This window comes from Elephas maximus, chromosome 24 (assembly GCF_024166365.1).
Source record: "Elephas maximus indicus isolate mEleMax1 chromosome 24, mEleMax1 primary haplotype, whole genome shotgun sequence".
NCBI lineage: Eukaryota > Metazoa > Chordata > Mammalia > Proboscidea > Elephantidae > Elephas > Elephas maximus.
Genome location: NC_064842.1, coordinates 21,501,927 through 21,646,105, shown reverse-complemented (window position 1 = coordinate 21,646,105; position 144,179 = coordinate 21,501,927).

The following is a 144,179-nucleotide window of genomic DNA, read 5'->3' as shown; positions in this document are numbered from 1 at the left end:
TTGCCTGTCAGTTAGTTGTACTGTGGGGGCTTGCGTGTTGCTGTGATGCTGGAAGCTATGCCACTGGTGTTCAATACCAGCAAGGTCACCCATGGTGGACAGGTTTCAGCTGAGCTTCCAGACAAAGCAGACTAGGAAGAAGGATCCAGTAGTCTACTTCTGAAAAGAATTAGCCAGTGAAAACCTTATGAATAGCAGCAGAACGTTGTCTGATATAGTGCTGGAAGATGAACCCCTCAGGTTGGAAGGCACTCAAAAGATGACTGGGGAAGAGCTACCTCCTCAACGTAGAGTTGACCTTAATGATGTCGATGGGGTCAAGCTTTTCGGGACCTTCATTTGTTGAAGTGACATGACTCGAAGTGAGAAGAAACAGCTGCAAACATCCATCAATAATCAGAACCTAGAATGTATGAAGTATGAATCTAGGAAAATTGGAAATCATCAAAAATGAAATGGAATGCATAAGGTCGATATCCTAGGCATTAGTGAGCTGAAATGGACTGGTATTGGTCATTTTGAAATGGACGATCCTATGGTCTACAATGCCAGGAATGATAACTTGAAGAGGAAGAACGTTGCATTCCTCATCAAAAAGAACATTCCAAGATCCATCTTGAAGTATAACGCTGGCAGTGATAGGATAATATCCATACACCTACAGGGAAGACCAGTTAATACAATTGTTATTCAAATTTACACACCAACCACTAAGGCCAAAGGTGAAGAAATTGAAGATTTTTACTAACTTTTCCAGGCTGAAATTCATCGAATGTGCAATCAGGGTGCACTGATAATTCCTAGTGATAGGAATGTGAAAGCTGGAAACAAAGAAGAAGGATTGGTAGTTGGAAAATATGGCTTTGGTGATAGAAACAATACCGGAGATCTCGTGATAGAATTTTGCAAGACCAAAGACTTCTTCATTACAAATACCTTTTTTCACCAATATAAACGGCCACTATATATTTTTTTTATACACATGGACCTTGCCAGATGGAATACACAGGAATTCAATCGACTACATCTGTGGAAAGAGACCAAGGAAAAGCTCAATATCACAGTCAGAACAAGGCCAGAGGCCAACTGCACATCAGACCATCAATTACGCATACACAAATTCAAATTGAAACTGAAGAAAATTAGAACAAGTAGACAAGAACCAAAGTACGACTTTGCGCATATCAAACCTGAATTTAGAGCCCATCTCAGGGCCATCCAGAGTTCTTCCTCCCCATGGAGACTAGCAGCATTTGAAACAGTGGCTATCCTGTGAACCTATGTCCGAGCATGAGAAGATAGGGGCCAGAGACATGCAATGTGGTTATAAAACACTCTGATTTTGAGATAGTTTGTTACTGTAGCATAAATTAACTTATTCTGATTGACATTCAGCCAAAATAGCTGTAACTAATGAAGCCAGCTAACCTCTGAAATAAAGACATCAGTCTCAGATAATTTCCAGCCCTATTCGAAGGCATGAGGCTGATCCATGTGGTATCAGGATAAGATTCTGTGTCTACCTATAATTATAGGAAATATGTCTGCCTCAATTTTTAGCTCCATATTACATTAATAAGTCATGCTTTTAAAAAAAAGTGACTCTAAATGTAATTTAAAAAAAAAATTCAGTTTGGCTCCAGTTTGTCCTAAAGAAAGAGACAGGAAAGTCTGAAGGAATAGATCTAATTGAATAGCCTAGCCAGGAAGTCCCTGTGTCAGGGAAAGAAAACCTCTGGGTCTGATGTCCCCCAGCTGGCAGGCCTCACCAATTTCCATACATCCCACTTACAGGGCCCAAATTCCCAGGGTATATTGCGAGTGGAAATGCCTTCCTTGTTTATTAAAATAGAAGTTACCCACATGCCCAGTTATTTTTTGTAGCAAGTAATGGATCAAATCCTATTACTACGGATAAGGTAGCAACACGTTTGGAACCTCAGATGCACAATATCCATAGACTCATATAATGGAAGTGATCTCAGGAGTTATGCTTGGAAAAGAGAAAGCTCAGAGGTGGAAATGACATGTCTGGGTTCACACAGCTAATTCAATGACATAATCAGAAATAGAGGATAAGACCTATGTCTCCTGATTGCCAGGTTCATGATGTTGCTGTATCAGCCTGGAGAAAATAGAAAGGGAATTCATAGCAGTGTGTACTTATTGGAAACCCTGGTGGCATAGTGGTTAAGTGCTACGGCTGCTGACCAAAGGGTTGGCAGTTCGAATCTGCCAGGTGCTCCTTGGAAACTCTATGGGGCAGTTCTACTCTGTCCTATAGGGTTGCTATGAGTCGGAATCGACTCGACGGCCCTGGGTTTTGGGTGTATATATCAGGAATTTTTATTGTATGTATTTTCATGAGGTTTGCTATGCTTATTTATTTTTATTTTGATAGCATTTTGTAAAGGCACAGCTTTATTCTATTTTACTTTCTGTTACATGTCCCCAGTGAGATATGACACTCAGCTTCATTATTACAAGAGAACTTGCATAGATATCTGAATAGTTCGTGGCTGTTATTTGATAGATGATCTAACGTTTGCTGAGAAGGTTTATTGTGCTACTCCTAGGACCTCTGTGGCTTGAGACAGAGAAGTTGGGAATTGAAAGGTGCCAAGCAAGCAGAAGCTGAAATGCAAAAGTGTGTATTAGAAGGTCACCAAAGGCAGGGGCAAGAGGCAGAAGGGCATTCACAGCCAGGTGTGGTATAATTCACATCTCTTCCTGAGATTCTGATCAATAGATTCTAGAAAGGAAAATCAAGGAGGGAGATAGGGGAAATATTTCCCCCAAATGATGTCATTGCATCTCAAAGTTTTGTAGCACCTAGAGGGAAAAAAATGGGAGATGGAGACAAAGAATATAATAACAATAGGGAAAAGTATCCAAGCGATACTCCAACTCATCCATTTATCCAATAAATATTTATCCAGTGCCTACTATCTAGGAGATATGTATATGTACACATATATACATAAACAAAAAATAACTCTTATTGGTGGAATTCTATTATGGCCTCCCAAGGTTTTTGCCCCCCCCCCCCCGGGTGTATTCATCCTGTATAATGCCCTCCCTTTGAGTGTGGATGGGACTTATGAATACAGTGGATGTCATTCCTGTGATAAGGTTGTGATATTGGCAAAGGTGAAGAGATTTTGCAGAGGTAACTGTCCTACTGAAACACTAGGCTTACACTCTGGTAGAAATTAAAGAGTTTTATCGAAGGATAATTTTGCAAAACTGGGTGACACACAAGTATCCAAGTAGGGTAGTGCAGTGTTGTAAGCTGCAGGAAGAACAGTGAGGTCATCAGGCGGAGCAAAGACTTAGTGCTGGCAGGCACTGGGGTTCAGAAAGGAGGGGAAAAAAGTTACCCTAGTGGGTGGTGAAAGAGGATTAACTAAAAAAGTTACCTAAACAGGATTATTAAACTACAACCTTTCTTTGTATAAATCTCTAGCTTCTTGGAATATGTTTCACCAAGACATTCTTTTTAACATCAGTAAGTCTATTAGTTAACATCCTGGGGAACAAAAGACTCAGCTTTCTGCACATTTGCTTTTTCTGATCTTAAACAAACAAGCTATATTTCTACCTTAATCATAGATTTAGCAAAAAGTCAGTAGGAACAGGGCAAAGGTCTCAGTGAGTGACAATCTTAGTTATCTAGTGCTGCTATAATAGAAATACTATAAGTGGATGGCTTTAACAAAGAGAAATTTATTCTCTCACAGTCTAGTAGGCTACAAGTCCAAATTCAGGGCACCAGCTCCAGGGAAGGCTTTCTCTCTCTCTGTCGGCTCTGGAGGAAGGTCCTTGTCATCAATCTTCTCTTGTTCTGGGAGCATCTCAGCGCAGGAACCTCAGGTCCAAAAGACCAGCTCTGCTCCTGGTGCTGCTTTCTTGGTGGTATGAGGTCCCCCTGTCTCTCTCCTTGCTTCTCTCTTTTATATCTCAAAGAGATTGGTTTAAGACACTGTCTAATCTTGTGTAGCTCATCAATATAACTGCCTCTAATCCATCTCATTTCATGATAGTGATAGGATTTATAACACATAGGGAAATCACATAAAATGCTGGACAATCACATAATACTCGCCCAGCTGAGTTGACAGATATTTTGGGGGGGCACTATTCAATCCATGACAGTGACTAAAGTCTGGTTTGAGAGATAGATAGATTAAAGATTGAGACTTGGTTAACTGGTTTTTGCTTCATCTTGGTTACCAAGTTATGAGACAATTGCTGGGCTTCATCTTTACTTAACATTATCAGTTCTGTTTTCTAACCTCCTGTTGACCAAAGTGTTTTTCCCTAGGACAAGCTGCATAAACGTTCTTGACAAATATCTTTTAATAATCAATTCTTAGTAGAAGCTAAAAAACAAAAAGGAATCTGACCCTTACTTCTTATTTGTTATGAGCAATTAAACTTTACCAGAAGCTGAATTGCCTCTTCAGAACAGTAGAGGCAGAGCATTTGGTCAGGCTGCAGTTTAATTTAAAACAAAGATTAATTTAGGTCTGAAATTAGCAATTTTAGTTATGCCGAGCACTCCATATTTTGGAAGACCCTTACGCATCACTGAAGCCTCTAAATCAGCTGACTTTAATAAAAATGGAGTTTTCCCTGGGAGGTAAGTCTTTAAAAGATATTCAAAACAAGAGAGATCCTCTCTTACTGGCCTCAAAGAAACAAACAGTTTTGTTGTGAGGAGCCTAGAGAGAGGGGTGGTCTGTGGGAAGTGAGGGCCTCACTCCTGCAACCATGTTGTTGTTGTTAGGTGACGTTGAATTGGTTCCGACTCATAGCAACCCTAGAGGAGGGAGTAAAACTGCCTCATAGGGTTTCCAAGGAACGGCTGTGGATTTGAACTGCCGACGTTTTGGTTAGCAGCCAAGTTCTTAACCACTTTACCACCAGGGCTCTATACGGAACTGATCTGCCAACAGCATGAATGAGCTTGGAAGAGGACAGAGAGGTCTAGGTGAGCACTCTGCCTCTGCCATTACCCTGATTCCATCGTGACTGCATACTCTGAGCCGAGGACCTAGCTACACTGTGTCCAGACCCCTGACCCGCAAAAATCATGAGATAATAAAAGTATATTTTTTATTAGCCAATACATTTGTGGTGATTCGTTATGCAGTATGGGAAAGCTAACATATTTTATAATTCAGTAATAAGACATATTGGAGCCCTGGTGGCACAGTGGTTAAAAACTTGGCTGCTAATCAAAAGACGTGCAATTTGAATCCTCCAGCTGCTCCTTGGGAACTCTGTGGGGCAGTTCTACTCTGTCCCACAGGATCACCATGAGTCAGAATTAACTTGACGGGAATGGATTTAGTGTTTTGGTTTATAACTCAATTTTTTTAAGAATCAGAAAAATATTTAAACAGATACTTCACAAAAGAAGACATAAAGATGGCCAATAAACATATGAAAAGATATCAACATCATTAGGCATCAGGGAAATGCAGATTCAATCAATAATTAGATATCATTACACACCAACAAATTTTTATAAAGTGTAGATTAGCTGGGAATACAGGTTTTCTGGTGTGCATGAAATATGGCCAACCATTTTGGAAAATAACTTGGAAAGGTCTGATAAAGTTAAGCATATACCTATTCTATGATCTGTCAATTCCACTCCTAAGCATATTTTTCCAAAAGAAATAAAAATATGTCCACAAAAATATTTTTGCACAAATGTTTATAGCAGCTTTATTTGCAACAGGAAAAACTGAAAAGAAACCAAAATGTTCATCAATGAGAGAATGAGTTTAAAACACTATGGATAAAATAATGAATTACTCAAAAATAAAAGGGAGCATACTGCCGATACCTGTATCAATGTAGATGAATTTCAAAAATGCTGTGCAGAGTAAAGAAGTTAGACACAAAAAAGAGTTTATACTTTATGAATGTATATGAACTCATACATATGAAGTTCAAGGTGAGGTGGAACTAATCTACAGTGAAAGAACTCAGTTCAGTGGTTTCCCCCAGGGGAGAAGGGGCTAACTGAAAAGAAGCATAAAGTAATTTTGGGGGGTGACGAAAATATACTATATCTTGGTTGGCTTGTGGGATAGATAAGTAAATACAATTGGCAAAACATTTGTGATTATGTAAATTCTGCCTTAAATTTCTTTAAAAAATGTCTAAGAATTGAGAGCAGATAAAAAGAAATTGAAGTCAACCGATACTGACATTTGTTGTGAGGTTTTCTCAGAAAAGAGAGCAAGGAAGGGAGAAAGTAGCTGGAGCATGATGTGGGGTGTAGTGAGGAATTTTTAAAAGTTTATATACAGAGCAATGTATTTGTATGCTGATTGAAATGCTCCAGTACAGAGGAGAAAATCAATAATGTAGGAAAGAAAAGGAAGATTTGCTGGAATAATGGCCTTCAGTAGGTAAGAGAAAAGGAATCTACTGCCCAAATAGAAAGGTTGGCTTTGACAGAAAAACAATGCGTCCAAAATAACAGAAGAAAAGTCAGGGAATACAGTACAGAAACCAGCTCAATATGAGAGAGTCGTATAGGGCCCAGAATGTTGGTTTTGGAGTCAATAGTGAAGGTTCTCCGCAGCCAACACTTAATATATGGATGAGGTAATTTCTGCCCCGCTTTCTTCACGTGGTTGTGATGAGGACTAAGGAATGCTGTACTTATGAAGGAAGGAGCCTTGGTAGCACAATGGTTAAGTGTTTGGATGCTAATCAAAAGGTTGGCAGTTCAAACCTACCCACCCAGTGCTCTGCACTATAAGTTGGAATCTATTAGACAGCACACAACAACACAATGAGGCGCCTATGAAATAATAGAACATATAAAAATAATAAAGCTTGCTACAACTAGCGTTGTAACGTTAAATGGTATAATGTTCATAGAACACATGAATGAGAGTATGGCACATGTAGGCCTTTGCACAGTTCCTGGTAATGTGGGTTATGATGACAATTTAATTATCCTAAAAGGAGAAGGGAGGGAATATCTGAGGGAGGAGGAACTGATATTGAGGCAAAGGGAATATTTTTCTTAGATGCCATTGAGCTGATTCCAACTCATAGCGACCCTATGTACAACAGAATGAGACAGTGCCTGGTCCTGTGCCATCCTCACAATTGTTGCTATGTTTGAGACCATTGTTGCAGCCAGTGTCAATCCATCTCACTGAGGGTCTTTCTCTTTTTTGCTGACCCTCTAATTTACCGAACATGATGTCTGTCTTAGGCTGGGTTCTCTAGAGAAGTAAAGCCTGTAAAGCATATAACATATATATGCAATAGGTTGGGAGTTTATATATATGTGCACACACACACACATGCACATACCTGGAAATGGCTCACACCATTGTGGAGGCTGGCAAGTCCCAAGTTTGTGGGTCAAGCATCAGGCTGGGCTAGAGGCTTCTCCTCACTCATAAAGCCACAGCAGCTGATGAACACAAGATTGGCAGCAGGCTGCTGGGTCACGGGATGCAGAGGCAGACAAGTCCCAAGATCACCAGGCAATACAACAGGCTGCTAGGTCAAGTCCCAAGAACCAGAGGTCAGATGATGACCAGCTAGATGCAGTGTCCAGGGTGAGCAAAAGCCAGTGAGCATTGCCAGAACATCCATATATGTTAGATACTCTCAACAACTCGAGGAAACTCCACTTACAACTGATTGGTTGATCACATCATGGAAGTGATTTCATTACATCACAAAATGGAGGATAACTACATCATTACATATCTGTCAAACTACATCATTACTAACTGCCAAACCTTTGAGAATCATGGACCAGCAAAGTTGAAACACAATCTTAACCATCACAGTGCACCCTTTGTCAGCTTGGCACTTTTACATTCCTTAAACTATACACAATCTCTAAATAAAGACAATCACAAAATCGTACTTGTGAGTAACATGATACAATTAACATGTGTGCAAGTGAAAACACACTAGCCTTGTTTACATCTCATATTTTATAAGTGAAGAAAACAAAAATATTTGATGCACACATGTGCCACTGGGGTTTCCTGGATGTGGCTATGTTCCAATGAAACTTTATTACAAAAACAGACAGCAAGCTGCAATTTGCTGTCCCCTGGTCTACACCAAGGATAAAGATTGTTTTTGTGATGTGGAATATAGAATATAGATGAAGATGGGAAGGGAGATTAGTAGTTTTTAAGAGCCAATTATGTACCTAAACTTGCAGATCAATGATGTCCCCAAATAACACAACCATTATGAAAAGAGGGACCATGGTCCCGATTTTCACCCATGAGAAAACCAGTCAAACTACTTCTCCAAAGGTACCTGGATGCTGATGGCAGGGCTGAGTTTTTTTGTTTTTGTTTTTTTAAATAATTTTTATTGTGCTTTAAGTGAAAGTTTACAAATCAAGTCAGTCTCTCACACAAAAACCCATATACACCTTGCTATACGCTCCCAGTTACTCTCCCCCTAATAAGACAGCCAGCTCTCTCCCTCTGCTCTCTCTTTTCGTGTCCTTTTCGCCAGCTTCTAACCCCCTCCACCCTCTCATCTCCCCTCCAGGCAGGAGGTACCAACACAGTCTCAAGTTGTCCACCTGATCCAAGAAGCTCACTCCTCACCAGCATCGCTCTCCAACCCATAGTCCAGTCCAATCCATGTCTGAAGAGTTGGCTTCAGGAATGGTTCCTGCCCTGGGCCAATAGAAAGTCTGGGGGCCATGACCACCGGGGTCCTTCCAGTCTCAGTCAGACCATTAAGTCTGGTCTTTTTATGAGAATTCGGGGTCAGCATCCCACTGCTCTCCTGCTCCCTCAGGGGTTCTCTGTTGTGTTCCCTGTCAGGGCAGTCGTCGGTTGTAGCCAGGCACCATCTAGTTCTTCTGGTCTCAGGATGATGTAGTCTCTGGTTCACGTGGCCCGTTCTGTCTTTTGGGCTCATAATTGCCTTGTGTCCTTGGTGTTCTCCATTCTCCTTTGATCCAGGTGGGTTGAGACAAATTGATGCATCTTAGATGGCTGCTTGCTAGCGTTTAAGACCCCAGACGCCACTCTTCAAAGTGGGATGCAAAACTTTTTCTTAATAGATTTTATTATGCCAATTGACTTAGATGTCCCCGGAAACCATGGTCCCCAGACCCCTGCCCCTACTACGCTGGCCTTCGAAGCATTCAGTTTATTCAGGAATCTTCTTTGCTTTTGGTTTAGTCCAATTGTGCTGACCTCCCCTGTATTGTGTGCTGTATTTCCCTTCACCTAAAGTAGTTCTTATCTACTATCTAGTTAGTGAATACCCCTCTCCCACCCTCTCGTAACCACAAAAGAATGTTTTCTTCTCAGTTTAAACTATTTCTCAAGTTCTTATAATAGTGGTCTTATACAATATTTGTCCTTTGGCAGCTGACTAATTTCACTCAGCATAATGCCTTCCAGGTTCTCCATGTTATGAAATGTTTCACAGATTCCTCATTGTTCTTTATCCATGCGTAGTATTCCATTGTGTGAATATACCATAATTTATTTATCCATTCATCCGTCGATGGGCACCTTGGTTGCTTCCATCTTTTTGCTATTGTAAACAGTGCTGCAATAAACATGGGTGTGCATATATCTGTTCCTGTAAAGGCTCTTATTTCTCTGGGATATATTCCAAAGAGTGGGATTGCTGGATCGTATGGTAGTTCTATTTCTAGCTTTTTAAGGAAGTGCCAAATTGATTTCCAAAGTGGTTGTACCGTTTGACATTCCCACCAGCAGTGTAGAAGTGTTCCAATCTCCCCACAGCCTCTCCAACATTTATTATTTTGTGTTTTTTAGACTAATGCCAGCCTTGTTGGAGTGAGATGAAATCTCATTGTAGTTTTGATCCGCATTTCTCTAATGGCTAATGATAGTGAACATTTCCTCATATATCTGTTAGCTACCTGAATGTCTTCTTTAGTGAAATGTCTATTCATATCTTTTGCCCATTTTTTAATTGGGTTATTTGTCTTTGTGCAGTTGAGTTTTTGCAGTATCATATAGATTTTAGAGGTCAGGCGCTGATCAGAAATGTCATAGCTAAAAACCTTTTCCCAGTCTGTAGGTAGTCTTTTTACTCTTTTGGTGAAGTCTTTGGATGAGCGTAAGTGTTTGATTTTTAGGAGCTCCCAGTTATCTAGTTTTTCTTCTACGTTCTTTACAATGTTTTCTATACTGTTTATGCCATGTATTAGGTCTCCTAACGTTGTCCCTATTTTTTTTTCAATGATCTTTATCGTTTTATATTTAGGTCTTTGATTCATTTCGAGTTATTGTGCATGGAATGAGGTATGGGTCTTGTTTCATTTTTTTGTAGATGGATATCCAGTTGTGCCAGCACCATTTGTTAAAAAAGCTGTCTTTTCCCCATTTAACTGTTTTGGGGCCTTTGTCAAATATCAACTGCTCATATGTGGATGGATTTATGTCTGGATTCTCAATTCTGTTCCATTGGTCCATGTATCTCTTGTTGTACCAGTACCAGGCTCTTTTGACTACTGTGGCAGTATAATAGGTTCTAAAATCAGGTAAAGTAAGGCCTCCCACTTTGTTCTTCTTTTTCAGTAATGCCATATTTATCCGGGGCCTCTTTCCCTTCCATATGAAATTGGTGATTTGTTTCTCCATCTCATTAAAGAATGTCCTTAGGATTTGGATTGGAATTGCTTTAAATGTACAGATCGCTTTTGGTAGAATAGACATTTTTATAATGTTAAGTCTTCCTATCCATGAGCAAGGTATGTTCTTCCACTTATGTAACTATCTTTTGGTTTCTTGCAAAAGTGTACTGTAGTTTTCTTTGTATAAGTCTTTTACATGTCTGGTAAGATTTATTCGTAAGTATTTTATCTTCTTGGGGGCTACTGTAATTCGCATTGATTTGGTGATTTCCTCTTCGATGTCCTTTTTGTTGGTGTAGAGGAATCCAACTGAATTTTGTATGTTTATCTTGTATCCTGATACTCTGCTGAACTCTTCTATTAGTTTCAGTAGTTTTCTGGAGGTTTCCTGTGTATAAGATCATGTCATCTGCAAATAGAGATACTTTGACTTCTTCCTTGCCAGTCTGGATGCCCTTTATTTCTTTATCTAGCCTAATTGCTCTGGCTAGGGCTTCCAGCACAATGTTGAATAAGAGTGGTGATAAAGGGCATTCTTGTCTGGCTCCCGATCTCATTGGGAATGTTTTCAGGCTCTCTCCATTTAGGGTGATGTTAGCTGTTGGCTTTGTATAAATAGGGCTGAGTTTTAAACTCAGATCTGTTTTCATACTATAGGGTCACTATGAGTCAGAATTGACTCGAAGGCAACAGGTTTCTGGGAAGTGGGGAATCACCAAACACAAATTTTTCAAAAAGTAAGAATGGCTACAAAACAACACAAGAGCTAAAAAACAGGGATAACTCAATAACAAATGTGTTTTGTAATGAAGATGATTTTTAAACAAATTACCTGAAGCAGGTTACTTTGTTATCTGGGCAGTGTTTCCACTTCAGAGCACAGGATGAAAGTAGCTCCCAGCAGAGCTCCCAATGATTTGTGCCAATGGAACGTAAGGAGGGATACTCTGGGCAAAATCTATATGCCCAGGAAGGTGTGTAGTGTTTGTACCTCCCCTACAGACGCCTTTGCCAGTTCAGGAACATCTCCTTGGGTCAGGGCCCTGGTGCTTTCCTTCCCAATTTCCTTTTCAACTATGAAAGGAAGCCAATACTTGATATTGGCTCTTTTCCCTCATGTTTTCAGGGGCCACCAGCTCCCTTTCGTGCCATTGTCCTCTAAGAGCACTCCACAGACGTCAGGCTCTGCTCCCTAACTCACTGCCTCCAGCAGGACGACAGTGACCCATATCAGTCACGAGGTTCATTGACCGGCCAATTTAATATCCATGTAATAACCCCAATGGGCACCACATTTCAAGTTATATTTGTCAAATTGTAGGACTCAACAACAACCTAATAAATATCTGTTGCTCCTCTCCTAGACACCAGGTATCAGTGAGTGAGTAGGTTTCGAGGGGAATAGGCAGGTCCTTAAATTCACAACACCAACTTCTTTCAGACCTTTGGGGATAGAAGTGGGTGAGACAGGGCAGTATTGTGAAGCAAGAACAAAACAAACAAACAAAAAAACCAAACCCGTTGCCTTTGAGTCAATTCCGACTCACAGTGACTCTATAGGACACTGTAGTACTGCCCCACAGGATTTCCAAGGCTGTAACCTTTTTGAAAGCAGAGTGTCACATCTTTATCCCATGAACAGTTGGTGAGTCCCAACTGCCGACATTTGGATTAGCAGCTGAGCATGCTGGGAAACCAGGGCAAAATGCGAGAGGGCAGATTAAAAACAAATAGTCCTTGATTTCTGTTAGCCCAGTTTCTCTGGAGAAGCATGGGTTGGGGAATGGGACCTGAGCAGCCAGAGCTCTGGGAGCTGCAGATGTGGAGAAGACATGGCCAGCATTTTCCAAAGCCTGAAATCGGCCCCTGACTTAGCCCAGATCTAACCAAAGACCTTTTTCTTTAAGACTCCCACACAAACACAGGGTCTGGACTGACTCAATAGTCCTTTTCAGGTCTACCATTCTCCAGGCCTGCCTAAGGAGAGGGTGAGCCGCCGCCTTTGTGCTTCCTCCGCCCCAGGACTCCCGTTGGCATGCAGTATATTTTTCAGAGTGCAACGAGTGATATAGGGAAGACTGCAGTTCTCTTTACTGTCCGTCCCTTGTCATGTCACCACCCCTTGCTAAGGTGGTACCTGTTTGAGCTTTCCTGCAGGTTTGGAGTTCTCAGCTAGGAAATGCAGGTGGAACAGGGCAGGGGACAATTTAAGTTCCAGACATTGTACTTCTTGAAGTTCTATCAGACATCCGCTTCTCCTCTGAGGCTTTCTTTCAGACCAGCTTTTCTCCTCAGGTCTGGTTTGCTGCTGTGCTGCTGGCTTCTCTCTCCCTATACCCTCCTCTTATGCCATCTCTGAAAGTGCTACAAGATTTATCAGAATCATTCTTAGTGGTCCTAGGCCTCTATGTAAGAATTTAGAGGCAGGGATCCATAAACAAGCCCCTACCCAACTCCTGCCAACTGAGAAAATGCAGGAGGTTGAGTAAAATTATCAATCATATATGGTTCCACGGTCATATATCCCCCACGCAGTTGTTGTTCTTAGCTGCAGCTGAGTCGGCCCCTTACTCGTGGTTACTCATATATTACAGGGTGGAACTGCTCTGTAGGATTTTCTTGGCTATCATCTTTACGGAAGCAGATGGCCAGGCCTTACTTCCACAGTGCCACTGGATGGGTGTAAATTGCCAACTTTTCTGTTGGTAGCTGTCACGCATTGAATTGTGTCCCCCAAAAATATGTGTCGACTTGTTTAGGCCATGATTCAGAGTATTGTATGGTTGTCCTCCACTTTGTGATTGTAATTTTATGTTAAAGAGGGCTAGGGTGGGATTGAACACCACCCTTACCCAGGTCACATCCCTGATAGAATGTAAAGGGAGTTTCCCTGGGATGTGGCCTGCACCACCTTTTATCTCTCAAGAGATAAAAGGAAAGGGAAGTTAGCAGAGAGGTGGGACCTCATACCATCAAGAAAGCAGTGCTGGGAGCAGAGCTCTCCTTTGGACCTGAGGTCCCTGTGCAGAGAAGCTCCTAGTGAGGAGGAAGATTGATGAGAAGGCTGACAGAGAAAGAAAGCCTTCCCCTGGAGCTGACGCCCTGAGTTTGGACTTTTAGCCTAGTTTACAGTGAGGAAATAAATTTGTCTTTGTTAAAGCCATCCACTTGTGGTATTTCTGTTATAGCAGCACTAGTTGACTAAGACGGTAGCCTAGTGCAAATCATTTGTACTACCCAGGCACATTAGAGGGTATCACAAAGTATAATAATGGCTACGGAGGATTGTTTTGTTAGTTGCCGTGGAGTTGGCTCCAACTCATGGTGACCCACTGCACAACAGAACAAAACGCTGCCTGGTCCTGTGCCAGCCTCATGATTGCTGGCATGCTCGTGTCCATTGTCTTCTTCCAACCTAAGGGCTCATCCTCTAGCATTACATCAGACAATATTCTGTTGTGATCCACAGGGTTTTCCTCGGCTATTTTTTGGAAGTAGATCACCAAGTCTCTCTTCCTAGTGTGTCTTAGTCTGGAAGCTCTGCTGAAATCTGTCCATCATGGGTGACCCTGTTTGTATCTGAAATACTAGCTGCATAGCTTGCAGCATCATCATGACATGCAAGCCACCACAGTACAACAAACTGACAGGCGGCTGGTGGGATAGAGGATTAGCCTAACCTAAAGCCACTTGCTCCTTATGAAAATGGAAACCTGAAAAGTTCAGACTTTAATTTATGAACAAGGACTTTCACACATATTATAGATGGAATGTCAATCAAGCTAAAAGATGGATATTCTAGGCTAGGGCAGAGACATGTTGCTTAAAATAATTGGTTTGACCACACTATGGTTCCAACTAGATGTGAATAAAACCTGATGCCATTGAGTCGATTCCGACTGATAGTGACCCTATAGAACAGAGTAGAACTGCCCCCATAGAGTTTCCAAGGAGTTCCTTGTGGGTTTGAACTGCTGACCTTTTGGTTAGTAGCCGTGGAACTTAACCACTACGCCACCAGGATTTCCAGATGTGAATATACCCATAGAACTAACAGCAATAAGCAATTTGTCAAAGATTGAAGTTTACCGTTTAGAATGATGCGCTTGGAGGAAGAAAATCTTCCCCTGGTTCTTGATTTCATTTGTGTTTCTAATCAAATATCCATTGTGTGGGAGTATTGTCAGGATTTGTCCATAACGAGGTCTGAGGTCAATGATGTTCAGAGTTGGTGAACTTGGTTTCCAAGTCTAAGAAAAATAAGCTTCTTTTGGAATTCAATGGGATGTGGGTTTCCAGGACCTTGATTTCCAGATTCAAACAACAATTGTCTTAGGCTTGGTTCTCTAGAGAAGCGAAACCAGTAAAGTGTATCAATATATATAGAGAGAGATTTATATCAAGGAAATGGCTCACGTGGCAGTTGTAGAGGCTGGAACGTCTTAAGTTTGTGAGTCAGTCTTCTCCTGATGCACATAGCCAAGATCAGCAGGTCAGAGAGCAGGGCTGTTGTTCACAGGCTGTGAAGATGGGCAAATTCCAAAGAGTGGCAGGAAAGACAGCAGGTAAGCTGCTAGCTCAAGTCCCAAGAACCGGAGATCAGATGAATAGGCGCCAACTGCAGGATCCAGAATGAGCAAAAGCCCACAAGCCTTGCCAGAATATCCACTTATATTCATTCAATGCAGGGCACATGCCAAGGAATCTCCCTTTCAACTGATTGGCTACTCACAGCAGATCCCGTCATGGAGGTGATCACATAATATCAAATCTCATCATGGAAGTGATCACACCATCATATGACTATCAAATCACTGAGGATCATGGACCAGCCAAGCAGACACACAACCTTAACCATTACAACAGGTAACCACATCTTCTACTCTACCAGTATTATGGAGTCTGGAAGCACGTCGTTGTTGTTGTCAAGTGCCGTCGAGTTGGTTCCAACTCATAGCAACCCTATGTACGACAGAACAAAACACTGCCCAGTCCTGCGGCATCTTCACGATCATTGTTATGCTTGAGCCCACTGTTGCAGCCACTGTGTCAATTCATTTCTTTGAGGGTCTTCCTATTTTTTGCTGTCCCCCTACCTTACCAAGCATGATGTCCTTCTCCAGGGACTGGTCCTTCCTGATAATGTGTCCAAAGTATGTGAGATGAAGTCTTGCCACCCTTGTTTCTAAGGAGAATTCTGGCTGCACATCTGGAGGCATAGCTCGGATTTTTCCCAGCAGCAGTGATTGCTGTTAGTGAGCTAGAAGGTACAAAGATATTCAAGGCTCCAGGTTAGAGACTTATGTAAAGTTTTCCTGAGATTTATGGCACCCACTACATTCCCCACGACTAGGGATTGCCTGTATATAAATCTGGGGAAGAAATTCCATCTTTGTTGACAAATATGTCCCTGGAGGAACAGTCCACAGGAAAGCAATGCTCCACTCCTCAGTGACTCCAGGTAGCACCCATCAATTCTGCTGCCAGTCCTGGCATTTGGGGCCCCAGAAATAATTAATTCCACCTCGAGAGTACACAGCATAAATAAAGGCTAAAATTAATCAAAATGTGACCAGGGTTTCAATCAGGCAGCAAAGGACTTGGCAAGAGGGATGTAAATGTTATTGTAAGTCACATCAACCCTGTCAGCAAATTAAATCGGGATCCAGAGACACTGATTCCTGTCAGAGGAGACAGAAGCTTGGAGAGGGCCCCGAGGTTGACAAAGCTCAGAATGGTCAGTCTGCCCTCGCCTCTGCTAAAGCTTTTCAGTGAGGGGAAAAACCCAAATCTTTAAATGTGTGGGAATGATTATTTTTTGAACTCTTACAAAGACATAGTTTTAAAATCTTTCAAATTTAGCTTTAGAGGGATTTATCTTTGGGGCTCCAGTCAATCACACTCCAACAGAGAAATCAAACGTTATAAAAAGTACATAACAATACTCATTTTGAGGGCAGGGACTATGATGTCTTATTTGCTCTTGAATCTTTGGCACCCTGCACAATGCATTACACACAGGAAGTGCACAGTATATGATTGTGAAATCAATGAACTGGTTCAAGGACTTAATAACTCAGAGAGGAAGGCCCCTCAGGCATGGAATGATTTGTTAGGTTCTCTAGGGAAGCTGTCACCTCATTAGAATATCACACTACTCAAATGGATAACAAATATTAAGCTTCAGAGTTAAATCTCATAGTTAAAGTAAGAAAAGAGTTAACCAACTCAGACACAGAGACACAGCACAATCTTATCCACCAGAGTGTATCATTGCTCAACAAAGATAGGTTTTTTTGTTTGTTTTCCTACTTTTTTCTGATCTTTCCTCTGGTGCAGGTGCGATAGCCAGGAGAAAGCACCTCATAGATCTCCAACTAAAACCAATTGCCGTTGACTTGATTCTGACTCATGGCAACCCCATGTGTGTCAGAATAGAACTGTGCTCCATAGGGTTTTCAACGGCTAATTTTTCAGGAGTAGATTGCCTGGTCTTTCTTCCAAGGTGCTTCTTGGTGGACTCAAACCTCCAAACTTTTGGTTAGCAGCCAAATATGTTAACTCTTTGTACCACCTAGGGACTCTAGAGCTCCAAATTGTTGTTGTTAGTTGCAGTTGAGTCTACTCCAATTCATGGCAACCTTATATGTAGCAGAACAAAACATTGCTCAGTCCTGTACCATCTTCACTATCGTTGGTATGTTGTGGCTACTGCCTCAGTCTATCTAACTGAGGTTTTTCCTCATTTTCACTGACCCTCTTCTCTACCAAACATGATGTCCTGTTCTAGTGATTGGTCTTTTCTGATGTTGTGTAAAAAGTACTGGGTCGAAGTCTTGTCATCTTCATTTCTAAGGAGCATGCTGGTTTATTTCTTCTAACATTGATTTGTTCCTTCTTCTGGCAGTTCACGGTATATTCAATATTCTTCGCCAATACCACAATTCAAATGCATCAATTCTTCTGTCTTCCTTTTTCATTGTTCAGCTTTCACATACATCTAAACCCACTGCTGTTGGATCGATTCTGATTCATAGTAACCCTATAGAACAGGGTAGAACTGCGCCATAGCTTTTCCAAGGCTGTAAGTCTTTATTGAAGCAGACTGCCACATCTTTCTCCCTCTGAGTGCCAACTTTTTGGTTAGCAGCTGAGCAGCTAACTGTGCCACCAGGGCTCCTTTCATATACATATGAAGTGACTGAAAAGGCCAAGGCTTGAGTCAGGTGTGCCTTACTACAGAAGACCCAGCTATAGCTCCACTTTGAAATATTTCACCACGTATGTGCTAAGGCCACACCTCCCACTGGCTGCTCCTAGCCAATGACTGAGTGTGTCACCAACACCAGCTTAGAGGAAGAAACAGAGCAGACCTATTTCTGGAAGACAAGGGATTCTTTTGATGGATAACTTTGTCCTGATGACTTCCCTAAGGCTTTGTCGAAAGTTTCTTAGTCTGGACAGAAGCCTAGGACATGTTTATGCTGTCTTCTCTCCCTTTCTCCTTCATCTGGGGTCATATTCTCACCATGGTCTGACAACACCATGGCCTGACAACTCTCCCAGCCTCCTCCAGCTCCTTCCTTATTTCCCCTCCCAGAGGTATTTCTTCTAATAAAATCCTTGCACGTTTAATCCCATCTTGGCATCTGAGCTAACCCACCAGGATGAAGGCAAGACTTTTTTGAGTATTGCAGCAAACACAGCCTTTTCTATGGCTGAGATAAAATTAAGAAACCCAGGTACCCAACCTTCCACAGGCACTGTTGTCCTTATAACGAGGAATCAGTTGCTCTTAGGTAAAGAAGTCCCATGAGGCCCAAAAGCTTAACTGCTGGACTCAGAAGACAGGCCTGGTGATTTGCTTCCGAAAGGTCACAACCTTGAAAACTCTATGGAGCAGTTCTACTCTGCACACAGGGGGTCACCATGAGTCAGAAATGACTCAACTGGCAACTAGTATAACAAAGAAGATGCTGCTTTTTTTTGTTGCTTTTAGGTAAAGGCAATAATATTATAACATACATATAAGGCAGAAATTTATTATTATTATTATTAGGTGCAGTCGAATCAGTTCCACTCACAGTGACTCTTTGTACAACAGGGTAAAACAAAACCCAGTCTAGCGCCATCCTTACAATTGTTGCTATTTTGAGCCCATTGTTGCAACCACTGTGTCAATCCATTTTGATGAAGATCTTCCTCTTTTTCGCTGACCCTCTACTTTACCAAGCATGATGTCCTTCTCCAGGGACTTGTCACTCCTGATTACATGTCCAAAGTACGTGAGAAGAAGTCTCACTGTCCTTGCTTCTAAGCAGCATCCCGGTTGTACTTCTTCCAAGACAGATTTGTTCATTCTTCCGGCAGTCCATGGTATATTCAATATTCTTTGCTAACACCATAATTCAAAGGCATCAATTCTTCTTCAGTATTCCTTATTCATTGTCCAGCTTTCGCATGCATATGAGGCGATTGAAAATACTATTGGAAGCCCTGGTGGCGCAGTGGTTAAGCACTATGGCTGCTAACCAAAAGGCCAGCAGTTCAAATCCACCATCCACTCCTGGGAAGTCCTATGGGGCAGTTCTACTCTGTCCTATAGGGTTGCTATGAGTCGGAATTGACTCTATGGCAATGGGTTTGTTTCTTGGGGAGGGGGGTGCAGGTGTAACTTAGTTCTCAAAGTGACGTCTTTGCTTTTTAACACTTGAAAGAGGTCTTTTGCAGCAGATTTGCCCAATGTGTTGTCATTTGATTTCTTGACTGTTGCTTCTATGGGCGTTGATTGTTGATCCAAGTAAAATGAAATCCTTGACAACTTCAATATTTTCTCTGTTTGTCATGAGGTTGCTGATTGGTCCAGCAGTGAAGATTTTTGTTTTCTTTGTGTTGAGGTGCAGTCCATACTGAAGGCTGTAGTCCTTGATTTTCATCAGTAAGTGCTTCAAGTACTCTTCACTTTCAGCAAGCAGAAATTAATTAAATTTGCTTAAAGTATAAAGAAAAGCTAGGCAGCTAATCAAAAGGTCAACAGTTCGAATCTACCAGGCTGCTCCTTGGAAACACTATGGGGGAGTTTTACTCTGTCCTATAATTTTGGGTTATAGGGTTGCTATGAGTCAGAATCGACTCGATGGCAATGAGTTTGTTGGTTTAAAGTATAAAGACTGAGGGAAAACAAGAGCAAAAATTTTTGTATTTAAGAAGACAAAAAAGTAATTAGAAATTAACATTCATTGATTGCATTCTCCATGTGTCACTGCACTAAGTCCTGAAAGTACATAAAATCATCGCCCCCCATCCTCCCATCGTCTATGATTTACTATTATAATTATCCCAAGTTTACAGATGAAGAAACTGAAACATGGAGAGGTTAAGTAACTTGCCCATGCTCATTGCCAGCCAGTATTTGGTGGAATGGGGGTTTGGATTCAATAGCCTGACTCCAGGATTTCTGCCCTGAACTGCTCTACTGTTCAGCAAGCCTTCTGTTTTATAGCTCTCTGCACCAAGTCTGGCAAATGCATAACTGAATAGCTCTCTAATTCCAAATCTTGGCTTGCTTATCCAGTCCGAATCTCCTGATTGGCCCAATCCATTTTATGACTTAGATTCTGCCTGTCATGACTTATATAAATTGGTAAATTTGGAAAGAACAAATACTGCCAACTCTGAAGCAGCCTCTACACCCCACTACACAATGGTTAAATGGGGTGGGGGTATAATTTTTAATCCACTGCTGGGCTTATAGAATGTGAGGAAACCCTCCAAGTACCACCCTCTAAATAAAAAAGAAACTGAAGGGCAAGGGTAAGTCTTCATTTGAAACCTCAAGAAGAGGTAAGCAGGAAGCCAACTGAAGGCCTGGTTACCCTGAAGGTACACTCACTTAAGGCGTGAAATTTTAGATGGGGTGGCCATGAATACTCTCACTGAGAAGTTGGCGGGTTTGGAGTCAATTCCTGAAGGAAGTGAGGTTAGAGATGCCATCATCTGGAGGACGAACATCAAGCAGAAGAAATTGCAAGGCCGGCGGTGGGGGAAAGCATGCCTTTTCCTATCCACACTCCATCCTCAACTTAGCAGCCCAAGAGACCCTGTTAAAATGTAACCTGGATCATAGCACGCCTCTGTTTATAGCCCTCCAGTGGCTTTGCATCTCATTCATGATAAAATTCGAAGTCCTTTCCATGACCTATAAAACCAGTTGCTGCTGATTGGCTCTGACTCCTGGCGACCACATGTGTGTCAGAGTAGAACTACGCTCCATAGCGTTTTCAGTGGCTCTGATCTTTCGGAAGTAGATCTCCAGGTCTTTCTTCTAAGGCACCTCCAGGTGAACTTGAACGTCGGAACTTTCCATTAGTAGCTGAGTGTGTTAACTGTTTACACCACCCGAGGACTGTCTGTGACCTACAAAACCCTATGTTATCGTGCCTTCCTGCACCCATCTCCATCCCTGTCATTGACCATAGCTGACTAAGAAAGCATAGTCTTATGTCCTCAGCTTGAATGTGGTAACCACTGCCAAGACCCTACCCACTGCTGCCCAGTCAATTCTTACATATGCAGTAGTGGATCCCAAAGGCACCGCAGCTGGCGGACATCTGATCACTGCAACCTTTGCTGTAGGCTCTCTCTTGCAGATAGAGTGGCCCACCCTTTGGCTGCCTGAACAGGCCAGGTTGAACTAATAAAACTAAACTCAAGAGTAGATGTTTTTCAGGCTAATATTTTTCATCTAGGCTTACCATAGGTATTCTCAAAGTGAATTCTCATGCATTCAATTTAATTGGAATCAAAGTTTTTTAATGATAAAAAAATAAATTATTGACCATTTTTGAGAAACTAAATTGTATCATTCTTTCATATTCACATTAATTAGCCTTAGGGTAACATTATGCTACTAATAGAGAAGATCAGGAAAAGAAATTAAGAGGAAAAATAGAGTCTTTTACATTTACTCACGTGTTCATGAATTCCAGTGCTTTCCATTCTTTCCTGGGTTTCCATTTGGTATCATTCAGCTTGAGGATCTTTAGCATTTCTTATAGTGTAGATCTGCTGGTGATAAATTCCTGGTTTTCTTTAATTATAAATATCTTATTTCACCTTCATTTTGAAAGGTATTTTGTTGGATACAGAGTTCCAGGTTGACTTCTCTTGTTTGTTTTGTTTTGCATGTAAAAATATCAAACCCCCTACCCCTGTCTTTTGTCCCTCATTGTTTCTGATCAGAAGTCAGCAGTCATTCATATTGTTGGTTCTCTGGCTAATTTCGAGAGCCTATCTTTATCTTTGATTTTTGGCAATTTGATGGTGATGCGCCTAGATGTGAGTTTCTTTTTATTTACTCTGCTTGGATATATTTATCTAGTAATTAAATAATTATATAAGAGTGTTTTGAAATCATCATGTCAATTATTTCTAGGCAAGGAAGTTTATGTAAAGCATTTAGAACCATGCTTGTGGTATAGTATCAGCTATTGTTATTATCAGTAGAAAAAGAGGAAGATCCTCAACTAGATGTACTGACACAGTGGTTGCAACAATCAGCTCAAATAGAGCAACAATTGTGAGGATGGTGCAGGACTGGCAGTGTTTCCTTCTACTGTGCCTGGGGTTGCTATGAGTTGGAACCAACTCCAGGATACCTAACAACATTGTTATTAAAAGGTGTATTTTCAAGTTACCTATGAGAAAATATGGAAACGTTGTTACTTCACTTATATGTCTTAAACCATACCTAGGTAATTTTTTTTAGATAATTTTTACTATGTAATTAATTATTTAAGAAAACATTTGTTCTCGTTGATAGATCAAAGGCAAACTATGGCTAAACATTACCCATAAATATTCTACATTACAAAATAAATGAGTCCATATTAATACGGATGTTTTTGTACACTAGTTCCCCAAAGAAAGAGATGTAAATACTATTTTATTTAAAGATTTTAATCTAATAACCTTGAAAGAGGAGGCAAGCAGAAAAGGGTTAAAGGCAAAATTGCTTCTGTCCCAGGAAGAGGCTGTTCACACTCTTTGAAGTAGAAAATACAGTGACTTTGCTGTGAATTCTAAAACACTTTAAAGTTAAGAAATGGAAGCACTGAGGCAAAAGGTAATGTATTTGTTTGTTTCTTAGAGGAATGGCCTTCCTTGTGACGCCTCCTAAAATTGTGTTTGTTTCTCTAAATAATGGTTTGTTATGAGAGAATAATAATTTTTGTGTTGTGCTTTCCCAGTTTACAAAGACTATTTCACACACTATCTCATTTAATTCTCACAAAAGTTAGTAGCATCATGCTTTATTTTATCTGTAGACTCGGACAGGCTAAGGACCTTTCCTAAGGTCAACACACCCAGTTAGGGGTAAACCCTGACATTGAAACCATACCTGTCAATGCCAAATCCCATAAAGTTAAACACTCTGCTATTGCAAATAGACTAATAAACAGCTCCTCCCATCATGATGTGAATCCAGAGTAACAAGAGTTCAGCGTGTTGAGCTTCAGCCGAAGCCTGACACTCTTCTGGGAATTTCAGAGACATAGTGAAGGCTTACAGGTTTAGAGCAAAAAAGCAGTGGCACGGAACTGAAGAGAAAGAAAGCACAGTTTTGCATAAGAACTCTGAGTATAACCCACAGAAAGAGGAAAAGAAACAGAAGAAAGGCAATGTAATGTAGATCACAGAATGTGGAAACAGTGGCAAAGAGAGATGACAAGACAAATGACGAGTGTACAAGGAAGTCCTCCATGAGAGAAAGAACAACACAAATAAAATAATAATGACAAATAAAAGCTACTGCTGCCATAACAGCTGATATTTATCAAATGGAAATTCAACCTGTGTTTGTAATAAGCACTTCTTATACATCACATCACACTAGCACTATGAAATCAGTGTTGATATTGATCCTATGTGCAGAGGAGAAAAGTAGGCACAGAGGGATTGCAAGAGATAATGCCAACATTTAGAACAGGCCAGACACACTCCGGAATCTACTTTCTTAACCATTCTGAGAATTTAGGACAGTGAGTCCCCAGGTGGTGCAAATGATTAACTCTCTTGGCTGCTAACTGAAAGGGTGGAGGTTGGAGTCCACCAGGAAGAGCCTCAAAAGAAAGATCTAGCAATTTACTTCCAAAAAATCAGCCGTTGAAAGCCCTATGGAGCACAGTTCTACTTTGCACACATGGGGTTCCCATGAGCTGGAATCAACTCCATAGCAACTAGTTTGGTTTTGGATTTTGGTAACAATGCCTTTATAATGGGATAAGTGGGGACTCAAATCACAGAGGAAAACTACAAGTCTGTGAAGTGTGTACAAGAAGGGAGCAAATGAAACCAAGGAAGCCGAAGAGCAAGACACAAGGGACAGAGAAGGAACACTGACCTCTTCACTCCGGTCAGACAGATACTACACAGGAGAAGCAGGTGATAAAAAGTAATTTCAAACCCAGAGGATTTATCTGTAATTAGCGTGCAATATTTAATTTAACTATGCAGTAAAGATGTTTCTCAGTTTGCCCAGAGTATGACTGCTACTCTCAAAGCACATCATTTTAATTTAAATTTGCCAGTCAGATAGTCTCTGAAGCAGTAATAACATTTTATATTTGAAAATTTCTTTCACAGTTTTCAAAGAGTCTTTGCACACCTAATATCATTTGGTTCTCAAAAATTCTGTGAAGATATTATTGCTGCTTCAAGTTTTTTGGGGAGGAAAAAATAACTTAGCGAGGTCCAAGGCTGTGGTGGGAGATGCATGAGACAGAACCTGAGTTCAAATTCTGGGCAAAGCTTGACAGTTACTAGCTTATGGCACTGGATGAGTTACTGACTCTCTGAACCTCAATTTCCTGCATGCAAAATAGGGATTGTAATTTCTAGCTTAAAAAGGTTTTTGGAAATATTAAGGGAGATAATAAGTATATGCAACGTTTCCAACTGTGTCAGACATAAAGTAGGCACTCAATAAATGTTGTTAGTTGATGTCGAGTTGACTCAGACTCATGGCGACCCCATGTATAATAGAACGTTGCCTGGTCCTGTGCCATCTTCACAATCATCGCTATGTTTGAGTCCATTGATGCAGCCATTGTGCAGCCATCTCACTGAGGGTTTCCCTCGCCTTTGCTGGCCTTCCACTTTACCAAACATGACGTCTTTCTCCAGTGATTGTCCCTCCTGATGATGTATCCAAATTAGGCGAGTTGAAATCTCGGCCAATATTCTGGGATCATAGGGTTTTCATTGGCTTATTTTCAGAAGTAGCTCTGTAGGGCTTTCTTCCTACTCTGTCATAGTTTGGAGCTCTGCTGAAATTTGTCCACCAAGGGTGACTCTGCTGGTATTTGAAATACCATTGGCATAACTTCCAGCACCACAGCAACATGCCAGCCACCGCAGTACAACAAACTGACAGAAGGGTGGTAGATGCAATAAATAGAAGGCCTTATTTTACCTACCAAAAAAAAAAACCAAACCCACTGCCGTCGAGTCGATTCCGACTCATAGCGGCCCTATAGGACAGAGTAGAACTGCCCCATAGAGTTTCCAAGGACTGCCTGGCGGATTTGAACTGCCAACCTCTTGGTTAGCACCCATAGCACTTAACCACTGCGTCACCAGGGTTTGGTTTATTTTACTTAGTCAGGATTATTGGCTACAAGTGATCAAATCGTGACTCAAATTATTCATTTATTATCTTGGAGATTCCAAGGGATGTTGAACAACCAAACTGTAAAAACTACAGGGATGCAGTTAAGCCTTAAGAAGTACAATCGGCAAGATAAAAGCAGCCAGACTATCTCTCCATCTTTTCTCCCTGCCTTTCTCTGGATGTCATTTTTATTCTTTCTTACTAGGGATCATGTTTCCTTACCTGATTACAAATATGGCTTCTGATGGTCAAGTTCTACATCATCTGCCATTGAACAGAATTAGAACTTAACTCTCCAGATACTGAACTGGAATCAAATACCCACCTCCGCTCCACTCATTTGCAGCCAGAGGAAAGATATCATGTAAGAATATGGCAGCTTCCAGGGCATCAGTGTCGACAGAGGGGTAGAATGGAGGTGGAAGTGTCCAAGAAAGTGTGGCGATAGGAATGCAATGTTGTAGATGTCCACTAAATAATTACAATTTACCAAGGTCACAGACCTAGTGTCAAAGGTAGAACTTAAGCTCAGGTCTCCTGGCTCCAAACCAAACTTTACTTCTATGTCAGTGCGGACAAACTAGTGGAAGATACCAGCCATTTGGCCCCTGGATGATGAGCAGATAAGGATATGCTCATTTTACATAGTTCCCTGTATATCCCACTTCTTGATTGGCAGAAGCAAGGAGAGTTACCTCAGTGATGAATGCAGAGATTTTAGTCACATTAAAGCAATGACATTTCTACCTCTGGTGTCATTGCTAAGATAAGTGAACATCTGAGATCTGCTCTGTTGCAATAACATGATCGAGAGTGGCTCAGGATGCAGCAGTGGGGAACAAGAGGACTTCACTAGATAGTGTTAGAAGGAGATAGAAGGCTGGGGCATTCATAGTCCAAGTGCAATTGCTCACGGCTCAGCCTGTTGGGTGGGGCTACTCTGTCCCGTTTTGTTCTTCAGCTTTGAAACGTTCATGTATTTCTGGAGTCAAAACACCTTTTCTAATTGCTGTATCCCTTTAAATTCTTGGAGAAACTCATAAAACAAAAACGAAAACAAAAACAATTTGGCTTGCATAAATTTTAGAGGGTTTCTTTTTGGGCAGCCAAAGAGTCATGACTGGGAACAAACAAAGTCATGCCCCAAATCTGTCTCAAAGGATACAGTCTTATCCTTAATTTACTTGTCAAGGAACACCTCCCCAAACCTGGGATTACACAATCCCATTCTATTTTAAGCCCACTCCCAACACAATATAGTAAATACCCATAGAGCTCAAAGTTGATGAAGAGAAGATTAACAGGAGAGATTACTTGCTGATGCAACTCTCAATCTTTGTTCTACTAAATGGTAGGGTGCTGGGCTTCTTATCTCTGCCCACAAACCAAAAGACTAGGGCTTAGCACAGCCATCTAGCTCGTGTATTCTTCCTCCACGTTCAGCAATGCAAGATCTGAATAATCTCGTATGTCAGTCATAGAAAGGTGAAAGCAAGCTAACAGTTAACTGGCTGTCTTTAGGTGGCTGTGATAGTGGAGAACAGGTAGTCTAGAGAGTTTTAACATTGCTGAATCCCACTACAGCTTTAATTTCAGACCTTCAGGGATTCATGAAGAGCCCAGAATGATGCCCCATTTCAGCTGAGGCTCCCCAAACACTAGTTAAACTAATGTCACCTGGATGCAAATATTGGTAGAGAGCTTTCGTGGTTTCCCCTTAATCATCTATTTGAGGAGATACTAAAAAAAAAAATAATTACATAAAAGCTCATGTGTGTAGCAATATCCCAGTTTTTAAAAGCTTCGTCATAGGTCTTGAGTGGCCATCATGAAATCTTGATTTTGCCTATATTTTGAAAAAAGATTGCTCTACTGCATGATGATTCAGCATTGAAGCAGTGCTGAATACATAGTAGCTGCTATGGTAATGAAAGCTGATTGCTTGATGGGTACATGGATTGACAATGCCTTCTTGCTTGATGGGTACATGGATTGACAATGCCTTCTTGCTTGATGGGTGCATGGATTGATAATGCCTTCTCACAAAGTTAGGATAGGTGGGTAGTACATCTTGAGCAATAATAGTGCAACTCCTTGGGAAGTCTTAATTTGACTTAAGGTATTTGAGTCAACTCATAAAAATATTAAAATACACTCCACATCATATTTTAGAATTTCAGAATTACAATGGTTTGTGTGCCCTAAAGAAAAATAAGCAGAGCTTTAACAAAATAAGATTCATTGACAAAACTGACTAGCCTTTTAACTTGCCTTAGCATTGTGATTTCTCCGTTTGGGGATTTACTGGAGCTCTACGTTAAACCTGATGCCTTGGGCACAGCCCCACAGTAATGCCTAGTTCTGTTCACCCTTTCTCTTTTCTCAAAGGCTACGTGACAAACAAGCATATCCAATGAAACAACAGAGGTGTTCTGCCTTATCATGTATACAATGCATCCCCATAACTTGAATTTCTTTTTTTTTTTTAGTAATTTTTATTGTGCTTTAAGTGAAAGTTTACAAATCAAGTCAGTCTCTCACACAAAAACCCATATACACCTTGCTACACACTGCCAATTACTCTCCCCCTAATGAGACAGCCTGCTCTCTCCCTCCACTCTCTCTTTTCGTTTCCTTTTCACCAGCTTCTAACCCCCTCCACCCTCTTATCTCCCCTCCAGGCAGAAGATGCCAACATAGTCTCAAGTGTCCACCTGATCCAAGAAGCTCATACCTCACAAGCATCCCTTCCCAACCCATTGTCCAGTCCAATCCATGTCTGGAGAGTTGGTTTTGGAATGGTTCCTGTCCTGGGGCAACAGAAGGTCTGGGGGCCTTCCAGTCTCAGTCAGACCATTAAGTCTGGTCTTATGAGAATTTGCGGTCTGCATCCCACTGCTCTCCTGCTCCCTCAGGGGCTCTCTGTTGTGTTCCCTGTCAGGGCAGTCATCAGTTGTAGCTGGGCACCATCTAGTTCTTCTGATCTCAGGATGATGTAGTCGCTGGTCATAACTTGAATTTCTAAAACCAACTAACAAGTAAACAAACTGGGACCTTGGCCTTGTTCTGCCAACAAATGCATTTGACTGGGAATAGTAGTCTGTGGTCACTGCCAGACCCATGGCCTTCAGGGCATATCTGGGAAGATGTGAGAGAAGCGAAGCATGGGCTGGAGCTGTACATCTGGCGACAAGCAGTACCAGTGAAAATGCACATCTTTGGTTTCTTGTGCCCAGACACCCTCACACAGCAAACATCATGGCCTCTAAAGGAAGTCAAACCTGGTTTGTGTATCTGGCTCTAACCTTTTGATTATGTGACTTTGAGCAAAAATCACTTTCAGAGTTGCCGCCAACTCAATTCTTACTCATGGTGACCCATGTGTGCAGAGTAGAACTGCTCAATAGGATTTTCAAGGCTGCAACCTTTTGGAAGCAGTTCACCAGGGCTGTCTTCCCAGGTGCCTCTGGGTGTATTTGAACCACAAACCTTTTGGCAAGTAGTCAAGAACTTAACCATTTACACCAATGGGAAAAATGATAGATCACACTTCACAGGGTTTCTGTGAGAACTCAATGAAGTGAAACATACCTGAAGTGCTGGCCCACACTAGACATAATGAGTACTCCAGAAACAGTGGAAATTCCTTGTACTTGAAGAGAGTCATGGACTGGCTAACTTGTAGTTTTGGTCATGGTTAAAAATCAATTCAGAGACCTTCTTTGAGAGTCTATTTTGTGAAAACTCTTTGCTTTACTTTTCTCTCCTGAATCCCGTCAAAGGGGCACAAAAAGAGGACTAAAGCAGAAATGAAAAGAAAATCTCTACACCTATGAAAGCTCTGTGGAGAACATAAGACAGCCTTCACCTTGTTAACTAGTAAAATATGTTTTCCCTGATTAGAGAACTTGAGAGTGAATTCTACCTGGGTGGTTTCTTATTATGCTCAGGGGGATCACTTTCTTCAAGGGAATGTGCTGGTGAATCAGTGTATGCCAATTCACTTTATTCTCAGCTCTTGGGAATTTAAGAACCAGATTTCTTCCAGGAAAATTTCCGGCGTAACGTTTAGAATTCCTCCAACAAACAAATGGTGGGGAGAGAGGAGAGATGTCCTATTTATTTGCTCATCTGTTTGATCTATCTCATCCTTGAAAACAAATATAAAACTTTACCAGCCTATATTTAACTTGTTTGTTTAAGCCAAATTACCTTTTGATGCCAGGAGGTTCCAAGAATTAAAATACATAGCATGAGCATTTTTCACACATCTGGTATACCACACATCACTATTCAACCTTAACAAAGGAAGAAGTATTCTTTGCAATAAGGAAGCTATATTTCTATACACTAAATATTATTAAGAAAATTGGGAAAATATGCATTTGTGTGTGTTGGTTTCAGTTTTGGTAGGGCATCTATAAAGCTGACTCTTGCAGATATACAACAGTATTTCTTAAGGAAAAATGGTATTTTGAACAGTAGGCATAATTTTGGTGTCAGTTATATTAAGAAGTGTGTAAACATCTTTCCTCCAGTGAATTTTAGTAAATGGAAACTCACGCAGAAAATAGAAACCTCTCAAAGCAGGAAAAGACTAAATTTAGAAAAATAAATATTAAGCTGGACTATATAAAGAAGAACACTGCATCAGGATTGGAGGAAGACTCATTAACAACCCGAGATATGCAGATGACACAGCCTTGCTTGCTGAAAGTGAACAGGATGTGAAATACTGATGAAGATCAAAGGCTACACACAGCCTTTAGTATGGATTATACCTCAAAATAAAGGAAACAAAAATCCTCACAGGTGGATCAATAAGCAACATCATTATAAATGGATGAAATATTGAAATTTTTATTTTACTTGGATCCACAGTAAATGCCCATGAAAGCAGTAGTCAAGAAATCAAATGACTTATTGCATTGGGCAAATCTGCTGCCAAAGACCTCTTTCAGGTGTTAAAAAAGCAAAGATGTCCTTTGAGGACTAAGGCGAGCCTGATCTAAGCCATTGTGTTTTCAATCACTTCATTTGCATGTAAAAGATGGACAATGAATAAGGAAGATGGAAGAAGAATCGATGCCTTTGACTTTAAGTGTTGGTGAAGAATATTGAATATGCCATGGATTGCCAGAAGAATGAACAAATCCGTCTTGGAAGAAGTACAGCCAGAGTGCTCCTTAGAAGCTAGGACGGTGAGACTTGTTCTTTGGACATGATATCAAGAGGGAAAACAGGTACTTTGGACGTGTTACCAGGAGAGACCAGTCCCTGGAGAAGGATATCATGGTTGGTAAAATAGAGGGTCAGTTAAAAAGAGGAAGATCCTCAACAAGATGGATTGACATAGTGGCTGTAACAGTGGGCTTAAACACAACAATGATTGTGAGGATGGCATAGGACCAGGCAGTGTTTTTTTCTGTTGTATATGGGGTCCCTATGAGTCGGAATCAACTCAACGGTATCAAACAACAATTAACAGAACTGTGGGAAGGGCAGAAGGAGCTAATTCCATCTGGATCATCAGGAACAATGCACAACTGTCCCATTAAGGGAGTTGCTACCCCTTAGGACACCCTTGGGGCTAGCAGAAAAGGCTGCAGCTGCCTCTACTGCTTCTCAAAAAAAAAAAAAAAAATTTGCTTCTCAACAGCCAGAAAAATGGAGACAGGCCATCTGAAGTTTGAGGATCAAGAGTTGGATCATGAGGCTCTTGCTGCCTCCCCACCCCCTACTTCGTCTCACCCAGGAAACTGGGGAATGGATACAGGGACACTGCTGTTGGAAAACTTTCCATCTCCTTGATCTCACATATCAGCAGAAAGAGCCAGTAATTGCAAAAGATGGCTGTTCTGCCTTTTACATCTCAGTAATGCATCTAATTGAGAGCCTACGTTGCATTCGAAATTCCTTGTTGCAAGGGAGTCTGGAAAATGTAATTTCTACCTGTTTAACTTCTTCTACTATTTGAGTGTGGAGTGGAGGTAGAATGAGGTAATTCAGAGTATCCGGCACTCCACTTACATAGCACGTGGGTCATAGGTAGTTCTTTACCCATCGCACTGTGGTTATCTCTTCCACAGCAATGAGAATAGTGTGCTTGTTTATACATGACTTTCCAGGGCTGAACATATATTCCTTGAGAAAGTTACTTATATTCCTAGGACCTGGAACATAGTAGAGACCAAACAAATGTTTGTTAAGTGAATAAATAAATGAACAAATATCTCCTTTCTAGGCTTTGGCTTCAAAGGCAGAGCTGTGCCTTACCCGCATTGGTATAACTGGCCCCCAGTTCTGGGCCTGGTCTATGTTCAGAAGAAGAAGACAAAAGTGACTTCAATTAATATAAAGTGTGTGCCTTATTTTTCTTATATTCAATTGGAAAGCTCTTCTAGTTCCTTTATGCCAAGATTATCATCTGAAATCTTATTTTCTACTGCTACTACTCCTACTTGCTCATTTGCAATCAGTGCTTACTATATTCCGAGCACGTTTCAAAGAGCTTTTCACGTATTAATTTACTTACCCTCTCCCTGGAAAGTAGAGATTATTATTAACCACAATTCCTTATATACAGTTGTACGAAAACCAATTATTCAGCGAATGCAATATAAACACACAGCCAAGGTCAAGAAAGAGACCACTGCTGGCACCATAGGAGACTCCCCATGCCCCCTCATTCCCCTTTCCTAATCACAATTCCCTTTTGTTCCCTCTGAGTATAACTACCCTCCCCATACCCATGGTTATCATGTCTTGCTTTTCTTTAGGCTTTTTCCCGTTTAGTATATATTCCTAAAAACTATGGTTTAGTTATAGTTCTTCTTTAACTAAATTTGACTTTTATTTAAATGGAATCATATCATGTAAATTACTTTTGTTGTTCAATATTACATTTGGGAGAGTCATGTATATTGCTTCTGTAGCTTCAGTTTAGTATGGAATGTACATAGTATTTCGTTGTATGAATGCTCACAGAATGTTTACCCACCCTACTATTGATGGGTGCTTGGGTGGTTTCTATTTTGACATATTACCAATTACGCCTCTAAGAATATTTTTGAATATATTTTCCAGAGTCAGTGGTGTATTGGTAAATATTCAGTAACCAGCTCTCCAAGGGATGGAAAACCATGATTTGTAGCTTTTGCCTGTTTCCATGGTGTAAATACTCCTATCCTGAGCTGGTACAAGAGGGCTCCAGCATACCACTGCTGGAACATAAGTATTTATTTCTGATGGATATGTACCTTTTTTGGGTATGTACCTGGGAATGGGTTGCTGGGTCAAGTGTATATTTAAAGCTACAAGGTAAGGTCAGACTATTTCCAAAGTGATTGTCCTAATTTACCCTTTTCCCCCTAGCGTGTGACAGTTCTAGTTAACCTGTTTCTTTACTGATAGTGTGATATTTTGGTCATTTTCTTCTTAGACATTCTGATATCTTTTGGCAGTGTAAATTTACATGTCCCTAATTTTTTTTTTTTAATATCAGCAAGGCTGAACATATTATCATATCTTTGTTGGTCATTTGAATATCTTCATTTTTGAAGTGACTATTCAAGTCTATTGCCTAATTTTCTAGTAGAATGTCTGAATTTTCTTATTAATTTGTAGTTCTACATTTATCAGGCTAGGTCCCTAGGTGGTGCAAATGGTTAGGTGCTCAACTACTAGCCCAAAGGCTGGTGGTTTGAGCCCACCCAGATGCACCTCAAAAGACTGGCCTGGCTATATGTTTCAGAAAGCTTACAGTCTTGAAAACCCTATGTAGCAGTTCTACTCTGCACACAGGAAGTCACCATGAGTAGGAATCAACTTGATGGCAACTAACAACAAGATATTAGAATATTAGCCTAGAGCTGGTTATATATACATATTGCAAATGTTTCCTCTCATTCAATGGGCTTGCTTTTCCATCTCTTAATGTTGTCTTTTGATTCATAGCCATGCTTGATTTTAATGTATTCAATTAAAATAATTTTTCCCTTATGTCTAGTGTTTTTCCTCTGTTTAAAAATTATCTTTTTATCCTGAGATCCTAAAGATATTCTCCTGTATTAGCCTCTAAAAACTCTATTGTTTTGTCTTTCACACTTAGGTCTGGAATTGATTTTTGGTGTAAGGTAGAAGTTTGTGTGTCTCTGGGCGGTACAAACTGTGTACACGCTCGGCTGCTAACCAAGAGGTTGAAGGTTCAAGTTCATCCAGAGACTAATCAGAAGAAAAGCTTGGTGATCTGCTTCTGGAAAACCATATGGAGCACAGTTCCACTCTGTACACACATTGAGTTGCCGTGAGTTGGAATTTACTTGAAGGCAACTGGTACTGGTACTGGGAGAGGTCTATACAGATATTTGATTGCTCCAGCATTAATTTATTAGAGTCATTCTCTCTCATCTACTCAGTGCAAATGAACTTGCATCAAAGGTGCTTACAGTTAGTGAGGAAGACATATACAAAAAGATATGCAACAAACAGGAGTTGACATTTGAAGTTTTATAATGGATAATACATGCTAAAATTGATTTTATACAGAAAAAAATTATGATGAACTTGCAGGGAAATTGGAGTTGGTAAAGAGAAATATCTGTAAATTTCAATGGATAAACCCATTCCTGTTGAGTCAATTCTGACTCATAGAGACCCTATAGGACAGAGTAGAACTGCCCCCTAGGGTTTCCATAGAGCATCTGGTGGATTCGAACTGCTGACCTTTTGGTTAAGCAGCCATAGCACTTAACCACTATGCCACCAAGGTTTTTTTTTCAATGGCTATCCCCCTTTTAAAAACAAGAAAAGAATTTTTAGTTTAATTACTCCTTATCTTATAGAACAAAACTTATAAAACAAATATTTTGAAAAATGTGTATAATTGGCTGATCCATATTTTATCTGGTAAGCATTGAGCCATTATTACTAGTGGCATATTGAATGTTAGATCATCTCCATTCAATGAAAATACTAAAATTGCCTATAGGGAAAGTTAGTACATGTTTTGTAAAGAATATAGTAGTGCATCTTAATTTACTTATAAAAGTTTAGCATCTACCGTTCTGCCAGGAAAGATTTTCAAGTTAAACCAGAAATAGCATTTAATGATGTGAGCATGGGGTTATAACCTCTTAAATAGTAGTACAGAGACATGAAAGGATTGAAACACAAATGACACACAGCGTGTCAAAGTGTTTTTCTCCTGAATCACTGAGAAGCAGAACATTCTCTGAAGTCAGGGTACCACAGAGTGATGGGAGGTGTCGCTGCACCTGGGAAGATGTCTACAAAACACATGGGGCAGCAGAGTTCCAGAACGACACTACAGTTAACAAAGAAAAATGGATACAACGCTCAGCTACAGTTTTCCTTTTGAAACAGTTTTTGAGGCTTGCAAAAGGTCTCTGGGCATGGGTAGCTGATTTGTTTGCATAGAAAACTTGTTTCTTGGAACAGAAAACCATATTTTTGTATTAGAAACGTACCTGAAGGCATATTCCCAGTCTCCTCAATGAGCTGTAGGAACATGACACTCTTGGAGAAGATGAGGCTCATGATCTGCAAGCAATTTGGCTCACGTTGTCCACCTAGTCGAAGTATAATTTCTTTCTTTTCGTAGTAGAATTCTGTTTTTTTTTTTTTGCTACACACACACACACAAACTGAAGGTAATCATTGACTACATTTTGGTGTACCTCCCAGATTTCTTTCTATGCATATATTTGTGGGGTTTTTTTTTTTTTTTGGAACCAAAATTTTTTATACTAAGCAAAGAGCTTTGAGGCCTTTCTTTTCCTATTCAGTCTGAATCATAATGCAAACACCCTTCCGTGTCAGTAAATATTTTTCTGAATAATTAGATGCCTGGATAAACTAAGAGTGTTTTCTAGGACCAGGCGTGTTTTAACTACTTCAAATTCTTTTATATTTATTTATTTATTTGCTTTTAATTAATTTTTATTGTGCTTTAAGTGAAGGTTTACAAATCAGGTCAGTCTCTCATACAAAAATTTACATTGCTGTACATTCCTAACTGCTCTCCCTCCAATGAGACAGTATAGTTCTTCCCTCCACTCTCTCTCCTCGTGTCCCTTCGGGTAGTTTCTGGCCCCCTCTGCCCTCTCATCTCCCCTCCAGACGTGAGATGCCAACATAGTCTCATGTGTCTACTTGATCCAAGAAGCTTGTTCTTCGCCAGTATCATTTTCCATCCCATATTCCAGTCCAATCCCTGTCTGAAGAGTTAGCTTTGGAAATGGTTCCTGTCTTGGGCTAACAGAAGGCCTGGAGACCATGGCCTCCAGTGTCCCTCCAGTCCCAGTCTGACCATTAAGTCTGGTCTTTTTACGGGAGTTTGGGGTCTGCATCCCACTGCTCTCCGGCTCCCTCAGGGGTTCTCTGTTGTGTTCCCTGTCAGGGCAGTCATTGGTTGTGCCCAGGCGCCATCTAGTTCTTCTGGTCTCAGGCTGATGTAGTCTCTGGCTTATGTGGTCCTTTCTGTCTCTTAGGCTCATAATTACCTTGCGTCTTTGGTGTTCTTCATTATTCCTTGCTCCAGGTAGGTTGAGACCAGTTGATGCATCTTAGATGGCCACTTGCTAGTGTTTAAGACCCCAGATGCCACTCTCCAAATCACACTCTCTTTTAAAACTTAAATCTTGATAATGACTCTTGGAGGTTGTTATTATTATTATCTTCATTTCATAGCTGAAGAAATTGAAGTCCAGAGTAAGTAATATATTCAAGTACTCAAATCTTAAAAGTGAGGGAACTGGAATTTAAACCCAGGCACTCTAACTCACTTAACTTTCCCTTTGTGTATACAAACCACAATATATCTAATCCATCTCTGGTGTTAGACTTCTAAATTCTTTGTTTCATTTATTTTTATTACTATTTTGCTATTACAAATTGCTCTTTAATGAGCATCTGTGTAGCAAAATCCTGGTACATGACTCGAAGATTAAATGGCTAGGTGAATCAACTGTGCACCAAATATTCACGATTTGTTGTTTGTTAAATCCTGACACTTTGCAGTTTAGCACGATCACGTGGCAAGTTCTGGTCAATGGGCTGTGAGCCAAGGAGACCTATGTCGTTGAGGATGAGGCATAGAAGAACTGATCTCAACCCTCCATGAGCTCTCTTTCCTGCTCTAGTGAACCTTGAGTGTTGAGATTGTGGCATCACCAAGTATGAAGTCCCTATCTACCTGGATCCCTGAGTGGCTAAATGGCTCTGTAACCCAACCTCCCACCCCTACTGATTTGTTCTAAACCTGAATATTGAACAATTAATTAGAAAGCAGGTTATGTCATTAAGAACCCAACAATTTCAGAGAGCTTGAAGACAAAAATTTTCTCAGTTGCCTGTAAGAGAAAATTTCTGTGGGGGGTTAAAATGCTTAGGAGGACAGGAGAGATTGTGGAGGACGGTGGGTTTTGCTTGTTGACACAACATAAGACCCTTCCAGTTTTCACATACACACCAGATAGTATATTAATTTTCTCAAGGGATTTGGCTTCATTTGCATTTGAGAGAGTGCAATTTTGTGAGATTTCTTTCCCTTTGGGTAAATATTCAGGGCTCGTGCATTTCTTGCTAACCTTCTAAAAGATGAAGTGCTTTTCATGTTTTCTCTCAAGGTCTCACTAAATGCAGCATCTGAGGAAACAGGAATCTATAATGACATCCACCTCCTAACACTCGCACGTATCCGTGAACATTTGTCAGTGAACTGCTGCTTCCAGGAGAGAAGCTCTCATCAGCGCCCACGCCTTGGCCTTGTACCACATTCGGAACTCAACCTGTGACCAGCACACAGAATTGGAAAAGTTGCCGGTCTGATAAGAACACCTAATGTACCCAGAGCAGCCAGCCGCGGCAGAAGCCAGCCCTGACAAATCAAAACATCACTTTGTTGTGCACGGTGGTGATGTGGAAGGTTTTTGAAGAGGGAATCTCTGCCTTACGCAGTTAGTGGCTGGAGCATGACCACAATGCATAATGAGCTGGTAATGACGGAGCTGAGGCAGAGAGGAGCTGCTCTGTGATCCAGGCTATTGTTCATCTTTCTTTCTTCCTGCCTAAAGCTGGTAACAGAACTGGTAACCACAGAATAACCGTCAATATGCAGAATGCATATAAGACTTCCACCTCTCCCTTGTAAGAAAAACGCACATTATCCGATGCTCGTGGTGGCGAGTGTTCTAGAAATGGGATGTAATGGAAAAGGGAAAGCTACTACTGAGCCCGGAAATAACTGTTAAAACCAGTTGCCTTGGAGTGATTCCCACTCCTTAGGACCTCTTATCTCAGATGAGGACTGTGCTCCATAGGGTTTGCAATGGCTGATTTTTCAGAAGTAGATAGCCAGGCCTTTCTTTGGAAGTGCCTCTGGGTGGACTTAGTTCTCCAACCTTTTGGTTAGCAGTCCAATGCATTAACTGTTTGCATCACCTGGGGACTCTAGAAACAGTTGTAGGAAGTGTAATTTGCAGAGAAGGAGGCAAGAGGGGATTCTTAAAGAGAAGCTTAATTAGTAGTCATTTAAGTATGTGGTAGCTGGTATTTTTCTAGTGGAAACAGGAAGCGTATTGGGAAAAACTATGTATCTTTGCCCCAGCCATGCTCCTGGAAAATGGAATTATTTTCACAATGAGGAGAAAGAGGAAGAGGGCTACTGCTCATTGACTGTGGGGTCCTGGGATATTCCAAGGTTTTAAGTCCGATAAATGCCAGCATCATCTGGGGGTGATGAGGAAACTGGGCAGAAAGAATTGGTGATGAGCACCATTTTGGACATGCAGTTTTAAACCTGTAGCTGGGCATCCCAATGGTGATGCTCGTTAAAGGCTCAGGATTAAAGAGAGGGTAGTTCTGTAAGGGGGAGGGTGAGAGCTTGCACTTGAGAGGATGAAGAGGCAAGGGGTGGTGACATTCCTCAATAAGATGGTCCCTATGTAGTTAAACATTAAGGCAAGGAAATGTCCCTAAAGGGGTCCCTAACTTGGTAAGGTCCCTAACTTGGTAATTAAACGTTAAGCCAAGGAGTAGTCTCTATAGGGGTCCCTGACTTGGCTGTTAAACGTTAATGGAGAGAGGTAAGAGACAAGAAGGGTATAAAGCCCTAAGAAAACAACTATCAGGGCTCTCAGACTCTCTCTGTATCTGAGTAGCCCACTTGACACTCCCTAGTCAAGAGTACTTTTGCTACTAACCCTCTGCTAGCTAAGAAACTTCTGCTCACTTGACACTGTTTGTCTCAGTGTTTGAATTCTTTCCTGCACTGAAGACAAGAACGGAGGCTATTCTCCAGTAACAGTTCCTGAGCAGAGGGAAGCAAAAGTATTCCCAGAGGAAGGAAGTCTTGGAAAGGAAGGAAATTATATAGATTATTGGGAATTGAAAGGGACAGTAAGCCTGTGGGAGCAAAGAGGGCTGGAATTGCAGGCAATGTTGCTTAGTGGTCAGTGTACAGGCTTGGGGACTGACCATCTAGAGTCAAATCTGTGACTCTCACCAAGCCTCAGATTCCCATTTGTCAGGTGGAAAATAATAATTCCTACTTCACAGAGTTTTGGGAAAGAGTAATTGAGTTAACCTATGCAAAACATGTAACATAATGCCTGAAATAATAAACTCTCAATAAGTATTATTTATTTCTTAGAACACGGAACACTGAAATAGAAAAAAAAATTTTTTTTTCAAGAAAATAGTAGCTAATAGCATTTATAACTATTAAAACATAGAAAATAGAAATGAAAAAAACAGTAGCTAATAGTGTTCTATTAGAATATAGGGAGAGAGATTAGATGTGAAAAGGAGAATTCTGGTTAAGGATAAATCCGTAGGTGATGATATAGGAATACATTAATGGGCTTTAGAAGGAGTCAAGGAACTTTCATGTGTACATCTGTGTAGCTTTTCATATGTATATATCTAATTAAAATCCCTTGAAAACACCTGTCTTTCACAAAAGGGAGAAGTATTTCTTCCATCCCTTTTCTATATCCAGGCTTCGAACCAAGCTTACTGGACGGATTGGTTTCCCTACAGGTGATAATCTACAAAGTGCACATCTTCCATTCCCAGTGATTTCTAGACTGTTTTAAGATTGAGGAAGAGAACTGTTGGGATATATATCTTGGGACAATATTCCTGGGAAAATGTTTCTTCATGCAGATGGGTGGACCCAACCATATTCCACCCTAGAACCTGCCCTAGAATAACATTCCTTCACCCACGCAATGCCTCTTCCCTCATATTTTGGAATTTGCTCCAACATTTATTCATAGATGATGTACTTTTCTTGGTTTATATACATCACTCATGGTTCAAATAACCATGACTCACGGTTACTTAGGGTTTACTGTAACCTACTGGAAGAAACCATTAAAGCTAACATTAAAACAAATGGGTTTGAGTGTTAGATCTATAGTTTATTAGCTTTATGACCTGTCTTCCTCACTGTAGTAAGTATCATTCACAAGGCCATTGATAAATGAAATAACACGCATAAAGGTTTTTTGTGAATTACAAAATATCATACAAGTGTAGTGCATATTATTATTATTAATAAATTATTTTTTAATCTCTCCCTAGGCCTTTGTTACTCTGTTAGTTATTGAGTGAATGGCAGCATCAAACAATCAAATGCCAAGACTGAATTCATAGTCCCAAGGTAATTCCCAAGCTCATTGAACTGTTTCATGTTCTTCTAATGAAGCAAGAACTCACATAGCTGAGGTTATGAACAGACCCATACCCCGTTGTTGTTGAGTCGATTCCTACTCACAGCAACCCTAAAGAACAGGGTAGAACAGCCCCATAGAGTTTCCAAGGCTGCAATCTTTAAGGAAGCAGACTGCCACATCTTTCTCTCATGGAGCAGCTGGTGAGTTTGAACCACCAACCTTTCGATTAGCAGTTGAGGTCTTAACCACTGTGCTGCCAGGGCTCCTTATGAGTCGGAATTGACTTGATGGCAATGGGTATGAACAGAAGAACTCCTAGAACATAAAAAAAACATAAATTCTTATGATCATAAACACAAAAATACAAGTTTAGTTAGACTTGAGGTCCAAATAAAATCCATTCACTCAATAATCAAGTATTGAAAGTTAAAACGTGGGAAAGAATGGGAAGGATAACAAGATTACTAGGCTTCTGCCATGCCACTGTTCAGAAGGGCGTTCTCTTGTTGGGTTTGCCCTAAAATTTTAGTTTTTAAGCCATGTCAGAGAGACTTTCACCTAACAAAACCAAATGCCTAGCACACGTATAAAAGGCTGAAGCATACAAACTAAACCAGTCACATACTAATTTACAGGAAAAAAAAAAAAAAGTTCTCCTTTCCTCTATTTGGACACTCGTACCCTCCATCTTGGTTACCGGAATCCAAAATACCAATCAAACAGTTGCTTGGTGAGTATGAAATTGGAGTGAAGGAAATGTATAGGCTTGAGGGTCTTCTACCTAGCCACCGTCGAGAGCTGCCAGCCACCTCTGCCAAGTAACAGAGTGTATTTCCCCAATGACTGGAAAACTTACGTTCCCAGGGTTTGACTCTCTTCCTGATTTTGTTAGATGCTGTTGAATCAGTTCCAATTCATAGCAACCCCATGTACAACAGAACGAAACACTGACTGGTCCTTTGCCATCATTACTATGCTTGAGCCCATCATTGCAGTCACTATGTCAATCCATCTTGTTGAGGGTCTTCCTCTCTTTTGTGGTCTCTCTTCCTAGGCAGCACTAAATAAAAAATGCCAGCATCAGGTTTTTGAACTTTATTCTTATATGCTGACAAGCCACACCTTGTGTTCATTTACTATTTTTCTAAACGGGGTAATTACAATGGCTATTTCTGAATGGGGAATTACAGATTTATTCCTAGTACCTTACTGATATATCCTTAGTACTGCCTCTCTCCTCTGCTTGCAGTTTTGAATATTACTGACCTCTTAAATGATACATTTTTAACACAATCTCTTGGCATTCCTCTACAGCTGGCTAACCATGGTTTCTGTTTATGGGTTTTACTCATTTAACTCTCAGCAGCTCTTGTGTTTACGAGTTAATAATGATACTGCCATTTATGGAGAGATTTTCAAGTACCTGTATTTCAATTAGACTCTTTAGATTCACAGATTAGCTCAAGAAAGGGTGTGGCAACTGGGAGAGGAGATGGAATATTGTAGATAAGAGATAGGAGGGATGCACTGGGAAGTCAAGAACAGAAACCAAAGTTTGACTCAGTCTCATCTTCCCTCGACACCACTGTTGTTGTTAGTTGATGTCCAGTCGATTCTGACTCATGGCAATCTTCTCCGTATAACAGGACAAAACGTTTCCTGGTCCTGAGTTTCACGGAAGGAGCTCAAATACTTTAAAGGATTGCTCTCCTCCCCTTGGTGAATCTGGCTTCCTTGGCTTCTTATATATATATCTTACCTCACAATCGGAGCTTTTGCTTACTCATAATTTGAACATGTCATGATCCCTCATGGTCTGAACTCTGTCTCATTACCTATCTGGTTTTGTTATTCCACTATTGACAGTTACTTCCCTTGGTATACTCCCAATTCAAATTTCTAAAAGCAAGTCTTTGATTGGTACCACTCACTTCCTTAGGCATCTTTCTTTCTTCATAAAAGAAACAAAAAAACTTTCTTCATACATCGAGTTAATTCATGGGTATACATGAAGTTAATTCATGGGTACCTTAAATCAAGTGCCTGCTCACAATCCAGTAAGCCACAGCTGATGAGGATATTGATGAAGTGGCTTAAGACCAACTCATCTATAGGGACAGTGGGAAGAACAATTTTCTTTAGCAAAGGGTGCAGGCAAAGCAAGAATCATGACCGGCCATTTATTTCAGTATCCTGCTACGGAAATTATATGCATTATCTCATTTAATCCTCCCAACAACCATATGGGGTATTTCTGGAATGAAATGACTCCCTTCCAGAATTCTACAAGTGGGTGGCTTTACCAAACAGAAATTTATTCTCTCACAGCCTAGGAGGCTGGAAGTCCAAATTCAGGGCACCAGCTCCAGGGGAAGGCTTTCTTTCTCTGTTGGCTCTGGGGGAAGGTCCTTGCCATCAATCTTCCCCTGGGTCTAGGAATTTCTCAGCACAGGGACCCCCAGGCCAAAGGACATGCTTTGCTCTCCAATCTCCTTTCCTGGTGGTAGGAGGTCCCTCTCCTCGCTGCTTGCTTCTCTCTTTTATATCTAGAAAGAGATTGACTCAAGGTACAACCTAATCTTGTAGATTGAGTCCTGCCTCATTAACATAACTGCCTCTAATCCTGCCTCATTAACATCATAGGCTGGGATTCACAACACATAGGATTATCAGATCACAAAATGGAGGACAACCACACAATACTGGGGATCATGGCCTAGCCAAAGTGACATATATTTTGGGGGGCACAATTCAATACATAACAGGTAGAAATTATCTCCACTTTGTAGAGAAAATAACTTTAGGTTTACCAAGATTAAGTAATTTGCCCAAAATCATGCAGTTTGTAAGTGGCAGAAATAATACTCCAATAGAGATGATTATGCTTTAAATGTTCTCAAAGCCCATAGTTTAAAAGCTCAAATTTATTTAATGGTAAGAAATCTGTATTCTCTAAAAGAGTGGGAACAAGGTGTTCTTGTGGCAAGGAAAGTTACCTGCTTGTTAACTGCAGACCTGTGATTCAAATTCAGGTTGGCTAAATTCAAACTCTATATACTTAATAGAGGCAGTAGAGAGTGAGAAGGACATCCCAAAATTTGCCTCCTTTTCCACTGGAGGCAATACAAATGGCAACATGCTTTGCTTTAGGGAGGGCAGTTTGGATTACACATTAGAGATAACTCCATGGCTATAAAAATTGGGCCAGATAAAATCACCCAAAAAGTTTGAAAGTCTCCTTTTCTATACATAATCTCCCCCATCTTTTCTCCTCTTCTCACCCAAACAGGCCCTCCTCCCCACCCCACGCCCCAAATGGTAGCAAATTATTTTTCTGGAAGAGTTGTAGTGACTTTCATATATCTCATGTTCTGTCTCTGAAATCATTTTAAAAAAAAATGGCTGCCCAGATTACTAAAAATCTTCCTGCCCAGAAGTCAGGAAGAGGATGTAACTTGCACAAGAGTGATCCCAGCTGCTGGAGAGCAAAACCACGTGAGACTGTGGTTGAAAGGAATTCTCATTCTCCTCCTGTCCATCAACAGTCTCCATGGTTGGCCATGCTTACCCAGTGCCATCCATAATCAGAAATGACAGTCAATTCAGTCTTTATTGATCATTAACAGGGTGCTTGTCACCAAGTATTTGAAAGACAAAGACAAACAACCAGAATTCTGGAAGGGAGTCATTTCGTTCCAGAGAAACCAGTAGGGAAGGGTTATCCTGTTACAGACAGGAGAAGGCGGAAAGGGTGTGCTGAGTAGTCACTCCTTCCTCTGGCTCCCTCAGCATTTGGCTCTTCTGGGTCTCTAACTTAGCTCTTAGTACCTTTTGCCTTAATTCTCAGTTGGTTATGTGATAATCTATCATTCTTACTAGACTGTGCGCTCCTAAGGCAAGTGTCCACCTGCCTAGGACAAAGCAGACGTTCAATAAAGGTTTTCTGAATTGAATTATTATTGTCCCTTAGTACACAGATTTTTTTTAAAAAAGACTTAGAGAATAGCCTTACCCAGGATTCTTCAAGGAGTCAACGAAACCCAGGTCTACTCCTCCTCTGCTCCCCCTTGCAGGGCTATATGTATATCACATTTCCCAGCTTTGGGAGCCTTGTTGTTGTTAGGTGCCTTCAAGTCAGTTCCAACTTACAGCGATTCTATGTTCAACAGAACGAAATACTGCCCGGTCCTGTGCCATCCTCATAATCGTTGTTATGCTTGAGCCCATTGTTGCAGCCACTGTATTAATCCATCTCATTGAAGATCTTCCTCTTTCTGGCTAACCCTTTGCTTTACCAAGCATGATGTCTTTCTATAGAGACTGGTCCCTCCTGATAACACGTCCAAAGTATGTGAGACAAAGCCTTGCCATACATGTTTGTAAGGAGAATCCCTTGCCAATACCACAATTCAGGGTGTCAATTCTTCTTCAGTCTTTCTTGCATATGTGGCAATTGAAAACACCATGACTTGGGTCAGGTGCACTATAGTCCTTAAACTGACATCATGGCTTTGGAACACTTAAAAAAAGTCTTTTGCAACAGACTGGAAACAATGCCACTGGTATTCAAATACCAGCAGGGTCACCCATAATGGACAGGTTTCAGCTGAGCTTCCAGACTAAGAAGAAGGACCTAGTGGTCTACTTCTGAAAAAAAAAAAAAAATTAGCCAATGAAAACCTTATTAATAGCAGCGGAACATTGTCTGATACAGTGCTGGAAGGTGAGCCCCTCAGTTTGGAAGGCACTCAAAACATGACTGGGGAAGAGCTGCCTCCTCAAAGTAGAGTCAACCTTAATGACGTGGATGGAGTCAAACTTTTAGGACCGACATTTGCTGATGTGGCATGACTTAAAATGAGAAGAAATAGCTGCAAACATCCAATAATAATAGGTATGTGAAATGTACAAAGTATGAATCTAGGAAAATTGACAATAGCCAAAAATGAAATGGAACACATAAGCATTGATATCCGAGGCATTAGTGAGCTGAAATGGACTGATATTGGCCATTTTGAATTGGACAATCGTATTGTTCGCTATGCTGGGAATGACAAATTGAAGAGGAATGGCATTGCATTCCTCTTCAAAAAGAACATTTCAAGATCTATCCTGAAGTACAATGCTGTCAGTGATACAATAATATCCATATGCCTGAAAGGATGACCAGTTAATATGACTATTATTCAAATTTACATACCAACCACTAAGGCCAAAGATGAAGAAATTGAAGATTTTTACCAATTTCTGCAGTCTGAACTTGATCGTACATGCAATAATAAATTGGGAGCCTGGGGCAGCTTTAATTTGTCCCTGAGGGGCTGAATTCCGAGATATCTGCATTTACTATTCTCTTTCCTCAGTTTCTTTCTTCCTGACCTCCTCTTTCAATCTCTACGAAGATCCTGCCTTCCAGCCTGATCCCATACATAGCCACACTTGAACCAATAAAAACATAAATCCATGTCTCCTTGGTTCCTGCTTCTCCCCTGCCCTGGTGAGAATCTGCCCCCAAACTATATAGAAAACTATTCCTGGTTGAGTGACACAGCTGCATGGATCTACATGATTTGAAACCACATAGCCCTCTTACTCCTTCTTATTTATCCAGAAAACAAAGGGGGCACTGTGAGACAAGAGAACGGTTTAATCCTGGTCAGGTGGTTAGACCAAGTGTAGTGCCAAGAGTCACAGTGGCCAGTGCGAAGACAACGTTCCTGGATTTCCTTTCTCTCTTTCTTATATTTAGGTAGGGGAACATCTATAGGAGTGGTGGAAGGCAATGACTTCTGCCCTTGATACTTTCTTCTGTGTTTCTTGCAGATGACCCTGGGCAGGAAGGGAGAAGGACTAAAGCCGGCTGATGTTCCAATATTTGGTTGCCGATTTTAGACCTGCCTTAGCCTTTGCATCATCTTCCACTTAGTTTCCCCATCCTGCTTCACAATCTTTCCACCCCTAAAAAATGCAATGAGGCAGATACCAAGGAGAAGGTGGTCAGGGCTGGGATTAGTCTTAGTGGAGTTTTAGAAGGCATAACGCATCTACACATGCAGGAGAAAGTGTGGCAGTCTACTCCCACAAAGATTTACAGCTTTGGAAACCCTACGGGCCAGTCGCACTCTGTTCTGCAGGGCTGCTATGAATCGAAATTGGCTTGATGGCAGTAGGTACTAGTGGGTATGTACCTAGTGGGGCATTGGTGATGGCTGCGGTAGAATTCTTGCCTTTCATGCAGGAGATACAGGTTCGATTCCTGGCCAATGCACCTCATGTGTAGCCACCACCCTTCTGTCAGTGGATGCTTGGGTATTGCTATGATGCTGAGCAGGTTTTAGTAAAGCTTCCAGACTAAGACTAGAAAGAAAGGTCTAGTGATCTACTTCCAAAAATCAGCCAATAGTCCCATCTGTAACCAATCATGGGATAGTATAGGCCTGGGAAGTTTACTTCTGTTGTGCATGGGATCGCCATGAGTCAAGCCACCTGGACCGCAGCTAACAACAGCAACGTGTATCTAGTATAACAGTGATGGGAGACCTTCTCTAGTCTAAGATCCTCATTTTACGAATAAAAGAGCTGAAGCTCAGGGAGTTCAAATGACCTGTCCGAGGTCACAGAAAGAATCAGTGGCGGTGAAGGAGATAAATCCAGAGTCTCTTATTTCCAGTTCATCCCCTCGTTGCTATGGTGCACTTGGTGGGGGAAGGAAAAGGAGTTAAAAATATATCAGTATCATTGCCATTTCAAGATCTACCATAGAGCTGCAGACACACAGAGGTTAATAACAATTGGTTTGTATAAAGATAATATTCCTTGTGCATCTGGAGTTTTAACAAAGGCTGAGGTTTATTTGCCTTAATTTTTTTTGGCATTTCACTTCTCAGTATCTTAAAGACTAAAAAACAGCAGTATTAATTTTCTTGCATGTTAAGAACTTCAGCTTTCAGAACCAATTGACCAGTGTTTTGTTCCTGAGGTTACACAGATTGTTTCCATTTCATAGCTTTTGATACCCTGGGCTCAATAATGATCATAATAAATGTTCCTCATGACTTGTGGGGTTATCTACATATGGTCACAGATGTAGTCTGAGGAGAAGTATTTAGTTACGATAAATTCAAGTTATGACAGTTCAGTTGTGAAACCGAGTCTCAAACCACGAATGTCATCTCTAGTCGTCTAGCAAGGTTGAGTTCGTAGACACATGCGATGAATAAAGCTTTAGTAAGTTGTGTTGATTTTCATACATTGGGAGGAGGGCGTTTTATTCACATGTACTTAGGGTACTTAGCAGAATATTAAAGACAGCCTCCCTTGCAGACTTTCCAAGTTTTTAGATTGTAAAAAACTTAACCAGAAATTAAATATTAAACAAAATTTAAAAGGCTTGATTTCTCTCACCAAATTCTAAAATTTGCTCCTGAGCTGGGAGAGTAGCTCTGAAGCAGCCATTGTCAAACTGTGTACTTCTAAGTCTCAAAGGTTATTTGCTTGGGCCTCTGGGCTGGGAGTAAGGAGGAGGAGGAGGAATGAAGGGAGCTGATGGGGCAGGACTTCCAGGTTCCAACCTGTGCTTCAAACAGGGAAGCTGCGGATGTCCCTTCCTTTCTACCTTTTTTCCTCCCTTTCTGTCTTCCACCTTCCCTTCCTCCCTCCATTTCTTCCTTCTTCTTTCCTCCCTTCCTTCCTCACTTCATCCTTATTTCCCTTCCTTCCTCCCTCCCTTCCTTTCTCTCCCTTCTTCCCCTTTTTTTATTTTTTAAGTTTCTGAATAAGAGTTAAATGAAGGGTTTTCATTGTTAAAATTAGAGTTTAAAAATAGTCCTGAGACATGGGAAATTATATATTCAGTATTTTTACATCAAGTTTATTGAAGTATAATTTATAAACAATAGATTACATTATTTTAAAGGTATAGTCAGATAAGCTTTGACAAATATAACTAATCGTGTAACTATTACCACAATCAAGATGCAGAACATTTCTGCTACCCCCCCCAAATTTCTTTAGGAGTCTTAGCCCTGTCCCCAAACAATCACTGCTCTGCTTTCTCTCACGGTAATTTGGCCTTTGCTAGAGTGTCATAGGAATGGAATCAAACAGTATGCAGTCTTTTTTTTTGGTCTGGCTTCTTTTACCTAGCATGTGTGCATTTGAGATTTATCCATGCTGTTACATGTATTCATAATTTATTCCATTTCATGGCTGCATAGTTTTACATTGTATGGATATACCACAATGTATTAATCTATTTTCTATTTAAATGGTATTTGGACTTGTGATGGTTAAGGTTGTGTGTCAACTTGGCTGGGCACTGATTCTGAGTGTTTGGCAGTTATGTGATGATGTAGTTTGGCAGTTACGGAATGCTGTAGTCATCCTCCATTTTGTGATCTAACAGTCACCCCCCATTTTTTGATCTGATATGAGCAGCCAATCAGTTGAAAAGGGAGTTTCCTTGGGGGTGTGGCCTGCATCCAATATGTTCTAGCAAAGTTTGCTCTCTCTGGATCCTGCATCCATCTCCTCACCATCTGACCTCCAGTTCTCAGGATGTCAGCCAGCAGCTGCCACCTGACCTACAGATTTTGGCATTTGCCACCTCCTGCTGGCAGCCCATGAGCCAGCAGCCTACCATCTGACCTGCTGATTCTGGGATTCATCAATTCCTGCAGCCAAGTGAGTCAGAAGAAGCCTCCAGCCTAATGCCTAACCCATGGATTTGGGACTTAGCCTTCACAACTGCAACTGCATAAGCCATTTCCTTGAGATAAATCTCTCTCTGTCACTGTCTCTCTTTCTATGCTTCACTGGTTTTGCTTCTCTAGAGAACCCAGACTAAGACATATGGTACTGAGAGTGGTTCTAGAGAAACAAAATCGTAAGGATGAGTTTTCTGAATTTGTTCTCAAGTCTGAATAGTCATAAAGGTGCTGATGACTCTGCATCCAGTAGTAAAGAAGGTACTGCTAACCGATGGCGTGAAGTGGCAGTAGAGTCATGCAGAAAATCAAATATTTGTGAGGAATGGGTCTTTGGGTTATCACGTATTTGATACTTTTCTACAATTTTGTAAAAATGAGAAGTATAAGGAATTTGATTTGTTGGTCCTATTTCACTAGACAAAGTGGTGAAAGAAAGAATGAGATCAGGGCTTCAGAGTTACAACTCAACTGCTGCATGAAAGACTTGAAAGTTGCCACTTGTAGTAACAGAGCTGATATTGCCGAAAACCAAACCCAGGTTCTTATTGTAAGAGTAGTTGAATTACAATGCCAATTGAATTCCTACTTTGAATGGTCTCTGGAGTTAAAGTGAGGGCATTGACTGGGAAGAAATGGGATACTGAAACCTGGGATGAGGACATATGGGCAGATAATCAGAAAACTGGGGGCACTGAATCCCTAAATTCCTTGAATCACTCCTGCCAACAGAACAAGTCCTCTTACTCCCATTTGAACATATTATTCCATCTTTTTCTGCTAAGCCACCCACTCCAGTAAAAGCATTATTTCCCCAACCCCATGCGATGAGATTAACCCAGCTGTGTCTGAAGAGCCTTTGTCTGAGATATTGCCTGGGGCAATGCCTGGAGAGTTGCCTAGGGCATTGCCTGAGGTAGATGTCTTACAGGGACATTGATGAATGTCCCCAGGACCAACCCCACAACACATTTTTGGTTCTAGACCTAAAAGAAGACTTAAGTCCCAGTAAACCCCAAGAGGTGAAATGAAAATGTGACCATGAGGAGGTATACTATACTCTACTTCAAAATAACTGCTTGATTTTTCTTAAAAGATACAAACAGAAACCTGGAGAATATGTGTGAGAATGTCTATTAACGGTGTGGGATGATGGTATAAGGAACATAAAATTGGATCAGTCTGAGTTTATTGATATGGGTCCACTAGGCACAGATTCTTCATTCAATGTTTCAGCTCAAGAGGTTAGGAAAAGATCTAAGAGATATAGTTGGTTGATTCACTGAAGCAAGTATTAAGTGGTGGCCTAGACTAAATCAAGTTGAAACACCAGGCATGCCTTGGTATACTGTAGAAGAAGGTATGCAAAGGCTTAGTGAAATTAGCATGTTAGAGTAGATTTATTAGGTTGGACCCACAAACCCACCCAAAGGAGCGCCCAAAGGACATGCTTTCACCACAATATTGAGGAACATATTTGGAAGGGAGCCCCAACATATTTGAAGACTGTTGTGATTGCTATTTTATCTAAGTCAGATATGACAGTGGGAACTACCTTAACTGAATTAAGACACCTAGCTACCTACAATGGAACTGATTAGACCCCAGGGTGGTAGCAGTTCATTAACAAAGATGAAGTAGGTGTGGTTACAGTAACGGACAGCAGAGTCAAAGCAGTAATCATAATAATCTGACTCTCATGGACTTACGGCATTGGCTACTTAGTCATAGTACTCCTAGGAGTGAAATAGATGGGGAATCTACTAAATATTTACTTGATCTGTATAAGCGGAAGAATTCCAGGTCAAGTGAACAGCAGTCTAGCTTGAATTGCCAAAATAGAGAGTCACGGCCCTTCCATCAGTTCAGAGACTTGAACCAGTTTAAACACTCACAACTCCTTGAATGATGGGGAGGCTAGGTCCCCTTGAGGAAGGACCCCACTACACTGCCAAAAATTCAGACTGCTAACCTTTCTCCCAGTGTTCTCCAAAGGGATCTAAGGCCTTTTACGAGTGTGACAGCTCAATCGGGAAAAGAAAACAGACTTTTTGGGGCGCACTGGATGCTGGCTCTGAACTGACACTAATTCCAGGAGCTCCAAAACATCACTGTGGCCCACAAGTCGGAGTGGAGGGCATATGAAGTTCAGGCTGTTAATTGAGTCTTAGCTCATACTCATCTTACGGTAGGTCCAGAGGGCCCCCAAACCCATCCTGTAGTGATTTCCCCAGTTCCGGAATGCATAATTGGTATGGACATACTCAGCAAGTGGCAGAACCCCCACATTAGATCCCTGACACATGGAGTAAGGACTATTATGGTAGGAAAAGCCAAGTGAAAGCCATTATAACTGCCCCTACCTAGGAAAATAGTAAACCAATACCACATTCACGGAGGGATTTCACAGATTGCTGCCACCATCAAGGACTTGAAGGATGCGGGGGTGGTGATTCCCACCACATCCTTATTCAACTTGCCCATTTGGCCTGTGCAAAAAACAAACAGATCTTGGAGAACGACAGTGAATTATCAGGTGTTGACTCCAATTGCAGCTGCTGTTTCAGATGTAGTTTCATTGCTTGAGCAAATTAATACATCCTCTGGTACCTGGTATGCAGCTATTTGGCCGATCCCTTTTTCTCTATTTTGGTTTCAAAGGATCACCAGAAGCCATTTACCTTCAGCTGACAATGCCAGCGATACAACTTCACTGTCCTACCTCAGAGGTATATCGACTCTCCAGCCTCATGTCATTATTTAGGCTGCAGGAAACTTGATCGTATTTCCCCTCCACAAGACGTCACACTGGTCCATTACGTTGATGTCATTATGCTCATTGGACCTAGTAAGGAAGACATATCAATGACTCTTCACTTAGTGGCAAAACATTTGCATACTAAACATTTGCATACTAGAGGGTGTGAAATTAACCCAAGAAAAATTCAAGCACCTTTCACTTCAGTGAAATTTCTAGAGGTCCAGAGGTGCAGGCAGGTTATGATTTTCCTTCTAAAGTGAAGGACAAGTTGTTGCATTTGGCCCCTCCTACAGATAAAAAAGGAAACTCTGATGGCGTAGTGCTGCGGCTGCTAACCAAAGGGCCAGCAGTTCAAATCCGCCAGGTGCTCCTTGGAAACTCTGTGGGGCAGTTCTACTCTGTCCTATAGGGTCGCTATGAGTTGGAATCAACTCAATGGCACTGGGTTTGACAGATAAAAAGGAGGCACAATGCGTGGGGGGCCTCTGGATTTTGGAGGCAACATATCCTTCATTTGGCTGTGCTATTCTGGCCTATTTATCAAGTAACTTGAAAAGCTGCTAGCTTTGAGTGGGGCGCAAAACAAGAGAAGGCAGGGCAACAGGTTCGGGCTGCTATGCAAGCTGCTCTGCCACTTGGGCCATGTAATCCAGCTGATCCAATGGTGCTTAAAGTGGCAGATAGAATGGCTGTTGGAGTCTTTGGCAGGCCCTTAGTGCAGAATCACAGTGCAGATCCTGAGGATTTTGGAGCAAAGTCTGGCCATCCTCTGCAGATAACTACTTTCCTTTTGAGAAACAGCTTTTGGCTTGTTATTGTGCCTTAGTAGAGATTGAACGCTTAATCATGGGCCATCAAGTCACTGTTCAGCTTGAGCTGCCCATCATGAACTGGGTGTTGTCTGACACACAGAGTCATAAAGTCAGACGTGCACAGCAGCACTCCATCATTAAATGGATGTGACATATATGAGATCGGGCTAGAGCAGGACCTGAGGGCACAATTAAGTTGCATGAGAAAGTGGCCCGAATGTCCGTGGTCTCCATGCCTGTCACATTACCTTCCCTCTCCTAGTCTGCATCTTTGGCCTCATGGAGAGTTCCTTATGATCAGCTGACTGAGGAAAAGAAAACCTGTGCCTGGTTTAAGGGAGAGTCTGTGACATGTAGGCGCCACTTGAAAGTGGTGAGTGGCAGCACAGTAGACCCTTTCTGGGACCTCCCTAAAGGACAGTGGTTTAGGGAAATCCTCCCAATGGGCAGAACTTTGTGCAATGCACCTGGCTGTTCACTTTTCTTGGAAGGAGAAATGGCCAAATGTGTGATTGTATACTGATTTCATGGGCTGTTTCAAATGGTTTGGCTGGATGGTCAGGAATTGAGAATGACCTTAGCTGGAAAACTGAAGATAAGGAGGCATGTGGGTGGACCTCTCTGAATAGGCCAAAGAAGTAAGATATTTGTGTCTCATGTGAATCCTCATCAAAGGGTGACCTCAGTAGAGGATGATTTTAACAATCCGATGTATAGAACGATGCATTCTGTCAAAACCAGTCATCTACTTTCCCCACCCACTCCTGTCATTGCCCAAAGTCTCATGAAAAAAGTCACCATGTGGCAGAAATAAAGGTTATGCATGGAATCAGCAACATGCACTTCCACTCGCCAAGACCAACTTGGCTGCAGCCACTGCTAAGTGCCCAATCTGTCAGTAGCAGAGACCAACACTGAGTCCCTGATACGGCACCATTCCTGGAGGTGATCAGCCAGCAACCTGGTGGCAGGTTGATTGCATTAGACTACTTCCATCATGGGAAGGTTAGTGTTTTGTCTTACTGGGATAGACACTTAAAATGCTTCTGCCAAAACTACCATCTGTGCAAAACACCTTATCCACCATCATGATATCCCACACAGCATTCCCTCGGATCAAAGGACCCACTCCAAATTAAATGAAATGTGGCAGTGAGCCCATGCTCATGGAATTCACTGGTCATGCCATGTTCCATGTCATCTTGAAGCAGCTGGTTTGATAGAATATCCTTCTAAAGACACACTTATGGCTCTAGCTGGGTGGCAATACTTTGCAGAGTTGGGGCAATATTCTCCAGGGCACTCACTGTACATGCTCTAAACCAGCATCCAATACATGGTGCTGTCTCTCCCATAGACAGGATTCATGGGTCCAGGATCAAGGGGTGGAAATGGGAGTGGTACCACTTACTGTTATCACTAGTGATCCACTCATGAATTTTTTTCTTCCTGTTCCTGTGACTTTGTGCTCTGTGGGTCTAGAGATCTTTTTCCCAAAGGTTAAGAATGCGCCCATCTGGAGACACAACACTGATTCCATTAAACTGGAAATTAATAACGCCACCAGGCCTTTCTGAGCTCCTCATGCCTCTGGATCAGCAGGCAAAGAGGAAGCTACCATACTGACTGGTGTGATTGATCCTGATTACCAAGAGAAAATCAAATTGATACTAAATAATGGAGGTAAAGAAGAGTATGGAATACAGGAGATCTCTTAGGACTTCTCTTAGTACTACCAAGCCCTGTGATTAAACAAAAAAGTCAGTGGAAAACTACAGTAAGCCAATTACAACATGACTACTAATGGCCCAGACCCTTTAGGAATGAAGGTTTGGTTTACCCCACCAAGCAAAGAACCACTACCAGTTGAGGTGTTTGCTGAGGGTGAAGGGAATAAGGAATAGGTGGTAAAAAAAAAAAAGAAAAGAAAAAGGAATAGGTGGTAGAAGAAGGTAATTCTAAATACCAGTTACAACCATGTGACCCATTGCAGAAATGAGGACTGTAATTGGTTATTGGGTTTAGTATTTCTTCCTTGGTTTGTTGTGTGTGTATGTGTACATATGTTTATGTGTATATGTATGTGTGTTCATGTATGTGTTTTATATATATATATATAAAACCAAGCCCATTGCTGTCGAGTTGATTACGACCCAAGGAGACTCTATAGGACAGAGTAGGACTGCCCCATAGGGTTTCCAAGAAGCATCTGGGAAATTTGAACTTCCGAACTTTTATTTAGCAGCCAAATGCTTAACCACTGTGCCACTACCAGGGCCTCATATGTATTGGAAGTATCTGCTGCAAAAGACGTCTTTAAAGTGTTAAAAAGCAAAGATGTCAATTTGAGGGCTAAGGTGCACCTGCCCCAAGCCATTGTACTTTCAATTGCCTCATATGCATACGAAAGCTGGATAACGAATAAGGAAGAGCGAAGAAGAACAGATGACTTTGAATTATGGTGTTGGTGAAGAATATTGAATATACGTACCATGTACTGCCAGAAGAAATAACAAATCTGTCTTGGAAGAAGTACAGCCAGAATTCTCTTTGGAAGTGAGAATGGACAGGCTTCGTTTCAAGTACTTTGGACATGTTATCAGGAAGGACCAGACCCTGGAGAAGGACATCATGCTTGGTAAAGTAGAGGATCAGCAAAAAAGAGGAAGACCCTCAACAAGGTGGACCGACACAGTGGCTGCAACAGTGGATTTAAACAGAGCAAGGCTTGCGAGGATGGCGCAGGACTGGGCAGTGTTTTGTTCTGATGTATGTAGGGTCACTACCAACTCACCAGCACCCAATAACAGCAACAATGAGTGCGTAGTGGTATTTCATTGTGGTTTAAATTTGCATTTCCTTCTTGATTAATACCGTTGAGCATTTCTTCGTATGCTTATTTGCTTTTTGGGAAGTATCTATTTTAAATTGGATTATTTCAATTATTACTGACTTATAAGAGTTGTCAGATACATGTATTGAGAATATTTTCCCCATTCTTTTCATTTTAACAGTGTCTTTTGAAGTGTAGAGTTATTATTTTCTTTATTTGATGAAATTCAATGCATCAGTTTTTTATGCTTCATACATTTTGCTTCTAAGAAAACTTTGCCTAACCCAAGCCACAAAGATGTTATGCTTTTTATTTTTTCTTTTAGATGTTTTATAATTTTAGCTTACACATGAAGGTCTGTGATCCAGCTTTTATTTTTGTATATAGTCGACGGCAGTGGGTATAGTATGAGATAAGGGTTGAAGGGTTTTTTTTTTTCTTCTGTATGTATATCCAATTGTTCTAGCTCTTTGTTTTGAAAAAAAAAAAAACCTTTTCCTATTGAGTTACCTTGGCATCTGTCTCCATAACCAATTGGCTCTATGCATGTGGGTCTATTTCTGCATTTTCTAATCTATTCTACCAGTCTGTGTGTCTATTCTTACACCAATACCAATCAGTCTTGATTACTATGACTTTATAAACCAAAAAAAAACCAAACCCAGTGCTGTCGAGTCGATTCCGACTCATAGCGACCCTATAGGACAGAGTAGAACTGCCCCATAGGGTTTCCAAGGAACGCCTGGGGGATTCGAACTGCCGACCTTTTGGTTAACAGCCGTAGCACTTAACCACTATGCAACCAAGGTTTCCACTATGACTTTATGTAAGTCTTAAAATCAGGTAGTCTTTGTATTGAAAATGTTTTGGCTATTTTAGATCTTTTGCACATCGTTATACATTTTGGAATTAACTCAGCAATGTATAAAAAGATGTCTGTTAGATTCTTCATTGGGATTGCTTCAGGCCATCCGGGCCTAAGTGTTTTATGTAGAAATATTTTACATAAAACTTCGATTTCTTTAAAAGATACAGGGCCATTAGGTTATCTGTTTCTTCTTTGGTAGTTAATATCTTTCAAGAATATTGTCTATTTAATAAAAATTGTCCAAGTCATTAACATAAAGTTCTTTGTAATATTTCCTTATTATCCATTTAGTATTTTTAAATGAGTCTTAGTAAATCTTGACCATAATTTATTTGTTCATTCTTTCATTCATTAAGGATACGCTTCATGCAGAATGCTGAACTATGGGGTACCACACTAACCTTTCTCATCCCTAAATCCTCCAAACAATTCTAACTCTTTGCCGGTGGAAAATCTGGCCATAGGTCAGGGAGGGGGAAAAAAAACAGGTTACAAGAATCCCTAATCTACCAACCATTGGAGAGACGGTGTTAGGAATCTGGCTTGTGGAAGTGTCAGGGCACTGGTCTGGAGGAACCATGCCCAGAGAGGAGGCAGTGCCTAATCCAAGTTGGCTATGGCAGTCGAAGGCTTTAGTTGCCCAGTGATACCATGGCCAGGCGGGACTCGGTTTCATGAACTTAGCGGAACAATCTATTTAGAGAAGTACCTGGGTAGTGCCGATGGTTAACGTGTTCAGCTGCTAACCAAAAGGATAGAGGTTTGGGTCCACCCAGAGGTGACTCAGAAGAAAGGCTCAGCAACCTACTTCTGAAAAATTAGCCATTGAAAACCCTACGCAGCACAGTTCTACTATAATACACAAGGGGTCTCTACAAGTTGGAATATACTCTACAGCAACCGATGTATTTAGAAGAGGTCTTTAGACAGAGGCTGGCATGTGGCAAGGTGTTAGATCCCAGTTAAGTGGGTTTAGATGAGGAAAGAGAAACCAAATCCAACACGGAATCACTTAGAGGCTAGAAGAGTGCCTGGGTTTGACGTACATACCAGCCTCCAAGGCTCATTTCAGGGGTCATAGTCTACTTTATTCAGCTCCCTTAATGGCAGGAGTAGAATTAAATATCATTCCAAGTGATCCTCTGTTATGTAAAAAAACTTAGCAAATGCGGGAGATGGCTCTAGCTCACACCAGACCCTCATACCTTACCACTTCTCTTGGACTTTGTTTAAACCATTTGTCTGACCTTTCGTGTTTTTCACCCCCTATGTTGTTGATCATATATGTCTTGTTTCTTTAGAGGGACTGAGAACATGGTTTCTGTCATGTCGTTAGGTGCCATCAAGTCGATTTCGACTCATAGCTACCCTATGCACGAGAGAATGAAACATTGCCCAGTCCTGCGCCATCCACACAATCACTACCATGCTTAAGCCCATTGTTGTAGGCACTGTGTCAATCCATCTCATTGAGGGTCTTCCTTTCCTTCGCTGACCCTCTACTTTACCAAGCATGATGTCCTTTTCCAGGGACTGATCGCTCTTGACAACATGTTTAAAATATGTGAGACACAGTCTCGCTATCCTTGCTTCTAAGGAGCACTCTGGCTGTACTTCTTCCAAGACTGATTTGTTTGTTTTTTTGGCAGTCCATGGTATACTCAATATTCTTCACCAATACCACAAGTCAAAGGTGTCAATTCTTCTTCGGTCTTCCTTATTCATTGTCCAGCTTTCATATTCACAGGAGTTTGTGTCATACAACCATAGAATTTCCAGTTTGGGAGTAACCTTCATAGCCAATAGTATCTTGAAATATATATCACTTTGCATTTTTTTTTTTTTTTTCCACTCTCCCTGTTCCTACCCACTCAGTCAGGCAGAGGAAGACACATAACCTTGAGGAGAATTATTCTGTTAAAACTGAAATGCAAAAGTAAATTCAGTTATTGTTCAGTTCTTCTGACCTCCAGAATAGATTCCTGAGATTCAAACAGGCAGATTCTGAAGGGACCACAATACAGAGTTTATGCCACAAGCATTATGTCAAAGGAGGAGATGCTGATGGGACCAGTTCTTGGAGGAGGTAGGGGGGGCAGATATAAGAGAATCGGATCTGGGGAACTACATGTAGAGAAAGGAAGACAGTACTGCATGCCATTTGAACACCTTGAAGGGCTAACTCAGGCTGTAGAAAGGTCAAGTTGATGCCTCCCCAACATGCCATCCATGAAGAGGAGCTACTTTTTGGTCCCTGCTAGGTGAAGGCCTTCTATCGGTGGATGCCTGTACATAGCTAGTCCTGAGATACTGTTGAGCCCCATCCAATCTGCTTTATTCTTGCTTCCCTTTCAATGGCCCAGAATACTTACAAATTACCCCTCAAAATTGAGTGTGGCAACCTGGGGGAGAGAATATTTGGAAAGGAAAGGTCACTATTCATTTTCTTCTTCAAATTAAACTGCCTGGTTCTTTCAATGATGCTTGTAAAAACAACATTAGCATTTATTGAATACTTTGTGCCAGGCACAAAATACTTTAAGTGGATTATTTCATTTAATCCTGAAAACAACCCGTGATTTAAGAGACAAAAATATATATGTATGAAAAACTATCTATCTAGATATTTATATGTAATTGACTCTAAATACGTTCCTCTTGGCATATTCCTTTTATAGTGGGACACTAATATTTTATATTTTTTGCAGCCCCAGTAAATATCACAGTATCCCAAATGCCATGATACTCAGTACATTGTTGTTGTCATTGATGAGGATGAGGATGAAGACACCGAAAGAAGCCGGAGTAGGACAGTCAGAATTCTTCACCCAGAATGCTCCTTAGAAGCAAGGATGATGAGACTATGTCTCACATACTTTGGACATATTATCAGGAGGGATCAGTCCCTGGAGAAGGACATCATGCTTGGTAAAGTAAAGGGTCAGCGAAAAAGAGGAAGACCCTCAACAAGATGGATTGACACTGTGGCTACAACAATGGGCTCAAGCAGAGCAAGAATTGTGAGGATGGCACAGGACCGGGCAGTGTCTTGTTTCTGTTGTACACAGGGTCACTATGCGTAGGAACTGACTCGACGGCAACTAACGACAGCTCCAGGATAAATGAGTTTACCCACTGCAGGTGACATTAAGTATTACATACACGAGCCGTTGGGTTCTTTTTCAGGGCTGTATGTGTGCATGTGCCTTTGTTGTCTGTTTTGTTTCCAAAGCATACCCAGGCAGCTATAACAAATGCCATACCTAATGAACAGAGTGAGGCTAGAGTTTCAAACTGAAATAAACACTGTACTTAGCTCTCCCTCTTCCCTTAGGTTTGATTTTAAACAACATTGTGGGGGCAGTTGTTGTTGGTTTCAGGCAGGAGGGACTTAAGGCAAAATTGTGAAGCAGGCTGAATATTTTTTGGAGGTACTGTTCTTCCCTTTGAAGTCCCTGGGTCCCACTACTCTCTGTCTTTTTACAGCCACACACACACAAAACCAACAAACTTATTGCCATCAAGTCAATGCCCAATCATGACAACCCCATGTGCTACAGAGTAGAACTACTGCATAGGTGCTATAATCTTTACAGAAGCAGATTGCCAGGCCTTTCTTCCTTAGCACCGCTTAGTAGGTTCAAACCACCAACCTTAAGGCTAGTAGTTGACTGCAAACTGTTTGTGTCACTGAGGGACCTCTTTTACAGCCACAGGCCGTTATGATAGTGTTCTATTGAGCTTTCCACAATATTATCCCAGGCTCAAGAGAGAATCCTGACATTTCCTGCCCCTGTCCCATCAAAATCTTAGGGACCTGCCACATTACTGGCTATTTAATTTGATAAAGTAAAGAAAGCGGAGGTATCAACGGCTGGAAATGGCCTAAATTAACCTTCTAGGGTAATTTTGTGCATTTTACAGGATGCTCATGGCTTTTTACAGTGAGAAAGGTGAGTTCCTAAAATACGGTGCTAGCTGGGGGTGAGTGCATTTTCCTCAGGGAAGCCTAACATGGGTCAGCTCATACTAGGTGGCTGTCCTCATGCCAGCCAGGTGGAAGGTCTCTAGCAGCAGGTCAGTACCTTCACTTTATTCCAAGGCCACAGATGACATTAGTCAACTAAGCTAGCTTTTGACAAATGTACATTGCTCATCACAAGAAGGGATGATAGGAGGATGAAAGGGACAAACCCATTACCACCGACGGAAAACAAAATTAAAGCAGAAGCTAGGCTGTAAACAAGTTAGTGGCATGCTTTTCAAATATAAAATTCTTCTTCACTTAGTGTTTGCAAGAATAGAAGGAAAATGATAAATACACCAAATTTTATTTCCAGGAAAGAAGGTCAAAACGAGCAATGCTGAAAATAAAAGTATCATTGTGTTTGAATTGCCAGGCTGCTTTTTCTAAAAGCACAATGTGTACAGGTTATGTGTTAAAGCACAATGCAAACATTCTGGCCCCAAGGCCTTCTTCAGGGCACTGGGAAAGAAACCAAAGAGCTATGTTCAGACAAAAAAGAACTTTATTGTCAAGAAAATGAAGAACAGCCACAAAGTTAAGATTAAAGTGAATAGAATTAAGTAACATTCGTTGCACAAATTTAGTTCAAGCCATTTAACCAAAATGGGCAGTGTTTCGTTCTGTTGTGCATAGTAGGGTCGCTATGAGTTGGAACCAACTGGACTGCACCTAACAACAACAACAACGTTTAACCAAAACACCGCTGGCAATGTCAAAATATTTATACTTTATATTTTCTTTCACTAATCTACAGGAAAACTCAGAATTTGCAGCTGTTTTATCTTAGTTGTTCAGCAGTAACCACCTCGCCTTGGTAGAGAAACAGGTACACATACATTTATTTTTTACCCTGTTGTTGTTGTTAGGTGTCGTCAAGTTGATTCTGACTCATAGCAACCCTGTGTTTCGACAGAACGAAACACCGCCCAGTCGTGTGCCATCCTCACAATCATTGTTAGCTTGAGCCCATGGTTGTAGCCACTGTGTCAGTCCATCTCATCCAGGGTCTTCCTCTTTTTCACTGACCCCCCACTTTGCCAAACATGTTGTCCTTCTCCAGAGTCTGGTCCCTCCTGATAACATGTCCAAAGTATGTGAGATGTAGTCTCGCCATCCTTGCTTCTAAGGAGCAATCTGGTTGTACTTCTTCAGAGATAGGTTTGTTCATTCTTTTGGCAGTCCACGGTATATTCAATATTCTTCGCCAACACCACAATTCAAAGGTGTCAATTCTTATTTGGTCTTCCTTTTTCATTGTCCAGCTTTCACATGCGTATGAGGCGATTGAAAACACCATGGCTTTGGTCAGGTGCACCTTAGTTGTCCAGGTGACATCTTTTACCTTAAAGAAGGGAAAACAGGAATATGAATTCAGGCAACCCATGCGTCTGGCCTACTATGTACAGGATTCACGATCCGTCTGTCAGTTTGTCATACTGTGGTGGTTTGCATGTTACTATGATGCTGGGAGCTATGCCACCAGTATTTCAGATGACAGCAGGGTCACCCACGGAGCTATCAGATTAAGACAGACTAGGAGGAAAGGCCTGGTGACTTACTTCCAAAAATTAACCAATGAAAACCTAATGGATCACAACACAATATTGTCCAATATAGTGCTGGAAGACAAGCCCTCCAGGTTGGAAAGGACTCAAAATTCACAATGGGCACAACAATGGACTTGAACATTGTTGTAGGGGAAAAAAATCACATAGTTTAGTAAAGCAAAAAGAAAGTTTTGTCTGGCATATATTCAAAAAGACAAAAGTGGGAAGAAGACAAGCGTGCTGCCAGAGCTAATGTCTGCCCGAATCCAAGGAAATATTACAGAATAAACAAGAATGGGAAAAACGGGCAAGCATGCTGCCACAGACATGCCTACCTGAGTCCAGGGAATATTACAGAATAGGCAAGAATGGGAAAATGGACAAGCATTTCGCTACAGCCATGTCTGCCCAAGTCCAAGGAAATTACAGAATAGACAAGAATGGAAAAACTGACAAGCATGCTGCCACAGCCATGTCTGCCTGAGTCCAAAGAACATTACAGAGTCATCAGTATATATTAACACTACAAAATGGGCAAAACCATTGAAAGTTTCACCTTTTCACAGTTTGGCTAGAAACTGTGATCCTTCATTTTGAATCACCTTTTTTTTTAACAATCATTGGTACAGGTTTCAGTAACGACAGTCAGGAGGGTCTTCATTGGTCCAACAAATTTCTGTTCAGTAAATGTTAATAGAAAAAGATAAGAATGGAAAGTCTTTTGTGTTCTGGCTTATGTGGACGGTTCCCTAAAGATATTTTCCAAGATTATCTTAGCTATTGTCTTTATATCTCAGGGCCCAGTTGATGTGTCCTTGTGAGCCCGGCTTCAGCTGGGTCACATTCTTCATGCTCAAGGACAGGGGATAATGACTGCAATATTATTTCCTAAATCAGCATACCAATGACTGTGGAGATGATGCAGCACCAGGCAATGTTTCATTCTGTTGTACATTGGGTGCTATGAGTTGGAGCCAACTTGACTGCAACTAGCAAGAACAACAAACATATAGGATGCTTGGCAATATCCTGATGCTCAGAGCCAGGGGTTAACTGGAAATATAAAGAAGACAGTTCTTGCCTTTGAGGAGCCAAAATCTAGTGGGGAAGGGATAGGCATAAACAAGGAGTTGTTTCAAAGAGAGTTGAGTGCCATGATAAAGATAGGTAGATGTGAACGGGAATATAAAGGGGGAATAGGGAATCTCTGGTGGTATAGTGGTTAAGTACCACAGCTGCTAACCAAAAGGTCAGCAGTTCGAATCCACGAGGCACTCTTTGGAAACTCCATGGGGCGGTTCTACTCTGTCTTATTGGGTCACTGTGAGCTGGAATTGGCTCAACGACAACGAGTTTGGTTTGGTTCGGTGGTAAAATAACTTGGCTCTTCAGTGACCCATCAGGCTTGAAGTGCAATCGCTAGAGAATTATTACATAACAGATCAAGCTCAGTTTATTTAACTTAAATAGGTTTCATTTAGAACACAGAGAAGGAAGTCAATGCAAACTGGCAACACATAACCGGCATCTGCTCACTTGTGTATTAGTTAAGTAGGGAAGAGTTAACTAAGTAAACTAACTTATTTTAGTTATACCACCTATTTTTCTGTGCATGTGTGTAGTAAGATAGAAATGAATAAAAGAAGTTTCTTTGATTCTATACATTTTCACTGGATACAGAGTGGTTTCTAGGTTTCCTTTTTCAGGACTAATGGTCCCAAATGGGTATTCCTGCCATCATGCTTTTATTTAAAGCCATTAAAAAAAAAAAAAAAAAAAAACTAGAACTAATGGGTGGAAGTTACAAAAAAGGTAGATTTTGTCCCTATATAAGAAAGAATTTTCCATAGACTGTGTTCTCCTCAATGAAGTGGACAGGTTCTCCAGAAAGTGAGTCTCCCTTTGCTAGATATGCCCAAGCATAGAAAGGAAGTCTCCTCTGCTTGGTGGGAGTTTGATCTTGATGGCCTTTCAAGTCCCTTTCAACTCTAAATTCTGTAAACAATTCTCTCTTCCGAGTTTATATCTCTGGCTTAGTCTGAGTTCCACAGAAAACAGCCCGAGGCAAAGCTCATATGCTAAGGCTTTATTGAGAGGTGCATTTTCAGGGCAGCCATTGTGAGAGGTTGAGGGACGTAGTACGAAAAAGAAGGAAAAGTACTTTAAAGGTGGTTCCCTACCCAGTTGGCCACAACTTTGCAAGGAAACAGTTGTGGCTTGATCATGTGGATGTTTTCCAGATGGGCTGTGCAGAAACGCCAGGCCTCCCTGAAGTCAAATGCAGGAGGAAGAAGATTTCTCCCCTGGCTTCTTCCTATTTCTTGTCTTTTATTGGTCAAAGTGTGCCCATGGGATGTTAACCGTCCCAAAAGTCTAGGCTGTGTTGCCTGGCCCTTCTGGATATAAAACCAGTTGTTGTAGAGTTGATTCCTACTCATGGCAACCCCGTGTGTGTCAGAGTAGAACTGTGTTCCGTAGGGTTTTAAGTGGATGATTTCTCGGGAAGGTCAGGCCTTTCTTCCGAGGCACCTCTGGGTGGACTAGAACCTCTGACCTTTCAGTTATCAACCAAGAATGTTAGCCATTTGTGTCACCCAGGGACTATATCCCATACCTTCCAGTGTGATTTTTCCCTACATCCAGAAGTGGTGGGGAACCCAGACTCTGTCTGATCAGGAGAGGCCAGATAAGATGGAGACCTTGCCACATGTAGCCCTATTCCCAAGAGAAACTGAAACAGCTTGAGGTGTTAGTAGATTAAGCTAGGATGACAAGAGTCAGGGCTCTTCATTGAGCAAGTGGCAAGCCCTGGGGGCCAACAGAGCCAAGCAAATCTGAGGAGGCATGTAAACTGGTCCAGGAGCTTGTCCTGTCTGTCTCAGTGCCTGTGTCCAACCCACACATCCTCCTGAGTTTGAGCTTTTTATTCTATTTCTAAGCATAACCGGTATGTTGCAAAGGAGGAAAAACATATGAGAACGACAAATAGTGAATTACCCAAACAACAAAGAAAGAAATATTTTATAGAAAGATGGTTATAATACAGAAACAGAAAAAGCTTTAAAACACAGATCAGTTTTGGAAATACAGCTCTGTTTTCTTCATTCTTTCTCATTCCCCCGAGAATATAATATAGAAGTGACTCTAAGGGAGATGGGTTTCATGTTCAGGGGTGCCTGGGACCTTTAGCTCCTTGAGTTGGAGTGAAGTATCACAAGACCTCCTTGGGGAAGGCTGACTGTGATTCCAGGATTGTGGCATGTGATCCCCATGCCCAAGGGTGGCGGAGGCCTCTGAGGGCCCTTCCAGGGACTGTTGGGGCTGCTGTTTACAGAGTGATGGGCAGCCAGGAAGGTTGGCTGACCTGTTAAGATCTTACTTTATCCCACTTTTAAAAGTTTCTGGGCCTCCTGTGCATCACAGTTCAGAGATGCTTTCTGATAGTTACTGAATTCACTCCCACAGCTTGAACAGAAAGCTGGCTATGAGGAAGGAATAAAAATAACTCTGAGTGTTTAATATGGAGAAAGAAACCACAAGGCGAGAGGCTTGCATTGTAAGTACCTGACCTACCACCTTACCTCCCGTTCACCCCTCAACCCAATGTCGTTTAGCTCTATCTTCACCATAGAGTGAAACAGTTCTTTCTAAAGTCATCTGCAGATGACACAACTTTGCTCGCTGAAAGTGAAGAGGACTTCAGGCACTTATGGATGAAGACCAAAGACTATACAGCCTTCAGTATGGGTTACACCTCAACATAAAGAAAGCAAAAATCCTCACAATTGGACCAATAAGCAACATCATGATAAACAGAGAAAAGACTGAAGCTATCAAGGATTTCATTTTACTTGGATTCACTGTCAACAGGCATGGAAGCAGCAGTCAAGAAATCAAACAACTCATTGCATTGGGAAAATCTGCTGCAAAAGACCTCTTTCAAGTGTTAAAAAGCAAAGATGTCACTTTAAAGACTAAGGTGCATGTGACCTAAGCCATGGCATTTTCAAATGCCTCCTATGCATGCAAAAGCTGGGCAGTATATAAGAAGGACAGAAGAGGAATTGACACCTTTGAATTACGGTGTTGACAAAGAATATTGAATATGCCGTCGACTGCCAAAAAACGAACAAATCTGTCTTGGAAGAAGTACAGCCAGAATGCTCCTTAGAAGCGAGGATGACAAGACTCTGTCTCACATACTTTGAACATATTATCAGGAGGGACTAGTCCCTGGAGAAGAACATTACGCTTGGGGGTCAGTGAAAAAGAAGAAGACCCTTGATGAGATGGATTGACTCAGTGGCTGCAACAACAGGCTTAAGCATAACAATGATTGTGAGGATGGCACAGGACCAGGCAGTGTTTCATTCTGTTGTACACAGGGTCACTGTGAGTCAGAACCGATTCAATGGCATGTAACATCAAAAAAAAACAAAGTCGTCTAGAACCTCTGAATTGCCTAATCTATTGGCTATTCTTAGTACTTGTTTGATTCAACTCTGACCCTTCTATTTCCCTCTCTGACTACTCTCTTCTCCTTTAAAGTCTCTTTTCTCCTGCTTGGACGTTACCTCTCTCTAGATTCTCCTCTTTCCCCTTGGAGCCCTCTTTTCACCATCTCTTCAGCTGGTTTCTCTCTTCCAACAGCTTTTTGAATGTTAGTTCTCCCAAGATTATCTATGGCCCACTTTCTCTCATTCATAGTTATAACTTCAATTGCCTATTAAATCCTGGTGACTCCCAAATCTATATTTCTAGCCCAGCCCTCAGTCCTGAGTTCTGGACTCTTATTTAAAACTATTTACTGGACACTGCCTCCTGGATGACCCATTAGGCCCATTTTAAGATGTATCAAGCTCAACTCTGTCTGCATCTTGACTCCCAGATTTGTTTCTTCTCTTTTATTATCTAGTCTGTAAATGATATCATCATCCATCCAGTTGCCCTTAAAACCTGAGGGTCATCCTAAATCTCTGCATATTATTTGACCTAATAGATGATGAAATCACCTCCCCTTGTCCTTGTCCCCATATCATTAAGGGTCTACGTATGCTCATACCCCCATTCTTTTGACATTTCTGTTCCCTGTACATGGAACTCTTTTCCTTCCTGCTCACCCAAAAAAACTTCAGTTCAAATGTCACACTTGTGAGACCATCATTGAAATTCCAAAGCAAAATTCATTACTCTTATGTCTGGGTTGCCATTGCAATTTATGTATAGCTCTATTATAACAATTGTTGAAATGCAGATATTTGCTGAAGTACATGTTTCCTCACTAGATCCTCTAAGGACAACGACTCTATGTTTCACTCTCTTTGAACCCACAGGATCTAGCACTCTGTAAGGACTCCATAAATGGTGTTTAAATTGAATTGTGTACCTGTGCCTATTATTTAAGAGGCAACTGATACATCTCTGAGACATATAATGACTCTCAGGGGCTTCAACTGTGACACAGCTGCTGATTTGATGGCAGGTTAGCTTATTGTTTAGCTTATTGTTAGGAAATCTTTTGATTCCATGATATTTTTTGTACTTCCTCACCCTTTTATCTTCACCCCATCCCCTTTGTTGTCTTCACTTGACAAATATTGAAAATAGACAAGGTTCAGATCCTAAGAAAAAGAATTGAGCGCTCCATAGGATATTGATTATATAAACTCAAAAGACAAATCAATATTGGCTGGTTAAAACAAACAAGTAAAAGTGTCTTTTCTGGAAGCCCTCTCTATTAGAGGTGACATTGATACTAAAGGGGAAGAGTGTTGGAACTTCCCTTTTATTCTATGAGTCTGGCATGGTCAGAGCATCCAAACAATTGCTCTTTCCTTTATGGTCATTTTCATTGATTTAGTCCCATTTTCCAGCTTATTCAGGTATAATTTACATACAATAAAATTCATCCTTTCTAAATGTGCAATTTGTACACAGTCATGTAACAAATATCTCATGCCATGATCACTGTCCCTAAGCAACCACTGACCTACCTTTTCTTGTATTTCATATAAATTAAATCATACAATGTAGTCTTTTGTGAAGGAGCCCTAGTGGTGCAGTGGTGAAGTGCTCGGCTGCTAGCCAAAAGATCAGCGATTGGAACCCACTAGCCACTCTCCAGGAGAAAGATGTGGCAGCCTACTTCCTTAAAGATTACCGCCTTGGGAACCCTATGGAGCAGTTTTACTCTGTGCTTACGGTTGTTATCATTTGGAATTAACTTGATGGCAGTGGGTCTGTTTTTTTTGGCTTAGTCTTTTGTGTTTGACTTCTTTCACTTGGCACAATGTTTTCTAGATTCATCCATGTTGTTGTATGTATAATATTTTGTTTCTTTTTCATATGAATAATCCACAATTGGTCTATACATTTTCCATTTGATGGAAATTTGAGTTATTATCACCATTTTTTGGCCATTATGAATAATTATGAATGCTATGAACTTTCATGTGCAGATCTTTGTGTGAAAACATCTTTTCATTTCTCTTCTGTAAATATCTAGGAACAACATTGATCTGTTGTATGATTAATGTATATTTAACTTTATAATATATTGCCAAACTGTTTTCCAAGGTGATTGTACCATTTTACATTCCCAAAATCATTAAATGAGAGTTTCAGTTGCTCCACATTCTCATCAACACTTGATATGGTCAGTCTCTCTAATTTTAGTCATTCGAGTAAGCTTATTGTGGTAATTCTCTTTGTTTTTAATATGCATTTCTCTGATGACCGACAGTATTAATTGTTGTTTCGTGTGCTTAATGGAACTTCATATATCTTCTTTTGTGAGGTGTCTGTTCAACTTTTTTCTCCAATTTTTGTGAGGTAGGGCGGGTTATTTGTCTTCTTATTACTGAGTGTTTTTAAAAATATATTTTGGATTAAAAAAACTTTTGTTAAATATGTACTTTGCAAAAGTTCTTAATTTTGATGAAGTTTATTTATTTATTTTTGTTTTTGCTTGTGCTTTTTATGCCTATTTAAGAAAAATTTACCTAATCCAGTTTCTCAAAAATTTTCTCCTAGAAAATTTATAATAGTTTTAGCAAAGCAAGAGCCCTCTTTTTTTATAATCATTTTCATTTACCAAGTCCCAATTTTTAAGTGGAATCTTTTTCAGAGATGCCTATTATATAGTCAAAAGTCCTCTGATATAGACATAGAGGAAATAATTTTCCACTTATCAAGTTTATAAACAGTATGCATGTTAAGATCAAATTTTTGAAAAGAGAATCTAGAAATACATATACCAAAATGGAAAAATGTTTGTCTCTAAGTGAGAAAACTATGAATGATTTTTATTTTCTTACTTTTGCTGATAGTTTTCAAATGAGTGTGTATATAATCTGTGTATTCTAAAATACTACTAATATGCATAAATCTTCCATGCTCTGGATGATGAGGAAACAGGGCAGAGGAGAGCAATTTTGTAGAAATAAGTTCATTTCTCATATCTTACCTGGCTGACCAATTAAAAAAAAAAAACTGTTTATGGAGCTGGAGCTTTCATCTCAATATACTCATATATATTTGACATATCCAGATTAACTATTTAGAATTTTCATTTGTTTTTATTTTCAAATATCTACAAAACCTTTTTATTTGGCTTAAGCTCTAAATTTTTATACAAGTCATTACATCACCTAGCAGTAAGAGAAGAAGATTCTGATACTCTTGATCCCCTCTTCAAACTACTCTTTCTACTTGGTCGATCTTGACCCTCCTTGGAAGTAGCAAAGGCCGGTGAAAATAAGCTACTGTAACTGCAATAAACTCATGCCATTTCACAAAAGCCACCATACGATGGGAGTAAGCTCCATTATCTTCCATGTGTTTTCTTTCCTGAAGTTGTAGACCCCCGTAGGTGAGTTGAGGCAATGTGATTTCTTAAACACTTGGTTTATCTACTCTGTGACCTGCAGGAAGAACAACAGGCCTGTAGTACCAAGGAAATTCTTATTTAGCAGCTCTAAACAATTCCTTTTATTTATAACTCAGGACTTCTCAATCTTACATAATCTCATCCTTAGCCTACTGTATATATTCCAGCCTCCACCAAATCTTCCTCCAATGTCTACCTGGTTAAAACACATGCTCCTCTGGCCCTACATATCATTTTGTTCATTTACATGTGGCTTTTTGCTTTAAAATGTTATTAACATGAGTAACAGGACCTAAGCCTGGCAACTAGGTGTGGCATCTGCATAGCTTTGTCTCAAAAGGGCATCCCATTCCACTGCTTGAAACTCAACTCTTATTTTTTAGGCTCACAGGCAGGTAACTACTCGGCAGCATCTGCCTCTTTATCTCGTCTGCATCTCCCAATGTCTTCAATGAATTAAACACTTTCTATTTCTGCTGACTAAATCTAGTGCATTCTTCTCCAATTCAACAGTTTTCCATCCAGATCAATGCTAAACAGTAGTTTCAAGAGGGAGGCAGAGAAAAGTCATTAATAATTTCAGTCAATATCTTGCCACTCTGCAACAGCTAGCCAGGGCCCTGCAAGACTCCTTCCACTGTTAGTAGCTAAAAGAGTGAAGGACACACAGACCCTTTCAGGAAAAAATAAGCCTTGGTCCATCCAGCTCTTAGAAGCAGTTTTTTGGGGCGCATCTTCAGCATAACCCAGCCTCTAAAAAAAAAAAAAAAACTCTAGTTCTTTTCAAATGTGTGCTTCTCTTGCTGAGAATGTTCTGTTTTCAAATCATTTATTCAGGGGCAACGAATATCAGTTATTATGAAGCCAACCTCTAATTACCCGAAATGCACATTAAAGTTTATAGCAACTATTCATCAAATCAAATAAATCACCTTTTCTTCCTGTTCTGCTCTACTTCTTTAAGCATTTGTAAGCAGAGCTCGTTAAGACTTCTTCAAGTGTTTATCGTCTGCCTTTATCTTGAGTTTGGAGCTAATGCTTTGGCTTTATGGATTGAAGCCAGTTTTTAACAGCACATCCTTCCTTGAGTGAACTCCACTAGCCAGGTTGTCTCTGTCCTCGTGGACAAAGGCAGCAGCTACCATATGAGCACCCTGACCTCTGTGTTGACAATTGCAACACTCCACATCATCTTATCCCAACACTCCTGAGCACCCCCTCCAACTCTACTTCTATTTTACCAGGAGAACTTATGCCCTTTAAACACAGTGTATAATTTACTTCTTTATCATATCTACTGTTACTGTCTTCCCTAAAACATAAGCTCCACTAGGGCAGGGATCTTTGTCTTGTCCATTGGCATTTGCTATATGCCTAGAGCAATGCCTCGCATGTAACAGACTCTCTATAAATACTTGCTGAATGAAAAAAATCGATGATTCAAAGGCTGTCAGAAAGTATCCTTTGCCCTCAACAATATCCCTACTAACCAGCTGTTGAGTGTCTAAAATTCTACCAATAGAGATTTCTGCTTTGGGGTTTGTTTACCTGTGGTTTTCTTTATGTTATGGTGTATGCATATACTTCTGTGAGGAATAACATTCTTCTACACATTCAGTGAGAGTCCCTGGGTGGTGTGAACCTGTGGGACAAAGAATTAGGTTTGGCCTTTTCTCTCTGGTTTCTGAAAATAGCCCGAGCAATTAAAGTACCTTTGGCTTTTTCTAAAAGAGCCAGACAATGCTTAAACGTGCAAATGAATTTGCAGTTCCCAAATCAACACCTAGGCAACAGGCATCAGAAAGGGATGGGGCGTGATGAGGCCTCCAAACAAGCCACTGCCCTCCACACTTTGAAGTTTGCCAGCCCTTTAAAAAGATAACTTTCTGGGTTGGCGTCAACATGCCTGACCAGCCCCTGCTTGGGTGGTGTTTTAGATTGAATTATGTCCCCCCAAAAATGTGTGTATCAGCTTGGTTAGGCCATGATTCCCAGTATTGTGTGGTTGTCCTCCATTTTGTGATTGTAATTTTATGTTGAGAGAATTAAGGTGGGATTGTAACAACATTCTTACTCCGGTCACCTCCCTGATTCAATATAAAGAGCGTTTCCTTCGGGTATGGCCTGTACCACCTTTTCTCTCTCAAGAGATAAAGGAAAGGGAAGCGAGCAGAAAGTTGGGGACCTTATACCTACCGCCAGGAAAGATGCACCAGGAGCAGAGTGCATTCCTTAGACCCGGGGTCCCTGCGCAGAGAATTCCTGCTCTGAGAGAAGGTTGATGAAAAGGCCAAAGAGAGAGAAAATCTTCCCCTCGAGCTGATACCCTGAATTTGGACTTTTAGCCTACTTTACTGTGAGAGAATAAACTTCTTTGTTAAAGCCATCCATTTGTGGTATTTCTGTTATAGCAGTACTAGGTGACTAAGACAGGTGGTCAAGTGGGTATGTAGTGAGTCAGTAGGCTTTGAGGTGTAAGATGGCTAGGGGAGAGATCTCAGGGTCCCCTGTCTATGATGCCTGGTGGAGGCACACTTGGAAGAGCTCTCTATCTCCACCAGGACAGCTTCCAGAAGCCAAGGGAGGCCATCTTGTTGTGTAACTGTCCCTTTGAGTCCCTCATCTACAGTGTATAATGGGGCATACATAGAAGTTTTCCACCTTCGTGAGGACAGCTTTTGAGTCAGGGAAACAGCTTGCCTGTTATATGCTGTCTACTTATTTGTGTAAGTAATAAAATCTACTTTCCATGTGCTAACACTCTGGGTGCATCTAGTGTGTTCAGGCTCTGGTTGGGAGGATATTCATGGAGTAATTACATTTCCTGATTGGTCCCCTTTTTCTAATGGTTTTCTGGCTATTTAGAAATCTGGTTGTAGTTGTGGTGGTTGTTATTACTGTTTTGTTTGGTTGCATCTATGCATGACAATTGACAGGAGATCCTAGGAGTCTTCCCTGATATAGTGTGGTGACCAGGGTTAGGCCTGGAGTTCATCATACATATCTTTAAAGACACTAGTTTTTTTTTTTTAACCTGGGCTGTGCCATAGTGTCACCTGTGGAGATATAACAAATGCTAATGCCTGGGTAATAGCCCAGAGTTTAAAAAAAAAACCATTGCCATCAAGGTGATTCTGACTCATGGCGACCTTGTAGGACAGAGCAGAACTGCCCCATAGGCTTTCCGAGGAGCGTCTGGTGGATTCGAGCTGCCAACCTTCTGGTTAGCAACTGTAGCTTTTGACCACTGCACCACCAGGGTTTCCCATTTCAAAATCTCTCCTATATCCTCATTCTCATGATATTCTTCTTATACTTCTAGGGCTCAAAATAAACTTTTTTTTTTTTTTAAACCACTAAGTTTAGTGTTCTTCCTCTCAAGAAGTTACTGCTTGTTTTCCCAAGCCCCAAATATCAAAGGGCTTATCAGGTGAAAATCCTGCATTTAAGTAAGGTTTATCCCTCTTGATATATCACCCTTCTTCATTATTGGAATCTTTCAAATTCTTGGTATTAAGAAAAAAAAAAAAAAAACAGTTGTTGAGTTGACTCCAACTCGTGGTGGCCTTCTGCGTGTCAGAGTAGAACTGTGCTCCATAGCGTTTTCAATGGCTGACTTTTTGGCCTTTCTTCTGAGGTGACTCTGGGCGGACTCAAACCTCCAACCTTTCAGTTAGCAACTGAGCACATTAACCATTTGTACTACCCAGGGACACCCTCCACACTAAAGCCAATTAATACTTTGAATCCCCATCAGATCATGCTGCTCTGCTGCTTTACACACTCAATCAGTCCCCGTCCATAGCTTCTGGATAGCTTGGCACACAAGGTTCTTTGACTGTACTCTAATGGATCTTCTCAGCCTCTCTCCTGCCATTGTCTTTGTCACATCTTCACTCAAGAAATAGAGAACTGCTGCCTCAAGGATGTTGCACACTCCCCCCCCACACACACCTGTCTAAAATGCATCCTCCAAGCTCACTCTTGTCCCTTCTCAATACTTAGTTCGGATGTCCTGCCCTGGCGGAAGGTCCCCTGGGGTGGTGAGTCAGTGAGGGACCCCTTACATATGTTCTCCTCCAACAACTTGTGTTTCTCTCTGCCGTAGCTGGTATCATACAGCCCTGAGGTGTCATCCTCATGTGAGACCCTCCCCCAGGCTTCTATGAACAGAGACCGTTCTGCTTCATCTTTGGATTCCCAGGACCTAGCAGAGTGGCCGGCACCCATTTCACATTTGATGAGTGAGTTATTGAAGAAAACGGGGCCCCCAGCACTGGACACAATGCAGAGTGTAGTGGGACACACCTGAAGAGGAAGCAGGTGAAGGAGAGACGAGATTAACCATGGGAAGCTCCAGAGGGCAGGTACATACATACAAACAGGCAGGAGTTACAAAAAGATAGATTTGGGTTTGGTTTAGTACCCATCCTTATTTTGGATTAAAAAAAAAATTGTCAAAAACTAACATTAGTTTAGCGTTTGCTCTGAGTCAGGTACTGTGCAAAGTTCTCGGCATACATAAAAAAAAAATACCACCCTGTAAATTAGAACCCCTGCATACTTCCTTTCCCCTTGCTCATCAATACATAATGCCCAGAAAGTTATCTGATACTTAGAAAAAAGGATTCATTACACTACACAAAGTGACATACAGTGACAATAATAGGCATTGGTTGTCATCCTTTTTCTCTTGGGTGTTAGCAAATCCTGGAAAACACGTCTGTAGAAGAGTCACCAAGCTTTTTAAACAGAACTAGAGTCATGTGTCGCTTAACGCCCAAGATGTCGTTGTCGTTGTTAGGTGCCATCCAGTCCCTTCCAACTCATAGTGACACTGTGTACAACAGAACAAAACATTGCCTGGTCCTGCGCCATCCTCACAATTGTTGCTATGCTTGAGCCCATTGTTGCAGCCACTGTGTCAATCCATCTCATCCTGGGTCTTCTTTTTCACTGACCCCCCACTTTACCAAGCATATTGTTCTTCTCCAGAGACTGGTCCCTCCTGACGACATGTCCAAAGTATGTGAGACATAGTCTCACTATCCCTGCTTCTAAGGAGCATCCTGGCTGTACTTCTTCTAAGACAGATTTGTTCATTCTTTTGGCAGGCCATGGTATATTCAACACTCTTCGTCAACACCGTAATTCAAAGGCATCAATTCTTCTTTGGTCTTCCTTATTCATTGTCCTGCTTTCACATGCATAAGAGACAACTGAAAACACTATGGCTTGGGTCAGGTGCGCCTTAGTCTTCAAGGTAACATCTTTGCATTTGAACACTTTAAAGGGGTCTTTTGCAAACAGATTTGCCCAATGCAAAACTTTGTTTGATTTCTTGACTGCTGCTTCCATGGCTGTTGATTGTGGATCCAAGTAAAATGAAATCCTTGACAACTTCAATCTTTCCTCAGTTTATCATGATGTTGTTTATTGGTCCAATTTTGAGGATTTTTGCTTTCTTTATGTTGAGGTGTAATCCATATTGAAGGTTGTAGTCTTTGATTTTCATCAGGAAGTACTTCGAGTCCTCTTCACTTTTGGCAAGCAAGGTTGTGTCATCTGCATATCACAGGTTGTTAATGAGTCTTCCTCCAATTCTGATGCCCGCTCTTCCTCATACAGTTCAGATTCTCAGGTTATTTGTTCAGCACAAAGAATGAATAAGTATGGTAAAAAGATAGAACCCTGATGCATGCCTTTCCTAACTTTAAACCACGCAGTATCCTCTTGTTCTGTTTGAACAACTGCCTCTTGGTCTATGTCTTAGTTATCTAGAGCTGCTGTAACAGAAATACCACAAGTGTATGCCTTCAACAAAAAGAAGTTTATTCTCTCACAGTCTAGCTAGAAGCCCTAATTCAAGGAGTCAGCTCGAGGGGAAGCCTTTCTCTCTCTGTTGGCTCTGGAGGAAGATCCTTGTCATCAATTTTCCCCTGGGCCAGGAGATTCTCAGATCAGGGACCCTAGGTCCAAAGGACACACTCTTCTCCTGGCACTACTTTCTTGATGGCATGAGGTCCCCATGTCTCTCTGCTCACTTCTCTCTTTCATATCTCAAAAGAGATTGGCTTATACACAACCTAATCTGGTATATTGGGTCCTGCCTCGTTAACACAACTGTCACTAATCCCATTTCATTACCATCATAGAGATAGAATTTTCAACACATAGGAAAATGACATCAGATGACAAAATGGTGGACAATCAACAACACTGGGAATCATGGCCTAGCCAAGTTGACAGATATTTTTTGGAGACACAATTCAATCCATGACAGTCTACGGACATGTTCCTCATGAGCATAATTAAGTGTTCTGGAGTTTCCCTTCTTTGCAATGCTATCCACTAGGGAGGAGCCAACCATGTAGGGTGATCAAAGAAGCACCAGGACCAGGAAAGGTAACCAAGCCAAAAACCCACTGCCGTCAAGTTGATTCTGACTCATAGTGACCCTATAGGATAGAGTAGAACTTCCCCTTAAAGTTTCCAAGGAGCACCTGGCAGATTCAAACTGCTGACCTTTTGGTTAACAGCTGTAGCACTTAACCACTACACCACCAGAGTTTCCAAAAGGTAACTGGTAGTGTCTAATTTGTAAACCTGAAGGTCCAATGTAGATTTACGGTATTATGATGCATGCTGCAAAATGCAGATAAGATGCAGAAAAGCCTTGAACTCAGCATGAAGGGATCAAGAAAAAGAGAAGTGTCTTCATATCACTGCCACCACAAAAAAAGATGGCACAAGAAACCACACCAGGGAGGTGTATGAAAGCTGCTTTGAAATGTGGTGACAATCAGGCGAAATTGTGCACTATAGATTAGTAAGTAAACACAAGTAAGCCCATGCATACCTTGTTTATTGGATAATCTGTCCCTGGGCATGTATGTGTGTGTTCACTAGGACACAAATTTCAAATATACCATCTAGATAATGTCAACAAATAGAATGTGGGTTAAAAGAATTTGTGATATAAATAAAAAAATACATTTTATTCCTCAGATCACATCAACACTAAATGTTTTTACAAAATCTCAATGGTGGGCACAGGAATTTGCTACTAGCTTGGTTTTTTGGATGCCAGTTAATTCAGATTTAACCCACTTATATAGTGGTAAAGAGCATAATATTATTTTACTAATGTGACATGTACATAGCACTGTATATTTTGAAAGTCCATGACTATTATCATTGGACATTTATAGTCCTTTGCAAAGACCTCAGAAAACAAAGCTGTGTTTTCCCTAGGGGTTCAATGAGGTAGTTAGTGCTCACTGCCAAGGCCAGCTCATCCTGTTGGAAGCAGGGCACACATGAAGGTTAACGTCAATGGATCCGGGTCAAATGGGAGGCCCATTCCTTTCAGGCATTTAGAAACACCCAATCCTTTGTCTACACTGAAAGGATAATGCAAAAATCTTTATTATCTCTGATGTGAAATGAGCAAAATACCTACCTCCATGACACTATTTGAAAATGTTCTTCTTGTTTCTGAAATATAGCAGAAGCCATTCTTCATAGGGCAGAGGTGATTTTCACCACGTTTAGCTAAAGCAAGTGCTGAAAGCCTTAATGGTTTCAAGTTACACCAGGTGAGTGGACACCCTTTGAAATGATCTACCTGTCTATTTTGCTGACATCTGTCTGTAGATCTCTTTATGGGGCTAAAATGTATCTCATTTTCAGATAAGAAAAGCAATGGGTGCAGAAGAAGATTAAGTTACTTTTCTAAAATAACACAGTATGTAAGTATGAAGTCAGACTCTGGTGAAATAGGACCCTGGAGGAGACAAATCTGTTTTTCCAGAGCAATCTTGGCCCCAGAGTTGCCTAGGAGCTGCCCAGGAGCATTGGGGACTGCATTCCTTCTGTTGCCTCCCAACCTCCATGTATCCCTCCTCTTACCCTCTTCTCCCAGGCCCATGCACTTATCTGCTTCCATCTTCTGCCTTTAAATTTGGCCAGCCCTGTCTTACATCACACAGCAATACCTGAGACTTAGTGTGGTAAGGTGAGCCAGAGGGGTCATTTGGCCCAGTCCTTACATTCACTGGGAGCTCTAGAGTTAGACTTTGGCCATTATTTTTTAATAAAACCTATATTATTTTTGTTGAAAATATTAGTTTGTTAAATATAAACATTTAAAATGTACCATTTTCATAACACTATTTTGACATTTGGAAACCCTGGTGGCATAGTGGTTGAGTGCTATGGCTGCTAACCAAAAGGTCAGCAGTTCGAATCTGCCAGGCGCCCCTTGGAAACTCTATGGGGCAGTTCTACTCAGTCCTATAGGGTCATTATGAGTTGGAATCGACTTGATGGCAGTAGGTTTTATTTTGACGTCTGTTATTTTTTTGAAATTTGCTGGGAGCCTCAAAAACTGGAAGTAGTCCAGGTCTCTTTGAACATCTGAGAGGCTCTGAAGGGTCCAGTATAACCAGTCTCAGGCCCAGCTGTATTCATGGAAACTGGTCCCACCCTTGTTTTTCAGCTGCCCTTGTTCTTTGCTCCTCACTGTGCTCTTGTATCTTCCTGGTTCTAGTCTTCACAGGATCTCCTACTTCCAGGGCCACCCTTTTCTTGCAGATGGAACAACAGGCCAGGCTTTCTGCTTTGGACATTCATTGCCCCTTAAGGCATAGATTAAACTTATCCTGGAGATTTTTATGCTTCTCTTACCCACGCAGTCCTGGTCCCCTAGAAGCTCTGCAAGATTTTTTCAGCCCTCTCCTCCACCCACCTCAGACATAGCTGGACATCATACTCAAACTTGGTAACTAAGCATGCCCGTTGCTATGGCAACACAGATGCTCTGGTAGTTACACAGCAACCATTTCACCTGGGAAACAGAGCACTCACGGAAGGAAATGCCAACCTTCATGTGGAGGGTTAATTGGCCGGGTTGTGTTGGCTTCAGCTCACCTCAGTTCCAAGGCTATCCCTGCCATAATATCCATGAGCCTTACTTGGACATTTTTGCTCCTGTACATGGGATATTTGAGAGAATCAAATATTATTTCCAGGTTTTGTGGTCTAGTTTTTTATTTATTTTATTTTTGTCATTGTTGATAATATACACGGCAGAACATACACCAGTTCAACAATTTATACATGTACAGTTCAGTGACATTGAGTACCTTGTTCCAGCTGTGCAACCATTCTCACCCTCCTTTTCCAAACTGTTCCTTACTATTAACCCAAATTCACTGCCCCTAAGGTTTCTGTCTAACCTTTTAAGTTGCTATTGTCAATTTGATTCCGTATAGATAGTTCTTTAAAACAGCACAATGGGCAAGGCAAACATTCTTTACTAATTAAACCAAATTATTGTTTTGTTTAAGGGACACTACAGGGAATATTTTTGATTTAAGGTTTAAGGATTATCTCCAGGCAATAGTTTCAGCTTTTTCAGCCTCAATGAATCCAGAAAGTCCAAATTATTGAGAACCTGAAATTCTGTTTTGCATTCTCCTCCTTTTGATCAGAATTTATCTATAGAATCTTTGATCAAAACATTCAGTAATAGTAGCCAGGTACCATCCAGTTCTCCAGGTCTCATGGTAAAGGAGGCAGTTGTTCATGGAGGCAAATAGCCACATATTCCATTCCCTTCTCCTGTTCCTGACTCTGCTCCTTCCTCTGTTGCTCCAGGCAAATAGAGACAAATTATTGTACCTCGTATGGTCCCTTGTAATGTTGTGTAGTTTGGAACCAACGTGAAATCTTAGACCTTGAAATTTGGGCGAATAGCTAAAAAGTTGCTATGTTCCATTAGTTACCTATTGCACTTTCTTACCTCAAAAACTAGAGGCTTAGAACAATAAATATTTATTATCTTGCAGTTCCTGTGGGCCAGGAATTCAGGAGCATCTTAGCTGAGTGGATCTGTCTTGGGGTCTCTCATGAGGTTACAGTCAAGACATCAGCTGTGGCTACAGTCACCTGAAGGCTGGATTGGAACTGAAAGATCTGCTTTCAAGATGGCTCATTCTCATGGCTGACCAGTTAGTTTTGGCAGCTGGTAGGAGACCTCAGATCTTCACTATGTGGACCTCTACATGGGGCTACTGAAATAGCTTCACAACATGGTGGCTAGCTTCCCCAGAGGGAGGAAACCAAAAGGGAGAAAGGGGAAACTGTAATGTATAACCCTACAACAGAAGTCACACTTTGTCATTTCTGCAATATCTTTGGTTACACAGGTCAGCCCTATTTGTTGGGGGAGGAGACTACTCAGGAGAATGAACATAAAATGAGGATGACTAGGGCCATCTTGAAGTCTGTTTACCACAAAAGGAGAGGTATAAAGAGAGATTACAGCTCAGCAACCCTTTCTGAGGTTTTCTGGATGATCCATGGGTATGAATGCTTGGGCAACTGTTACCACACTCTGGCATAAAAAAAAAAAAAAAAGTATTATTATTTTTTTTAGAACCCCTGAAATCACCCACACTTACAGCCCCCAAGAATTCTTTATGCCATAGCTCCCCTACTTTGCCACATAGACTGACTGGCAGCTCCTGAATGAGTTAAAGGTGTGCTGAGATGTTGATTTTCTCACCTTTGAGCAGCTGGGCAGGGCCTGAGGTAGGTAGAACAACTGAGCACATATTATCATTTTCTATGGTCTCTGTGATTATATACAAACTATATATGCCTACTATATGCAAAATATTTACCCAGCCTTGATCGTTGGGAAAGACCCCTAGCCAGGGTGCCAAAAAGAGCATTAGGTTCTAGCCATGTGGAAAGTTCCTAAACACAAAGCAGTTTGAAGGGTGCAGTGTTTAACATGTGTTCATTAACATGTGTGTTAATGCTGTTGTTAGCTGCCAATGGGTCAGCTCGCAACTCATGGCAACCCCGTGCGCGATGGGATCAGACTGTTGTGATCCACAGGGTTTTCATAGGCTGATTTTTTGGAAGTAGACCAAACCTTTCTTCCTAGTCCGTCTTAGTCTAGAGCTCTACTGAAACCTGTTCAAGTCATAACAACACAAAATCCTCCACTGACAGACAAGTGGTGGCCACACTTTAGGCGTACTGGCAGGGAATTGAACCTAGGTCTCTTGCATACCCATTGCCAAACCATTACCACAAACACTATAAATTCTTGTCAATATTAATAAAGAATAGGAGTTAACATTAAAACATTTAGATTTGTCTTGGGACCGAGTACTTCTTACTGGAATTCATAGATATAAAAGTTTGAGGTATAAAGCAAGGAAAAATCCAAACAGAACTTCTTTTGAGCTTTGGAATGCATTGTAAGGCTAAACCAAAACTAAACCCACTGTTGCCAAATGGATTCTGACTGATAGCAGCCCTATAGGACAGGGTAGAACTGCTCCACAGGGTTTACAAGGCTGTAATCTTTATGGAAAGAGACAGCCACATCTTTCTTTCATGGAGCGGGTGGTGTGTTTGAATCACCTACTTTTGTTAGCCGCCGAGACCTTTAATCATTGTACCACCAGGGATCTTTGGGTCTCTTACATGGAAGGTGAGAATTTTGCCACTGAACCATCAGTGCCCCTATGTGTTAATAATACTATTCAAATCTTTTTTAACTTATGTGTCTTTTGTCTGTGTATTCTATTCTATAAAGTACTAGAAGATGTATATTTTAATTCGTTACTATGGTCATAGGGCGTCCTGGTGGTACAAGTGTTTAAGTGCTCGATTGCTAACTGAAGGGTCAGCTGTTTGAACCTACCCACCATTCTGTAGGAGAAAGATGTGGCAGCCAACTTCTGCAAAGATTTACAGCCTTGAAAACCCTGTGGGGGCAGTTCTACTCTGTCCTATAGGATTGCTATGAGCCGAAATCGACTCAACAGCAATGGGTTCGGGTTTTTGGTTATGGCTGTAGATTTACCTACTTCTCATGTTTCCTACTATCAAATTTTTCTTTGTATATTTTGAGGCCATGTCATCGGGTGCTTACAAATGTAAAATTATTATATCTTCATGGTTAATGGAAACATCCTTATGAAATGAACCTCTTTATCAGCAGGAATGGTCTTCGACTTCAAGTGTAGCTACACAGATTCCTTTTTACTAGTTTTTGTGTGGTTTCCCTTTTTCTATACTTTTACATTCATTCTTTCTGAATGTATCTTAGAATTGTTGTAAATAGCATATTGTTAGATTTTACCATGTAATGCTTTGTTTTATAACACTCTCTGACAATAGAAGCCTTTTAACTTGACATTCTGTTTACATAATTACTTAACTAATCACAACTATATTTGGATTCATTTTACCATTCTATTTCATGTTTTCTATTTGTTCCATCTGTTCAGTGTTTCTTTAACTGTCCTTTCCTGCCTTTTTTGGATTAAGTATATTTTATTATTCAATATTTACTTCTGCTAGTTTGGAAGTTGCATTCTGCTTCTATTATTTTGGTGGTTAAACTCGTAATCACAATATGCTTACTTAATTTATCCAAACCTAATATTAATCCAGGCTTTTACTCTTCTCTCAGACAACACAAGGACGTTAGAACATTTTAATTCTTTATCCCTTCCCCTCAACTTGTATGTCACTTATATCTGATGTGTGTAATATATCTATTTTTGTGGTTGTCTTTTAACCTCATTAAAACCTGAAAACCAAACTTATTGCCGTCAAGTGGATTCTGCCTCGTAGTGACCCTATAGGACTATAGGACAGAGTAGAACTGCCCCATAGGGTTTCCAAGAAGCTGCCGATGGATTCAAGCTGCCAGCCTTTTGGTTAGCAGCCGAGTTCTTAACCACTTTAATCTCCTTAGACATTGTAATTGCTGTTTTATGCAACTCACAAGAGAGCAGAAGCCTGAAGTCACACAGCTTCTCAGAAAGTTGTCATTATTTTCTTTTGCTTCTGCTTTACTTAGCCCCAAAAAGGTCTTATCTGCAGTCCTATAAGATTAGGAAGAGATGAGACAGGTTTAGAACTGATCTGCTCTTACCCAGGGGGCACTGCCTTTTGGAATTCCAGTTCAGTGTGGTAAGTTCCTCTTATAACTCCCTCTATCTTTGGAGAGCCCTGGGCGTGGCCACAACCCTCGCATCCTGCACAGCCCAGGAACCAGCTCCCAGGCTGCCTGCATCAGCAGCTGAATTCAGTGCTCCAAGATTTTTCTTACTTCTCAGTTATAGGCCTTCATCCAAAAATTAATTAGCCTGGGAGTTCTCTTCTGTCTTTTAAATTCTTCAATATTTATAAGCACTTTAAAGTGTTCATGTTTATTTGTTATGTTAATCTTACATATTTGTTTTTAGCAGAAGCTCTGATCCAATTATTTCACCATTACCAGAATCTGAAACCTCAATAAATATTACATTTCATTTCAAAATGTACAAAGCAGTAAGAACTGCCTAGACTAATAATTATAATGGCTTAAAAAAAGTGAGCATTTACATATGCCAAACAGTAGCCTAAGTGTTTTAATTTGTTTAATCTTCGTAATTAATTTATTTAATACTCATGATTTAGAATATGAGGATGTCAGAAGAGACACTGGAAGTTGCTCCTGAACATAGAGTAAAAAGAACATAAAATAGCTAAAGTAAAAGGAAGGAATGATGAAGTAAAAGAGCTGAACAGGAGATTTCAAAGGGCGGCTCAGGAAGACAAAGTGAAGTGTTATAATGAAATGTGCAAAGACCTGGAGATAGAAAACCAAAACGGAAGATAACGCTCAGCATTTCCCAAGCTGAAAGAATGATGACAAAATTCAAGCCTTGTAATGCAATATTGAAGGATCCTATAGGAAAAATATTAAATGACACAGGAAGCATCAAAAGAGACAGAACGAATATACAGAGTTGCCATACCGGGAAGAATTGGTCATTGTTTAACCATTTCAGGAGATAGCATATGATCAAGAACCAGTGGTACTGAAGGAAGAGATCCAACCTGCACTGAAGGCACTGGTGAAAAACAAGGCTTCAGGAATTGACAGAATACCAACTGAGGTGTTTCAAAAAACGAATGCCGCACTGGAAGTGCAAACTTGTCTACGCCAAGAAATTTGGAAGACAGGTACATGGCCAAACGACTGGAAGAGATCCAAATTTGTAGCCCTTCCAAAGAAAGGTGATCCAAAAGAATGCAGAAATTATTGAACAATATCATTAATATCACATACAAGTAAAATTTTGCTGAAGATCATTCAGAGCTGGTTGCAGCAATATATAGACTGGGAACTACCAGAAATTCAAGCCAGATTCAGAAGAGGACATGGACCAAGGGTTATAATTGCTGATGTCAGATAGACCATGGCTGAAAGCAGAGAATACCAGAAAGATGTTTACCTGTGTTTTGTTGACTACACAAAGGCACTCGACTGTGCAGATCTTAAATTATGCATAACACTTCAAAGAATGGAAATTCCAGAACACTTAATTGTGCTCATGAGGGACCTGTACATAGACCGAGAGGAAGTCATTCCAACAGAACAAGGGCATACTGCATGGTTTAAAGTCAAGAAGGGTGTACGTCAGGGTTGTATCCTTTCACCATACTTATTCAGTCTGTATGCTGAGCAAATAATCCAAGAAGCTGAACTGTATGAAGAAGAATGGGGCATCAGCATTGGAGGAAGGCTTATTAACAGCCTGCAATATGCAGATGACACAACCTTGACTGCTGAAAGTGAAGAGGACTTCAAGTACTTCCTGATGAAGATCAAAGAAAATGACTTTCAGTATGGATTGCACCTCAACATAAAGAAAGCAAAAATCCTCGCAACTGGACCAATAAGCAACACCATGATAAATGGAGAAAAGATTTAAGTTGTCAAAGATTTCATTTTACTTGTATCCACAATCAGCAGCCATGGAAGCAGCCGTCAAACCAAAAGATGCATTGCATTGGGCAAATCTGCTGCAAAAGATCTCTTTAAAGTGTTAAAAAGCAAAGATGTCACTTTGAGGACTAAGATGTGCCTGACCCAAGCTATGGCATTTTCAATCACCTTATATGTATGCAAAAGCTAGACAATGAATAAGGAAGATCTCGAAGAAGAATTGACACCTTTGACTCGTGGTATTGGTGAAGAATATTGAATATACCATGGACTGCCAGAAGAACGAACAAGTCTGTCTTGGAAGAAGGGCAGCCAAAATGCTTGTTAGAAGCAATAATGGTGAGACTTAGTATCACATATTTTGGACACGTTATCAGGAGGGACAAATTTTTGGAGAAGGACATTATGCTTGGTAAAGCAGAAGGTCAGAGAAAAAGAGAGACCCTCAACAAAATAGATTGACACAGTGACTGCAAAAATGGGCTGAAGTATAACAATGATTGCGAGGATGGCGCATGACCAGGCAGTGTTTTCTTCTGTTGGTCATAGGGTTGCTGTGAGTTGGAACCAACTCAACGGCACCTAACAACAACAATTTTAAATAATGGATAGCATATATTATAAAATGCATTCAATAAATATTAATTATTATAGTTATTTATACACTCGCTTCTCAGTTGAAAATTTTCTCTCTTTTCCCTCTGCCTCTTGTGATATAAAGTTCCTGTCCAAAATCTGATTCTCTCACAGTTTGCTAGACTTCTTCATCAGATTGATGAAGGTCAATAAAGCATACTACAAAGTTATAGCCTAGCTGCTTAATATGTTGCTGCCCAAAGAAGTTTTCATATTTACAGGAGCCCTTGACATCTTTTTTTTTAGTGTTTAAAGCATGATTTGGGGGTACATGCACCCTCAAATTACACCACGGGCCACTGGCCCACAGGAAAATTCCAATCCTTTTCAATGTTTCTCCCTTAAAGGAAGACCCTTCCCTGATCCCATTTTCTTCCTTCTCCCTGTGCAGACTATCATTCTCCAAATCATATTCTAAAGAGCAAATAAAAGGTGTGCATTAGATTAGAATTGGGAATTTCTCTATTTCATTTCTATGATAGATCCTTGTAGCTATCTTAAAATTTCATTTTAAAGGTATATAAAAATATATACCATTGATTTTGCATCTGTTTGTTTAAACTAAACTCTCAATGTCATTTTAACAGGTTTGGACTGTAAATAGTTTAAGTTTTGGTGCTAAGAATCAATTATCTACAGCGAGCAAAGAACAAATGATTTTATTCAGAATGACTCAAGCAGGGAGCTTCTAAATTCGCAGCAGGAAATTTGGCTCAGATAAGATGTAGTATTAAAGCTTGATTAGAGATGAAGCTGCCAACTTAAGGTGGCTGTTTTTAAGGGCTGAGTGGCATAAAAATCTGGAAAAATATTGATGTGGAATTTCCCAAATATCATCATAATGCAGGGATTCTATGAGCTTCCCTGAGTTGAAGCTACTTGATTATTCTTCCCATGTATGTTTTTCTTCTCGTCATTCTATTAATTTTTCATAGTTTTTCTAATTAGTCATCACTGTTTAATCTGTAGTGACCAGTACTGTCTGAGACTAAATGATCAAAAATTACATTTACACACAATGGATGTTTCTTCTGAATTTTAACTCCCCAACCAATAAAAGGAGCCCTAGCGGCACAGTGGTTAAGCGTTCGGTTGCTAATTAAAAGGTCAGCAGTTCAAATCCGCCAGCCACTCCTTGGAAACCCTGTGGGGCAGTTCTACTCTGTCCTATAGGGTCCAAACCCTTTGCCAGCAAGTGGATGCTAACTCGTAGGAACCCTGTAGGACAGAGTAGAACTGCTCCACAGGGTTTCATAAGGTGTAAACCTTTACAGAAGCAGATTGTCCTGGAGCAGCTGGTATGTTTGAGTGCTTTAACCACTTCGCCACCAGTGGTCCTCTTATAACAACCCATTAAGTTAGGATCTTTTGCTGGTCCTTCGTTTTCATTAACTTTCTGACTTTACATGCAGAAAATTCTACATATGTGGTTTTTAAATTTATTCCGATCAGGAACTCTTTAAAAGCTGATGAAAACTATCACTCATTTCCTAGAAGTTCTTTTACACAACATTGTAGAAACCATTTGCATGACTTTGCACAGACTTTCCAGGGGTTCTTGACTCTGCCTGAAGCTAACTTGGACTTAAAGGGTGTGTGAATCTGCAGCTGAGAACCTTTGCATTAACATACTCTGAATGGCCCTAGGAGTTGTTGGTCTCTGGCTTCCAGGACCTAGAACGGTGAAGTGGTAAGTTCCAAATAAATAAGAATTAACTGAGATAAGTCATTTAAACCATCGATGATAACGACTGAGTTAAACCAACCATATAGCACGTTGTCGGAGCCAAGGAGCTCTCAATTTTCTGAGTGCGTGACACATCTGAGGACCTGGCTGAACGCAGTGGAGTTCATCTTCCTCCCCCTCCCCATCCACCTCTCTAGCAGACCTGCCACTTTTTATATATGCAGATAGTGGCTTCCCCCATCTTGTTTTTTTTGTTTGTTTTTGTGCCACGGCCACCTCCATGTTGACTGTCCAGTTGAATTCCGGCTGACAAAATCAGACAACTAAGGATGTGACAACCAAGGAGCCCTGGTGGAGCAATGGTTAAGGGCTCAGCTGCTAACCAAAAAGTCGACTGTTTGAACCCATCAGCCACTCCATGAAAGAAAGACATGTCAATCTGCTTCCATAAAGATTACAGCCTTGGCAACCCTATGGGGTTGTTCTATTCTGTCCTTTAGGGTCGCTAGGAGTTGGAATTGACTCAAGGGTAGTAGATTTGGTTTTTGTTTTGGTTTATGCTTGTGACATTTTACGAAAATACTTACATGTCTTAGCTTCCCAGGACTATTATTTTCTTATAGTTCTGGAAATTAGAAATTCTAATTCGGGGCACCAGAAGGATTAGTATCTCTCTCTCTCCTTGTTGGCTCTAGGGGAATATTCTTCCTTGTCTTCTCAGTTTCAGGTAGACTGGGGCATACCTTGGGTTTCCTTCACTGGTGGACAGATCCTCATATGCTGTCTTGCTCCTGTGTATGGCTCTCTTTCTGTAACTGTCCTTCTCTTTTATAAGATGTCACTCAGAAGAGACTAGGACCCTAGTCCAGTATGACTTCATTAATTTAATTGATAACACCTGCAAAGAAAAATCCTATTTCCCCAAAAAAGGCCAGTCAAGGATGCACTAGTTAGGACTTCAATTTATCTTTTTGGGGTTGTTAAATAAGAGAGGAAACAGAGGCCCCAAATTGATGAATTTCTCTGAGTACATAGGAAATTCACAAAGGTCACTGACCAATGTGGAATGCACCCAGACTAAAAATCCATTTAAAGTTCATTTTATACAACAAGTTTAAATTTACCAAAAAGTAAATTAGTCTTTTGCCATGGTGTCATTGACTGAATTGTGTCACCCAAAAATATGTGTCAACTGGGTTAGATCATGATTCCTGGTATTGTGTAGTTGTCCTCCATTTTGTGATTTTCCTATGTGTTATAAACCATAATCTCTGCCTGTGGTTAAAGAGGATAAGAGTGGGATGTAACACCCTTGTTCAGGTCACATCCCTGATCCAATATAAAGGGAGTTTTCCTGGAGTGTGGCCTATACCACCTTTTATCTTACAGGAGATAAAAGGCAAGGAAAGAAAGCAGAGAGTTGGGGACCTCATACCACCAAGAAAATAGTGCTGGGAGCAAAGCATGTCCTTTGTACTCAGGGTTCCTGCACGGAGAAGCTCCTAGTCCAGGGGAATATTGATGAGAAGGACCTTCCCCCAGTGCCAACAGAGAAAGCCTTCCCCTGGGGCTGATACCCTGAATTTGGCCCTCTAGAGTACTAGAATCTGAGAGAATAAATTTCTCTTTGTTGAAGCTATCCACTTGTGGTATTTCTGTTATAGCAGCACTACGTGACTAAGACAGGTGGTTTCTTGAAAAGATAAATCTAATCCTTTAGGTAGAAACAACGGCTTGGTCTTTCAAAGTACTGGTGGTGCAGTAGTTAAGCATTTGTCTACTCACCAAAAGGTTGGCAGTTCGAATCCACCAGCCACTCCTTGGAAACTCTATGGGGGCAATTCTACTCTGTCCTATAGGATTGCTATGAGTCAGAATCAACTCCATGGCAATCCTTACTTACTAATCTTTTGGAGTTTTCTAAGTAAAAGAGAGATCTTGGCCAGGTCACCAAGTCACCTGCAATCTCAGGACGGAAAGAAAGCTTGATTTAATTGTGTTAAGGTTAGACAAAAGTTGGTACTCTGCTCTGTATTTACTCCATTACTCTTTACAACTCTCATTTTAACCAACCAAAGATGGAATCTTTCATTTCTCTGAACAGTTTTCCTTGTATGCATATGAATTAGCTGCTTGAATAATACCTATACGGTTTAATTTCTTTGTGCTATTATTAATTTTTAACAGGTGACATAGTTTAATCCATAACACATAATCAAACCAAAACCACTTGCCATTGAGTTGATGATTCTGACTAATAGAAGCTGCTGTAAAAGACCTCTTCAAAGTGTTGAAAAGCAAAGATATCACCTTGAGGACTAAGGTGCACCTGACTCAAGCCATGGTGTTTCCAAACACCTTACATGCATGTGAAAGCTGGACAACGAATAAGGAAGACCAAAAAAGAATTGACGCCTATGAGTTGTGGTGTTGTCAAAGAATATTGAATATACCGTGGACTGCCAAAAGAACAAACAAATTTGTCTTGGAAGAAGTGCAGCCAGAATGCTTCTTAGAAGCAAGGATGATGAGACTACGTCTCACGTACATACTTTGGACATGTTATCAGGAGGGATCAGTTCCTGGAGAAGGACAACATGCATGGTAACGTAGAGGGTCAGAGAAAAGGAGGGAGACCCTCAATGAGATGGATTGACACAGTGGCTGCAACAATGGGCTCAAGAATAACAACGATTATGAGCATCGCGCAGGACCGGGCAGTGTTTCTTTCAGTTGAGCATGGGGTCACTATGATTCGGAACTGACTCAATGGCACCTAACAACCACAACATAAGACAGAGTACAACTGTCTGTAGAGTTTCCAAGGCTTTAATCTTTATGGAAGCAGACTACCACATCTTTCTCCATTGGAACAGGTGGTGAGCTTGAACCACAGACCTTTTGGTTAGTAGCCAAGCGCTAAACCACTGCACCACCAGGGCTCCTTATAACACATGGTGAAAATGGCATAACTTAGTGATGGAAAACAATGGTCTCAGCTTATTCTTTAAAAGTATTTAAGGATCCTTTTTTTTTTATTATTATTCACAGCTAGTTTATTATATCTGCTAGAGTTAATTGATACTTATTATTGAAAGGCTCTATAATTGTTTATCTCAGCTGCCTCAGTCTATCAATACACATTTTAACATAGTGATATTCTGCAAAGAATCTTATATCTGATTCCTGGATTCTTTGTCCTGTGACCCAGGCTAACCACTCAAGGAGATCACTTTAATTAACATGGGAACTGTTAATTGCTATGTCTCAGCCCTTTTCTGTGGCTCTGAAGCATGGCTGTATCTGGTGTAGGGTTCCACTGGTCTGTGGAATCACCCCACAGTTGGTGTGTGAGCCTCTCTATGTACAGGGTCATGGGTGTTTTAAACTAAAGTTTTGTTTAGGAGCAAAACGTTGGCACTGTTGTTGTCCTCCTTCACAGGATTTCTCCGGTGGAAGGCTCCTCTGCCCCTCCATGAGAGGAGCTTGGTAGGGTTTACTAACAAAACACTTGAGGCTGGTTATAGTCTAACTGAATAGTACCTGTTGTGATTTAAATCAAGTGCATTTACAGCAAAAAAGAAAGCAACTTCCTTTTTCATCTCTCTTTAAGCTATTATTAGAAGGGTTGTTATTGGGTGCCCTAGAGTCCATTCCAACTCCTAGCGACCCCATGTGACAGAGGAGAACTGCCCCATAGGGTTTTCTTGGCTGTGATCTTTATGGGAGCAGATCACCAGGTCTTTCTCCCAGAGAGCAGCTGGGGGCGGGGTTCAAATAGCCAATCTACTGGTTAGCAGCCTAGCACTTGTTTACCCCACCAGGGCTCTGACTCCTAGAGACCCTGTAGGGTGGTATGGAACTGCCCCATAGGGTTTCCAAGGAGCAGTTGGTGGATTCAAACTGCCTACCTTTTGGTTAGCAGCCTATCTCTTAACCACTGTGCCACCAGGGCTCCAATAGTTTAGACAGGTGAATTGTGACTGCAGCATTTCATAACTCAGGGAATTGTGAATTTGAAAAGAGGCTTGGATTCTGTAGGAAGGTGCTGCGGGGTCAGGAGAGAGACAGATGCCAGCCACACCTAGAAGCAGAATCTTTAATGTGGTGAAAATGTGTGAAATTGTTCACTACAGACGATCTGGTAAGCAAGGTAAGTACCGTGCTTACCTTACTCATTGGCTAATCCACCCCTGCAACCCACCCCGATCAGGAGACATTTGTTCATAAGTATAAAATGTTCTCACTATCCATTTTTTAATGTTTCTAAAGTAGGTTGTTGACTGTGACTCACAATAATCATGGGTGTGATTGAAAGTTGCTGCCCCTCTGATGATTTGGACACCAAAACCTTTGAAGGAAAAAAACCTCCAGACTCACAAATGAAAACCTAGAAAGCAGGTACCCAAATCATTTCCAATTATCTGAAGCTTTAGTTTGGTCCTAATGGAGCTAATCTTTGCTCATCTTGTTAATATCTAATGATCTGATATTCCCTCAGAGTGGGGCTGGCTTCTGGATCTAAGCTAGTATTTAGTTAAAGGACCTCTTCTCTGGGCATGGCTTTTTATAGAAGTACCTTCTTAAGGTATGTGCTTTGAAGTTGAACAGATCTGGGTTTAATCTCCATCCCGCTATTTCCTAGCTAAGTGATTTAGAGCGAAATATTAACATCTGAACCTCAATTTCCTCATCTGTGAAAATCCACTTATAAGATTGCTGTGAGGACTATGTGTGTGAGGTCTCTATGAGGCTAACTCTCATGTGTCTCCCTTAATTTCATTCATTTCTTTGCAACACTCTTAGTTGCTTTGAAAATCCTGACTTGATCCTAGAAGAGCATTACAGATTAATTAACAAGTGTTTAGATAGTTGCACACACACAACAGGCTGATGTTCATGAAAACACACACACAAAAAAAACCCAAACCCAGTACTGTTGAGCCAATTCTGACTCAAAGCAATAGGAAAGATCAAGTAGCCAACTTACAATTTAGGATCCTTGATACGTGTGATATCAAGACAAATAATTTTGTTTATTATTATTAAATGTAAATGTATTTGGGCTTTTCCCAATCATGTTTTTATAGTAAAAATCCAATATTAATTAACATTAGAGATATTGACACTCATAATTGAGGCAATGAATGTGATTGCCTTTGTAAGATAAAATAGAGTCTTGATGATAAAAATAACTTCATTCATTTAACAAATGTTTATTAGGTTTACTGGACACTCTTAGATATGAGGGATTGATTAATAACCAAATGATCAAAACAGACAAAACTCCCGCCATTATGTAGCTTATAGACTTGTGATAGCCACATATCTGCTATTTTCTAAAATTAGGTAATATTATCATCTAGTAAACATATTTGGGAAGGTGAGTTTGTGCGTAGGTTTCATTATCCACATGACTGAAATCTGTCATTCTTTCACGTGTTTTTGATATAGCTGTCTGATCTAAACCGTCAGGAAACTTGAATATAGTGCCCATCTAAATGAGTGTTGCCACTTTGTATTGGTATTAGAGTAACGGCTCTACATGGTTCCTGGTGACCTAGAATGACTGAAATATATTTGGTTCATAATTTTCAGTAATATTTAATACTCCATAGTTTATACAGTTCAAAGTTTTTTTTGGTTTTGGTTTTTTGTTTGTTTGAGAGTTTCTGTCATTCTGAAAAATTGAAAACCATATTGGATCACTGGGTTTATACCCCAAATAGAAAGCAATCAGGAAATCTGATATAATTTAAGGCCACATATAGAATGGCCACCAAAAAAATAAGGAGCTGTCATGAGAACTCTCCTGAGTTCTCATAAGAATTCTCACCTTATGAATGAATTGAAAACAAACAAACAAACAAAAAATGTTTTTAAGTGGATGTGAAAAATATTTTAGGTAAAAATAAAATCATAAAAGATTTCTAAAAGCATTAAGGGAAAGGCAATTAATTTAAGAACTAACTCCCCCCCCACCCACACACACACACAGACACACATACACATCTACTATCCACTGCCATTCTTTGTAATCTATTGAGAGTTAGTTTGGATTTTTAAACAATGACCTCTTTCGTAAATGCCTCCTCTTGTGCTATCTGAAGGTGTACCTCGTTGTGCATTCTTGACATTTTTCTTCCAAAGTATTCTCAGGTGTTCTCGAGTTCTTTCAAAGTGTTTTCAAGTTTACCTAATGAGTGTTTGCATGATTGTTATACAAGCCTACATTTTATGAATAGTACAAAATAAATTTTAAGAGGCTTACTGTGGAAGGCCATTGGTAAAAAACAGTTAAAGCACTCAACTGCTAAGTGAAAGGCTGGCAGTTTGAGTCCACTTAGAGGTGCCTCAGAAGAAAGGCCTGGTGATTTACTTCTGAAAAATCATCCATTGCAAACCCTATGGAGCACAGCTCTACTCTGACACACACAGGGTCTCCATGAGTCAAAATTAACTAGATGGCAGCTGGTTTATAACAACTTCTACTCTGTATAGTCACTTTCAGATAACCCTAAGGAGTAAATGCTATTACTATTTATTGACAAGCAAACAGGCTTAAAGAGGTTGTCCAAGGTTATACAATTAGCAAGTGTCTTAGTTATCTGGTGCTGCTATAACAGAAATACCACAAGTGGATCACTTTAGCAAACAGAAATTTATTCTCTCACAGTCTAGTAGGCTAGAAGTCTGAATTCAAGATGCCAGCTCCAGGGGAAGCTTTCTTTCTCTGTTCAGTCTGGAGGAAGGTCCTTGTCATAAATCTTCCCCTGGTCTAGGATCTCCCCAGCACGGGGACCCTGGGTCCAATGGATGTGCTCTGCTCCTGGCACTACTTTCTTGATGGTATAAAGTTCCTCCCCCAACTCCCCATCTCTGCTCGCTCTTTTATATCTCAAAAGAGATTGACTCAAGATACAACCAAATCTTGTAGGTTGAGTCCTACTCATTAACATAACTGCCTCTAATCCTGCCTCATTAAAATCAAACCAAAAAACCAAACCTGTTGGCATCGAGTTGATTCCTACTTATAGCAACCCTACAAGACAGAGTAGAACTGCCCCATAGGGTTTCCAAGGAGCAATTGGTAGATTTGAACTGCCAACCTTTTGGTTAGCAGCCATAGCTCTTAACCACTACTTTATCAGGGCTCCTCATTAACATCACAGAGGTGGGATTTACAACACACAGGAAAATCACATCAGATGACAAAATTGAGGACAATCACACAATACTGGGAATCATGGCCTAGCCAAGTTGACACAGCTTTTGCGGGGGACACAATTCAATCCATACCAGCAAGTTTGGGCAGAGAGGGGATTTGAACCCAGGCAATCTGTCTCCCAAATCTGTGCTTAGTACAGAACGTGTGTGTATGTGTGTGCACGTTTTTGTTTGTGTGTGTGTATGTGTGTATACCCTATCTCAGTGGAATCTTTAAAACAGAAGAAAACACTCCCATAGTTGAAGAAGCAAATTTATTATTAGATGTGAGGGGATAATGAATAAGTGATACCACTTGGACAAGAGGAAACTCTTAAAAGATGTCAGTGAGGCTAAGGCTTCCCTTGACAAGAAGTGGGTTAATGTACAGACAGGATAAATAAACCGCAGAAGGTCTACAGTGCTTTTTAAATCCTTACTGTTCATACATAATTTTCAGTAGCTGTTAATGCTCCATAGTTTAAACCAATGTAAACTAAACATAAAATATATATATATATATCAGACAGATGATTAAAAATAAGAGATACTCTGTAGACTTGACTTTCTGTACGCCTGAGCCCATCCTCCAGTAAAGACTGACACTTGGTCTTTCAAGAAAATCCCATAGAGCTGCTCTTTCCCCAGATTGTCAGTGCAAACACTTCTTCCTTCTTCTGTAAACTCTCCTAATGTCATGGAATCTTCTGGCTGGAAGGACCTTGGGGGCCATCCAGTACAACCCTTCAGCCTCTTCTTAAACCTAACACACCATGCAATGCAATATAGATACAATGCCAAATTAAGACTTCCTTTGCTTTATTCCTATATAATTATCAATCGAAAGTTCTTCACTCACCAAATATTAGAAATATCAGAGCCTCGACATATTCATTCACATTTTGTGCCTAAACAAAAAAACTTAATTATTACAATATTAAAACAATGCTTAATTTATCACAGTCATGGTCCCTACGTTTGTCTGTGTTCTCCTGAGTCCTCTGCTCAGGAGGTTTGTGTTGATATTCAGAATTTAAATTGAATTATCCTGATACCACAGACATTATGGCAATCCATTACCAGAGTGGCTTCTTTTAATATTTATAGTCAAAAAGATTCCAATTAAATTTACCTGTGACTTCTCCTGTTGATTTTATTATATTCTAGATCTAAACTTCAAAAATTAGTCAAATTTCAACATGGAAGAATCCCCAGGGATTTTCTCAATCCAATTGCTTTCCTTTAGTATCTATATTCAGGTCAGAAATTCATCTAAGGCTATTCTATCTCTACCAGTTATTTGCACAGTTATTAGCCAGGAAGAAGGAACCCTGGTGGCGCAGTGGTTAAGCACTCAGTTGAGGACCAGCTGCTCCTAGGGAGAAAGATGTGGCAGTCTGCTTCCATAAAGATTACCCGGCAGTTCTACTCTGTCCTACAGGGTCACTATGTGTCAGAATTGACTCGACAGCAACGGGTTTTAGCTAGGACAGTGGTGGTAGCCGTGGAGGTGGAGGAGATGCTAAGACAGGGAACAGAGGACCCCCACCCCAAATCTGCAAACAAAGTAACAAGAAATGGGCCAGTGTGCAGAAACAAAGCCATTCCCCAGAACAATGGGGCAGGGTATCAGAAAATAGCCTGCAAACTTCTTTAAAGTTGCGTTTCAGAAGCAGCTGGAGAAAAACAGCCCCAGGAACGTCCACCTGTGACCACTGTGACCTTCCACCAGGGGCAGTGAGGGGCTACAGCCCCAGCCAGGTTATCTAACCTGGGGAGTGACACCCCATAATAAGTCCTGTTACAAATCCCAGAGGCTTCCGGGACAGGAGCCATCTTGGAAAGCTGCTGCACACACATCTTAGTTAACATATCCCTGCCTGTGTCTATTAATAAACATGAATCTTTTCCTGCCCAAGAAATTTTAAAAACTCAAGCCCATCTTTTGTTCTGTGAGACGGGGTATGCGTTGCTCTAGGCCCTCCTCGTCTCCGCTTGCAAGCCTCTTCAATAAAGCTTTGCTTGTGTGGAAAACTCTACGTGCCTTACCTGCTCATTCTTGACCAGTAAGAGCCAAGAACCTTATTCTAGTAACAAATGCTACACAGATAAAAAGCCACACTAGCGATGATGCTCTAAAGCTTTACAGGGTGTATATATGCCGTGTGACAAACGACAGCCATCAAGACTCAAAACATAGCAGCATCTCTAACCAGGGGCACTTAGAATATAACCCACTCATCAGTGCTGACAGGAATTGCTCCCTGTTCTTCAACCTTATACAGCTGTGGGCAATGGCTAGGCTCTCAGCATGAAATTTTCCTACTAACATTTGGAAGAAAGATAGGGAGCAAGGAAAAGAAGTTTAAAAATCAGTTTCAGGTGTTCAAGCAAAGAGAAAAAAACAATTGGATGAACAGAGACAAGAGAAAGGTCAGGAAGGAGAGAAGGCTATCTGCAAATACTAGGCTTTAGGCCTTGAATGATTGTTATACAAACGGAAAGCAGTGCAAGAACGGGGGCTCCACATTTACCTGTCCTTACCTTGCTGGAGCCTCAGGGCCATGGGAATCTTTCTGTTTACCTGCTGTAATCTCACAGGGCCCTTCCTGCTGTGCTGATGTTCCACATTCATCCAGAAGAGATTTACAGAGTTGCTGACAGCTTGCAAATGGAGCCACAGGGGACCTTAACACATCCTTCCCACAAACAGGCTCAACAAACGCCTATAACTTGCTTCTTCAATCTGACTCACTGACAGGACAGTCTTCCATCTGCCTGCTGGCATTACTGGGCTCTCAGCAGAACACATGATCCTTGAATTGTCTTGACTTGACTGTCTCGTGTCCTTTTGTGTGCAAATGTTATTTATGTTGCAACCAGAGATACAGCAGAGCTATTACAAAGCATTGGACGGCAGCCTTGTCTGGGCTCTCAATACATTCCCTTTTTAATCATTCCCTATTCAGCTCCTGTTTCCAGTTCTGGGCAACTCTCCAAGCCTCACCGCCTTCTCAAGCCTCCCATCTCTTCCATCACCAGCCCTCCTATATACCCTTGGCCAAACTCTTGCCTTTCCTTCTGTTTTAGAGGAATCTGTGGTTTTCAGATGGGAGTGCCCCTAATTTTATGCTTCACAACTTACAAACTTCACATTTAACTGCTGCCTGTCCTACCTCATCTCCTACTTTCAGTTCTCCAGATGTACTTTGTTATTTCAAATGCTCTGCCACTTGTCTGTCAGTTTGCCGTACTGTGGCGGCTTGTGTGTTTGCTATGATGCTGGAAGCTATGCCACCAGTATTTCAAATACAGATAAGGTCACCAATGCTGGACAGGCTTTAGTGGAGCTTTCAGACTAAGAGAGACTAGAAAGAAAGGCCTAGTGATCGCCTTTTGAAAATTAGCCAGTGAAAACCCTATGGATCACAACAGAATATAGGCAATGTTTTGTTCTGTATGTGTAAGTAGGAGCTGACTTGACTTTGGCTACCAACATTTCACATGATAGATCTTAGTCCATCCCATAGAATAACTTTGGCTTCTTCATCTGTATGAGCAACTCCCACTCATTTGTTAAAAGTCTACTCAGCGATGCCTCCTCAAAGAGCTAAGCAGTGATGATTTCCCCACAAAATTTATTATACCTTCTTGGATAGTTATTCATCCTTTAAGTTACTTGTTCTACATCTTTAAACAGAGAGCCTACTATATTGGCTGAAGACAAATGAAAGAAAAATAATAGTTAAGTGGTTCTGCAGTCTTTGGGTTGTTTATTAACAGTTTATTCATCTAGCATGGGCCTATCTCCTGTTGAACTTTGTTTTATCTTAATTTTTTTTTTTTTTTTACAAAATGCCTACTTTGGGTTTTAGCTTTTATCATGGATTTTGGTTCATTTGAGGCTTTGACCTTCATGATGCTTAAAAAATGTGTGCCCTACTTTTGGGTCGCATAACCTTTATATTGTCTTTTAGAGTTGTCTCTTAATCAGAGAGCTCCCATGAATAGCCCATCTGAGTTCTTTTGATGAACTTTTGATGATCAGAAGTACTTTTTTTGGTAATGATCCATCTTTTGTGGACCACATTCCATTTCAAAAATTTTGTTCATGAAATAAAAACGTTAATTTATCTGAGTAGCTTTGATGTCTGTCTTCTCAATGTCTAGATATGTGTCGATTATCAGTACCTAGTGTACCCAACTCCTTCTTGGATTAATTTCAAGAATATTTTTGTCTAAGTTTTTTTTTTTTTTTTAAATTTCCAAGTTAAGAATGGTTTTGATGAATAGAAAGGGAACTTAAGTACAGAATAGACACCTCCCTACCACTTCCTGTAATTTGAGAAATGAAATTGTGGCCAGGGTCAACCAAGAATTTGTTATCTGATATTCTGACTTTCACAGAATAGATATTGTCTTAGTATTTCAAATACCACAAGTGAGTGACTTTAAAGAACAAAATTTATGTTCTCACAGTCCTGGAGGCTAAAAGTCCAAGTTAGGGTCATGACCACTTTGATTCCTTCCTTGGCTCTTGGCTTGTAGATGATCTTCACGTGGTGTCTGTCTTTCCCTTTGTGCATCTCTCTGTGTCTAGTCCAGTCTTTTTAAGAATCAGAAGCAAGTAGATTTAAGTCTCTCAACATTAAGGTTTTTCTGGAATATATGATGCTCCCATATTGTCTTATGTTGTGGTTTGTCTAAGCCTTTTTATCTCTTTCCCTAAAAATTCTGTAAAATGATTTGCTTTCCTTTAAACAATTCCCAAGTGATGTTCACCAAATATTTCTGGCTCGCTGCATTTGTGGCACGTGTATGGTACACCTCTTGGCCACTTATGGATGGAAGGGATCATGTGACTGTTTCTAGCCAATAAGCTATGAGTCAAAGTAATGTGTGTCACTTTTAGAACACAGCATTTAATCACCAGTGCGATATCTTCCAAAACTGTCTTTTCCTTTGTCATAGCAACAATAATATTTGAGATGATGACTGCTCTGACAACATTTGTCCTAGAGTGAGGAGAAAAACCTGCAATTGTCTTGAATCAAAACAGAAAAATAACCTGCCAAGGCTTGGAGGCTTTTTTGTTACCACAGCACAGCCTAGCTTATACTGACTGATGCAGCAAGAATTCATCATTCTAGCACACAGTGATGGGCCTGGAAATGAAATTCTGGCATGCGTAAAAGCAAATAAACACAGGCTCTGTTCTGTCTCTATTATAATCAGAGCCATTATTTAAAAATAAATGGAAATAAAATCTGGGCTTCAGATATTGAGTTTTCAACCTAGAACTTCAAGGTCACTCAGGGTATCTCTCAAGTTCATCTATCAATATTTTCTTACAAAATGGCAAACACCAAAGGTGATTTTTGAGGCTAACGAATCCTGGCAGGGTTTCTGTAACAACTTAAATTTTAACTACATTTCAATTATTTAATGGCATTTTATGGAGCCAGATTTGAGGCTGTGTCACTGCATGGATTATCAGATCAGAGGGTGTTTGTATCAAACACTAAAGTTGGTAACATAAATGAGAACTGTTCAATGAGAGCAGCCCTCTGAAATTTCAAAACACTATTCTTTATAAGCTTGTGTTTGGAAGGTCAGCAAACAAGAAGCAATCTTGTTTTCCCTTGGTTTCACACACAAAATCTGGGTGAACTGTTTTCTCTGAATTACAGTTCTGTGATCCATGAAGTCCATGTTTCATAGGCTTGAAATATTTATGTAATTTCTTACCACTTTCATTTAAATATGTTTTTCTGTAAATTAAAACTTTTTATTAAGTTATTTAATAAAAATATTCCAAACCCATTGCCATAGAGTTGATTCTGAGTCATAGTGACCCCATATGACAGCATAGAACTGTCTCATAGGGTTTTCAAGGAGTAGCTGGTGGATTCGAACTGCTAACCTTTTGGTTAGCAGCTGTGTGTTTAATCACTGTGCCACGAAGTGTCCAATAAGAGTATCAGTTAGGTCAAATTAAACCAAAACTCAAATTATACATGTTTAAAAGGATACAAATCTAACCAATATACAAAAGACATAAAACACTTATAGCCGTTGCTGTCAAGTTGATTCCAACTCATAGCGACCCTATAGAACAGAGTAGAACTGCCCCATAGGGTTTCCTAAGCTGAAATTTTTATAGGAGCAGATTGCCATGTCTTTCTTTTGTAGAATGGCTGGCAGGTTCAAACCACTGACCATTCAGTTAGCAGCTGAGTGCTTCCACCACTGCACCACCAGGGCTCCTTTAATAAAATTAGGTTACAAATATCTGTCTAATATTTAGTGCTTTTCTTTGCTGTTGTTTTATTTTCAACAGCAAAGATCTAACCACCCCATAATTTCCTATGTTAAAAGCAGCATCTTTGCTGAACTTGTCCACAACTTCTGTTTGCAGGCAGTATCTTTGTAGCATTTGGTCTCTCTCTAGAAGAAGAAACCACTGACTGCCTCCTGATGCTAAGAAAATGTTGACTTTGCAGCACTTTCAGTCATCTTTTTAGCACTTTCTGACCACCCTACACATTCCTGTTCTTCTAGTGAGAACAGATTTAAAAAAAAGAAAGAAAGGAAGAAAAAACAAATTTCAAGGTGAGGTACCTGATGTGTGTGCTGGATCTTGATCCAATTTGGGTTCTGCTGATTGGAGTCATGGAGACACCTCCTTAGCCCTTGTTTCCCAGGTAAAGCGTCAGAGGGTCCTCTTGTGGGAACTAACAGATACTAAGCATCGTCCCTCGTGTCTGACAGGGTTCCATGCACTACCTGGCAAGGCGGGGGCACAGGGCATCCTCCTCAATCACTGCTTTCAGTGTGTGGCTCAGAAGCCACGCCTATGTATCATGGCCAAGAATTTAGGTTTCAGCCCAGACACTCAGGCCATGTAAGTAAAATTGGCCTTTGGTTGTAACAAAGCAAACTTCTAGACAGAGAGGTACTTATTAGATAAAGATATAGTATGTTACAGGGCAGAGAAAGTGGGAGTTCTCTTAACAGAATGGGCCAGTGGTCTCTTGGGTGGTACCTCATCTGTGGCAACACCTTCACAGTGTCCAATCTGCTTGGTCTGGGTACATCTCCAAAGTTGTTTAGACCCATTTCTGGAAGGTGTACTTCCAGACGATGGTCATTAGAGGAAGGCCTGCTTTGGGTAGTTGGAAGATTGGGATTATACGGCCTCCTGAGGAGTAATGACCCTAAGTATCTACAAGTTTGGAAGAGGCTTTAGTGAGCTGCACAGGTGAATGGACAGAGGTATGTCTACCTGTCAATCACTGAGTCCCCCTTCAGACTACCTACATACACAAAGTAAAATGTTTGCTTATATTCTGCAAAGGGGGTAGGGAAAATAATAGGGATGAGCTTGCTTATCGGAAGAGTTTATGATTACATTTTCCAATCACTGATCTCCCTGACAGTTCGTAAATTGCTTCAGGTTCTCCTTCTCCATTTATTTCTAGATGTTAGATGCTTACTGATTAAGTAGTATGGCCTGTAATTTGTCTCAAGCGTCCTAAAGTTAGAAGCACACAGGCTCTGCAGCTCCCCAATCACTGGCTTAGCAAGCTGGGGCACATCATTAAAGCACCCTAAACTTTAGTTTCTTGCCTTTTGGAGATAATCAGCTTGGTCTTTCCTCTCAGGGATGTTGGGCCAATATCATGTAAACCATTAACCCGTTGTAACTCTATAAAACAGATTTAAACAGAATGTGACACTATAGGGCAGAGTAGAACTGCCCCATAGAGTTACCAAGGAGTGCCTGGCGGATTCGAACTGCTGACCTTTTGGTTAGCAGCCATAGCACTTAACCACTACACCACCAGGGTTTCCATGACAATATACTCACATGTATATATAGAAGAGTTTCATTGCTGTTGTTACCTGCCTTTGAGTCGATTCTGACTCATAGTGACCCTATAGAACAGAGTAGAACTGCCGCATAGGGTTTCCAAGGAGCAGCTAGTAGATTTGAACTGCCGACCTTTTGGTTAGCAGCCTTACTCTTAACCACTATGGCTACCAGGGCTTCCGTTTCATTGCAGGGAAATAAAAAATAACTTTGCAAAAGGTGTTATAGAGCCAACTTGGCCAAATTGTTTGACCTTTCAGAAATTTGCATTTCAGTCATTCACATGTTTATGAACAAATATTAGATGAGTGTCTACTCTGTGCTAGGCAGGGGCCTATCTATGGAAAATAGCACCCATGGCAATTTGTTTTAAAATTCCTGAATGACCTCTCACAGCTGGTGATAGAAACTACAATGGCCAACATAAACTGCTGCTCATTAGCACCCCTCTTCAAGCAGTGCTCAGGGCACAAACCCTACCTGCCATACCTTAGTTATGCCTCTGTGATTATGAAGTGGGGTTTCAGAAGACTGAAGTAGTAAAAGACCACATTTCTCCTACCAAAGAAATGACAAAAAATGCACAAGACAGGGCCGTAAAGGGCTCCATATGAGAATCATTTGGTTCACAGAGTTGGGAAGAGAATACGAGGCAATCCCGTGTTACCCAAAATACACACACTGACAAATCAATTCTTATTAAACCTACAGTGTCGGCCCCAGAAATGCTGTAGCCACAGCTGTTGTGCTTAATGAGCTGTATTTGCATTTCAAAAGTCAACACCTGGGGCCATATTTAAATTATTCTGCCCTAGATTGCTGGTAGGAATTTGAACTTTGGCAGGTAATTTACAATATAATTTTTCTATCACTTTATCCACCTGGAAAATCTGATTTGCAACAAATTCAGTAATATTATTTAAAAATATCTGTGAATGGGTTCTATAATCATTCCCAATCTAAACTTTTTTTTGCATTGTGATCTACCCTAGAAATAAAGTTTGAATATTTGAGTTTGGGAAAAGCATAATAAATAAATATCCCATCACATCTCCAGTGGTAAAAACTTAAAAACTATGCCTACATAAATGATTCCCATTCAAAATAAATCCAGTTTGTGATATATAGATACACAAAAGTGTAAGGCATTGGTTCATGTCTAAATTGTGTCAATGAGTGGTGTTCAGGCACATCTAATGTAGGTCAGCTGTTTACCCGTTGCCATCAAGTAGATACCGACTCACAGTGACCCTATAAGATGCAGTAGAGCTGGCCGACAGGGTTTCCAAGGCTGTAATCTTTACAGAAGCAGACTGCCACATCTTTCTCCAGCAGAGCAACTGGTGAGTTCCAACAGCTGACTTTTCGGTTAGGAGCGAAAAGCTAACCATTGAGCGCTTAACCATTGCACCACTATGGTTCCTATAGGGCAGCCAGGCAGAGCTAATTTGCACAAAGGACTTCTTAGTCTCTTAGAAAAGAAATCTTCAAAAAATAATGCCAGAGAATGCTTAGGCAGCCTCACTACATCCCAGCGTTGTTCTAGTCACGTCCTGTGTATTCACTCACTCAGTTAATGCTCACAACAACTCTATTAAGCAGGTACCAACGTAACCACCATTGTATAGATGGGGAAACTTAGGTTCAGAAAGGTGAAGTAACTTGTCCGAAATCAGACAGCTAATAAGTGGCAGGGCCAGGACTGAATCCAGGCAATCCGGCGTCAAAGTCTTGCCTTTAAGCATTATGCTGTAATGTTCTGAGCTTGACTCAGATAGTTTAAGTCATCCAAAGAAAGAGGGATTCACTAGATGTAAGCTCCAGAAAGGGCTGGAATTTTTGTCTGTTTTGGACGCTGAGCTAACACGTAGGACTGGATTATCAGTTCAGACTCACATGAATCAGAGATCTTGCCCAGTATCAGGGTTTGCTAATTATTTCAAAGATACAGTCAATCAAGAGACACAGACAAAGAAAGAGCAATCTGGGATATCCCATGTGTCTTCCCAGGTCCTTCCTTCCCACATGGGACATGTGCTCTCTGGCCCAGAATAATAGATGAAGTCTCCAAGCGGGGTCCTACTGGGTTCTCACACACAGTAGGCAGCATTTGAGTTATACCCCAGAGAGTTGTAGCGTATGCATGATAGTCTCCAGGGAGCCATGTCTCATAGATTCTGGGTTTATGTACTGTAAGTAATCATATAGCCAAGAACATCTTGTTAAGTCTATCCAATAGCTAAGGTCTTTTTTTTTTTTTCCCAAGCAAGTATCATTTTTTTATCATTAGTCCATTTACCCAGATATTCAGGTGACAAGAAGATTAGACTGGATCACCTGCCTTTTTCCTTTCCCTTTGGGCTATCTTCCCAGTAACGGGAATGGATAGCTCCAAGGCCAGATGTTATAACTCCTTCCTCCCCAATCACTGATGTAGCCCAGCTCTAATGAATTGGCTGGCACAGAGAAGTCACTCAATACGTATTTGCTGAATGAATTAACACAGCACATGTCTGTCACTAAGATTTTCTGTGCTATGACATTCATCCATGCCCATACTTCCAGCCCATGCCTGGAGCCTGAGGACAGAATGACAGCTGTGGGTGAAAACAAAAGTGCAATTTTCATTACTTTTCAAATTCGGTAAGACACGGGGGTGCAAGGTAGTATTGCTTTGGTATAATTCTAATAGATTGGTACACAAAGAAAGGGAAAACATCATTTTCACGAACTTCACCAAACACCATGCAGTTTGGGGACCTCCTACACTTCATGGCAGCTAGGTGGGGGACACTAGTGCCATTAAAGGTGGCAGGAGTTTCTGGTGGAGTCTAGTGCCCAGCAGAGGCTGCAATCCCACTCCAAGTACTTGGAGAGCTTAGCAGAAGCCTGGCAATAAATGTAGCTGACAAATATTGAGCACTTACCATGTGCCAAGCATAACAACGATTGTGAGGATGGTGCAGGACTGGGCAGTGTTTCATTCTGTTGTACATAAGGTCACTATGAATCAGAACCGACTCAACGGCACCTAACAACAACTATGTGCCAGGCACTTTTCCAATTGCTTCTAAATGTATTAACCCATTTACTCTTCGAATGTTGTTGTTGTTAGCTGCCATTAAGTAGGCCCCCAACTCATGCACAATGGAAGGAAATGCTGCCTGGTGCTGTGCCATCTCCATGACCAGTTGGCTGATTTTCAGAAGTAGATCTCCAGGCCTTTCTTTCTATTCCTCACATAAGAACCTATAAAGTATACTATTATCACTTCCTGATAAGGTAAGATATATGATTATGTGTTAAATAAATAGGGGTGACCAAAAAAACAAAATAAAAGAAGGTGGAGCTGGGGGAGAGCAAGATCCACCTGGGCACCCTTTCTTCTATCAGCCTTGCACCTAGAGGCTCCGCCTTCATGTGTCTGAGCAACAGAGGGGGCAGGAGAGCGGAGCTCTGTCTTGTACTTTGCATTGGAGACCTGCAGATTTCTAAGACCAACAGAATGCCGGGTGTTATGGATTTAATTGTGCCCCCCAAAAATATGTGTTGTATATCCTAACCCTATACTTGTGGTTATAATCCCATCTGGGAATGGGTTTTCTTTGTTAAGTCAAGGAGACAGTATTAGAATAGGGTGTGCCTTGAGTCAATCTCTTTTAGACATAAAAGAAGCAGATCAAGCCAGGTAGTGAGGAAACACAGTAGGATGAAGACATGTGTGCCACACGAAGATCACCGAGGAACCAAGCCATTGCCCAGAAGCTGAAAAGAGACAAGGACCTTCCTCCAGAGCTGACACAAGCAGATAGCCTTCCCCTAGAGCTGGTGCCCTGAATTCGGGCTTCTGGCCTCCTAAACCGTGAGAAAATAAATTTTTGTTTGTTAAAGCCACCCACTTGTGGCATTTTGTTATAGTAGCACTAGATAACTAAGACACCCAGGAAAGGGAACGGTGGCAGGGGGGGAATATAAAGGACTTGGGGAACATGGAATATAATGAGGAACAGGGGCTGTGATGGGACATCCATGGAAGGAAGTCCTCAAGGTCTGGGCAGAGATGCTCCAGACTCACACTGGGACAGGGCTGAGAGCTAACTGAGGGTGCCAGTAACAACTTATCACCGCCCCACTGACGGCCAAACACTTCAGTCTCTGTGAATTATTTGGAGTCCGTTTACTAGAGTAAAGAACTATTGGAAACTTCTCTGGGGTTTTCTATGTAGGTTTAATTGCTTGTGAACAGGAAAGGAGTCGACACTACCCCAATCTTGAAAGATACCTGTACATACATCCATCTCCAGCAGCAGATGACAACCCCAAAGTGAGTGACAGAAGGTCATGTGAATCCGTCATGGATATCCCCTGACAACCAGTAAGTATAACTGATTTCTCTGGCTCCCTGTTCCTTATCTCCAAAAGATGAGGTGTCTGGTGTGTAAAATGATGGTTCACAAGTTTGAGCCAGTCCAGGCAGTCCTCCGACTGAGTCTACATTCTTATTAATTCATCACTTTTTTAGCAATAGCTGAAATGTCTACTTTATGAAATTTTCCAAAGAACCTTCCATTTCTAGGCAGGATTCCATCTTGTCTTCCTATTGAATTTATTTATGCATTTAATTGTTTATCTCCAAGCAACACAACCAATACATAATAATCTTTTAGTAATGAAATGCACCATCTGATTGATCTACTTCTACTCCATTTCAATTAGTTTTCTAAAAATAATTTTAGGGAGATATCTGAAACTCCAGTCTCAAGTTTTGGAAAAGTGACAGATAACAGAGATTTTATTGTATTACTGTATCTCATGCTGGTGAATGGCTTCATACTCGCCTTGGCGTTAAGATTATACAGTGAGGCTTTCTCCTGCATTTGTCCATTTCTCTAGCCTTAGGGAGCTCTCCTTCCACTCCTTTACACCTGTTCTCTCTCACCTATTGTTAGCTATCATCAAATCAATCCAGACTCACAGCAACCCCATACACACAGAAATTAAAATGGTTCCAGGTCCTATGCTATCCTTATGATCTATTGGGGACTGGACATTTGTGACCCATAGGATTTTCATTGGCCAATTTTTTGGGGAAATAGATCACTAGGCCTTTATTCTTAGCCCATTTTAGTCTGGAAGCTCCCCTGAAATCTGTTCAGCATCATGGCACTACTCAAGCTTCCACTGACAGGTGGGTGGTAGCTATGCATGTGGGGCATCGGCTGAAAATCAAACCTGGTTTCCCACATTGACAGTGAGAATTCTACCACTGAACATTGCTGTCATTGAAGACGTCCAGACTATCCCCTGGAGGATGAACACAACGTGAAGAACTGAGGTACCCCAACTGATGGTCAGCCACCCTCAACCAATCTGTGGGAGGACTATGACATACGAGTGAGCCCCAGGGGAGATCAACCCAGCCCGGCCTACATGAGAAATCCAGCCCAAACTGCTGCCAAAGAGTCATGAGCTGAATAAACTATTGTAATTTTAAACCTCTATGTTGGAGAGTTGTTTGTCACACAGCAAAAACAGCTACAGTGAGTCAGAAATGGGAGTAGAAAGCTCAAGAAACAACTCATTTTTATTGGGAAGGAATGACTAGAAAGTTTAGGGTTCTGGGGTTCTCAGAAAATCCAGTGTCCCTAGTTTTCCTGTCTCTGCTCCCCCATATTATCAAAATATCTTGAACAGTTGCTGCATAAAACTGTCGCTGTTGTAGAGATATTTTCATGTCATTCATGTGAAATTTTAAAGATAATCACAAGAAATTTTAGCAATTAAGAAGAAGCAGTGTTAGCCAGGAACAACATGTAAGACACAATTGAACAAGCACACTAGAAATTACTTGAGGCTTCCTTGAAAGTCAGTTTCAGATACACTTTGCAGAGCCAAGTAGATGAGAAGGGAGAAGGTGGCGAAGCTGTGGAGCTGGCTGAGACTCACGAGGAGGTATAAGAGGCACCCTCAGGAGTAGCAAAAGATCCATTTTCTTGTTCTACAAAGACATATGTAAACAACTGGCTGGGTAACAAATTTAGCCCATTTGTTTCCATTCCATTTGGATGAGTGCATAGATGTAATAACCTGGAAAACCTATTGGTCTCTTTGTTCTCTATGTTTATAAAGATGATGTCTACAAAGTGCTTTTGTATGTTCAACAAGGTGGTCAAAATTATAAATTCTGTAAAGGAAAAAAGGGGAATTGAATAATCATCTTGTAGCCACAACTGTTAATATAGTGGGAATTAACTTCAGAGTTACTGATACTACATGACAATGACTCTCAAGGTGGGGGCAGTGGGGGTGGTCTGTCCTGGGATCAAGCAGTATGGGGGTGCATTGTCTGTAGAGAATTTAAAATCGATCACAAAATGCACTAAAATTGGTCTGTGCTTCATTACCACCAGCATGTCAGTGATAGTACGTATATGCCTCTCCACAGGTACAGACAGCTCCCCTCCCCAACCCGCCCCTGCTGTGGTGAGCTGCCATTATACAGATCAGTGCTGGCTTAGCAGGAAGAAGGTGTAGCCAGAATTTATGTACCTAGGGTTTCACTGTTATTTTGCTTCAGGAAAAAAAAAAAATACAACAAAGGGGAAAAACCTGAACAAGGTGAATGAATTCATTGCTAACGGTAGAATAAAGGATAACTCATAAAGTGATAACCAATATTGCTCATAAACGGTGAAAAATGTTGCCATTACCGTTAACAGTATGTAGTTAGGTGGGCCTCGATTTTAGAAATATTCTGACATCAAGGCAGAGAAAAGAACTTTCCTGGTCTGTGAAGCCATAAATCAGAAAATAATAATAGATTCAATGTAGCAACATTTTATCCATTAACCAAAAAGACAAAACACATTTTTTTCATGATGGCAAGTTAATTAAAATACATGCGTGTTTTAAAAATCACAAATATATTATTAAATAGACTACAAAATTGACATGAATTTTAAAGATATAATATGAGATGGCAAATAATTTCACTCTTTAAGCTATACCTCCAGGCTTCCTTTGTCTTCACCTCAGAGGAATTTGATAAAAGTTTGGAGCTCTATTTTTCCACCACAAAATTTACCGTATTGTCATGTAATTACTTGTATGTGAATACCTCCCTCTTATATTAATCCCTTCAAGAACATGGACCAATTCTTTTGTCGGTTTATAGTCAGCATCTAGAACACTCCTGAATTAATGCCTGTCCACTCCCAGCCTATCTTAAAGGCTTTAGCCCTACCCTTGTTGTTATTGTTTTTGGGTGCCATTGAGTTGATTTTGGCTCATAGTGACCTCATGTGACAGAATAACACTGCCCCATAGGGCTTTCTAGGCTGTAATGTTTACAGGAAAAGATTGCCAGATGTTTCTCCTGTGGAGATGTTGGTTGGGTTCAAACAGCCAACCTTTCAGTTAGCAGCTAATCGCTTAACCTTGCATCACCAGGACTCCTGCAGCCCTAACCTTAGCCCCTGTCTAAAAAGTGCTGTAGTCAGTCAAGTTTGGTACCACATGACTCTGCTTCCTACCATGGCTCTCTCTCTTTCAACATACACAGTCATTCACTGCATAGCGTCCGTTTGGTCATTGTTTGACTTCATATACATCCGTGGTCCTCTAAGGTTACAGAGGCAGTCCCTAGACTACGAACAAGTTGTGTTTCCTCTTTAAGTTGAATTTGTATGTTGTCAGAACTGTTACGTACAGTTTGTATCTAATGTTAGTTAGTTGAATGTTTATCTTAGCATATAGTACACAGCATACCTTTATATGCATAAAAACATTAAAGAAACATTTCCAGATACACTAAAACATCTTTAACATAATAATTCAGTAATAATAATAATGTTTTGATACACATTGCAATTGAGTGTCTGTTTCTTATTTCAAACCATTGTATGTACCTTGAATTTTTAATGTAATAGGCTTTATGGGGGTTGATTCATAAAATCAGACATTGGTAACCCAGAGACTGCCTATTAATAATATGGTGTTTGCATGATGTCAAAAATCACATAACGTTTTATTTCACAGACCATATCATGGACATCAAGCTACCCATGACTATACATATACATATATATATAGCCCTGGTGGCACAGTGATTACGAGCTACAGCTGCTAACCCAAAATCTGCAGTTCAAATCCACCAGCCACTCTTTGGAAACCCTATGGGGCAGTTCTATTCTGTCCTATGGGGTCGCTATGAGTCAGACTCTACTCAACGGCAATTGGTATTTATATATACACACACACACACACACGCGCATGCGCGCGCACCTACTCTTCACCTATCAGCTACCTCACTATATGACATTTCGCATTTACAACAATAGTAAAAAATCTGCTATCCAACTATTTTGGGCGTTAATGACATACATCTGGCAGTAATGAAGGCCAAGGTACAAAGTGAGGGTAACACTGGCTGTAATGGTTAAGGTTATGTGTCAACTTAGCTGGGTCATGATTCTCAGTAGTTTGGCAGTTATGTAATGATGTAATTTGGCAGTTATGTAATGATGTAGTCATCCTCCATTTTGTGATCTTGTGTGGTCATACTCCATTTTCACCTAATGCCAGTTTTCACATAGAGCCTAACCATGTCAATAAGTGAGGAGTGGGTTTATATATGTTTATATATATATACCCTAAGTCAGGATTCATATATATATATTATATATATATAATATATATATATATAATATATATATATATATAAAATGCTAAAACCAAAAAAACCCATTGCCACTGAGTCAATTTTGACTCATAGCAATCCTATCGGACAGAGTAGAACTGCCCTAAATGCTTTCCAAGGAGCACCTGATCAATTTGAACTGTCAGCCTTTTGGTTAGCAGCCGTAACTCTTAACCACTATGCCACCGGAGTTTTCCTTTTTTTACATCTTATCACTGGTAGTGAGTACTATACACAATGTTGCAGCATGTAATTTGCTGATGTTATCATTCTCATGCCAACTTCCAAAGACAAATAAAGATTGGGATTATAAAGATACTGATAATAAAAGGCAATAATAATGAAAACCAAAAAAAAAGAAAAGAGGTATTTGACTTATGTCAGAACATATGACAGCATCATTAGAACAGAATCCCATTGTAAGTTGAGGACTACTTCCATGTTTGTGTACGTATATGTATACATACACACACAGATATCTATCTACCATCTATCTTTTTATCTCCCTATCTGTCTGTCTGTCTGTCTACCTATCATCCATCTATCTATCTATCTCTTTATCTACCTATCTATCTTTCTTTCTGTCTATCAAGACAGTCCCTGGGTGATGAAAATGGGTAATGTGCTCAGTTACTAACAAAAAGTTTAGAGGTTCAAGTCCACCCAGAAGTGCTTCAAAAAAGCAGCCATTGAAAACTGTGTGGATCACAGTTCTACTCTGACACACACGAGGTCACCATGAGTTGGAATTGTCTCCATAGCAACTGGTTTTATTTATAGAGATACATATATAAATATAAAAGAATGAATACTTTACCAGACATGAGCCACTAATACATTGTTTAGATACTCTTTTTACAGTTCTTTTTGATAGATATATTTTTTTTAAGTGAAAGTTTACAAATCAAGTCAGTCGCTCACACAAAAGCTTATGTACACCTTGCTACATACTCCCAATTGCTCTCCCTCAGATGAGACAGCCCGCTTCCCCCCTCCACTCTCTCTTTTTGTGTCCATTTAACCAGCTTCTAACCCCCTCTACCCTCTCATCTCCCCTCCAGGCAGGAGATGCCAATATAGTCTCAAGTGTCCACCTGATCCAAGAAGCTCACTCCTCACCAGCATCCCTTCCCAACCCATTGTCCAGTCTAATCCCTGTCCGAAGAGTTGGCTTTGGGAATGGTTCCTGTCTTGGGCTAACAGAAGGTCTGGGGACCATGACCTCTGGGGTCCTGCTAGTCTCAGTCAGACCATTAAGTCTGGTCTTTTTATGAGAATTTAGAGTCTGCATCCCATTGCTCTCCTGCTCCCACAGGGGTTCTCTGTTGTGTTCCCTGTCAGGGCAGTCATTGGTTGTAGCCGGGCACCAGCTAGTTCTTCTGGTCTCAGGCTGATGTAGTCTGGTTTATGTGGCCCTTTCTGTGATAGATAATTCTTGATTAGCTTAAATAAAACTGCATATTATTAAATATGAAGGAGGATTCTGTAGAGTGGCTTCTCAACACATGCTGTAAGTACTTCCTAATATTATCTTCTGTAGTATTGTTGCTGAAAGTTAAAACCACAATTCCCAGACTCCTTCACAGCTAGGTTTCTGGGTGTATCTTAGATTTCACTTATCGCAAATGCCAATGTGATGCTTTATTTGGAGGGGAAACAAACTGAATGTGGTGCATCCATTCAATTGGCATGGGCTGTGGTGGAGACAGAGTGGTTTTGCAGTCTGCAATGGAACTAATAGCTTACTGATTTGCCAGTTTTCCTATTTGTAGCACAAACATAATGGTTTGGGGTGGCTGAGAGTTGTTCCTGGAAGCTCAGCCTAAAGCCTGTTCCTCCAGCCCTTCTAATGATTTGTAAGCCTTCTATTAGTCTGTAATGAATTCCTTTCTGTTCAGACTAGCTAAAGTGGATTCTGTTGTCTGCAGTTGAACTAAGCCAAAAGAAGTACATTAATGTTGTGTGTGTGTGTTGTTTTTTTAAGAATAACTCTTGTCATAAAATTAAGTTTACAGCACCTAATATGCAATAACAATCCATTATAATATCTGAAGGGGACATTGGTGGTTCAGTGGTAAAACTCACCTTCCATGCTGGAGACCAAGTTTGATTCCCTGCCAATGCACCTCATGCACCGTGACCATTCATCTGTCAGTGATGGTTTGCATGTTGCTATGATGTTGAACAGGTTTCAGTGAAGTTTCCAAACTAAGGTGGGCTAAGAAGAAAGGTCTGGTGATATATTTCTGAAAACCAGCCAATGAAAACCTTATGGATCACAATGGTCTGATCTCTAACTGACCATAGAGATGGTATTATGGGGATGGCCAGGGATGGTTTACCCAAAAAGAAAGGTATGCACAGGCTTACTTGTGCTTACTTATTGATCTGTAGTGCAAAATTTCATCTGCTTTCACATCAAATATGTGGTGAAACCCATGTGAAATTGTGCACTACAGATTAATAAGTAAGCACAAGTAAGCCTGTGTATACATCGCTTACTGGTTAATCTGCTGCCTGGGGATGGTGCAGGATCAGGCAGTTTTTCATTCCTGTTGTGAATGGGGATGCCATGAGTTGGGGCTGACTCTACAGTTGCTAACAACAACAATATAATATCTAGGGACCAAGCCTCTAATAACCTCTAATCATGAAGATAAATATTCAAAACTTACAAGCGTGTGAATAGTTCATCAAATAATGGTAAAATTTAATGAACTAAAGTCCGTGAGTTAAAAATTTATGGTTTCCAAGTTTGTCTTTTATTCATGTCTAAGATCTGGTTTTATTTGGGTTATTTGCCCAAAGAAAATTAGAAGAGAATGTGACCATTAAAGGAAAGTAGACTAACAGCAAAATGTGTTATCAAACTTCCTGACAGTGAAGAATGAGCCAGGAAATTAAGAGAAAATGTAAGAACAAAGGAAGCTTAGTAGTCTGGTCCATTATTATACAGCAAGGGAATTATGTAGGGCAACAGCCTCAAGGGCATCTCTAGATTACAGTACAAAACAGTCCGATCCCCATATAATAATGGCACTAATTTAAGAAGAAAGTTTTAAATTATGTCATATTTCTTCCCTTTCATAATGGTGACATCCCTTATGTCTAGTACCTGTGTATGTGCCATCTCTCCAAGCAACCAACTTCTTTCCCCCCAAGTTCTGGTTGAGGCCAATGTCAGGGACGCAAAGAGAGTCATAAAATCTAGTTTGTGAGGGAGTCTCTCTCACTGTCTCAGTTTTCTAGTGCTGCTGTAGCAGAAGAGACACAAGTGGGTGGCTTTAATGAACAGATATTTATTTTCTCATCATTTAGAAGAAATCCAAATTCAGGGCACAAGCTTTAGGGGAAGGCCCTGTGGATGTGAATTTTAGAAACTGAGGTGCTGGTATATCTGAATTGTGTGACTTCAGACCTAAAGTAAAAACTCCATTCTGAATTAAACTAAGATTTTCATTTCTATTCTTCTAAAGAAACCATTCAGCCTTTTGTCAAAATTTTACTGCTTAAGAAATAAAGAAGGCAGGAGCCTGAATTTCTAACCTGGATTAATAATTCCTGGTGCTTTTTAAGAATGGTTATGCATCTGGTCCCTAAGAAGATGCCTTGATCAACAATAGGTTAGAGAATATGGCTGACAATGTTAAATCAAGTTAGAACCTATAAATAACTTTATAGCCATATAGCATGTATCAAGCTTTAGTTCCATGTCCTGCCTCTCAAATTAATTTTCCCTCACTGTGATTTTTACAGTGTATTTCTGCTAGTTCTTTGTAAATTTGAAACTATGTAGAGACTAATTTTGTTAAAATGAGGCAGATTCTGACTATAAAAATCTTGACTGTAAGCCAAAGAATGCAGAGATTCAAGCTTTAACTTATGCACATAAACTTACTTATCTGCTTCAGGAAATTCACTGTGAATGCCCAGGTCCTAGCTCACTGCCCCTTAGCCAGATGAGTGATGTTTACATTTCAAAAGGTTTCAGATTTAGAGCTGATTTAATCTTCCTTCACTCTTTCCTAACTAATGGTTGATTTTATATTTGAAGGACTCCAACTGAGTTTGACTCAACCTGCAATCCATCACTAAGCCCCCACATCAAGAATGTGCATATGCCTCACTTTAGAAATATTGTCTTAGTCAAATTGTATCAAGAATAAGAGATTTGTGTTAAGCTAGAAATTGATACTTAGAAAACTTGTAGTTTGATAACCCCTTGTAAATTTCTCCTTCCTCTCCCTGCAACCTCTTTGTTGTGAAACCATTTGCATTTGTTTACTCTGCCTGCTAAATGCTCATTTGTTCTGCCTACAAAGAAGAACACAGGCTGTGGTCTGCAGTGAATGCCACGTGTTTCTCCATTCCATGGAATGAAATTATTCCTTCAATAAAAATTTTGATTAATTTCTATAAAAACATCAGTCTAGTATTTACCATAAGACAGCTCTCTGTCTATTCTGGAGGAAAACTTGTCTCAGCTCCTCTAGGCCCAATGCCCTTGATTAGTGCTTGCTTCTCTGTATTTAAACTGCTCTCTTTTTATATGTCAGAAGTCAATAGGTTTAAGACACACCCTCTACTGATATGAGCTCATTAACATAACAAAGAAAACTCTATTCCCAAATGGGATTACATCCACTGGCCAGACTAAATCCATTGCTGTTCAGTCAATTCTGACTCATAGTGACTCTATAGGACAGAGTACAACTGCCGCATAGGGTTTCCAAGGCTGTAAACTTTGTGGAAGCACACATTTTTCCCCTGCAGAGCAGCTGCTGGGTTCGAACTGCTGACCTTATGGTTAGCAGCCGAGCTCTTAACAACTCCACTCCCAGGGTTCCTTATTCACAGGTATAGGGGTCAGGATTCCAACACATATTTGTGAAGGACACAATTGAATCCATAACACACACCTTGACCATGGAACCTAAGGAGATGGAGAGTTGCCCTAGAGACTTCTGTAAGGCCCCTGAGCTCTTCTTGGCAGCCTCACTAAGTCAACTTGGTTCTACATTTTGTCACCTGACCTTGTCATTGGAAGCAGTGCAAAATGGAGCACAAGAAATAGAAGGCAATGAACAATGTGAACAACTTCAACTATTCCATTTGGTCTTCCTACCTTGAGGTCTGGTTGGTATTTGCACAGGATAGAAATACAACAAGAAAATCAGGTTTCTCTGGAGAAGTTGAGAAGGTAAGTTGGGAGAATGGGAAAAAGGTCTTGAATTTCGTATGATTTTGTTTGATTCCAGCATTTTGCTATAGAGGCAAAATAAAATGTAAAACATGAGTTGTTCCCTTTCCAATCAGAAGAGGTTGCTGGATTTGAACATTTTCCCCTAGTAGCAAAGTTTAAACCATGGACCCAGGAGGAAGAGGTGGACTTCACCAATTCTGGGTAGATTAGACTACAATCTTAGAACAGAAGGATTGGGTGTTTGTAGAACTCTCTGGCAAAGTAAAAGAAATACATGAATTATATGTCAGGAAAGGAGACAAGGCCAAGTAGAAATCACTGGAATGTCTCTGGTCAGTGTGCCCAGGAATCTACCATAAGAAACGGTTGAAAAAGCTTTGTGCTCTCCATGTTGTAAACAATATCCAGGTCAGCCATGCTTTCACCCAGGAAGTACTATACCAAAAAAAAAAAAAAAAAACCCGTCGCTGTCAAGTCTATTCTGACTCATAGCGACCCTATAGGACAGAGTAGAACTACCCCATAGAGTGTCCAGGGAGGGACTGGTGGATTTGAACCGCCGAACTTTTGGTTAGCAGCCTTAGCTCTTAGCCACTACACTACCAGGGTTTCCGGAAGTAGTACAGATTTTTTTTAGAGGCTATTTCCAACACTATGGTGACATGCCACAAATGGAACATGCTGGAAAATGGAATTTAAAATGTGAATATCATCCTGGCAGGGTTGAAAACTAAATGCTAAGAAGACGTTTCATTAAAAAAGCTCAAAGACATTGATTTCACTAATGTCCCTTCTTCCAGTTTAGGTACCTACAGAAGATTTATACCAGAAAGGACCACTGGATTTGTGTCCTTAAAAGTTGGGGAAACTGAAACTCATACTGATAGAATCAACTGGCAGTGAAAGTGTGTTCAGAAACTTTTTAAAACATCAGTAAAGAGCTGTGAACGCCTGCTGATGTTACCACGTGGTGGAAGCACATCAACCTTTCCCTTTCCAACAACTCCTCACCTCTCTTTGATACATTTTGGAGTATATGATAGGTCTTTCCTTGCCACCTTTCCCAATCATCCAGTCTGGTGCTTTCCTATCGGATTTAACAGTGCATCAGGACAGCTTTGTAGGGCATCACAAGTGGAACTACCAGCAACATTTGTCCCTGAGAACAAGTGAGTGCAAAGCTGTAATAATCATATTTCCCAAGTGCTATCTTGACTTAATTTTAAGATAATGGCTAAATAACTCTCCATTCTCTTTTGCAGGCAGTTTACTGAGCCCACACTGTAACTCCTTCCTTATCAGACTCTGACACTTCTGAGCTACAACACATAGAGGGACCTGGATGCCTAACACCCAAGGACAGTACCTTCTTCTTTGGGCCCAAGGAATTATTCAAACTACCCAATTCCCAGGAAGCCCACCAAACCTAGCTAACTCCACTCTCCTTGCCACACGTAAGCTGTCTCCTACTACTCTGTTTTGCTACTGCTCTGTCCCCAGGTACAGCCCCTTGTGTGGCTTTGCAGTATTAAGACAGTATTGTGACAATTGACGGAACTTGAATGGAGCCTGTTAATTTCGTGGTGTTGCTAGTTGTGTTATGGTTACACAGAAGAATGCTTTTGTTTGTAAGAGATACACACAAAAAAGTAGGCAGTGGAAATGGGCATGATGTTGGCAAATTACTCTCAGATATCTCAGGGAAATAAAGTTGTTTATACTATACTTGCTCCTTTTCTTCAAATTTTAAATTATTTCAAACTAAAAATAAATAAATAAAAACTGTAAGCATAGTACTGTATGCCAACTCTAACCCTTAATGTTCTCTCCTGTCTCCTTCCATTCGTAAGAGTGTTCTATGGTGAGAAGGCAGATGGTATATTTAGGAGAAAGTGAATTTTTAAGTAAGTAGCTCATTTCATTTTATTATTTTATTCAGGGCAATAATGGGATTATACCATGTTCAGGTGTGACCAAATTTGGACAGAGATTCTAAAGAAACATATCAGGCACTGGTGGCTCCCATTTTGGTTTTGTTCCTACCAGCTGAACAACTTTAGATGGTTCTGGAAAAGAAGAAAAGGCAAAAAGGCTATCTTCCCAAGTGACTATCTCTGCAAGGAGAGTAAAGAAAGAACAGTGTGTTCATCTGTATAAACACATTCTAGAGGTTTAAACAGTGCTAGGGAAGGACAGTACTGCGAAGACAGGTTTCTCAGAGGTCAGGGGCAGCTAGAAATGGTGTAAGGCTTAGCTTACTGCTTGCAGCGATGGGAAGAATCAGGGCCTCAATTTGGATGACTTATGTTGTTGTCATTAGGTGCTGTCCAGTAGCTTCCAACTCATAGCGTCCCATGTACAACAGAACAGAACACCACCTGGTCCTGCGTCATCCTCACAATCATTATGCTTGAGCCCATCATTGCAGTCTCTGTGTCAATCCATCTTGTTGAAGGTCTTCCTCTCTTTTGCTGACTTTCTACTTTGCCAAGCATGATATCCTTCTCCAGGGACTGACCCCACCTGATAACATGTCCAAAGTATGTGAAATAAAGCCTTGCCATTCTTGCTTTAAGGAGCATTCTGGCTGTACTGATAGGACCTGGGTTTGTTTTCAAGTCAAGAAATAGCTTTATAATTCAGTTGAGCATTAAACTATTCCTTACCTTTTTGAAGAGATGTAGATCATAAGTTTCTCCCTTAAATTAGGGGAAAAAAAAAAAAGATACAACAAAGGGGAATTATATTAGTACATGTCCCTGCGTATTCACTGAGAACAGCTGTGTGTCAAAAGGAGCAGCAGCAGGCCCTTAGAGAAGAAAGATTCTGGCGGGTAGGAGAACTACCCGCAATGGCCAGGTTTCTCCCCAACAGCAAAGCCAGCCAAGAACTTGCCTGTGAAGCATAAGCGAGCTTAATTAGATGGAGTTCTGCATTTTTCTGCATTAATTGGACCACACCAGTATTTTTTTTCCTGCACATGTGTCTTCAATCCAACCAGCTATTTTTGTGCTGAAGAATGGAGGCCACCAAGGGACTGTGGCACTATGCCCTACTGGGAACAGACCACAATCTCTCCTGTACCATTTGTTACACCAGTACCTGTGTCAGAGGGAGTTCTTCATTCCTGCACACAGGTGTTCAGTCACCACCAGCAGGGGGAAGGTATAGCTAACCTCATTGGTATTGCAGGCTAGACTTGGGTCTGTTGATGCTCTTTCAGTGATACTAAACCATTTCCTGGGAGAGGGAGTATCTGCTTAGGCAATGGTACTGAAGAGAGGTCCTTGTGCTCATGGACCCTATAAGCCATTGGCATAATGAAAGATGTTTCACAAACATTCCAGGGCTGGTCTCTCTTTATATCCTGTTCTGTGCTCAGGAACCTATGTTGATGCCCAAATTAAAAAAGCCAGTACCTTTCAGGAAGTAAGCAGTCCTGGTCCAGTTGTCTGTTGGGGGTGACTTTAGGCTTTTCTTTTTCTTTAAATTTTTTTTTTTTTTATTAACTTCTATTGAGCTTCAAGTGAACGTTTACAAATCAAGTCAGACTGTCACATATAAGTTTATACACATCTTACTCCGTACTCCCACTTGCTCTCCCCCTAATGAGTCAGCCCTTCCAGTCTCTCCTTTCGTGACAGTTTTGCCAGCTTCCAACTCTCTCTATCCTCCCATCCCCCCTCCAGACAGGAGATGCCAACACAGTCTCAAGTGTCCATCTGATATAATTAGCTCACTCTTCATCAGCATCTCTCTCCTACCCACTGTCCAGTCCCTTTCATGTCTGATGAGTTGTCTTCGGGAATGGTTCCTGTCCTGTGCCAACAGAAGGTCTGGGGAGCATGGCCACCGGGATTCCTCTAGTCTCAGTCAGACCATTAAGTATGGTCTTTTTATGAGAATCTGGGGTCTGGATCCCACTGATCTTCTGTTCCCTCAGGGGTTCTCTGTTGTGCTCCCTGTCAGGGCAGTCATCGATTGTGGCCAGGTACCAACTAGTTCTTCTGGTCTCAGGATGATGTAGGTCTCTGGTTCCTGTGGCCCTTTCTGTCTCTTGGGCTCTTAGTTGTCATGTGACCTTGGTGTTCTTCATTCTCCTTTGCTCCAGGTGGGTTGAGACCAATCGATGCATCTTAGATGGCCGCTTGTTAGCATTTAAATTTTTTTTTTAACGTTTATTGTGTTCTTCCCCTTTTATTAGCATTATGCTTTACCAAAGGTGTATTCTGTTAAATCAAAAGTTGAAAATGTAAAACTAAAGATATTTAACTTAGCCTACTTTTTCTGAGTTTTGTGGTTAAGAATGTAAATAACAAAATGAAATTCTTTAGTTTGGAATAAAAAGAAAGCAGAACGAACACTGTTGAGTAAAAGAGCAAGTTGCAGAAAAATACATGCAGTATAATAACATATTAAAAAAAGGAAAACACACTATGATATGTATTTCCATATGCCCAGAAAAATATCTGGAAGGATAGACACCAAACTTGTAACAGTAGTTGCCTTCAGCGAGTCGGGAAGGAGACTGGAATTAGGGTTACTGGTTAAAGACAATTTTAAACTTAGCTATAATGTTGTATTTTATGAGAAGAATTTATTCATCTATTATTTGGGTAATTGATAATTTTTAAATTCAGAGGATTTTGGCATCCAGGTAAAAAAAGAGATTTAAGATATTTAAAAATTGCAATACTTCAAAGGATATTTTTTGGCTACTTGGAAACATCACCTGCCACGATACAGCCTATTTCTCAACCACAGGAGAAAAATGAAGTGTAATTGAACCTTGATTCAATTAACCAGTAGGTACTGAGAGCCCTTTATGTACATACTTGTGAATCATAGTTAATTAATCATTTTTAGGCACTGATGACAGAATTAAAGTGGAAAACAAAGTTTAGAGTTGACAATGGAAGAAATAAGCAGGTCAGGAGTTAATTAAAATTGATTTGGTATTTTCTTTAATATTAGCCAATGTTTCTTTACCAGTGACACAGCCGTGAACCCACAGTCCTAGGGTTGACACTGAATGCAAAAGAAGCTTCAATAATCTTAGAAAGACTTTATTTTTAGCTGATCAAAATTTTAGTCTGAAAGTTTGCTACAAATCTACCTTAAGACCCGTATACGATTCATTACTTAACGTTTACTCTTAACAATAACCATGGGATCAAAATCAATGTCCGCTCAGTAAACTTTATCAAACTACTTCTATAGCGCAGGGCCGGGCAGTGTTTCATTCTGTGGTACAAAGTGTCGCTATGAGTTGGAACCGACTCCACATTACCTAGCAACAACAACCATATTTTCTACAGAATCTCAGAATTATGACCTACATGCTCCCAAATACTCTTTGCCAGAAAGAAAGTGATTAGGCCTAGAAAAGAAGTGTTTCCGGGTTCAAACCCCATTGGATTGCTTTTACTTTACGTTCTTTCTCTGAATGTGTGATCTGCATAAATTGTTCAGTGAAATGATAAACACAATGCTCACTACACATTCCTTTTAAAACTGTATTAGCGTGTGTGTATATCCTGTATATAGTTAACATTCACATACATATATATGTATAAACAAATGCAACACTCTTGTCAATTAAAGATTATATATGTATGGAACAGGGGGTTATTTTTACATTTTCTACAGGAAGCATGCATTATGTAAACAATCAGAAAAAAATTTATTTGAAAAACAATATTTTCTTGTAGTAAGGGTATTTAAGCACCTAGTTATATTAGTAGGAAGTAGGATTAACTCTGACTTGTTTGGTCAGAATGCGATAGTGCTAAGAAGGGCCTTGACACACTGGAATACATCCTCTCTAAGCAGATGTTTTTGTGAGGCTACAAACTGCCTTAGCTCCATTGCACCATCACAGTGTAGACTAGATTATAACACTTTGATTTAGGCTTAAAGTTGAATGATGTATTTCCTTGAAAAACACTCTATTTATTTTGTTGTATTTTAAAAAAATTATAAAACTACTCCATCCTCATTTTAATTTTTTTCTCTCTCTCACCCGTTACCAATTCTCCCCAACCCAATCCAATGGGCATCTTTCCAGGCCAATAAAAACAGATATGATATGACACATTACTCTTTTGTAATTTGGGCTAATTGGAGCTGAATCTTGTTCTTAGGCCTCTTGTCAGGATCCACAACCAAAGTTAAAAGAAACTTGGTGACATGATCCTTAGGTCATTACCAGAGAGTGCCAGACTCGCCACTCTCTGCAAGGCCACAGTCCATTCATTTTTCAGGTATTTGCCCCCACTCAGTAGTGGGAACCCATTCGTGTGCCGTAATGCTAAAACATGTTTCAGCTCTTTGAAAATATTTCAGTCCGGCAGCACAGCCAATAAAGTACAGTCGGAGCTGATTCCAAAGCCTGAGCTTTAGTGCCAGTCAGGCCCAGCTGAACTTCACCCCTACCACACAAAAGTACTATTTGACTATTGTTAGTTGCTCTTAAGTCAATTCCAACTCATTGGGACCCCACGTGGCAGAGTAGAACTGCCCTATAGAGTTTTCTAGGCTATAATCTTTACAGGAGCAAATGGCCAGGTCTTTCTCCCAAAAGTCACTGGATGGGTTTGAACTGCCAACTTTTGGCTAGCAGCTGAGCACATAACCGTTGCTCCACCTACTTAAATATTTAAATACTATGTGGCTGTTTAGATGTACATTGATTCATTAAAATTGAATAAAATCAAAATTTAGTTCCTGCTGCACTTCAAGTGTACACACTTCAATGCTTATAGTTATATGTAGCTTGTTGTTGTTAATTGCCTTAGAGTGGTTTTCGACTCATGATGACCCCATATGTACAGAATAGATCTGCTTCATAGGGTTTTCTTGGCTGTAATCTTAATGGAAACAGATCCCCAGGCCTTTTCTTCTCCAGAAACCTTATATATTTCTAGAGGCACCATATCACACAGTAAGATATAAAACATTTCCATCAGCAGAAAATTCCATCTGACGGTACCGGTCTAGAAATTGATTTAAGGTTCTAGGGTAATTTAGTGGGGCAAATAATAATCTTTTCAACCAATGGTGCTGGAATAATTGGATATTGTATGAAGAAAAAATAAAAAGAATCTTTGCCCATACCTTATACCATGAACAAAAATTTACTCAATTTATAGACTTAAACATAAAAGCTAAAATTATAAAACTTCTAAAAGTGAAAATCTTTATGATCTTGAGCTTGGCAAAGATTTCTTATGTAGGATACAATGTATGAAGCATAAAAAAATGATTAATTGAACTTCATCAAAATTAAAATGTCTCCTCTTCAAATGTAAGAAATCGTTTTAATTCTCCTCGAATCCAGGTTTCTGGGTCCATGGAGTTGTGGTGACCCACTCAGGCCATCTGCCCTTAGGTGTCCTTTTGAACCTTGAGCCTTTAAGGAACTGTTTTCCTAAAGTCACGTTCAAATCAGACAATAGCCTAGTAAGCAGCTTAGCAGAGATGGGTTTTCCTTAGGTATTGGGGTCTTCTAGAGAATTATTTATGTGCAGCCAGATTCAAGGAGCAGGAGCCCCAGGCTCTGACTGGAAAATGTATGGCATGTCCTTAGTGGCTCTGTTTCTACAACTGAGCAACCTTGGAACTCTGCAACTGTTCCGATGGTGTCTTCCGAGAAATGAACATGACAATGACCTATATAACCCGTTTTCACCATCCCTTCTTTGGAGCACCTTCCTAATACTTCCTGGGTTGATGCTGCCTGATTCCAATTGTATCTACTCACAAGAAGTATATTCTGTTACACTAATTTTTTCAAGCCACCGAAATTGGTGGCTTGAAAAAGCAAGTGACAAACTGGAAGAAAATATTTACAACATATATCTGACGAGTATTTGTATTAAGACTATTAAAAAAAAAAACTACAGCTTAATAATAAGACAATTAACCCAATAAAAATGGGAGAAATTTTAACAGACATTTTATCGAAGAAGATATACAAATGGCCAATAAGCACTTACAGGGATGCTCAACTTTAGTGGTCTTAAAGAAATGCCAATTAAAACCCATTGTTGTTAACTGCGGTTGGGTAGACTTCCGACGCATGGCGACCTTATGAACAACATAAGAAAATGTTTCCCAGTCCCGCGTCGACCTCACAATCACCAGCATGTTTGAGCCCATTGTTGTGGCTATTGTGTCAACCCATCTCACCCGTAGTCTCTCTCTACTTCATCAAACATGATGTCCTTCTCTAGCTATTGATTCCTCCTGAGGACATGCCCAAAGCAGGTGAGTTGGACATGGTTCTCTTGTGAGCGATGAGGTTTTCATTGACTTATTTTCAGAAGTATATTTTCAAGCCTTTCTTCCTAGTCTGTTTTGGTCTGGGAGCTCTGCTGAAACCTGCTCGCCATGGGTGACCCTGCTGGTATTTGAAATACCAGTGGCATAGCTTCCAGCATTATAGCAGCGTGCAAGTCACCACAGTATGACAAACTGATATATGGTACACTCACTAGAATGGCTAGAATTAAAATGGCTGGATCTCTCATATATTGGCAAAGATATATAGGAATTGAAACCCTCATACACTGTTGATAGTAATGTACAATGGTATAACCATCCTGGAAAACAGTTTGGCAGTATCTTATATAGTTAAACATATACAATCTAACAATTCCCCTCCTAGATATTTATCCAATAAAAATAAAATCATATGTTCTCGCAAAGATTTATACTGAATGTTCAAAGCAGCTTTTATTCATAAGAGTTAAAAACTGAAAACAACCTAAAAGTTTATCAACTGCTAAATGGATAAACAAATTATGGTATACCCATACAATGAAATGCTACCTAGGAATAAAAAATAACACACTACCGATATGCATAGCAACATGGATGAATTTTGAAAACATTAGGATGAATAAAAGATATAAAATCTATAGTGACAGAAAGAAGATCATGGCTGTCTAAGGCCAGGGTAGGAAGGAGTGGGAATATTAATAGCAAAAGGGCTTGGGAGAGCTTTTCATCTAACAATAATATTTTGATAGTGGGTACATGGGTATATGCATTTTTCAAAACTCATTTAACTGTACATTTTAAATGAATGCATTTTATTGGATGTAAATTATATGCTATATGTAAAGTAGATTTAAAATATATACATATCATTCATTCTAACAAACCCAGTGGGGGAGTTCAACTCATAAATAAAAGTGTATATATCTACATGGATGTTCATTATCTCACTGTTTGAATTACAAAATAACAAAATAAATTCTCATTACTAGAGAAATGGTGAATTATATGATAATTATTTGCTTAATTTATTCAAGAATTTTGCATTATAGTTTTCAAGTAATGGCAATGTACTAAACCGTGTTTTTAAGAAGTCATCATAAAGTATAATGAACACTTTCTTCCTAGCTATTAAGTTCAGATTTCAGTCAAACATCTTTCATTTTGTCACTTCTTGCTTATATGTGGTAAATAGATGAAGGAATCATTGTTGAGTGCTCCTATTATTTCTAGAGAACTATTTCCCCATATCAGCATGTGAATGCTTAGTTACCTCTATACATGAAAAAATTCATTCTTCACCTAATACAAATTGAACACACACAATGTGAAAGGTTCTGTATCAGATACAAGACAAAGACTCTATCATTATGGAGCCAACGTTCTTACTGGGAAATACAGACAATAATCTTATAAATAAGTACGATAATTTCAGATAATGATAAGAGCTACAAAGGAGATAAAACAAGGAAATATTATAAGAGGCAATTTGGGGTGATAGCTGTGGTGGTCCAAGAAGTCTAAGAAGTCTTCTCTTAAAAATGACTTTTGAAATAGGACCAGCGTAAGGCAAACACCCTAAAATCAGGGAATGGAGAATTCCGTACAGAAAAACCACAAAAGCCCTGAGACAGATCTGAATTTGGTGTGTTTAAATTTCAGAAAGAAAGGAAGTGTCACTTGATTATGGCAGAGAAGGAAAGAGATGAAGCACAAAGAGGCAGGAACCTCTCATGGTGAGAAGTTTGGATTTTAGTCTTATTGTAATGGCGATTTGTTGGAGATTTTTGAGAAGAGAAGTGATATAACTTGAGTTGCGTTTTAATTAACATTCAAAAATATATATCATCCAGGAGGCTGTGTGGAGAATGAACTGTAGGGCGAACAAAAGCAGGAACCAAAAACTGAGTTATAGACTGTTACGGTTGTTCAGGTAAGAAATGATAGTGGTGTGGACCTGGGCTGAGCCGCTAGAGATGGTTAGGATCAGGACACATTTGGAGACAGAACTGACAGGACTTGTTTATGTATAAAATGATGGTAGGATGAAGGAAGATCATCATTTGCTCCTAGGTTTTCAGCATGAACAACTGGGTGGATAATGAGACGTTCTAGTTTGGATAGCATAAAAAACGTAGTTATGCAATTTTCAACTGTTACTTTTGAAGTGTTTAATAGACATCTAATTGCAAATTTGACACTTAGTTGGAGATCAAGGCTAGTAGAGGAGATTTTGGATCATCTGCTTATGGGAGATATTCAAGGCCATGGGTCAGGGTTTGATCACATAGAAGAGAGCCCAACACTGAATCCTGCAGCACTGCAATATTTAGAGATCACTCAGAAGGAAAGCCAGCAAAGGGAACTAAGAAAAGGTAGCCCAAGAGAGGAGGAAAATCAAGAGACTGGTGTCTAGGAAATATATGGGGGAAAATATTTCAACAAGGCAGGAGGCATAACTATGCCAAATGACCCTGAGAGGTCAATAAAATGAGGGAATAGAATTGACTATTGGATTTGGCAAGAGGGAAGTCACTGGTGATTTTAATAACAGATATTTCAAGAGACTTATGGGAACTGATGCCAACAGAGCAAGTCAAGGGGAAGATGAGAGGTGAGAAAAGAAATTTGTGGAGTTAGTTTTTTACCCTGAATGGAAACAGAAACTGGTGTAGCTGAAGGGGCATGCAAAGTTGAAGAAGCATTTGTTTACATAGGTATTAGTGTTTGAAAGGTCATATGCAGGGGCAGATTACCCAAGAAGCAAGGTAAGCATGGCTGACTTGTGCTTGTTTACTAATCTTTAGTGAACAATCTCACATGGGTTTCACCACAGATATGTTCACTACTAATTAGTAAGTAAGCATAATAAGCCCTTGCTTACCTTACTTAGTGGATCATCTGCCCCTGTCAGAGACTGTAAATTTGGAAAGAGGCTTTGATTCTATAGGAAAGTGCTGTGGAATTGGGAGACAGATGCCAGCCATACCTAGAAGCAGAATCTTTGATGTGGTGAAAATATGTGAAGTTGTTCACTACAGAAGATCTGGTAAGCCTATTGGATAATCCACCTGGTCGTATGAATAAGCCATTAGAAAGGAAGAAAATGATGAAATAACAGGGAAACAAAAATCATGGAAGGAGAAAAATTCTTGAGATGGAGAGATAGGAAGGAATCAGAGCAAAAGTGCAAGAATTGACCCCTGATAGAAGGGAAGATGTGTTTTTCCTTGTAATAAGAGAGAAAGCAGAGTTAAGTACAGAGGTAGGTAGACTGTTGGATTTGGCAGTGAGAAATTGAGATTATTGATGCATGAATAGATCTATTTTTCAATGAATTATTAGTTAGCAATTGAGAGTAGGGTGGGAGGGGGTGTTGGAGGTTGGAGGATAGGGGAGAAGGTGTGCAATAGCTTCCAAAGAGTGAGAAAGTGAAGTTACTAGAGGATTATTGAAATGGAATAGAAATATAAATACCCATTTGAGATTTACAGTGAGATTTCTCAGGGGGAGTAATTATTAGTGGAAATGAAGTTTTGCGTGTGGCTGTGAAAGAGGTTAGTAAGATGGGGTGGAAGGAAAGAATGTTGGAGTTGAGGAGGACAAAGAACTGAGAGATTATCTATGTGTATGCTGAGGTCATAAAGACTGAAAAAAGGTGAGGTAGAAAGACAGTGAGGGAGATACCATGATAATTGGTGAAGATAAGGAAGAATTGGAAAGTCAGCTAAAAACAACAAAAATATAGTAGTGAAGTCTGATTGAATGCACTCTGAACTAAATCATCTCTGATTTTTATGATTCTAGTCTAAACTTAAGGGGTTCTCTGACCTAATCCTGAATTATCATCATCTTGGAAGATTGTTAAGGGACTTGGATGCAAAGTTTCATCTGTAAAGCTTCAAGTCTATCTAGAGAGGCCTGAATTCTCAGGTTAGTACTGAAACACCAACTATGGGTAAATGGCACCTCTACTAGGCTGCAATACTCCAAGTCCCCAACATGCTGATTCAACAAACATTTATCCTCACCTACTGTACCTTGTAGTGGACGCTCAATAAATATTTGTTATTTACTTTTCACTTCATTTTCTGGGATACAATTCCTTTTCTGTCAAAACATCTAATAGTATCCACAATAAATGTACCTACCTTCATTCCAAGGAATATGATTGTAATTCAAAGCAAATTATTATTATTGTCATCGTTATTCTCATAATTTATTACTGTTATTAAACTCTTTTTCTGCCAGAACCTAAAGAGGAATTTACATTAGCAGCTGTTATAATTTTGTACATTCAAATAATTGCAATGTCAATTTGTAAATGTTAAATGTCATAGGAATGGGAAGCAAGGTCAGTAATAATGGGTTTCGATTTATTGAAACAGCATGCCTCACAAGACACACATAGATTAATTCAGTACCAAATCTTAGAATGCATGAAATGAGTTGAGAATAGTCAGTGAAAGAAGATCATAGGTTTTCTATGTGCTTCAATAAATATTTTCGGCAAATCGTTATAACAGGAATTAATTTACAATGCAGTGAAAAAATATTTATAGTGAGAATAAAGGGGAGCTAGTGCAAGCATTCAAGTTAATTATAGATCTTAACTCAGGGAAAGTCAGAGAATTTAGGCAGATTCTTAAGAGAGAAGAGGCATTTGGAACATGATTTAATCCTCTTTGCAGAGAGGAAATTTTGATTTGCAAAATTGTATGAATTCAGTTCCTAATTAGTTATGAATTTTAAGAGTGGTCTGATGAATCTGATGGTTTCCGGAAGCTATTTTCAAAGCTCTGAGAACTTGAGAACCTACATAGAACACCACTGGGGGAAAGGATGGGAGTGAGGGTGAAAGACAGGCAAGAAGGGAATGACCTTATAGCAGTCGTGAGTTTGGGTGGTGCAGTGACTGGTGAGATAAATGCAGAATGAAGGGGTGGAGGTGGGGTGCCCATAGTCTTCTGCTACACACTTTACTCGACCAAGGAAGAAGACAGAACCCAAACCAGGCCAGTGTATGCCATCTGAACAGTAACAATTTTCTGACTTCCCAACAGGTAAGGAAAATGGTACTTTCCGCAACTATGAGAGCAGTCCCTCTACAGTAGGGTGTGCACTATGATTCACTAGGGCACATGAACAAATGATGGGATTTTTGTATTTCTGTAATAACCAAGGAAACCCTGGTGGCGTAGTGGTTAAGTGCTATGGCTGCTAACCAAGAGGTGGGCAGTTCAAATCCACCAGGCGCTCCTTGCAAACTCTACGGGGCAGTTCTACTCTGTCCTACAGGGTCGCTATGAGTCAGAATAGACTCGACAACACTGGGTTTGGTTTGGGTTTTTTGGTAATAACCAAGAATTACCAAAAAATCAATTTTGCTAATATTTTGTGCATGAATCGACACTGGTAATAATGAGTTACACATTTTCCTTTTACCAAAAAAACAAGTATTTAAAATGTGAACCATTTCATGAGGATAAGTTAGCGGTATGCTACCTAATAAAAACTTTCAAAAAAGCGAAAACAATCTACCTGTCCCATTACTATACAGGTGACTTTCAAGAAATGAGTAAGAAAAAACTAATTTTTCAAGAAAGAAAACTTGTGCTATGATTACAGCATTGGAAAATTAACTTTTGGAAATATTTCCTTAATCATAAATATTTGCTATTGCAAACCATATATATCAATTACAAGGCCTCTCATGTCTGAACACTTATACTTGGAAATAAAATTTTCTAACCTGTTAAAAACAATCTTCACATCATGCAAGAAAACTAACACAAAATGGATCAAAGACTTAAACAAACCTGTTGCTGTCAAGTCGATTTTGACTCATAGTGACCCTATAGTGTAAGAACTGAAACCATAAAACTCTTAGAAGAAAACATAGGGGTAATGCTCAGGGACTTAGATTTTAACAGTGATCCTTAGATATGACACTGAAACCATGAGCAATAAAAGACAAAATAGATAAATGGGAATTCATAAAAATTAAAAATTTTTGTTCATTAAAAGACTTTACCAAGAAAGTAAAAAGACAACCTATAGACAGGGAGAAAAATTTTGGAAAGCATATGTAGAATAAGTGTTTAATATTCAGAATATATAAAGAACTCTTACAACTTAACAACAAAAATACAAACAGCCCAATATAAAAACAGGGAAAAGACTTGAATAGACATTTTTCCAAAGAAGACATACAAATGGCCAACAAGCACATGAAAACAAGACATACAAATGGCCAACAAGCACATGAAAACAAGACATACAAATGGCCAACAAGCACATGAAAAGAGACTCAGTGTCATTGGTCATTAAAAAAAAAAAAAAAACCTGTTGCCGTCCCGTCGACTCTGACTCATAGTGACCCTGTAGGACAGAGTAGAACTGCACCACCGGGTTTCCAAAGACCACCTGGTGGATTCAAACTTCCGACATTTTGGTTAGCAGTCAAGCTCTTAACTACTATGTCACCAGGGTTTTCCATTAGTCATTAGGGAAATGCAGATCAAAACCACGATATCACTCACACCCACTAAGATGGCTATGATTAGAAAAACAAGAAAAAAAAAAAACACAGCTGTTGGTGAGGATGTGGAAAATTTGGAACCTTTGTCCATTGCTGGTGGGATTGTAAAGTGGTACAACCTCTATGGAAAATAATTTGGCAGTTTCTCAAAAAGTTAAACAGAATTGCAATATGATCCAGCAATTCAACTCCTAGGTATATACCTAATAAAATTGAAAGCAGGAACACAAATAGATGTTTGTAAACCAATGTCCATTGCAATACTGTTCGCAATAGCCAAAAGGTAGAAACAGCCTAAGTGTCCAACAGATGAATGGATAAACAAAACGTGGTGTATACATACGATGGAATATTATTCAGCCATAAAGAGAAATGTCATCCTGATACATGCTACAACATGGATGAACTTTGAAAACATTATGCTGAATGAAATAAGTTAGTCTGAAAAGGACAAATACTGCATGATCCCACTTATGTGAAATACCTTGAATAGGCAAGTGCATAGAGACCAAAAATTATTAATGGTTAAAAGGGAGGGTGGGAGAGAGAAAGAAAGGAAGACTCACTGCTTAGGGGACACTGAGCTTTTTTAAGGCTAATGGAAAAAATTATGGGAACGGATAAGGGTGATGGTTGAACAACATGATGACCATAAGTTAATGTCACAGAACCGTACATATGAATAAAGTTGAAATTACAAATGTTTTGTTACATATATATTCACCACAATAGAAAACAAAACAAACCAACATCAGCAACAAAAAATAACCCAACACTCTTTCAAACGAAGCATCTCAGTGAGTCTTGAAGTTATTTGTTGGAAGTATCACAGTGAAACACCTCGCAATTAGTTTGCTTGGAAAACTGATTGACACCTAAGGAGATGAAAATTTTAGGTGAATTTCAAGAAAAATGTAGGCATAATTACATAGTTTGATTGAAAAGAAGTCTCCTGAGTTAGTACACTTATCCAACAATGCTCTGCTTCCACTGGAATCTATGAATCTGTGAGTTCTCTTCACTTTCTTGATAAAGTCTTTTGATGAACAAAAATTTTCAGTTTTTATGAGTTCCCATTTGTATATTTTGTCTTTTATTGCTCACGTTTTCAATGCCATGTCTAAGGATCATTGTTAAAATCTAAGTCCCCAAATAAAGGGAACTTAGAGTGATATCTTCAGATTGTTATATGACAAATGTTTAAAACAAGCTTTTCAAATAAAGCAAAATCACATTATCTCTCTAAAATAGTGATTAATCATAAATAAAAATATTTAAAATAAAAATTTTAAAAAATTAAACATTTTATTTTATCTCATTTTTAAACTAGCAAGTTTTATAATGTGTGTCATATATCAGTAGAATGATATATGTAAGTGATTTTTAAATAAATGTATATATACATTTTTTACTACTAGGAGTTTGCAATCGTGAAAGTTTGGGAACTTCAGTATTAGGACACCTTTCTCCACTAATCATTCGACCTAAAAAAATAGTAATAATTTCACCTTACTATGCCTCTTTGACTTGATGGCACTGGGTTGGTTTTTATGCCTCTTTACGGTTTGTAAAACACCTTACATAGATCATTTCATTTTGATCTTATTACTGTTTTTGAGAAAGATAGACTGGGTATTATTAAGCCAATTTTATAGATAAGAAACAACTAGGAAAATTAAGCACTAATAAATGACAGAGCCAGGATTTAGATTTTGGTCTTTCATTTCATGAAATACAGTTTCTCCATTCTTTCATCCTAACCAGGCATATCTAATTGGCCCAAAACCTTCTTCTAAATTACCTCTGATCTGTATCTACCTTGCTTGGGACATGAATGGCTGTGGCACTAATGCCCCAGAAGCAGAAATGCTCAGGTTGCAAAAGAGAGTAAAATCACTGCTTAACTCACAAAACAAATTCAAGCACACATCTCTGAAGTTGTCAGCCCCTCCTGTCTTAGTCTACAGCCACACCAACAACAAAGGCAATGGGAAGGAAAGGCCTTCAATACTATTAAATACTTTCAACATAGGATGAGTTTAGGAAAAGTCTTCAGTATATCAGATGCTATTAGGATGTGGCAAGCTAAGCTTTCTTACCCCAAGAATGTGCCTGTGCTCATCCCTCTGCCCTATCTCCCCTCCACTTGGCCCTTGCTGCCTTCTGTCAGCCTCAGCTCCCAGGTAATGTCTTTGGGGGAGTCCTTCTTCTAGGCCAGCTTAAACTAAAGTCCTGTCTTAGGGTTCTCTAGAGAAAGAGAACCAGTTGTCATTGAATTGTTCCTGACCCATAGTGACCTCATGTGTGTCAGAGTAGGACTGTGCTTCTTCACAGGGCTTTGAAGGCTGTAACCTTTCTGAAGCAGATCACTAGGCCTTCCTTCTCAGGTGCCTCTGTGTGGGTTCAAACCACCAACCTTTCAGTTATTAGTTGAGTGCTTAACTATATATGTATATGGGCTGTCGTTGTTAGTTCTGACACACAGAGACTCTGTGTATGATGGAATGAAACGCTGCCCTTTCCTGCACCATCCATACAATTATTGCTGTGTTTGAGCCCATTGTGTCAACCCATCTCATTGAGGGTCTTCTTCTTTTTCTCTGACCCTCCACCTTACCAAGCATGATGTCTTTCTCCAGGGACTGGTCTTGTGATAACATGTCCAAAATGCCTAAGACAAAGTCTCGCATCTTTGCTTCCAAGGAGCAATCTGGGCTGTACTTCTTCCAAGACAAACTTGTTCATTCTTTTGGCAATCCATGGTGCATTCAATATTCTTAGTCAACACCATAATTCAAAGGCATCAATGCTTCTCTGGTCTTCCTTATTCATTGTCCAGCTTTCACATGCATACGAGGTGATTGAAAATATCATGGGTTGGGTCAGGTGCACCTTAGTGCTGAAAGTGACTTTTTTGCTTTATAACACTTTAAAGAGGTCTTCTGCAGCAGATTTGCCCAATGCAAGACAACATTTAATTTCTTGACTGCTGCTTCCGTGGGTGTTGATTGTGGGTGCAAGTAAAATAAAATCCTTGACAACTTCAATCTTTTCACTATTTATCATGAAGTCCAGTTGTGAGGATTTTCGTTTTCTTAACTTTGATGTGTAATGCATACTGAAGGCTGTAGTCTTTGATCTTCATCAGGAAGTGTCTCAAGTCCTCTTCACTTTCAGCAAGCAAGGTTGAGTCATGTGCGTATCGCAAGTTATTAATGAGTCTTCTACCAATCCTGGTGCTGTATTCTTCTTCATATAACCCAGCTTCTCAGATTATTTGTTCAACATACAGACTGAATAAGTGTGGTGAAAGGATACTATACTGACTTGCACCTTTTCTGATTTTAAACCATGAGATGTCCCCTTGTTCTGTTCGAATAGGTTTCGCATAACCACGATTAGGTGTCCTGGAACTCCCAGTCTTTGTAATGTTATCCATAATTTATTATGATTCATATAGTCAAATGTCTTTGGATAGTCAATAAAACATGGGTAAATGTCTTTCTGGTATTCTTTGCTTTCAGCCAAGATCAACTGACATCAACAATGACATCCCTTGTTCCATGTCCTGTTCTGAATTCAGCTTGAATTTCTGGCAGTTCCCTGTCAATGTACTGCTGCAACCATTTCTGAAGTATCTGCAGTAAAATTTTACTTACTTGTGGTATTAATGATATTGCTCAATAATTTCTGCATTCTGTTGCATCACCTTTTTTTGGAATGGACACAAATATGGATCTCCTCCAGTCAGTTGGCCAGGTAGCTGTCTTCCAAATTTCTTGGTATAAACCAGTGAACACTTACAGCATTGCATCCATTTGTTGAAACATCTCAATTGGTATTCAGTCAATTCCTGGAGCCTTGTTTTTTGCTAACAGGTTTTTTTTGGTTCAGTGTAGCCTGGACTTTCTCCTTCAGTACCATTGGTTCTTGATCATATACTACCCCCTGAAATGGTTGAACATCAACCAATTCTTTTTGGTACAGTGACTCTGTGTATTCCTTTCATCTTCTTTTGATGCTTCCTGTGTTGTTCAATATTTTGCCCATAGAATCCTTCAGTATTGCAACTCGAGGCTTGAATTTTTCCTTCAGTTCTTTCAGCTTGAGAAATGCTGAGCATGTATGTATATATAGAAAGAGAAAGGGAGACAGAGACACTGAGGAAGAGACAGAGAAAGACAGGGAATGATTTACCTGAAGGACTTGGCTCACACAATTATGGGGGCTGGCAAGTCTAAAATCCATAGGTAAGGTGACAGGCTGCAGGCTCCTTCAGACTTGCATCCTCAAATCCATAGGTTAGGCAACAAGAAGAATGATAAGAGCATTTTGACAAGATATCTATTTATAGTTCTGTGTTCTGTTCTTTATGTGTGTGTTCTGAAGGCAGAACACAGCCTAGGGAAACTCCTTTTTTTGTTCTTAAGGCCTTCAACTAATTGGATGAGGCCTACCCAGTTATAATAAAGGGTTGTCTGCTTTACTTAGTGCCAACTGACTTAATCATATGTAACTACTCCGTAACAGCAACTGGACTACTGTTTGTCCAAACAACTGAACACCACACCCCAGCCAAGCTGATACATAAAACTAACATTACAAGGCCCTTCCTGTAAACTCACTGAAATAGTCCCTTTGCTCACCCAGCCATAGCACTGGTCATCTCATTTCGTAATTCTACAACTTGTCTGTCTGTAGCACAGAGCTGGAGGCTCCAGGGCACAGACCCTGGCATGCAGTGGGGCTCCGCGTCTTTGCTGAGTGAAGGATTGGATCTGTGAATTTGTATTGCCAGTGGTAATACACTTCCATTCTTCTCTTCCTACTCTTGTAGTGATCAAAGCATTTTAACCTTTTCAAACCAAATCTTGATGTTCCCAGAGCTCAGTGTTAGAGGGAAGTAATAATGAGAGCGAATGCTTATTTGTGAAAAAGAGTTCTGGGTCCAGTTATTCAATTTGAATTCTCTGGGCTCAGATGGACCCCACAAAAACAACCTCTAAACCTTCTCCAAAGCCTGAGGCAAGCAAAATTGTTTTCCCTGAGTTACAGAAAGCCAAATCCACTCCTTGTCTTTCATCATGTTCCCAGCACTAAACCCAGTAGGTCAGACCTTGGTAGGCCTATGCCAACAGCTGCTGAGCCTTCTTGCCTCAGCACCTGACAGAGAGACCCTGGCGCCAAGCATTTTGAGCATAAAACTGGGCTGATTCAGGTGCTGGGCTTGGTTCTTCAGAAGCTGCCATCTGGATATGCTCCACCTCGGAGACAAATGCTAAACTCCGGAGTTCTTCAGCAAGGAGGGGGCTCCAGGTGCAGCTTTGAGCAGCATCAACGCACTAATTTATACTCATTGGACCACAGCAGTAGTATATAATCAGAAGAGTCCACCTGCCATAAATGCCCTGGCTGGGCAAATATTGATATTGTTTGGCATTAACCTGGTGGCTACCTGCAAGGGGCAAAGTGAAAGTGGGTACAGTCCTGGTATGGAGTTCATGCTCAAAGTCAAGGTCAGTGAATTCAAACTGAGTGCCAAAGAGTGCTCATATCCCCTACATGCCTGCCAAATGCTGTAAGCCTGCTCTTCTTTCTGCTTGAATGTCCTCTCTGCTTAGTTTATACAAAACGAGACTCATAGGCAAAGGGTAATCTCCAAACAAGAGAAATAAAAAGAAGACATTACTGAACGAATAGAAATTTCAAAATAGAAAAGTTTCCCCTACTTCAAGCCATGAACACTTAGAATTTTTTACATTTTGACTTAAATCAATGTGTTAATAAATAAGCTATCACTTGGAGAGGGGAGTTTTCTTCCTCTGAACCTAATTACTAAGATTCATCGGCTCTCTACAAAGCTGGGTTTTGCCTTAACCGACCTTATTTAAGACCTTAAAAGGTTGACTGCTGAGTGGATGCAGTATTAGTAACAACCCCACTTGACTGCTGCTATGCATTAATTTCTAAAGTTTTGCTGAATATTATCCTCATTACATCTCTTTAAGGCCAGGAGACAATTATAGAGAAACGCCATAGAGGAGGTAAGTCCAGTTTCCTACCCAAGATCTCAGTCCCAGGCAAGGCGAGGGTGTAGACACAATCTCACTCCTTCTCCTGGTCCTTGTCCTACCCACTGTTCGCTAGGCTGTTAACAAAAGGAGAACTGACTTTAGTTCATCTCAACTGTCCCCTTTCGTAGCTCCTTTTCGGACCCTGGCTGTAATCCAGGAGCACAAACCAAACATATACAGACCTTCATCTTTGCATTTTGCTCTCAACTTACTGATGCTTAAAAAGTAGGAGATGGTCACTAATGGTTTTGCATAACTCATATAAGCTACTATATTAAGCTTCACCAATAGAAGGGAGAAGAAAGAAAAGAATGTGCTATTTTTTTTATTTTATAGTTCTGGCAACTAATTGTCTAGGATCCTGCTCTGATTTGTTTATCGCACTGATTCATTCCTCCGTAGAGGCAAGAATTTTTTTTAAGGCCAGCGTCTGGATCCAGCCCAACTCTTCCACATTACCCCTCTGCAGCCTCCCTCCACCCAAGCCTCCTGCTTCATCTCAGGGCTGTGTACTTCGGTGTCTTTCACTCAAAACCAAGTCCCGACTCTTCATTTTCCACCTCCAACTGGTGATTCCAGCACCCTCTGGGTGTGTGCTTAGAGAACCCTCAGGGGTAATTAGACTCCTTCATATCCTTTGGGATGGCAGTAAAGCTCCTGGAACAGTTATTTATTAACAGACATCACCTTAATCACTTTTTCAAGATGTCTTTTCTCTCTACTCAGTGACATGGAAAGGCAGAAGGAATACAATGGTAATTAAGTTGCATTTATAGCATTTTTCTATGCTATCAGGATTCTCCTTTCTGTGAGCAATGCAATTACTGAATGGGGGTGAGAGAGCAAAGAAAACCTAAGTAGTGTAGATGGAGAAAACATTTAAAATTGTTTCAAAGTGAGATGAAATAATGGAGGTGGAGGTATGAACAAAATCTGCTTTTGAGCAGAAGCTGCAGACAGAAAAACACATAGCGGGAGAAGAGGGCATGGCTGTAATGCCCTGGCAAAGGCTTCAGAGGAAGTTAAAAAGAGAGTCTGGGCTCCTAGCAGGAGACACAGAAGGATGACAAAGAGGTTTACAGTCAAAGCTCGTATTCCTCAGATATGACCCAATGGGCACAGCTAAGCACAGAGGTTCAGGGTTTGACTTTTATCCCCAGTTCTGGGCTTGACCTGAGGCTTTCCTCCTCTCCACTATTCATTCTCGAAATCCTAGCACTCATCCTTCAAGGCCCAGCCACCATTCTACTTCCCTTCACCAACCTCCCCAAAGCACCCCCTCCTTACTATTACTACATTCACTGGAACTCCTATAGGATGCATTGCTTTTAAGTACTCATTTGCTTCCTCTCTTAGTATCGTATTTTTGATATGTGTGTGTATATATATATGTTATTAATTTCATGCATTTGTTTCATCCTTAAATATTTTTTAACTTCTATCATGTGTAATGCTGAAGACACAACAGACAATAAGAATCAATATTTTCCCTCAATAGGAGAATCAGAAAAGAAAATATATAGTTTCAATGGAGTATGATGAAGAAAAAAACAGTTGTCATGGACTCAGTTCTGACTCACAGTGACCCCATGTGCATCAGAGGAGAACTGTGCTCCACAGGGTTTTCAAGGCTATGACCTTTCAGAAGTAGATTGCTGGGCCTTTCTTCTGAGGTGCCTCTGGGTGGACTAGAACCTCCAACCTTTCAGTTAGCAGACAGATATGTTAAGCACTTGCACCATCCAGGGACTCCATACAGTATGATAATGCCTCTTGGATTTCTTCCAGCAAAGCTTTCTATTCCTCCTACCCTAGAGGCTCACATTGAAAGGACAAGAGAGATCACTGGTGTCTTTAGAGTCTGTTTCCAGGTTCATAACCTGAAAATATGAAGATAAAGTTCTGTGAGAAACACAAGTTTCTAAAAGGATACAGTCTAAGAGGATCAGAAAATACTTTCTGGGAAAGGCAAATTTATGCTGAAACTCGCATTATCCAGAAGAAGAGAATTTCTCCACTCCAGGATGATAGATGATCTTGACCCGTCATTGATTCCCTGACCACCACAGGAAAAGCATCTCTTTTATGTGTCATCTCTTCCTGTCCTAAGCCCAGCTAACAGCATATAGTCAAGAATTTCCACATAAATGATAGATTACTGCTGGGAAACCCTAGAAAACTAGGATCTTTAATTCTTCATTGCCAATTTGTTACATTAAATAGTTTAGCCATAAAACTCTCTTTCTGTGCAGTCAGCATATCTTTATATTACATATTTTTGGTTCTGTTCATGTTTATTAAGATGAAACTCTTGCTATACCTCCATTTATTTGCTTCCTTCTGGTTTTAAAGATTCTGATACATAAAAAGTAAAACGCAATCAATAGGTTCTTGGGTTCCTTCTAGAGAAGAAACTTTCAATTCCTCCTACCCTAGGGGATCATATTGAAAGGACAAGAGAGATCACTGGTGTCTTTAGAGTCTGTTTCCAGATTCATACATTTGTAATTGAACCCTAGTATAGAATTCCATTTTTTTCGAAATGTGTTCGTATTCTCTGAAATTTGATCTTTGAATAAAACGCTAATACAAATACACAGTGAATTCAAGTGAGTTAATAAAAAATACGTATATGTTTCAGTACCTTAGGTAAAGGAACGCTGGTGGCACTATAGTTAAGTGCTTGGCTGCTAACTGAAAGGTTGGTGATTGGAACCCACTCAGTGGATCTGCCTGGTGATCTGTTCCTGAAAATATTCTAGCCAAAAAACCCTATGTGGCAGTACTACTCTGTCACATGGGGTTATTATGAGTTGAAATCGACTCAACAGCACCTAACGACAACAACTACCTTAAATAAAGTACAAATGGACTATCATCAGTTTGTAAAGGTCTGAATTTCCAGAAACTTTCATGGCTCAATCGTATGCTTATTCATCCTTGGCAAGTCCCAGAAGAGTATATTTAACCTGGAAACTCCATCTGGTTGAGCCTCTGCCTACCATAAGGCCAAATCCATTAGTGAATAGTTGCTGCTCCACGTGTAGATTGATTTTTCCTCTAGGAATGGATTCTGAGAATCAATAGTCATTTAAAAAGTGACAACAGGGTAACACATTGTGTACAAATACACCTGATTAGATGTGTCTAGAAAAATAAATATGCTAGGTTCTGCAGTTCAGCACATATGAATGAGTCTACATATCAGCACTGTGGTCTAGGAAGCAGAAAATCTGCTCTAATCTGGGTAGTACCACCAACTAGTTCTGTGACCTTAGAAATTATTTAACCACCCTGAGCCTCACATTCTTTGTCTATAATAGAGGCATTTGAACTAAAACTCTATAACATGCAAGAGGCCTTTGGACTAAAATTCAAGCTATTTTTCTATGGTCTTTTCCCTTTATTTACCTCCCTTGTTAGTTCCTTGTTCCATTTCTTCCATAAATGGCAACACAAGAGAAAAAAGTATTTAAAGAGATAACTTTGAAAATTTACAAAAAATATTATTGTATGTATTGTTTTCTATCTAGCCCTTTGCCTTGAGCAAACAAAGATGGTATGCATACTCTTTCAGGCTATAATATGCTCAAGAAGAAATGAAGGTACGTGGGGCTTTCACTCAATAAATATTTATTGTGTGTCTACTGTGTGTCAGACACTGTTGTATCAGTGAACCAAAAACCCAAAAACTCTCTTGTCATGGAGCTTACATTCTGGCAGAGGAGAAAAGTAATAAATAATATAAATAAGTAAAATACATAGAATGTTAGTAATAAGTGATATGGAAAATCTGGTAATGGATTAAATGTGAGAGGTGGGGAAAAGGAAGGAATAAAAGATGCTTCCCAGGCTTGTTTGTTTATATGTCTTGGACTTGAGCTATAAATAGATGATAGTGACATTTAATGAGGGAGGAAAGAATACAAGATAGTAGAAGGGATAACCAATTAGCCGTTTTAGAAATAACTAAATTTGAGTCTTATTAAACATCCAAATGCTAACCTAAAGTAGACCGTTAGCCACGAGTCTGGAGCTTGCAGTAGAAGTTAGGGACAAGACTTCAATTTGGAAATCATCACTCTACAGAAGAAGTTCCTGGGCGGTGCACATGGCTAAAAAGCTTGACTGCTAACTGAGAGGTTGGAAGCTGAAGTCTATCCCAAACACATTGAAGGAAAGGCCTAGCAATCTACGTCTGAAAAATCAGCCACTGAAAACCCTGTGGAGTTCTACTTTGACCCACCTCGTGTCTCCATGAGTCAGAGTTGACTTGACAGCAACTGGTAATTTTTAGGTGGTTTTTAAAGCGGTGAGTCTAGAGAGAGAAAATACATACAGCCAGATTGAGCCATGTGGGATGCTGATATTTAGAGATCAGGTAGAGAAGACTGAGAATAATTAGCCAAAAACGCAAGAAGAAAACTAAGAGAGTGGTCACTCAAATTCAGACAAGGAGAGTGTTTCAAAAAGGAGTAAATGTTCAGCTATGTAAAATACTGCTGATGAGGGTGAGTAGATAAGGACAGAAAGGTGTCCACTGGATTTGGCAGCCTGGAACCCTTGGAAACTTTCCAAAGCATAATTTAAGTTGAATGGTAAGGACGGAGACCAGATTGGAATGAGTTGAAGAATGAATAAATGGGAAGAGAAGAAATGGAGATTCACAGTCTAGCTAATGTCTTTAAGAAGTTTTCTTGAAAGGGTCAACAGAAAAGAAAAGGTGCAGTACCTAAGAAAGGATATGAGGCCACAAGAGATGCTGGAGGGTGTTTATGTACTAAAAGGAATGGCCCAGTAGAAGGAGTGATTGATGCAGGGGAATTTGGAACCACTGATGAAAGACTATTTGAAGGCAAACAGAGATGAGCTCTAGGGCCTAAGTGGAAGAACTCTTCTTCCACAGTAACAAAAGAGAAGATAAAGAAAATGTACCCAAGTGCAAATATTTTGTACACTCGGAGGTAGAAAGATAGTTTTAATTCTTCTGTTTTTTTAGTAGTATGAAGCTAGACCACCAATGATCTGTCAGTTTTTGTATAGTGGTGGCTTTTGTGTTGCAATGGTGTTGGAAGCTATACCACTGGTATTTCAAATACCACCAGGGTTACCAGTGGTATTAATATTTCAGTGGAACTTCCAGACTGAGGCCGACAAGAAAGTAAGGCCTGGTGATCCACTTCTGAAAATTAGCCAGTGAAAACCCTGTGGGTCACAACAAAATATTGTCTGACTCACATGCTTTGGACACATCATCTGTTGTTTGGTGCCATTGAGGCAGTTCCCACTCATAGTGACCCTATGTACAACAGAACAAAACACTGCCTGGTCCTGTGCCATTCTCACAATCATTGTTATGCTTGACCCCATCGTTGCTGCCACTGTGTCAATCCATCTGATCCAGGGCCTTCCTCTTTTCCGCCGACCCTTTACTTTACCAAGCATGATGTCCTTCTCCAGAAACTGGCCCCTCCTGATAACATATCCAAAGTATGTGAGTCTCACCATCCTAGTTTCAAAAGAGCACTCCGGCTGTACTTCTTCCAAGACAGATTTGTTCATTCTTCTGACAGTCCAGGGTATAATCAATATTTTTCACCAACACCATAATTCAAAGGTGTCGATTTTTCTACGGTCTTCCTTATTAATTGTCCACTTTTTGCATGCATAGGAGGAAAATAGCACGGCTTGGACCAGGTGAACTTTAGTCCTCAAAGTGATATCTTTGCTTTTGAACTCTTTAAAGAGGTCTTTTGCAGCAGATTTGCCCAATGCAATGCGTCTTTTGATTTCTTGACTGCTGCTTCTATGGGCATTGATCGTGGATCCAATTAAAATCAAGTCCTTGACAACTTCAATCTCTTCTCCGTTTATCATGATGTTGCTTATTGGTCCAATTGTGAGAATTTTCGTTTTCTTTATGTTGAGGTGCAATCCATACTGAAGGCTGTAGTCCTTGATCTTCATCAATAAATGCTTCAAGTCCTCTTCTCTTTCAGCAAGTAAGGTTGTGTCATATGCGTATTGCAGGTTGTTAATGAGTCTTCCTTCAATACTGATGCTGGCCTTTAGACTCTGAACACAAGTATATGGATATTATCCTATCAATGACAGTGTTGTATTTCAGGTTAGATCTTGAAATGTTCTTCTTGATGGTGAATGTGATGCCGTTCCTCTTCAATTTACCATTGCTGACATAGTAGACCATAGGACTGATTCAGAATGGCCAATACCAGTCCATTTAAGCTCACTAATCCATTTTATTTTTGACAACTTGCAATTTTCCTTGATTCATACTTCGTACATTCCACGTTCCTATTATTAATGGATATTTGCAGTTGTTTCTTCTCATTTTGAGTCATGCCACGTCAGCAAGTGAAGGTTCTGAAAGCTTTACTCCACCCAAGTCATTAAGGTCGACTCTGCTTTGAGGAGGCAGCTCTTCCCCACTAGTATTTTCAGTGCCTTCCATCCTGATGGGCTTACCTTCCGGCACTATATCACTGCCCAATTTTTTCAGAAGTAGATGGCCAGGTCCTTCTTCCCAGCCCGTCTTAATCTGGAAGCACCACTGAAACCTGGCCACCACGGGTGACCCTGCTGGTATTTGAAATACTGGTGACATAGCTTCCAGCCTCACAGCAACTCGCAAGCCACCACAGTATACTCAGCAGCTAACTGAAAGGTTAGAGGTTTGAATCCACCCAGAGGCACCTTGGAAGAAAGGTCTGGTGATCTACTTCTGAGAAATCAGTCATTGGAGCACTGTTCTACTCTAACATACATGAAGTAGCCAGGAGTCTGAATCAACTCAATAGGAACTGATTATTATTATATGAATCATTAAAGGAAAAACATCTTCCATTTGAAAAACTGTAGGCAAAATGGTGTCAGCAGAGGTTTCAATAACACAAAGAGTTGAAGGAATGTTCTAGTCACACATCTTGAGGGTCACACAACTGTACTTGGTAAATGTAGTCACTCAGTTCAGGCCTTCAAATTCCAAATCCAGGCCTTTTTCCACTTTAGTACAGTTGCTACATAGTAAGTGGAAACCCTGGTGGTGTAGTGGTTAAGAGGTATGGCTGCTAAACAAAAGGTCAGCAGTTTCAAATCTACCAGGTGCTCCTTGGAAACTCTATGGGCAGTTCTACTCTGGTCTGTAGGGTCTCTATGAGTCAGAAACAATTCAGTGGCAATGGGTTTGGTGTTTTGTTTTGTTTTTTAAATATAGTAAACACATTCTTTCCTTTTGAGTTTTTAGATTTGCTTTGAGACTTCTGTGGTATTTCTTGAGAAAAGTGAAATATAATTGAAGGTGGTCCTGAAATATCTCTAAGGTATACATGATACTTAGATCTTAATTGCTTTCTGATAGTAGATACATTTATGATCCTCTTTTTAGCATTATAAATCGAAATAGCCTAATTTTGATTTAATGAAAATGAACCTGGAAAGTCAAACACCTGTGCCTTTGTCCTCTGTTTCTTTCCTCCCTTAATCGTAGTAAATTTCTGCTTAGACATGATATATGAATCCCTCCTGACATATCAGCTATTCCTCGTCATTTTATTTGCCCTGAAATCCTCATTTTTCTTGTGCTTAGATATTATTCCATTTTAGATCATCCATGACAGATCTCCCAATCTGATACATTGTTTAAGATTTTAACAGGTCCAAGTGTTGGAAATAACGTGTATATATGTGTATGCATGTGCG